General features: G+C 37.7%; 5 protein-coding genes across 12 annotated transcripts; 1 reads left to right on the forward strand and 4 right to left on the reverse strand.

Annotated features, from left to right (window-relative positions):
• The first annotated feature begins 765 nt into the window (after nt 1-765).
• LOC104611811 (uncharacterized) lies at nt 766-63,238 on the forward strand. 8 transcript variants are annotated; one of them, XM_088903545.1, is made up of 10 exons: nt 766-1,193; nt 1,809-2,390; nt 3,666-3,765; nt 10,930-10,998; nt 16,247-16,364; nt 57,048-57,136; nt 59,051-59,102; nt 60,067-60,128; nt 60,248-60,341; nt 62,848-63,238. In XM_088903545.1, the coding sequence occupies exons 2-9, from the start codon at nt 2,065-2,067 to the stop codon at nt 60,305-60,307; spliced, it is 876 nt and encodes a 291-aa protein (XP_088759671.1). In that variant the 5' UTR covers nt 766-1,193; nt 1,809-2,064; the 3' UTR covers nt 60,308-60,341; nt 62,848-63,238. The 8 variants fall into 8 exon arrangements, with proteins under 8 accessions (XP_088759671.1, XP_010277339.1, XP_088759669.1 ...); XM_010279037.3 differs by lacking the exon at nt 59,051-59,102 and having other exon boundaries at nt 16,214-16,364; XM_088903543.1 differs by lacking the exon at nt 59,051-59,102.
• Nucleotides 63,239-72,148: 8,910 nt separating this feature from the next.
• Nucleotides 72,149-74,791, reverse strand: PQL3 (PsbQ-like 3). The gene is made up of 2 exons (XM_088902841.1): nt 73,976-74,791; nt 72,149-72,407 (listed from the first exon to the last, which is right to left on the reverse strand). Exons 1-2 carry the CDS (start codon nt 74,441-74,443, stop codon nt 72,312-72,314), a joined length of 564 nt encoding a protein of 187 aa, XP_088758967.1. The 5' UTR covers nt 74,444-74,791; the 3' UTR covers nt 72,149-72,311.
• A 16,960-nt stretch (nt 74,792-91,751) lies between these two features.
• On the reverse strand, nt 91,752-102,197 carry LOC104611823 (uncharacterized). Its single transcript, XM_010279048.2, has 3 exons — nt 101,350-102,197; nt 97,467-97,639; nt 91,752-91,979 (listed from the first exon to the last, which is right to left on the reverse strand). The coding sequence occupies exons 1-3, from the start codon at nt 102,061-102,063 to the stop codon at nt 91,901-91,903; spliced, it is 966 nt and encodes a 321-aa protein (XP_010277350.2). The 5' UTR covers nt 102,064-102,197; the 3' UTR covers nt 91,752-91,900.
• Nucleotides 102,198-109,641: 7,444 nt separating this feature from the next.
• Nucleotides 109,642-114,683, reverse strand: LOC104611822 (11-beta-hydroxysteroid dehydrogenase A-like). Its single transcript, XM_010279047.3, has 6 exons — nt 114,474-114,683; nt 114,159-114,351; nt 113,881-113,966; nt 112,985-113,116; nt 112,723-112,887; nt 109,642-110,170 (listed from the first exon to the last, which is right to left on the reverse strand). The coding sequence occupies exons 1-6, from the start codon at nt 114,654-114,656 to the stop codon at nt 109,976-109,978; spliced, it is 954 nt and encodes a 317-aa protein (XP_010277349.1). The 5' UTR covers nt 114,657-114,683; the 3' UTR covers nt 109,642-109,975.
• A 27,287-nt stretch (nt 114,684-141,970) lies between these two features.
• Nucleotides 141,971-143,789, reverse strand: LOC104611808 (small ribosomal subunit protein mL103 (rPPR7)-like). The gene has a single exon (XM_010279034.3). The coding sequence runs from the start codon at nt 143,576-143,578 to the stop codon at nt 142,388-142,390; it is 1,191 nt and encodes a 396-aa protein (XP_010277336.1). The 5' UTR covers nt 143,579-143,789; the 3' UTR covers nt 141,971-142,387.
• Nucleotides 143,790-144,179: the final 390 nt, after the last annotated feature.

Genomic DNA, 144,179 nt, shown 5'->3' on the forward strand with positions numbered 1-144,179 from the left:
TATTCCTATAATCTATTTGGTTCATACAGGAATAGGAATAATATTCCAATTCTATCCAATCAAACAATTAGAATCGGAATGGGCTATTCCGGTTCTGATTCCAATTCCAAACTCTGATTCCTGTAAATCAAACGAGGCATTCAGATCCTTACTCGGGCTTTTTGGTAAGGCAGCATTTGCTTTAGGGCGGGGCTCGGTCGCTTGGACTTTGGAGTTTGGACCACCCTACCCTACATAGGCAATGCGAGGGCCTAAGCCTGGAGAGAGCCGACATTAATCGGACCGTCTGGTCCCCATAATTTGCCAGATTTCTTTTACGTACAGGACTCAGAGGGAGGAGGGACCAGGACCACCCACTAAGTGGAAGTGGGCCCAACCTAAGAGATTAACAAATCAAATTAATATTCATTTTCACAGCTAATCTCAGCTGTACTCTATGCACATGATAAGAAGAAAATCCAAAAAGACATCGGCAGATCGGATGGTTAGGAATCACCTTTGGGGTGGGGCCATGTACACTTTGAGTCAGACGCTTTTGGGTCCCACCCTTCTCATTAACCGCCATACTATGAGTTACGAATTGGGGTCATAACGGCCGTTATGCTGACCTATATGCCTATATCCCAATCCCACCTTTACTAAGTCGGCTAAGGGGGCATTTGGTGCCTAATTCCCGCTTTTGCTTTTTTTGCCGCGAAGGGGTGTTTCTGTAGTTTTCTTTTTGAAAACAATTGATGTTTTCTGGAGCTCCATTACAAAAGCAGTAAGGCTAGTAAGAGGGTTGAAACCAGTTGCAGAAACCATAGAGAGAGAGAGAAAGGAAACCAGAAAGGTAAGAGAAATAGAAAAAGAAAGAGAAGCGTAAAGCCACAAAGGCTCATTGGCTGATCTCACAACAAGAAAATGAATAAAAATAAATAAAATTAAAGAAAAGGAGGGAGAGAGAGGTCTCTCCACAATAATTGGCATCAAATGCTCATAGGGATTCGCACTGTTGCTGAATTCCAAGATCTGCACCACCTTCTCTCAATTATTTAAACCCTCGAACCTTTTCCGTCTCTGTTACCCGATTGGAGGAGATTTTCAGTATAAAGAAAGAAGAGAGAGAGTGGGGGCCGGAGGAAGTCGGAACAAAAGGAAAAGGTGAACCAACTAGGGTTTCGTCGGCAGACCGCAGAAAGTTGAATAGACAGGTAAGGGTTTCTTGGTCTGTTTTCCCCTCTCTCTCTCTCTTTCTTTCTCTCCCTCTCGAGACTACATTTGTGGGGATCAACTTGTTTAGTTTCAGACAGTTTTTGGTTCCAGGAAGGGAGAATTGAGGGGTTTGCAGATTTGGGTTTTCGGTTGGGGAGAGAGAATTAGGATTCTGAGGTTTGGGTTGGTGTTGGGGGGTGGTTTGGGTATATGTGGTGTTTGAAGGTGAAAGGTAGATAGTTTGAGTGGTTTTGAGGTGGACTTTGGGATTTGAATTTGGGGTTTTAAGTGTGAATTGGTTGATTTCAGATGGCTGTTAGAGCTTAGGTGTGAGTTAAGGAGTTATTTTTTTTATCGGGATTGAGAAGTCCTTGAGGTTGGAATTTGAAGAAGTGGGTTTTGAGATTTGGTGGATTCTATCTTGGCATTTTGGGAGTTTGGATGCAATTTTCTGGGGAGGAGGGTTTGCAGAATTCTTTGGGTGTTACTAGGGCTGAAATTCAGGGTCTTCCCTCGGATTAAGGTGTTTGTGATTAAGTTTTAGCAGCTGAGGTTTATATTTACATCATTTGAAGAGTTTTGGACTCTAATTTGCATTGGATTGTGCTCTGTAGGGACGGATTAGAAGTCCTTGTGTTCTAGCTCTGGGATACCAGTGAATATTGCACAGTACCTTTGGAACTCTAGAAGAAAGTCCAGGGTTTGGATTCTTTCGACTGCGGACTGATGCCTTTTTAAACAAGCCCTGGTGATTCTTGAATGTTTCAGGTCTTAACGTTGGGCTAATATTGGCTTTTGAGTTTGGATTTGGGGCAGTTGCAACATTGCTGGATTATGATGCTGTAGGGAGTTGGAGGTCTTGCGATAAAAATGGCGTCTGACCCAAACATGGGTTTTCACCAGGATGCAATTCTGGCATCTGCATTAAATTGCCATGCAATTTCGTTTAGCTCAGGTTCAATGAATAGCTCATCAGGGATGATTTCCCTAGGAAATTCTGCTGGGATAAACAGTACGACTGGGATGATATTGGCTGGTAATTCTAGCATGATAAATAACTCCTCCATGATAACTCCGGCCAGCAATTCCTCTGGTGCTCTTCTTCTTGATTCAGTGCCAGGGCTCAAGCATGATGTAGACTTGGCTGTTGAATGGACTCCTGAAGAACAGTCTAAATTGGAGGAAGGTCTTGTAAGGTAGGTAGAATGCTTCTTTTTTCTTTATCAAGCATTCTTTTTCTCTGTAATGCTGCTGTTGTTGAGGAACTACTTGTGATTACTTATTTCACTAGAAAGGGTTTTCCTGCCAAAGTACTGTTATAATTTGTTGTCAGCAATGCCTTTTTGTATTGATATGTTACTAGATCTTCTTGTGGTATGTGATGCCAAGACCTTTTTATAATTTACTGTGCTGATAAAAAAGATGGCAAGAAGCTTTTAATTGTGGGGCATCGGAAATCTCATTTAATCCATTTTATAAGTTATTTTTAGAATTTCAAGGACTGAGTAAATTTCTAACTCATTAAAAATTTTGAAATAAAGTCCTTGATAATACTGCATCAAAAGGTGATCCAATTGGAAGAATGCAAGGCACCAGATGACCACCCAAAGGGTGGCTCCCCATATATTACTTAAACCAACCTTTAAGAAAAAAAAAGTGCAACCACTTGGGGGAATCTGCACCACCATTTACCAAGAGTGGCTTAATTCATGAGAGCCATTTTCCTAAATCCAAAACTTCCAAGAGACTTTGGTTGGCTTACTGAAATCCATTTGTGAAGATGGAATTTCTCTTGATATCTCTATCAGAATTATCTTTGTATTTTCTGAAATCTTTTAGCTACAGAAAGTGTCCTTGGGACAGTACAATGATAAACTGGAATGCTAGTTATTCACTTTTCTATTAGGTTCCTCCCTTATCTTCCCTTATAGTAGTAATACAATACTTTTATTTACCTTTCAAAAAAAAAAAAAACAAACTTTTTAAGAGTAATTTGACCAGAAAATGAGAGGGAACACCTCTTCCATCCAGCTAATGCCCTATATATCCTCTGCACCACTAGTTGTGTACCCACTTCGAGAATTGTTAATTGCTTGCATAAAATCCAAGTGCAGGGAAATGGCCCAAACAAGTGGTCCAAAATATCAGCAGACAAGCACAAAGGATGGCTCATAATTCCCTATATTAAAATGGTTTTACTTTCTAAATTATCATTTGCCACTTCCTAATTAAAGTGCTATTACTTCTTGTCTGACGTCAAATATAATTTCCCCCCTTCTGACTCTAAGATTACTCTGTTCTAGTTAGGCTACAATGATTTTTCTGTCATCATTGCTGCAAGATGGTTGTGAATCTTGTTGATCATTTTGATGTGCAGCTCTAGTGTGATTTGTCAGTAGTGCCATGTTTACTTCACTGCCTCCTTTTTAATGTTACTGCTGCTTTTTGATTGTGCTTTGTGAAATTCTTAGATTTGCTGATGAACCAAGTATTATGAGGTACATCAAGATTGCAGCCACAATTCCTGACAAGACTGTGCGTGATGTTGCTTTAAGGTGCCGTTGGATGACGGTAATCTTTTTGACTTTTCTCAGGATTTGGTTTCCATAAATTTCATTTATGGAACATCGTTTCAATTTGGCTTTGTGTCTGCAAAAGATGCTTCACATGGGATCATGCTTTACATTTCTTTTTTGATGTTCTTACTTTTTACTTGAAATATTTTTTAATTAATACTATTTCTAAATGGCTATGTCCACCACGAGGTTTATTCATTGAGAGGTATGCTTGGAATTTGTCAGTCATTGAGTGATTGAGGTGGATTACTACATTTATAGCTATAAATCAATTTAATAGAGAGATCTGCATAGATAGTTCATTTTATTCTTTTTAGATGAGTCACATTTATCTAAATTTCAGTTTGTTAAGTAACCAAGTGATTATTGAGTCTTCCATAAGCCTGTGTGATCTTGACTCCTATTTACTAGGTGGGTGTTTGGCATCGATGGTGTTTTCTGAGAAAATGGCACCACGTAGGCACCACATCAGAGAAAACGGTGCTTCAAACAACACCCTCTTGTTTGGTACCGTTTTTCCAGAAAAAAAAACGTTGCTCCAGACTACACCTTGGAAATCGGGAAAGTGTGGTATAGAGCAACGCCAAATTCAATGTTTTCTGAGAAAATGATGCGTTGCTGCTAGCGGTGCAAATGCAATGATGTGGCATCATCTTGGACGTTGGATAATGTAGATCAATGTTGAAAACGTTGCTGCCAGCACTGGTACCAAACAAAACCAGTTCTGTTTTCTCAGAAAACACCTATGTGGCAGCACCGGTTCCAAACAAAAAATAAGCACTTACAACTCCACATGCCCAGCACCGTTTTTATGTGAAAACGGTGCGATGTTCCCAGCACCGATGCCAAACACCTACTAGATTTAGAAATTTGAGTTTATATCCGATCAATAGTCTCACAGAAAAGAAAAGAAAAAACAGCATGGGAAAGAAGAGAAGATAAGAGAATGTGAGAGAGAATTTGAAGGGAGAAGAAAAATAATTGTGTGAGTGCACATACTTCTATTAGTATTTGTACTTTTTGGTTACAAGAATCAATTGACTAGATTGCCCCGCCCTGTGGCCCCACCCCAAATTAGAAACATAAAACTAAAGTGGAATGAAGAATTAACCTTTCTTCTCTCTGCAAGGTGCCAATTGGCTGGTTGGTATGGTCTCCTGCTGGTTGTAGCAGAGATTTGGGATCAAATCCTGCCTGAACCTGGGTGGGAGGAGGTTTAGGGGATGGAATAACCCCTTGGAGCAAAAAAAAAAAAAAGAAACCCTTCTCTCTGCACTCCTCAAGTTGATCATATATGTCATGCTCAGTTTGCTAAATGCATTAAACGATTTTGGTCTTTGCAACTCTTTTTGGTCAAAAAGTCAGCCAATTGGTTTTTATCCTTTCATAGGTCAAACAACCTATCAAGAGTAACTTTTTTCTCAAAATAAGTGCCTATCCACTTTGACATGTTTTTAGTATGATCATGTTAATTTTTTGAGACTGTATTAATTGCAGCCTTCATGTTGCATTACAAACATGGTTTGCAATATCAATGAAATTTGGTGAATTTTTCCCAGAATCTCCCCATTTAGATAGGCAGTGACAAAAAATTTCCCAAGAATCTTTCCTAATATCTCTGATATTTTGCTGATGTCAGCAATATTTTTAGATTTCATTGACGAATTATACATTTATGGCTTAAAACTTTAGAATATTATTAGAAACTTTTTGATATTTCATTAAATTCATCATGATTTTTTAAATGATTCCTAAAAGAATATATGGGGATTTGGTGATTAGGCAATTGGATTATTATATGATTCACTTATTAAATCACTATAATTCAAAAGAAAAAATGAAGAAAAAGGCACACAACTACAAAAAAGGATTATCAATCTAACCTAAATGTAAGTAGCCAAAAAGGAAAAAATTTTAAATGGCAGGTAAATGACATATCTAATGAAGAGAACATGGCTAAAAGGCATAAAGTGGAAAAGAAACTATATCTCTCTAGGGGGTAGAATCACATTAATCAAGTCCACCTTAGTAAACCTACCGGTGTACTTTTTATTTACTTTCAAGTTACTTGCGAAGGTTGCAAGGCAATTTGAAAAACTTATGAGAGATTTTCTTTGGGAACCAGGTGACTCAAAAAGGGACCATCGAGCAAAGTGGGATGTAGTTTCTAGGAAGAGGGAGTAAGGGGGTTTAGACATTGGTAACATTAGGTTAAGAAATTTAGCTTTGCTAGAAAAGTGGTTGTGGAGGTTTCCCTTAGAGCTGGACAGATTGTGGCACTTTGTACTAGAAAGCATACATGGATTGGCAGCAAATAGATGGGACACTGGTGTCGACTCAAGGGCTTCTATTTTTCCTCTTTGGAAAGCCATTGCTGGAATTTTGCTTGCCTTTCAACTGTTCGTTAGGTATGATGCATGCTTAGGTAACAAAATTCTGTTTTGGGAGGATCTTTGGTGTGAGAACACTCCCCTAAAGGATAAGTTCCCTTCTTTGTATTCCCTTTCTTTAAATAAATTTAAGACTATTTCTTCTTGCCAAGGGTCTGAAGGTTCCTGGGATTTGGGCCCAAGGAGAGGTTTGAGAGATTCACAAGTGAGTTGTTTTCTTTGTTTTTTTTTTTTTTTTTTATTTGATAAGAGTCATATTCCATTAATTCAAAGATCGGTTACATGAAAATCCCCTTAGAGAGGCACGAGGTGCTGCATCTCCATACAAAAAACACAAACTACATAAAAAAGTGCATGATTGTTACAAAAGACACAAATTACAGTTGCGCCTAGAACAATGTTTCCCTGTTTGTCCCTTGTTTTGCCAAGACATCAGGAAATTCGTTATCTGATCTTCCAACCCACTGTACTGTTACAGACATATTCCTTGTCAGCCATTTGAATTTCTTTATCTCATTCTTGTAGTTCCACGTGACATTCTCCGGATTATTTAACCAGTTCACCACTGTCTTAGAGTCCCCTTCAACCAGAAGCTGCTCCACACCCATTTCTTTTGCAAGAGTTATTCCTTGTATTGCAGCTAACAACTCTGCCCGAATAGAGTTACCAACACCTAAAGGGCCAGAGTATAGTAAGACAATCTCTCTAGCCTCATTCCTTAGTACACCTCCCAAACTAGAGGGACCCGGGTTGCCCTGGCTACTTCCATCAAAATTCAGCTTCAAAGAACCGTGAGGAGGGGGGCCCCAACTTGTCATTACTTTTATCTTTGAGGAGGAACAACTTGCTCCTTATAACCAATCCCTCCAACAGTCAGTAAAGGAGAAATGATCAAACAAATACAAGTAAAGGAGAACAACAAGAGCAGCCATTATTTGGTTGATTTGGGAAGAAAGAAACAACATGATCTTCCAAGGGCAAGAAAAATACAAGGAAGCACTTGTTGAGGGAATTGCCATCAAAATTTTACACTGGCTGAAAATTTACAGCTCTTTAAGGATTTCTCTTATGATGATTTGCTTAGAGGATGGAGTGCCATAGCTACTTCCTCCGCCTATTCTCGTATATAGTGTAGGAGAGTTGGTCCCTTTCTTTGCAGGCTACAGTAAAGCTGAATTTTGATGGTAGTTCTCTAGGCAACCCAGGTCCTTCAGGCATAGGGGGAGTCTTCATAGATGAAAGGAAAGGTGCTGGCCCTCTTCTCAGATCCAATTGGGGTGGGAGGCTCACTAAGAGCAGAACTAAAGGCCCTACTACGAGGTCTTAGACTGGTAATCGGTTGGATGCAAGCAAGAAGTTTAGGAGCATGGCCTTTTAGGCAATGGCTAAGGGAAATTTTGTACTTAGCAAGGGAGTTAAGGGTACAATTTAATTGGGTAAGGTCAACAAATGGGATGGTTGATGCTCTAGCTAAGTAGGGAGTAAATAGGGGGGCTTTATTTTGGGCTTGCTTGCTACTAGTTTCTTTAGCCATCCTTCAGGTGGTGACCAAGGTTTAAAATGTCGATGTCGGTGGAAATGTCACTCGTCCAAATATAAGAAACATGTCAGAAATATCATATGAAAATATTGCAAAAATTATAAAAATGGTGGAAACATTGTAAAATATGCAAAAGATAGAATGACATTATATGAAATGATAAAAGAAGCATAGGCACACCCTTTTAAATTATAATCTTGTTCCAAATCACTAAATAAAGCTAAGAGGAAATTTACAACACATTGTATTTCCAAACATCAGTCTTACAGCCTGTTATCCCCATCTTATTATTCTTTCTTAGCCTCCATTTCTTCTTAGCTTATACCCAAGTCAGTTATAGAGGCCTTGTATAAGCCAGAATGGAGGGATGTTATGAGAACTGAAATAGAAGCACTTTGTAAAAATCATACTTGGGATATTGTGGATTTGCCTAATGGAAAGGAACCAGTGGGATGTAAGCGGGTGTTCACTATCGAGTATTATGCTGATGGCACCATTGAGAGGTATAAGGCTCGGGTAGTAGCCAAGGGTTGTACTTAGGTATATGGAGTTGATTATATGGAGATTTTCTCACCAGTTGCTAAAATGACCACAATGAGAGTTTTGTTATCCTTGACAGTGAGTTATGACTGGCCCTTATATCAATTTGATGTGAAGAACGCTTTCTTAAATGGAGACTTGACTAAAGAGGTTTATATGTCACTTCCACCGGGTATGTATGGTAAGGAAATGTAGGGCAAGGTATGCAAGTTGAAGAAATCTCTTTATGGCCTCAAGCAATCCCCACGAGTTTGGTTTGATAGATTCAGAGCTACACTTGTTGAGTTTGGCTATACATAGACACAGTCTTATCATACCTTGTTTGTGAAGAAGAGAGGCACTCAGGTTACCTGCTTCATTGTTTATGTTGATGATGTTGTCGTTACAGGGAGTGATACAGAGGAAGTTCAGGCACTCAAGACATGCCTTAACTTAGAATTTGCTTGGTCTAAAGATGGCATCTTCATCTCCCAATGGAAGTATGTGTTAGATCTTCTCATGGAGACTGGGAAACTTGGTGCCAAACCTATTTCTACACCTATTGATGCTAACCATAAACTCTCAGTTGATGATGGTGAGCTTTTGGTAGATAGGAGAGTGTTCTAGAGACTTTTGGGGAAGTTGCTATACCTTTGCATGACACGACCAAATATCTCATATGCTGTTAGTGTGATCAGTCAGTTTATGCATGCCCCTACAAACACACATATGGCTGCTGTAGAACGAGTTCTGTGTTACTTGAAGGGAACTCCGGGAAAGGGTATCCTCTTCTCTAAGCATGGACACATGAAGCTAGAGGCTTACACAGATGCTGATTGGGCTAGTAGTATTGATGATAGGAGATCTACATCGGGTTATTGTGTCTTGGTTGCAGGGAACATTGTCTCTTGGAGGAGTAAGAAACAGTCAGTAGTAGCTAGGTCTTTGGCTGAGGCAGAGTACAAGGCAATGGCACATGGAGTTTTAGAGTTGTTATGGCTCAGGTCACTTTTAGAGGAGATGGATATTACACATGATAAGTCCTTGATGCTTTATTGTGATAATCAGGCTGTGATCAACATAGCTCACAACCTAGTTCAGCATGATAGGACAAAACATATTGAAGTTGATTGGCACTTTATAAGAGAAATGGTAGCTTTCGGAGAAGTTTGCGTTCCTTTTATTGCCTCAGGGCAACAGTTAGCAAGCTGGGCATGACTAATATCAATGCTCAGCTTGAGGGGGAGTGTAGAGATAATGGGTTGAATGAGCCTTAGTTTTTTTTTTTTTTTTTTTTTTTCTCTTTAAGTTATGTTTATGACTTATGTTAGTAGGTAGTGGGCCTTAGTTATGGGCCTATTTTCTTGTTTTTATTGTTGTCTATAGTTATGGACGCCCTACTAAAGGGTGCTCATGTAATTATCCTTGTTTTTTACAACAAAAGAATAAAAGAGATCATTGGGGACTGAAGAGAGGTTTTAGAACAACTCTCTCTTCTTCTTCCTTTTCTTCCATCTTCTTCCTCCATCACTTCTCTCTCTTCAATCTCCTTCTTTTCTCCTATTTCTTTTCTTTTAATTCAGATTATTGTAGGTGTGATTTACAACTAGATCAAATTAAAATTCATAAACAAAACATATAAAACATATGCAAAGTGAAAATGTAAAACTAAAATTAAACATAACATATAAAACATATTCAAGCACTCAACAATTTGAGGACATGAAACTTTCGATCTCTTTATTTCTTTTCCAATCACATTACTCTAATTCTATGAGCCGCTTTTATCAAGCCCCTTGAGGCAAATGCAAATAAGTCTATGTTAGGGTCTTAAATTCTTAATCTGTGCTAAAAAATGGTTTTATAATTTAGTTTTAGTTCCTTATCAAATGTCTTGCCTTTGAGGCAAGTGCAAATAACCCAATTCAGCATTACAAGATGAAGCTTATTAAAGTGGATAGACTTCATTACAGACTAGGTGGTTTCAAGCAAAGTTTGTCTTTGTTGCTTCAGAGAATAAGCTAGTCGATATCTTCACAAAGGGAGCTCACAAGTCCAAGATGGACCATGGTATAAGCAAGCTGGGCATGGTTAACATCTATGCCCAGCTTGAGGGGGAGTGTTGAATAGCTTATATTGTTGCTCTTAAGGGTATTTTAGTCCGTTAGCTCATTTACTTTTCATGCTTTTATGTTGATGTTGGCCAGGTGCATATGTGACATTTCTTATGTAATTCAGTTGCTTGTATAAATAGAAAAAGGGAGCTGACACATCTCAAGTTCGATTGCTTACATGACTGATTTCTCTTCCTCTCTCTTCTTCTGCATCTGATTATTCTAGTAAAATTAAATCAGTTTTTATTGTTTTCCTGATAATTTCTGGACAAGTCCACTGTTCTTGAGAAAATTAGTTCAGTTTCTTTTGATAATTATGAATGCAAGCAATAATTGGAGACACATAAATACTTGTATTTAATGTCTATTGATATTAATATTTTATTAACAAAGTTTTAGCAAATCTTGTTTGTGGAAATGCATTCAGTAGGGTGGATTTGTTTCCATGTTAATGGCAAGTAAAGAATCCCACATAGTTGACCAATATTGGGTATCTGATGTACATCTACACATTCAAGACTTGAATTGTTTACTTATCCTACTGAGTTATAGTTATCTGTATAATAACATTTTTTTAGTAATATAATTATAAGCAGAAGAAGGAGAATGGTAAGCGAAGGAAACCTGAAGAACACTACATGGGAAAGAAGATAAAAGATAGGAAGGTAATTTTGTCTATCTTGAGAATTTCTGCAGTCAATATTTCTTGTTTCCTTACTGATCTTGTTAAAACAACTTTCTTTAAATAGTAATTTCTTGTGTACTACTTTAGCATATGAGTTCCAATGTGAGATTCAAAACTTGTTCATGTTACCTAATATATATTCTTTTCCTTTTCTGCTAATCTCTCTACAGCCCAACAACACCAAATACAGAATATCTAATCACAAATACCCCACAAACTTTAAGATAGTGTGTGAGAGATCTGCATTTTTTTTTTTTTTGGGTGGGGGATTGCAAACTGTATAGGTAGTACTGTAGTAGTAGTCTAGTAGGGAAAGGGCAAGGGGGTCATTCCCTCATGGGAATGGAATCTTTGTAGGGCTTATTGTAGTGGTGTATTTTTTTATAGGGAAGGGCTGAGGTGTCAGTTGTGGTTTGAGGTTATAGTTAGTTCTATAGCACTCGAGATTGGCTTTGATTTGAGTTGGACCTGTGTTTGCTGAGTAACTTTTGCTCATGATGTTCTGATTTTACTTCTTGTTTTTTACCTTTCTGTATATGTTGTCTTATGTACGTTTTTAGTGATTTGGGAGGTCTTCAGGATTTTTGACTGAATTAACGTCCTTGTAATTTTGTTTAAAATATGCGGTTTTCTTCCCTGAGGTTTTGCATTGGTTCTCCCTCCCTTGGGGAAGTGTATGATAGTACACTTTTTTTATTCGCTTTTATTATTTCTAATGAATTTTCCATTATAAATTGATAAAGTGTATCTTTATGGTTTCCAAGAGGTTGTTTTGAGAAGTTGCGTTCTTGGTTGGCTATCCCATAAACAGCCCACCTTGGAAACACTTGTAAATCATTCCTTTTAATAATCACAAAAAGAAAAACATGGTTTTTTCATCATTATAAATGAACAAATTCATTTATGTTGATTATAAAGAAATGAAAGTGGATGGCAAATAGCAGAGAAAGTAAATGAAAAATTGTAAGAGAAGAAGAAAGAACTGGTGTTGAGAGGGTCAAAATTGTTGGGCAGTCAGCCTTTTTTTTTAATTAAATAACTCTAGTTTCCCAAATGTAGATGAAAAACACAACTTTTTTTATTGACTACCTGTTTTACCAAAATAATAAAGATACTGAATAACTCTAAATTCCCTCTCAAACAGCATAGTCATAGATATTGAGTATGCTCAGCTTGACACATAAACCATCGACTTTGGGCTTAGCCACTTCTTTTGTGAGAACATTTACAAACTTTTTGGCTTCAAATAATTCATTGACACTTAAACCGAAATGAATTTTTCTCTGAAGAAATGGTGGCCAACCTCTATATGCTTGGCTTGGTAATGTTGGACCTTATAATATGCAAGGTTCAAAGTATCGAGGCACCTGATACACACGGACTTGCATATCGGGTGTTCTCCCAAAATTTTACAAGGGGTCTGTCTTAGGCCTGGCTATCCTCTAAAAATGGTCAATGGTTGTAACACCTATTACTTAGCAGATCGGGGTGCTACTGGAGTCTGGAATGATACGATATGCCCGATATGCCCTGATACATTGTGATATTTTGAACCTTGGTTGTATGGTTGCATAGGCTTTTCAAAATCAATTCCCAGTCCTCCTAAAAAGGGTTTTCAATCACAATAATTTTGAGACAACGTGAGCCACATAGCTCTATGCTTAGCCTCCAAACTTGATCTAGCATTGGTTTGAGTCCTACTAGGAGTATTGAGTCTAACCGTTTGAGTCCTAAGACTATTATGAGTCTAACAGTTTGACTCCTAGGACTATTATGAGTTTAGAGTCTATAAATATGTATGGACATTTTACACAAAAGCAATGAAGTTTATTGAGTTTTCTTCAGCTATGCTAGTTATGGTGAGTGATTCTCATGCCCTAGAGTGATTCTTGGCACCCTGTGAGTGATTCCAGGTATTTTCTCTCTTCTTTCTCTCCTTATTTTTTTTTTCTTATTCCTTCAATAAGCCATTGCAACCATCAACATCCATAAAATTCTGATCCAAGAAGACCATTCAACATTCGCTAAGGACTAGAACCGAGCTGGTCCTACATCACTACTCCATGACATTAGATTGTCACCCACAAAGGCACACTAACCTGGTGTAAATATCTATCACCAATATTTATCAGTAAACTCATCCAACTTCAAGTGACCATGGTTTCCTTACCAGATTCCCTTACCAGTAGTATATTTCAGATATCTAAGGAAGGATCCTTTTAACTGCTTCTAGATGGGGTAGGTGTGTCTGGTGCATATACTGACTGAAAGCACTCACAACATATGAGATATCTGGACAAGTTAGACACAAATACAACAACCAACCAACCAATTTTTGGTATTTGTCCCTTGACCTCTTGTAAGCCTCCTTTACAAACATTCAACTTATGGTTGAGATCAATAGGAGTAACATTTGGTTCAACTCCCAACTTACCAGAATTCTTTAGGTGATCTAACACATTTTCATTGAGATATGTAGATACCCTTTTAGGACTGAGCTACCTCTATGCCTAGAAAAGGCACAAGTAACTTAGTATCTTTATTTTAAATTCAGTAGAAAGAAATTTTTTCAATTGGCATCTATAAAATAATTCTTTAATTGTCTGATTTTATTTGGATTTTTCCCTGTAACCACAGTATCATCCATGTAGACCATTAGTATAAGCAAGTATCGTAATCTATTTTTGGAGAGAGTGTGATTAGCCAATCTGCTATATTGCCCTGTGTAACCTTTTGAACCATGCTCTTAGTGGCTATTCAGCATATAACCTTCCTCCTAACGATCTTCATTCAGGAAGGTATTTTTGACATCTCAATGATATAATGGTGAAAAAAAAAGAGGAACAAGAGATACCAACATCCTAACTGATGCAACACATGCACTTGGTTAGATCAATTCGAGTCTCTTTGGAACCCAAAGAGAAGGTAACAGGTTTGAAGAGAAGGAAGAAATGATATGAGGCCTCATTCTCGTCTTTAAGGAAATATATGGGAGAGCAATTGGCAAAAATAAAGGGTGGGTCTGCTTAAGATAAATATTTTATTGAATATGTGGGAGTCTTGGGTTGTTTGAAATTACTATTTATGGTAACTACCAGACTTATTATTTATGGTAAATCTCATAAATACTTTTTTAGTGAACTCACGGTTTACTATTACTTGAGAAATGAATTTAGAGAGGTTGTATTTTTTTAACTTGGGTCCTTTGGAGATTGGGGACTCTACTATGGCAGAATTACTAGCTGCCCTACAAGGGGTGTAGTTTGCAAGTGGGTGGTGAGGAGATAGGTAAATGCATTGGCTGATTGGTTAGCCAAGCAAGGGCAAGTAGGGAGCATTTGTTTTGGGCTCAGTTGTAATTTGATATTTACTCCTATAATCTGTTTGGGAGAGGCCACAGCTTGTGCCTCTCCAAGGGATGTATAAGTTTGAATCTCCGATTTATTAAAAATTTCCATTATTCATATAAAAATTGATGTCTTTAAATTTAGTTTTAGTGGGATTAAGAAAGTGTTATTAGAGTTGTTTAGGAGTTGGAGTCCTTATTTAAGTGTCATTGTGAGTTAGTTATGGATTTGTTGTAGTTTTAAAACAATTAGAAGTTGTTTTGTGTCAAAAAGGACGTCCAAATTCATAAGTTGAGTCTATAATAGTCATTATAATTGGAGTTGAAGGAGAGTTGATTTGATGAAATAAAGTTTGGTTTGGTGAATTCTGGTTGTTGCCAAAAATTCTCCTCTCCTCTCCTCTCTTCTCTCTCTCTCTCTCTCTCTCTCTCTCTCTCTCTCTCTCTCTCTCTCTCTCTCTCTTCTAAAGACTCTGTCTTGTTGCTGATTACCCTAACAGCAAGAGTTCTTCTCTCTCTTTGATTTCTTGCTCATTCCTTGGTGGATAGCAAGCATTCTACTTGCTTTTCCATCCATATTCTTCATATCTAATCACCCACAACCCTTCATTCACCCCACAAAGCCCCACCACCACCAGATCCTAAATTAATAGGACCCCTACTCTGTCCTACATCACTAACTGAATTCATTTTGGTTCCTAAGTGTTACTCTGAAACTAGCTTTCTACAGTTAGGGAGAGTCCTAGAACTACACCCTTGATGGCTTGTACATTACTGGTTCTGTTTGTTCAGTGTCACCAAGTAACAAGGAGAGAAAAAAATGGAAGTTGAAAACGGAGGCAAGAAGCCTGCAAATCCTCCCTTCCTGTTCTCCCTGCCCCCATTTCAAGGAATATTACAGATAATCAACTGAAAAAAAACCTTCACCACCTGCTAGACATATGAATCAAGCCTTCAAAGCCTAAGATTTTAGCAGAGGAATATAAAAAAATCTAGTCATATTGAAAAGGGAATTGCTCCCAATATGAACGCTCTGCTTCCAAATGGGAAGATCCTTGACTATTTTCATCATGCCCCTGCCCTCCTTTTCTGATGCTTCTTCAGCTGGAATATCTTTGATTCTCTTATCCTCAGATTCCAGACCTCTTGAGATTTGAAATCCTTGTTATACTGTATTCCTAACCAGCTCCAGTTCCTTCACTTATCCCTTACTGTGCCAATGAAGCTTCAACTTTAAGCTAGTATTTACTGCTGAATCCATTAGATTATTTATATTTTGGGTTTGTTTACAAGGGTTATTTTCATTTTATTAATTACTATCCAAGTTACAAGTAGCATGATTTAATTTGATTTTCTTTGCAAATATGAAGGAATAACGTCGCAAGAAACAGAAAAAAGATGATTGTCCATAGAAAAGTAGTTACGTTACATTTTAATGCTCAATACTCCCTAGTGCTTTTGCAAATGATCCTAGGAAAACAAATTATGTCCTGATGGCCAGAAACAGTTATGGGGACTACAGATGCCTATTTTTATGATTATTATTGATTAAAAAAAGATGCATATTTTTATGATTCATAGTGTCTACCTGTCTGCAAACTGTAAATTTTGCAGTAGTCATGCATTCCGACTGGTAGTTCTGAGGGTAATATTGCTTAAATTCTTACTGTACTTAATAAATTATAAAAAAAATTCTTACTGTACTTGATAGAATCCTTCATGGGTTATAATTTTCTAGGAAGGGTTTATGTGTTCTTTCAAACATTCCAAACTTTGTTTTTTATTGTCATTATAGGTTTTCTCTTTTTAGTTGTTAAATTGTCAACATTTAGGATGCTATCATATATAGGTACCAGAAATTCTTATGGTGATGCTTCTTCAGGAAAAATTGGCAGAATCTTCCTCGAAGGCAATTTTATCTCAAGCTCCACCACTAAATGTAGCTGCTTATTCTCATGTGATGCCTCATATTGACTATCATGATCGGATATCTTGTGAAGGTTGGTTGGTTGTGTTTTCTTTTCAAGTAATCTTTACTTGTGATTATCATTTTTGCTTTACCAATGTGAAATTGGAAATTTCATTAATAGTAATCTTACTAGAGAATAATCTCCATACTAAGTACAGGGCCAGTCTTCTGATATTTATTTATTTATTTAATTCTAATAAATTTTGTCTGACACCCATTTTCTATGTTGTAAATTTAGGTTATTATTTTATTTATTTTTTATGTATTGATTTGTTATTTAATTTAAGAGATTGAATCAAGTTTTATTTTTAAATTATACCCCATTTTATATGGATCTTATGTCATTTGAAATTAGTTTTGTTTTTGTTTTTTTCTTTTTAGTGGAGGTAACTATCACTAAAATTTTTGGAGGTAACTACCATTTGAATGGGTAGACGCATGTTGAAATAAAGCTTTTGTTTGAGAGTGGGAATAACCAGTAACCACTTTTGAGATATTATTTCTTGAGAAAATAAGATGCCACTTGTGTGAGGGAGAAACTCTCTAGTCCGAGGGGCTTTGCTTTTAATATATTTATTTATTTATATTATGCCAAGCTCTTGAAGCAGGAAAGGCATTGGGGAATTCCCCAACCAAAAACCTGTAGGACTTTAATGAGAAGTTGCCACTATTTTCACCAATCCACCTTCTAGTCCTGAGAGCCCAATTGAGGAGAGTGGAACCACAGTACCTAGAGGATTTCCATCAACTGATCTGACTTCCAATCATTCAAGTTTCTTCTGAATGATGAGAACAAATTGACTGCAAGATTAGCAAGAGAATTGCAGTCTCTAACCGGCACCTCTCTGTCCTAGGTAGCTATGAATGAGGCTGGAAAGATCTCCATCAGAGATTGCTGCCTCCGGCAACATATATCCAACCAGAAATTGGTTCTTCTACCATCTGCAATTTTTACTCTAAGCCCCTGTGAGAAAGCTGAATATGCCTTTCCAAACTGAAGTACCATTTGATTGAGTGGCAGGAGTTAGAATGAGGCATTTGAGTAATTAGTTATTAAATTGTTTTAACATTTATTTAATAAAAACTAATAATTAAATTAATTAATATAATTATTAAATAATTTACATTTATGAATTGTTTTAATTAATTAATTAGTCATTTAGTAATAAGTTTATAAGTTTTGATTAAATTATTTTAATAATTAATTAAATTAATTAATAATTAATAATTAATGATTAAAATAATTATTTTAATTATTAAAAAGTAATTAGATGAAATATTGAAATGATTGTTATTAAAATAATTAGTTTAATAATTTATTAGTAAATAAATGAAAATAATTAATTTTTTTGAAGAAATGTAAAATATAATGTATTAAATTAAAATAATTAATTACTGTAATAATTAAAATACTACATGATATATAAATAAGAAAATTATGAAATGATTAAAATAATAAGAAAATAATTGAAGAGTATTTAAAAGACCAAATAATAATTTTCTTTTGTTATTATGTTTTTCACATTTTTTATATTATAATAATACTCTTAATTTATATTAACCATATCTATAAGTTGGTGGTACTTGTACCCCCCTCCCCATTGGTCACCTGAACGGGTACCTACTTGTACGAAATACAGGTGTTGCTGTGAAATCCTACTTGTACGAAATACAGGTGTTGCTGTGAAATATAAGGAAAAAATGGGAATCTGATCATAATTATGTTGAATGATGGGGAGCTTGTACGATTTCAGAGCGTTCAGCCTTATGGGCAAGAACACTCTGAAATCTTAAAAATTGGTAAAGGTGGTTTTAAGTGGTAAGCATTAAGAGAAAATGAAATGGGCCTTAAACAATGTTAAAGATGTCAACTGTGTTGTGTCACTTAATCACTGATTCACATTTTTTGCTAAATGGTGCAGTTTCTGCACCATAGATTTTGCTTTTTTTTTGTTTTTTTAATGAGTAACTCAGATTCCTAGTTATATGTGAACTTCAGTGGAATTTCTCAAAGATTTTCAGCAGGTTATGCTTTTAGAAATGCCAGCAAGTGCAATATTTGAAAAGTTTCATGGTAAACCCATCATGACAGGGTCCTTTGTCCCCTTCCATTTCAAAGATGACCTAAATAAATCTCCTCCTTAGAAAATTCCTTCTCCAGGTCTGAACTTTGCAGATTGGTAGTGTACCAGGCAATCAAAATGGATGCCCTCAAACTTTAGCTTACTAACCCATTTTCTTGGTGCAATTCTTCAAAGAAGACACTATGCTGCCTTGAATTCTGTTTTCATCTTGAAGCAAGTAACCATTAATTTCTACTTTTGGGATGGTGTTCTCCCTTCTTCTAGCATTGGCTATCTTCTGAAAATAGGCTTTGTTCTGGTCTCCTGCTTTTCACCAAATGGCTCTAGATCCCTACCTCTACTTGATTTTGGAAAACCAGCTTTTCATAATGTTGCTTTTGTAGCCAGTCTTTCCTTTCTTCTACATTCAGGTATCCAGACTCTTTAAATCTAACTAAGCTCATTAGGTATCTAGACTCTTTAAGTCTATCCAGAGACAGAAGATTGAACAAGAACTCCTAAATGTGTCCCTGTTTCATTCTTTGTTTTTTTTTTTTTTTTTTTTTTTTTCCTTCAAGCCGATCATGTTCTTGCTCATTACGTAACTTGCTGTCCCATCCACTTCCAAAAAGTTCCACCTATTCCCGACAGATGCTTGAATATCAAGGACTTAGGTTTGGATACTCTCCTTCTACAGTTAGGTAATATTGGCATTGATCCGAGGCTAATTGAGGGAGAGTTTCTTAATGTACATTTGGGAATTATCCTCCCATTGCCAATAAGTTTAGAATCTGTCTAGTTTGAAAAGGGTGGGGGATTCCTGGTTATTAGTCCAGGTGAAATCTGCACTGACATAGGGAGATCAATTAACTCCTGCCTGTCCATCAAGTCAGTAATTTGCATCTTTCCCTAATCCAATCTTTGCCCCCTGCTCCTTTCATAGATGGACCTCACCACATTGAAGTCTCCCCCTATTACCCAGAGCAGATTGCAATATCTCTCTTAAATCTCCTTTAGTTCTTCCCACATTAAATTTCTTTCACCATTACCATGCGGCCCGTAAACATGGACACCAGCCACTGAAAACCATCTTCACCAGTCATATGCTCAAATAAGGAATAATGCCCTATTTCTTTATTAGTTACTAAGAACATAGTAGGGTCCCAAATCATTGCAACATTCCAGACCAATAGTTCTTCTCCTCGAGTTTAGGCCCTCACATTCCATGTCATAAGTTTTATGCTTACCATCATAACCTTCCTGACCAATAGTTTTTTCCCCTTATCTTTTCTTCCCTTCCCTTTTCTTTTCTTTTCTTTCCTTTGCTCTTTTTTTCTTCTCTTTCTTTTTCTTTCCCTTCCCTTTCCTTTCCTTTCCTTTCCTTTCCTTTTTTTCTTTCTTCTTTCTTTTTTCTGTCTTTTTATATAAGATGTGCATGAGGCGTACGCCTCTAGCACGCCTCATGAAAAAAGCGCATGAGGCGTACACCTCTTGCACCTGAGGTGTACGCCTCAGAGGTGTCAACGCCTCTGGCATACGCCTTAGGGCATTTTGGGAGTGCCTCGCCTGGAGGCCTCCAGGCATATGCCTCCCATGTCTTTTAAAACACTGATCCTAACCACCTTTTCCAGCCTGAACAACTCTTCGATAGGAGAGCAATAGCAATAGTGAGGCATACACCTCAGAGGTGTCAGCGCCTCTGGCATATGCCTTAGGGTGTTTTGGGAGTGCCTCGCCTGGAGGCCTCCAGGCGTACGCCTCACATACCTTTTAAAACACTGATCCTAACCACCTTTTCCAGCCTGAACAACTCTCTGACAAGAGAGTTTAGGAATAAGAATGGAAGGGTTATCAGGTTATTCTCATATCCAATTTGTGTGGGAGACTCATTAAGAGCTGGGGTTCTGGCTGTCATGGAAGATGTGCAAAAGGCAAAGGATATGAATGTGAGCAAGCTGATTATAGAAGGAGATTCAAAGCTGGTTGTGGATTAGTTGAAAAAGGAAGTGGCTTTTGGATTTTCAATGGTGAGATAAAGAAATTTAAGTGGTTGACACAAAACCTGGAAGCTGAGTTCAGCTGGGTTAAAAGGACTGTTAATGCTTTTGTGGATGTACTAGCAAAACAAGGGGTAGGAAGAAACCAAATGTTTTGGGTACAATTGTAATCTGTACTATGCTTATAATTCTGGTGAGGAGAGGTAAGAAAGGTTACCTCTCCTCTGTTGTGTAATTTTCCTTTAATTTAATGAAATTCTGTTATTGATAAAAAAAAGGAGAGCAATAGTTTGAGACAAGGTTCAAAATTTTGATACGATACGCCCCGTATCGGGTGTATCATATTGTATCTTTGGGGTTCCAATACACCTGTTTATAGGTGTTTCGGGACCCCCTCTTTTTTTAATAAAAAATATGCTATTATACCTCCCCAAAAGCCAAATTTTGAAAAAAAAACTAAAAAGAAAATTATAAAAGCATGTGTTTCTAAGTACTGATACGCCTCTGCCGACACGGGCGTATCGATACTTTTGACCTTGGTTTGAGATTCCTACTTTATATCCAAGGAACTCACCAAACAGGGGCAGGTTTGACAACATCTAGATAGAGGGTTCACTTTTACCGGTCTTGTTACAGACAATAATCACTTTGCATGTGGCCATTACTGCCCTAGAGTTGCCACAATGAAAGCTATTTGTTAGTGGTGTTAGTGAAGGGGTATTTCAGTCTTTGTACTTGTTGAGAATGCTGATGTGTACTGTTATGTTAGTTCGAGTGCCTCTTACTTAAAGAAGGGCACTCAAGTCTTTTTCAATAAGTCAATAATATAATAATAGGTCTGGCCGAATCAAGGGATTAACTTTTTTCCCTAATTCGAACCAGCCTTTCTCTCTTTTCTCTCTTCTCTCTTTTCTTCTTTCCTCTCCTACTTCTTGCTGTCTACTTTACTCTACAGTCAACGAACAAGACAGAATTCTATGGCAGGTCAAACTTCAACATGGTATCAGAGCTAGGTTCACCAAATCAGACTTGCTAGAATTCTGCCTTCTGCGCATTCGAATTAGGGTTTCACTTGGGGTTCTCAGTTGTGAGTTGGAGACTGGGAAAAGGGCTGAAAAGGAGTGATCGCCCTCTTCCCTAGGAGGTCTCTATGCCTCCGATTGTGTCGTTGGTGATTGGTTGCTGTGGTTTCTAAGCCCTAGTTAGGGCTGGTACGTGTGGTGCAGTGGTGTCTCAGCCCTTCGTATGGTTGGCCTTCAGGCGATGAGGTAAAGTTTTTTTTATATATTTTTTTTGTTATGGAATACATGAGAGGTGTAGTACAGTTCGCATGATGGGTTCTCAGATTGCAGTATGCTAGGGTTTATGCTAGGGTTTATTCTGGTTTGTGTGTGATTCGAATGGCAATAGTGTCTACTTAATGGTGAAGCTTCCTATAGTTGTGGATTAATGTTGGTGGTGTTACAAGTGTGGTTTTCAGCTTTTGATATCGCTGAAATCAGTGTGTAGACCTCGGTGAGTAGGGGTTGTGGTGTTGTAGTTTTCAACATTTAATACTGCTGAAATCAGTGTACAGACTTCGGTGAGTAGGGTTTGTGGTGTTGCAGTTCTCAGCTGTTGAAATCAGTGTGCAGATTTCGATGAAGTGTCTGTGTGTAGTGTGCAGTGTGTAGTGCTCCTAATTCAGTGCTCAGAATTAAGGGAGTTCGGCAATGGCAGATAACAGTGATAGTAAACCTAGTGTCATGATATCTACTGACTACCTGAATGTCCAAATGACCTCCATTAAACTGAATGGAGAGAATTATGTCCCTTGGGCCAAGTCTGTAGAGGTTTTTCTGAAGGCGAAGAAGAAAGTGAAGCATATAAGAGAGGAGAAACCCCCCGCTAATTCTCAGGAGTATGAAGACTGGGAACAGGAAGATGCACAGATCATTACATGGTTGTGGAACAGTATGGAACCCAAAATCAGTGTGAACTTCATGTTTCTTGACACAGCCAAAGAGGTGTGGGATCATGCCAAGAAACTGTATTCAGGTCAGGATAATACCACTAGGGTATATCAACTGTATCAGGAATACTTCAATCTGCAACAGGGAAATCAGAGCCTTGAGGAGTACTATGCCAATGTGAGGAATATCCGTAATGAGTTAAATGTCTATCATCCTCTCACTTCAGATGTCAAAGTTCAACAGCAACAGCGAGAGCAGCTGGATGTAACACGGTTTCTGGTGGGGCTGAAGTCTGAGTATGAACCAGTACGAGCCCAGATACTAGGGGGATCTGCTCTTCCATCTTTAGAGGAGGTGTTTGCTCGTCTTCGGAGGGCTTCCATTGGATCTATGGACTCTAATGTCTCCGATAAATCAGCATTTGCAGTGTCAAGAGGCCGAGGTGGCAGAAGTGGGACTCGAGGAACCCAGCCTGGCAGGAGTGGTAGTGGTGGATCTACACACATCCGTGGTGGTGGTCGTACTGGAGGCAGAGATTCAGGGGGAGCTCGTGGTAGAGGACGTGGCTCGGGTCCACGGAAGTGTACTCACTGTGGTTTGGATGGACATACCATTAACTACTGCTATGACTTACATGGTCCTCCCTCGACGTGGGCCAACCATGCCATGACTAGTGACACCAGTTTCAGCCCTACACAGGAGAAACGGTCAGCTGACCCGATGCCTTCTACTCCCTCAGATGGTCCAGGCAAGGAGATGGTGAGTGTTCCTCGTGATGAGTATGAGAGGTTTGTTCAATCCAAGTCGTAGCAGAACACAGCTTCCTTTGCACACTCAGGTATGGCTTGTTTGGCATCCACACCCAACCCCTGGATTATTGACTCTGGAGCCTCCGATCACATGACGGGAACTCCAGGTGTGTTTTCATCTCTCACTCATTGCTCAACATCACAATCTGTTACCCTTGCTAATGGCTCCACGTCATCTATCTGTGGTGTTGGTAATGTTGACCTAGACCCTGTATCCCTATCCTCTGTTTTATATGTACCTAAGCTTCCATTTAATCTTATGTCTGTTAGTAAGCTGACCAAGTCACTTAAGTGCTCCATCACTTTTTACCCTTCTATGTGTGTTTTTCAGGATCTCAAGACGGGGATGAAGATTGGTGGAGGGCATGAAGCCGGTGGACTGTATTATCTTGATGGTGGTGGACGAACGTCAACGGCTCTTCAGTCATCCATTTCTCCTCTCCAGTGGCACTGTAGATTTGGTCATCCTTCGCTGAAAGTGTTGCAGTCCTTAGTCCCTTCATTGAGTCAACTTTCTGTTTTAGATTGTGAGTCTTGTCAATTTGGGAAACACCATCGTGTTCCCTTTCGTTCTAGGGTCGATAACCGTGTGTCGAGTCTTTTTTCTTTAATTCATTCAGATGTTTGGGGTCCTTATAAAGTGATGTCATATAATGGATACCGATATTTTGTTATTTTTGTTGATGACTGTTCAAGAATGACGTGGCTCTATTTAATGAAAGAAAGAAGTGAATTATTTTCCATCTTCCAGAAATTTTATGCTGAGATCCGCAATCAATTTGGTGTTCACATCAAAATTTTCCGTTCTGATAATGGTCGTGAATACTTGTCCTCATCTTTTCGAGAATACTTGGACCACCATGGGATTATACACCAAACTTCATGTACCTATACTCCGCAACAAAATGGGGTTGCTGAGAGAAAGAACCGCCATCTTGTAGAAACGGCACGCTCCCTCATGCACCACATGAATGTTCCCAAAACTTTTTGGAGCGATGCAATGCTCACCTCTTGTTTCTTAATTAATCGGATGCCCACGTCTATCCTTGATGGTCGTTCTCCTTTTAGTGTCTTATTCCCCAACATGTCTCCGTTTCCGCTTTCTCCTCGGGTATTTGGGTGTGTCTGCTTCGTTCATAATCTGAGTCCCGGGACTGACAAGTTAGATGCACGTTCTCTGAAGTGTATCTTCCTTGGTTATTCCCAAACTCAGAAAGGGTACAAGTGTTATCATCCTAGTTCTCGTCGTTCCTTGGTATGTGCTGATGTTACATTCTTTGAGTCTACTCCGTTCTTCGTGGGGTCCGGTGCTGCTGCTTCCCCCACATCACCACCTCCTCTTCCTCTTCCTGTGGCTGATCCACCTCCTTTGGTTCCAGTCATGCCTACGTCCTTGCCTCCGGTGCCACCATTGGTTGACCGTCCACCCATCCGTCACGTGTATACACATCGCCCACGTGTACCGGCTGCAGCTCCTCCAGCTTCATCACCGTCGACAGATCCAGCTCCAGCTTCGACACCAGCCTCCGACCTAGATCTTCCTATTGCCTTACGGAAAGGTAAGCGTACTTGCACCCTTCACCCTATTTCCAATTTTGTTTCACTTACCCACCTCTCCGCTTCCCATCGCCAGTTCATATCTTTGTTATCCTCCGTGGTTGTTCCTAAGGATGTCCAGGAAGCCCTTACCTCTCCAGAGTGGTGCCGTGCTATGGAAGAAGAGCTCTCTGCTTTGCATCATAATCACACTTGGGATTTCACCGCTCTTCCTCCTGGGAAGCAGGCTGTCGGTTGTAAGTGGGTGTATAGTGTTAAGTACTTGCCAGATGGTCGTGTTGAGCGCCTGAAGGCGCGGCTGGTTGCCAAAGGGTACTCCCAAACCTATGGCATTGACTACACGGAGACGTTCTCCCCGGTTGCTAAGATAGGATCAGTTCGTGTCGTCATCTCCCTTGCAGCTATGTCTGGTTGGCCTCTCCATCAGCTCGATATCAAAAATGCCTTTTTGCATGGGGATTTGCTCGAGGAGGTCTACATGGAGCAACCACCTGGGTTTGTTGCTCAGGGGGAGGATGGTAAGGTATGTAGACTTAAGAAGGCTATTTATGGACTTAAACAGTCCCCTCGAGCATGGTTTGGTAGGTTCAGTGAGGTGGTCAAGAAGTTTGGTCTGAAACAGTGCCAAGTTGATCACTCTGTCTTCAGTCTTGACTCTTCGGCAGGTAAAATAATATTGGTGGTGTATGTGGATGATATCGTTGTGACTGGGAATGATAAAATGGGCATTGACAGATTGAAGGCATTCCTACAGGAACACTTTCAGACAAAGGACCTTGGCAAGTTGAAATACTTTTTGGGCATAGAGGTAGCAAGATCTAAGCATGGCATTAATTTGTGCCAGAGGAAATATGTGCTTGATTTACTGGAAGAAACAGGATTGTTGGGTACTAAACCGGCTGAGACACCTATGGAAACAAATACGAGGCTGAGCAGTGATATAGGTGAAGTGTTTGAAGAGCCTGGCAGATACCGACGACTTGTAGGCAAACTAAACTATCTAACCATTACTCGGCCAGATATTTCATTTGCGGTTAGTGTGGTGAGTCAGTTCATGCAGAAACCTTTGGTCCCACATTGGAATGCAGTGCTAAGGATTGTGAGGTATCTGAAAGGAGCTCCTGGTCGTGGTTTGCTGTACAGAAGTGGTGGAAAACTGGTAGTAGAAGGATACACCGATGCTGATTGGGCAGGTTCTATGTCTGATAGACGATCTACCACAGGCTATTGCACCTTTCTGGGGGGTAACCTGGTAACATGGAAAAGTAAGAAGCAAACAGTTGTGGCAAGAAGCAGTGCAGAAGCGGAATATAGGGCCATGGCACATACTGCTTGTGAACTAGTGTGGCTGAGGAACCTTCTACAGGAGATAGGATATGACATCAGTACTCCAATGAAGCTCTACTGTGACAATCAGGCAGCGGTTCATATCTCTTCCAATCCAGTGTTTCATGAAAGAACCAAGCACATCGAAGTTGACTGTCATTTTGTGAGAGAGAAGGTGCTGAATGGGGTGATAGAAACTGCATATGTTAGTACGGGAAACCAGTGGGCAGACTTGTTTACAAAAGGCTTGAGTCGGGGGAGAGTGGACTACATATGTAACAAGCTGGGATTATATGATATATACTCACCAGCTTGAGGGGGAGTGTTAGTGGTGTTAGTGAAGGGGTATTTCAGTCTTTGTACTTGTTGAGAATGCTGATGTGTACTGTTATGTTAGTTCGAGTGCCTCTTACTTAAAGAAGGGCACTCAAGTCTTTTTCAATAAGTCAATAATATAATAATAGGTCTGGCCGAATCAAGGGATTAACTTTTTTCCCTAATTCGAACCAGCCTTTCTCTCTTTTCTCTCTTCTCTCTTTTCTTCTTTCCTCTCCTACTTCTTGCTGTCTACTTTACTCTACAGTCAACGAACAAGACAGAATTCTATGGCAGGTCAAACTTCAACACTATTAATGGTTGGTAGCATTTCTAGCAGGGTTGTTTCCAACTTAATTGATCACCTGGGAATCTCCCACCATAGATTCTTGATTTCCATATGTTTCTTCAACCTCAACCATTGTTAGGTCTGGCAATGATCTCTACCCAGGAATGTTGTTCTCCTCTGGTGAGTGCCAAATGCTGCTCTCCGTGGCTCACTTTCACATTGGACTTTGACTCTAATAGATTGTCTAAAAGATTTTGATGAACTTAATAATAGACCAGGCTTTGCTTCAACTGCTTGAGAGAATAAGGGGAGCATCTTCATCGCACCTTGACTTGGTTGGATGAAGGGCTGGCTTTGATAATGTGAAGATGGCCTATTGGGCTTGATCCCTTATCCTCTGGGTGAGTGGACTTCTCAATTATGAGCCCAACGTTAGATTCACAGTTCGGGTTGCTTCTTACTTTTTGGGCAGCTGCCCCACTAGGTTCATCATTTAGCTCATAGGCTCAACAGTTTAGTTGCAAATTGTCTATCCTACTGGGACATTGATAGAAGTTATTATAATTTGGCCTGCCTTTGAGTTCTGTTAGTCTGATAACAGCCAAGAAGAGAGAAGAAAGAAGAAAGAAAGAGAGAGAGAAAGGAGGAGAAAAGGAGAGAAGAAAAGTCTGGTTCGAATTAGGAAAAATTACTTCTCCCATTCGGCCAGACATGTTTTATGTTACTAATATAATGGAAAAGACACATGTGCCCTTAATTGAGGGACACTAGTTCTAATATAATATTACAAATCAGCAACCTCAACATAAGTATAAAGACAGAAATACCCCTACACTAACACTCCCCCTCAAGCTGGTGAGTATATATCATATAATCCCAGCTTGTTACATATGTAGTCCACTCTTCTCCGACTCAACCCTTTTGTAATTAAGTCTGCCCACTGGTTCCCTGTGTTAACATATGCAGTGTCTATCACTCCATTCAGCACCTTCTCTCTCACAAAGTGACAGTCAACCTCTATGTGCTTGGTTCTTTCATGAAACACCGGATTAGAAGAAATATGAACTGCAACCTGATTGTCACAATAGAGCTTCATTGGAGTGTTAATATTGTATCCTATCTCCTGTAGAAGATTCCTTAGCCACACTAATTCACAAGCAGTATGTGCCATAGCTCTATATTCTGCCTCTGCACTGCTTCTCACCACGACTGTCTACTTCTTACTTTTCCATGTCACCAGATTACCCCCAAGAAAAGTGTAATAGCCTGTGGTAGACCTCCTATCAGACATAGAACCGGCCCGGTTAGCATCAGTATACCCTTCTATTTCAAGTTTTCCACCACTTTTGTATATCAAACCACGACCAGGGGCCCCTTTTAAATACCTCACAATTCTTAGAACCGCATCCCAATGAGGAACCAGAGTTTTTGCATCAATTGACTTACCACACTAACTGCAAATGAAATATCTGGCCAGGTAATGGTTAGGTAGTTCAGTTTACCTACAAGTCGCCGGTATCTGCCAGGGTCTTCAAACATTTCACCCTAGTATTTGTTTCCATAGGTGTTTCAGTTGGTTTAGCACCTAACAAACCTGTTTCCTCCAGCAAATCAAGCACATATTTCCTCTGACACAAATTAATACCATGCTTAGATCTTGCTACTTCTATCCCCAAGAAATATTTCAATTTACCAAGATCCTTTGTTTGAAAATGTTCCTATAGAAAAGTCTTCAACCTGTCAATGCCCATTTTATCATTCCCTATAATAACAATATCATCTACATACACCAACAATAGAATTTTTCCTGCCTGAATGTCATGACTGAAGACGGAATGATCAACTTGGCACTGTTTCATACCAAACTTCTTTACCACCTCACTGAACCTACCAAACCATCCTCCCCCTGAGCAACAAACCCCGGTGGTTGCTCCATGTAGACCTCCTCAAGCAAACCACCATGCAAAAAAGCATTCTTGATATCAAGCTGATAGAGGGGCCAATCATACATAGCTGCAAGAGAGATCACAACACGAACCGAACCTATCTTAGCAACTGGGGAGAAAGTCTCTGTGTAGGCAATACCATAGGTTTGGGAGTACCCTTTTGCAACCAATCGAGCTTTCAAGCGCTCAACACTACCATCAGGCAAATACTTAACAGTATAAACCCACTTACAACCGACAACCTGCTTCCTAGGAGGAAGAGCGGTGAGGTCCCAAGTATGATTATGAAGTAGAGTTGAGAGTTCTTCTTCCATTGCACGACACCACCCTTGAGAGGCAAGGGCTTCCTGGACATCCTTAGGGACAAAACTGAGGATAACAAAGAGATAAACTGGCGATGGGAAGCAGAAAGGTGAGTGAGTGAAACATAATTAGAAATTGGATGAAGGGTACAAGTGCGTTTACCTTTCCGCAAGGCAATGGGAAGATCAAGATCAGATACTGGGTCTGGGGCTGGTGTGGAGACAACTGCCGGATCTGTCGATAGTGATGGAGCCGGAGGAGTTGTAGCCGGTACTTGTGGGCGATGTGTATACACTTGACAGATAGGTGGGCGTTCAACAGGTGGTGGCACTGGAGGCAAGGACTTGGTCACGGCTGGAACAAGGGGAACAGAATCAGCAACTGGAAGTGGAAGAGGGGGAGGTGATGAGGAGGAAGAAGCATCACCGGGCCCCAAGAAAAACGGAGTAGACTCAAAGAAGGTAACATCAACACACACAAAGGAACGTCGAGAACGAGGATGGTAACACTTATACCCTTTCTGGGTCCGAGAATAGCCAAGGAAGATGCACTTAATGGATCGTGCATCTAACTTGTCCTTCCCGGGGCCCAGATTATGGACGAAGCAGACACCCAAAAACTTGAGGAGAAAGAGGAAACGGAGACAAGGTGGGAAACAAGGTAGTGAATGGGGAATGACCATCAAGGATAGACGTGGGCATCCGATCAATCAAGAAGCAAGAAGTAAGCACCGCATCACTCCAAAAGGGTTTGGGAACATTCATGTGATGCATGAGGGATCGTGCTGTTTCCAAAAGATGACGATTCTCTCTCAGTCACCCCATTTTGTTGTGGGGTGTAGGTACATGAGGTCTGATGTATAATGCCATGTTGGTCCAAGTATTCTTGAAATGATGAAGATAAATATTTACGACCATTATCAGAATGAAAAATTTTAATGTGAACACCAAATTGATTGCGAATCTCAGCATAAAATTTATGGAAGATGGTAAACAATTCACTTCTTTCTTTCATTAAATAGAGCCACATCATCCTTGAAAAATCATCAACAAAAATGACAAAATATCTATATCCATTGTATGACATCACTTTATAAGGACCCCTGTTGTGGACGCGTTCATCGGGAAGAAGTACCACCGCCGATAGCAGCAGTGACGTGGTGTCCTCATCAGATTATCTAGCTAGTCACATCTTATCTTATCTTATCTGTTTCTTGTCTTATCTATAAGGATTAGTAGAGGATTAGTATCTTATCTAGGAGTCTGATTTATCTTAGGGAGTCTTATCTTTTCTTAAGTTAAGGAGTCTTATCTATCTTATCTGTAGCAGTCGAGTTTAACAAGGAGGACTCTCACCTCTTGTACTCTCCTATTTAAGGAGCTGAGATTATGGAATAAAGCATCAAATTTCCAGTCAAGAAAGAGAGCAAAAGGAGAGTTCGGTGATCTCTTGGACAAATCACCTTTTAGGACGCCAAGATAGGTTCGGTTAGGAAGGGGAGGAACAAGGGAAAACATGAGCTTTTCCCCGTGGACCGACCCGTGACGCGATCCTACGCCCGAACCCATAACAACCCCAAACATCTGAATGAATCAAACAAAAAGGACTCGGCACACGGTTATCAACCCTAGACTTAAGAGGAACACGATGATGTTTTTCCAACTGACACGACTCACAATCTAAAACAGAAACTTGACTCAACGAAGGAACCAAAGATTTCAAAACTTTCATCGAAGGATATGACCAAATCGACAATGCCACTGGAGAGGAGAGAGAGATGACTGGAGAGCTGTTGATGTTCTTCCACCACCGTTAAGATAATACAATCCACCAACTTCATGCCCTCCACAAATCTTCATCCCTATCTTGAGATCTTGAAAAACACACATAGAAGGGTAAAAAGTAATAGAGCAATTAAGTGACTTGGTCAACTTACTAACAAACATAAGGTTAAACGGAAATTTAGGGACATACAAAACTGAGGATAAAGATAAGGGGGTCAAGTGAACATTGCCAACACTACAAATCGAGGATGTGGAACCATTAGCAAGAGTAACAGATTGTGATGTTGAGCAATGAGAGAGGGAAGAAAACACACCTGGAGTCCCAGTCATGTGATCGGAGGCTCTAGATTCAATAATCCAGGGATTGGGTGTGGATGCCAAACAAGCCATACCTGAATGTGCGAAAGTAGCTGTGTTTTGCTGAGATGTGGATTGGACAAACCTCTCATACTCATCACGGGGAACACTCACCATCTCCTTCCCGGGAACATCTGTGGATGTAGGAGGCATCTGATCAGCTGAACGATTCTCCTGTTTGAAACTGGTGTCACTAGTCATGGCATGATTGGTCCAAGTTGAGGGTGGACCATGCATGCCATAGCAATAATTAATGGTATGTCCATCCATACCACAATGAGCTCGGACCCGAGCCACGTCCTCTGCCACTGACTCTCCCTGAATCTCTACCTCTAGTACGACCACCACCACAGTTATATGTAGGTCCATCACCACCACTCTAGCCATATACCGGACCACTACTACCACCACGGCTAGATTGTGCTCCTCGAGCTCCACCTCTAACACCATGGCCCCTTGACACTGCAAAGGTTGATCTATCTGAGACATTAGAGTTCTCAGTAGATCCAATGGAAGTCCTCCGAAGTCGAGCAAACACCTCTTCTAAGGAAGGGAGAGCTGACCTTCCTAGTATCTGGGCCCGCACTGGTTCATATTCAGATTTCAGCCCCACCAAAAATCGAGTCACATCAAGCTGTTCTCTCTGTTGTTGCTGAATTTTGACATTAGAAGTGATGGCGTGATAAACATTCAACTCATTACGAATGTTTCTCATACTAGCATAGTACTCCTCAAGACTCTGATTGCCCTGCTGTAGATTAAAGTATTCCTGATACAGCTGATATACTCTGGTTGTATTGTCTTGACCAGAATACAACTTCTTAGCATGGTTCCACACATCTTTGGCAGTGTCAAGAAACATGAAATTTACACTAATCTTGGGTTCCATACTGTTCCATAACCACATGATAGTCTGTGCATCCTCTTGTTCCCAGTCTTCATACTCATGAGAATTAGTGGAGGGTTTCTCCTCCCTTATGTGTTTCACCTTCTTCTTTGCCTTCAAAAAAACTTCTACAGATTTAGCCCAAGGTACATAATTCTCTCCATTCAGTTTAATGGAGGTCATTTAAACATTTAGGTAGTCAGTAGGTATCATCACATTAGATTTGCTATCACTGTTATCTCCCATTGCTGAATTCTGTTACTACTTAATTCGGCACACAACACACTACTTGATCACACTAATCACACTGGTTTCAGCACTTGTTATTGCTGAAGGTTGCACTCCTTACACCACAAACCCTACCCTACGACTTCTTGAAATCTCACCACTATATGAGAACCACTCCCCCTTCGAATCACAAAAAAAAAAAAAAAAAAAACAGCATAAACCCTAGCACACAGTCTGAAATCCCATCATACGATCTGAAACATTCTTCCTATTTGATTCATAACAAAAAAATATGCATAGAAAACTCTTGCCTCATCACCCGAAAAACAAACGACACAAGAAGAAAATCAGTCACAAGACACCCACTGCACCACACGAATCAGCCCTCTTCTCTTCATTGATTAGGGGAGGGCTTCTTAAAGACCACAGAAACCGACCACGAACAACACAACTGGAGGCATAGAAACCTCTAAGGGAAGAGGGCGACCACTCCTTTTCAGCCCTTTCCCTTATCTCCAATCAATGGCAGAGAAATCAAGAGAAAACCTTAGATTGAGTGCACAGAAAACAGAAATCTGGGCAGATCCGAGTTGTTTAGTTGAGTTCTGATACCATATTATAATTCGGCCTGCCTTTGAGTTCTGATACCATATTATAATTCGGCCTGCCTTTGAGTTCTGTTAGTCTGATAACAGCCAAGAAGAGAGAAGAAGAAAGAAGAAAGAAAGAGAGAGAAAGGAGGAGAAAAGGAGAGAAGAAAAGTCGGGTTCGAATTAGGAAAAATTACTTCTCCCATTCGGCCAGACATGTTTTATATTACTAATATAATGGAAAAGACACATGTGCCCTTATTTAAGTGAGGGACACTAGTTCTAATATAATATTACAGATCAGCAACCTCAACATAAGTATAAAGACAGAAATACCCCTGCACTAACAGAAGTCTCCATTCTAATTTGACCCCACATGGGGGATCAATCCACCTTCCACGTTGACTGATTCTGGTTGAGAAGAGATGGGGAGAAACTGAGAAAGGATTGCATACACCTAGGTTTGATTTCTTTGTTTTCCTTTATAATGCACATTATAGGGGACTCGGGTGGGGACACAGAAGGATACATGTGAGGTCCACTGACCTTACCATGGACAGCCTGTGGTTCTACGGTTTTATTCTGTGCCTGCACTTTCGAAGGAATGCCAAGTGACCATCTCAATTATTTGTTCATTGGCCATAGGTTGCTGCAGATTTCTAGTGTTAATTTATGATATACCTGGGTTCCAATATGTGCCTAGCATATTGGTATTGGACATGATATTCAATTGGTAGAGGTGGAAATTCATTGCAGGTTGGGGTCAGAAGAGGGGCAGGGGGCTGAACTTTTTGGGACTACTTCTAAGGAAAAGGAGAGGGAGATTAATAAGAGTGGTGCTGGAACTAAAAGGGCAACTAAAAAATTTAGCAAGGATAAAAAAAAGGACAAGAAGTAACTCAGATAAAAGCTCCAAACAAGGGGGAGGGCGAGAATTCTAAAAGAAGTAAAAAGAAGATGAGTGGAGTTGAAAGACGTAGGTGTGGTGTGGATTATGAAAGAGGAGGCACAGGAAGGAAGGAGAGAAAGTTGGGTTAAATTAAGCTGAGCCTTTGTGCCTTTTTGTTTATTTTTCCATTAAGATAATCAGTTGGAATGCGAGGGGATTGGGGAGTTCAAGAACAGTGTTAGAATGTTCGAGTCAGGGGTATTTTGGTCATTCTGGTTATCTTCTTGAAAGTGAAAGGTCTATTGTATCTGAGTTTAAGTTATGTGTCCCATCTTCTATGAGGGACAAAATAGTCTTTCTTGTAACTCTTAAGTTTTATGAATAAAATTCAAGTGAGTCGGCTAGGTGAGTGTGTTTTTCACATTCTCTCTTCTAGTCTGGCCGAATACTCTTCTCTCCTTCTCCTTCTTCTTTCTCTTTTCTTTCTTCTTTCTTCTTTCTTCTTCTCTACTCTGACCTAGAATCAACTAGGGTTTATTCACATGGTATCAGAGCAATAAGGTCTCGTGTTCTCTCTTCTTGCTGCTGTCCTCTTCCTGGGTTCGCCGCCAGCTTCACAGTAGTTCTCATCTTTCAGCTGACCTGATTGGAGATTCGATAAAGGGCTGAAAAAGGAGTTGTCGTTTTGAGGGCCTGGAGGTGAGAATGCCTCTGGCCGGTGCTGTGGTGGTTGTTGAAGTGGTACACTAGACCCTCTATTCAGTGTACGAAGAGGGCTGAACGTAGACAGGTATGAACATTGCTGTTGTGTGCTCAAATAATGGACTGTGAATGCTATTTTGTGCTTCAAAAAGTTAGTTGTTGTGGAGCTTGGTGAGACTGATATGCATATCAGTCATGTTCTTTTTTTTTCTTGCCCATTATGTGTGCTGAAAGAAGAGTCGTAGACTGCTGAAGTCCACAACCGTAGTGGCGTGGTGGCTGACATATCTATGATTCTAAATGCTTAAAAGTGAACTCCTAGACCTTGCGTGTAATCAGTTCTGCAGTTTGAAGAACTAGTGTTCGATGAAATGACTGAGTGTTTTCAGCCTTGGCGTGTTGATGGTAAATGGTCCTGCAGTGTGCAGTCAAGGTGTTTGATGTGTTGACTGAATGATTTCAGCCTTAGTGTGTAGTGTGTAAGGTGCAGTTGAAGAAGTTGGAGTTGGTGGTATCATAAGTGAGAAAAGTCTTGTGAAGTGTGTGAGGTTGTGGTGTATATTTGAAGGTGAAATAATTAAGATGGCTTCACCTGCATCTACACTTAACTTGGCATTGAGTTCCATAGGAGTCTCTGCTGGTTTAGCACCTAACAACCCTGTTTCTTCAAGTAGATCAAGAACATATTTTCTCTGACATAGGTTGATCCCTTGTTTTGACCTCACAACCTCTATTCCTAGGAAATACTTTAGCTTCCCCATATCTTCTGTATTGAAGTGGTCCTGTAAGAATTTCTTCTGCTTGTCAATTCCATTGCTGTCACTTCCATTTATGACAATATCATCCACATACACGACTAGCAAGATTTTGCCCGTCAATTTCTTCAACCTGTCAATGATTTTCGCTCTCCCCTCACTTGAAGAAGTTTTTGCCCGTCTTAAGAGGACATCCATTGAGCCGGTAGAACATTCTTCCTTCTCTGATAGATCTGGTTTGGTAGTGACTAAAGGGAGTGGTCGTGGAAGTAGAAGTGTTGGTGGCAGCAGTGGACCTCTAAGCAACCGTGGTGGACACATGTTTTACCGGGCTAGTGGCCGGACTAGAGGCCGAGAGTTAGGGGGAGGCCGTGGAAAAGAAAGGAGTAGTGCTTAGAGAAAGTGTACACATTGTGGCTTAGAGGGGCACACAGTTAATTTCTGCTATGATTTGCGTGGTCCACCAAACATTTGGGCTCACCATGCTACATCTAAGAGTAGTAGCACAATTACTGAAAGCTAGCAAAATGACCCAACTCCCTCCACATCTGCTTGTGCTTCTGGGCAGGAAATGGTGAGTGTACCACGTGCAATATATGAGCAGTTCCTTCAAATATCTCAGCAAAACACCGCTACACTTGCCCATTCAGGTATGGCTTGCTTAGCTTCCAAAGCCTCACCCTGGATCATTGACTTCGGAGCCTCAGACCATATGTCTGGGGCTCTTAATGTATTTTCTTCCCTTTCTCGCTCCTCCACATCTAAAACAGTTACACTTGCTAATGGTTCTACATCTCCTATCTGTGGTGTTGGTGATGTTGATCTCTCCTCGTCTATAGCATCTGTTTTATATGTCCCTAAGTTCCTTTTTAATCTTATGTCTGTTAGCAGATTAACCAAGTCCCTTAATTGTTCTGTAACCTTCTATCCTTCTTCTTGTGTGCTTCAGGATCTCAAGACGGGGAAGAAGATTGGTGGAGGGCATGAAGCAGGTGGTTTGTATTACCTTGATGGTGGTGGCCCCCTAGTGGCTTTTCAGTCGTCTCTTACTCCTCTCCAATGGCACTGCAGACTTGGTCATCCCTCTCTCAAGGTTTTGAAGTTGCTGGTTCCTTCCTTGAGTCATCTTTCATCATTAGATTGTGAGTCATGTCAGTTGGGAAAACATCATCGAGTCTCATTTAGTCCAAGAATTGATAGTCGTGTCTCAAGTCCTTTTGCTTTAGTTCATTCTGATGTATGGGGTCCAGTTAAAGTGGTGTCATACAATGGGTTTAAGTATTTTGTAATCTTTGTTGATGACTTTTCAAGGATGACATGGATCTATCTTATGAAAGACCGTAGTGAATTGTTCTCTATTTTTCAAAAATTTCATGCTGAAATACGCACTCAATTTGGTGTTCATCTAAAAATACTTCGCTCTGATAATGCCAAAGAATATATCTCCTCACCATTTCAGCAATACATAGAACATCATGCCTACACCCTGCAACAAAACGGTGTAGCTGAACGGAAAAATAGACATCTTGAAACTGCTCGGTCATTGATGATCAATATGCATGTCCCAAAGCATTTTTGGAGTGATGCTGTTCTTACATCCTGTTTTCTGATAAATCGGATGCCCATGTCAATCCTTGGAAGTCAATCCCCTTTCTCAGTGTTGTTTCCCACTTTGTCTCTATTTCCTCTCACCCCAAGAGTCTTTGGTTGTTTTTGTTTTGTTAAACACTTGGGGCCTGGAGTAGACAATCTAGATGCTCGAGCTATGAAGTGTATTTTTCTTGGCTACTCGAGGACTCAGAAAGGGTATGTGTTATAACCCAAAATCTCATAAATCGTTTGTGTGCTCTGATGTCACCTTCTTTGAATCAGTCCATTTTTCTCAGATGCCGGGGTCTTCTTCCTCTGTGGTTCCTCTTCCTGTACTGGTTGTGGACACTCTTCCTGTAGCTCCCATTCCTACTGCAGATGCACATCATATGCCTGTTACTACAAAGAGGCCGCCAATTACTCAAGTGTATACCTGCAGAAGTGCTTCGGCCCCTCCACTTCAGCACCTGTCGACAGATCCTGCTACTGCTCCTTCTCCCTTAGATCTTGATCTCTCTATTGCTTTGCGGAAAGGTAAACGTACTTGTACTTCTCATCCCATTTCAGACTATGTTTCCACTGTTCACCTTTCTGCTTTTCATTGTAAGTTTATATCATTACTCTCATCTGTTCCCATTCCCAAGACTGTATAGGAAGCCCTTGCCTCCTCAGGGTGGCGGCAAGCCATGGAAGAAGAACTCTCTGCTCTACAACATAATCACACGTGGGAATTCACCACTCTTCCTCCTGGTAAGCACACTGTTGGGTGTAAATGGGTCTATACAGTGAAGTATCTCCCTGATGGCATTGTGGAACGATTGAAGGCAAGGTTAGTGGCCAAGGGCTATTCTCAGTTATATAGTGTGGACTATATGGAGACATTCTCTCCTGTGGCTAAAATTGGTTTAGTTCGGGTGTTGATTTCATTAGTTGCTATGTATGATTGGCCTCTCGTACAACTTGACATAAAAAATGCCTTCCTACATGGTGATCTTGTTGAGGAGGTGTATATGGAGCAACCACCAGGGTTTGTTGCTCAGGGGGAGGCTGGTAAGGTGTGTAGGCTCAAAAAGGCAATCTATGGATTGAAACAATCTCTACGTGCATGGTTTGGCAGGTTTAGTGAAGTGGTGAAGGCCTTTGGAATGAAACAATGTTAGGTTGATCATTCTGTGTTCAACTATAACTCAAAGGATGGGGAAATCTTGCTAGTCGTGTATGTGGATGATATTGTCATAACTGGAAGTGACAACAATGGAATTGACAGGCTAAAGAAATTCTTACAGGACCACTTCAATACGAAAGATCTGGGGAAGCTAAAGTATTTCCTAGGAATAGAGGTTGCGAGGTCAAAACAGGGGATCAACCTATGTCAGAGAAAATATGTTCTTGATCTACTTGAAGAAACATGGTTGTTAGGTGCTAAACCAGCAGAGACTCCTATGGAACTCAATGCCAAGTTAAAGTATTTCCTGTCTTCCATGAAAGAACTAAACATATTGAGGTGGATTGTCACTTTGTGAGAGAGAAAGTGATAACTGGGGTAATAACTACATTTCATGTGAGCTCAGGAAATCAGTGGGCAGATCTCGTCACAAAGGGATTGTCTCGGGGAAGAATAGATTACATTTGTAACAAGCTGAGACTATATGATATGTACTCTCCAGCTTGAGGGGGAGTGTTAGAATGCTCAAGTCAGGGGTATTTTGGTCATTTTGGTTTATCTTCTTGAAAGTGAAAGGTCTATTGTATCTGAGTTTAAGTTATGTGTCCCATCTTCTATGAGGGACAAAATAGTCTTTCTTGTAACTCTAAGTTTTATGAATAAAATTCAAGTGGCTCGGCTAGGTGAGTGTGTTTTTCACATTCTCTCTTCTAGTCTAGCTGAATACTCTTCTCTCCTTCTTTCTCTTTTCTTCTTTCTTCTTTCTCTTTTCTTCTTTCTTCTTCTCTACTTTGACCTAGAATCAACTAGGGTTTATTCACAAACAGGAAGTGTAATTAGGGCTTAATCAATGTCTATGGACCTAACTTGTATAGGGAGAGGGATGATTTCTGGGAGGAGCTTACAACCATTAGGGGTCTTTGGAATGGACCTTGGTGTTTGGGGTGTGATTTCAATGTCAAAGATTCCTAAATGAGATTACCAATCCAAACCATAGGGTCACTTCCAGCATGAGAAAGTTCAACCTGTTTGTGGACACATATGAATTGAGAGAGCTACCCATGTTGCAAGCAAACTTCACTTGGTCCAATTTCCAAGAAGAACCTGTGTTGTAAATTAGATAGATTCTTATTCTCTTCAGATTTTGAACTGCATGGAGGGGACTAGCAATAAGGGCTCTCCTTAGACCTACCTCAGATCATTGTCCAGTTGGGTTATCCCAAGAAAACTTAGGTGGGGGGCCGTGTCCTTTCCGGTATGAGAACATGTGGTTGCTTCATCCTGATTTTATAAAAAAGGTTCAACTGTGGTGGGAAGACCAAGTGGAATTCAGGTGGAAAGGGTACAAGTTTTATAAAAAGCTATAGGCCTTGAAAACTAGAATCAAAGCTTGGAATAAGGAGGAATTAGGGAGAGTGGAAGAAAGAAAAGAGTGGATTGCCAATAGGATTCAAGAAATTGATGGAGGTGAGGTAGAGTGGAGATTGGTAGTAGGAGAGAGGGAAGAGTGCTGGAGGCTGAAACAGGAGTTGCAGGAAATCATAAGGAAAGAGGAGATAAGTTGAAGACAAAAATCTAGGTGTAAGTGGTTGAAGGAGGGAGATGGGAACACCAACTTTTTTACCTTAGCATTTAGCAAATGGAAGGAAGGGGAATAATTTTGTGGGGAGGCTAGAATGGAATGGGGGAGTGATTACAAGTGAGGAGGAGATAGCAAGAGCTTTTGTGGAGCATTTCAGATCCATTTATGACAGCCCAAGAAGAGAGAGAGAGAAGAACTTCCTGACCTTGATTGGCTTCCAGGGAGTAGAGTTTTGATGGATTAGCTAGAAAAGAATTTTGAGGGTCCAAGAAGTAAAAGAAGCTATTTTTTTAATGGAAAGATCTAAAGCCCTAGACCTAGATGGTTTCACGATGACTTTTATCAAGATTGCTGGGATATTATAGGTGGTGATTTAATGGAGGTCTTCTTGGAGTTCTTTGAGAGAGGTAAGATAAATTTGGGTGCCAATGCTACTATCATAGCTCTGATTCCTAAAATGGTAAATGCAAACCATCCGAAGGATTTTAGGCCTGTTGAAGTTCGGCCTGCCCTAGAAGTCTGTTTTGTTTGTTAGCTGAAAAGTAAACTAAACAGCAAGAAGGAAGAGAGGAAAGAAGGAAGAAAGAGGAAGAAGAAGAGAAAAGGTTTGGTTTGAATTAGGAAAAAAGTCAACCCTAGTTTCGGCTAGACCTGTTATTATATTATTAATATAATTGGAAAAGACATAAGTGCCCTTATTTAAGTAAGAGGCACTCGAACTAACATAATAGTACACATCAACATTCTCAACAGGTACAAAGACCGAAATACCCCTTCACTAACACTCCCCTCAAGCTGGTGAGTATATATCATATAATCCCAGCTTGTTACGTATGTAGTCCACTCTCCCCCGACTCAAACCTTTTGTAAACAAGTTTGCCCACTGGTTTCCCGTATTAACATATGCAGTCTCTATCACTCCATTCAGCACTTTCTCTCTCACAAAATGACGATCAACTTCGATGTGCTTGGTTCTTTCATGAAACACTGGATTGGAAGAGATATGAACCGCTGCCTGATTGTCACAATAGAGCTTCATTGGAGTACTAATGTCATATCCTATCTCCTATAGAAGGTTCCTTAGCCACACTAATTCACAAGCAGTATGTGCCATGGCCCTATATTCTGCTTTTGCACTGCTTCTTGCCACAACTGTTTGCTTCTTACTTTTCCACGTTACTAGGTTACCCCCCAGAAAGGTGCAATAGCCTGTGGTAGAATGTCTATCAGATATAGAACCTGCCCAATCAGCATCGGTGTATCCTTCTACTTCCAGTTTTCCGCCACTTTTGTACAGCAAACCACGGCTAGGAGCTCCTTTCAAGTATCTCACAATCCTTAGCACTGCATTCCAATGTGGGACCAAAGGTTTCTGCATGAACTGACTCACCACACTAACCGCAAATGAAATATCTGGCCGAGTAATGGTTAGGTAGTTTGCCTACAAGTCGTCGGTATCTGCCAGGGTCTTCAAATACTTCACCTATATCACTGCTCAGCCTTGTATTTGTTTCCATAGGTGTCTCAGTCGGTTTAGTACCCAACAAACCTGTTTCTTCCAGTAAATCAAGCATATATTTCCTCTGACACAAATTAATGCCATGCTTAGATCTTGCTACCTCTATGCCCAAAAAGTATTTCAATTTGCCAAGGTCCTTTGTCTGAAAGTTTTCCTGTAGGAATGCCTTCAATCTGTCAATGCCCATTTTATCATTCCCAGTTACAACGATATCATCTACATACACCACCAGTAGTATTTTGCCTGCTGGAGAGTCATGACTAAAGACAGAGTGATCAACTTGGCACTGTTTCATACCAAACTTCTTGACCACCTCACTGAACCTACCAAACCATGCTTGAGGGGACTATTTAAGTCCATATATAGCCTTCTTAAGTCTGCATACCTTACCATCCTCCCCCTTAGCAACAAACCTGGCGGTTGCTCCATGTAGACCTCCTCGAGCAAATCACCATGCAAAAAGGCATTTTTGATATCTAGCTGATATAGAGGCCAATCATACATAGCTGCAAGGGAGATGACAACACGAACTAACCCTATCTTAGCAACTAGGGAGAATGTCTCTGTGTAGTCAATGCCATAGGTTTGGGAGTACCCTTTTGCAACCAGTCGCGCCTTCAGGCGCTCAACACGACCATCTGGCAAGTACTTAACGTTATACACCCACTTACAACCGACAACTTGCTTTCCAGGAGGAAGAGCGGTGAGGTCCCAAGTGTGATTATGATGGAGGGCAGAGAGCTTTTCTTCCATAGCACGACACCACTCTGGAGGGGTAAGGGCTTCCTGGACATCCTTAGGAACAACCACTGAGGATAACAAAGAGATGAACTGGCGATGGGAGGCGCAAAGGTGAGTAAGGGAAACAAAATTGGAAATAGGGTGAAGGGTGCAGGTGCGTTTACCTTTCCGTAAAGCAATAGGAAGATCAAAGTCAGAGGCTGGTGTCGGATCTGGAGCTGGATCTATTGACGGTGATGAAGCCGGAAGAGTCGCAGCCGGTACACGTGGGCGATGTGTATACACGTGACAGATAGGTGGACGGTCAACGGACGGTGGCACCGGAGGCAAGGACGTAGGCACGACTGGAACCAGAGGAGGAGGATCAGCCACAGGATGGGGAAGAGGAGGTGATGTGGAGGAAGCAGCATCACCGGACCCTACGAAGAACGGAGTAGACTCGAAGAAAGTAACATCAGCACATACCAAGGAACGACGAGAACTGGGGTGGTAACACTTGTACCCTTTCTGAGTCCGGGAATAGCCAAGGAAGATACACTTAAGGGATCATGCATCTAACTTGTCAGTCCCGGGGCCCAGATTATGGACGAAGCAGACACACCCATTGCCAAATTCTCTTATCACTGAATCCTGAGCACTACACACTGCACATTGCACACAGACACTTAACCGAAATCTGCACACTGATTTCAGCAATAATAAAGGCTGAAAGCCGTACTTGTAACACCACAAACCCTACTCTATAGGTACCGGAAGTTTCACCATTAAGTAAACACTACTTCCCTTCGAATCACACACAAACCAGCATAAACCCTAGCATATTGCAATCTGAAAACCCATCATACGATCTGTGCCACACCTCTCATGTGTTCCATAACAGAATTTATGCATAAAAAAAAACTCCTTACCTCATCGCCTGAAGACCAACCACAAGAAGGAATGAAACACCACTACACCACACACACCAGCCCTACATTAATTAGGGGAGGGCTTAGAAACCATAGCAACCAATCACCAACGACACCACCGGAGGCATAGAAACCTCCAAGGGAAGAGGGCGATCACTCCTTTTCGGCCCTTTTCCCAATCTCCAACCAACGACTGAGAAATCCAAGAGAAACCCTAGTTCGAATGCGCAGAAAACAGAATTCTAGCAAGTCTGATTTGTTTAATGTTGCTCTGATACCATGTTGAAGTTCGGCCTGCCCTAGAAGTCTGTTTTGTTTGTTAGCTGAAAAGTAAAGTAAACAGCAAGAAGGAAGAGAGGAAAGAAGAAGGAAGAAGGAGGAGGAAGAAGAGAAAAGGTCTGGTTCGAATTAGGAAAAAAGTCAGCCCTAGTTTCGGCCAGACCTGTTATTATATTATTAGTATAATTGGAAAAGACATAAGTGCCCTTATTTAAGTAAGAGGCACTCGAACTAACATAATAGTACACATCAGCATTTTCAAGGTACAAAGACTGAAATACCCCTTCACTAACAAGGCCCATAAGCCTAATTGGTAGTTTGTATAAGGTAATCTCAAAGGTCTTGGCAGAAAGAATAAAAAAGGTACTACCATCCTTGATTTCTCCGAATCAAGGGGCGTTTGTGTCAAGAAGACAAATTATTGATCAGATCCTTATTGCCAATGAATGTGTGGATTACAGAAAAAGACAAAGGGAAGTGGCATCTTTGGTAGAGAATTTTGATAAGGTCTCCAACTTGAGAGTAAATTGGAATAAAAGTTGTGTAGCTGGAATTAATAGGCAAGAAGCAGAGGTGGCATCTTTCGCTAGATCTCTAGGTTGTGAGGTAAGTGATTGGCCTCTTAAGTATTTAGGCTTATCTTTGGGCGGAAACCTGAGGTTAGATAGCTTTTGGTACCCAGTTTTGGAAAGATTCTCAAAGAGACTAGCGGGATGGAAAAGGAACTACATCTCTTTAGGGGTAGAATCACTCTAATTAAGTCAACACTAGCAAATTTGCCAGTGTATTTTTTTGTCTACCTTCAAATTGCTTGTTAAGATTGCAAACCGGATTGAAAAAATAATGAGAGATTTTCTTTGGGAACCTGGAGAAACTAAAAAGGATCATAGGGTATAATAGGAAGTGGTGTCTAGGAAGAAAGACAAGGAGGGCTTAGGGATTGGAAATATCAGAATAAGAAACACAACTTTGTTAGGCAAATGGTTATGGAGGTTTCCTAAGGAGCAAGAGAGTTTATGGCATAAGGTGATAAGAAGTATTCATGGAATGGCAGCAAATGGATGGGACGCTGGACTCGACCCAAGGGCTTCACGCTTTTCCCCGTAGAAAGATATTGTTGGTATCTTTCTTGTCTTCTCTCCTTTCATCGTGTATGATGCTTGCGTGGGTAATAAAGTTCTTTTTTTGGGAGGACTTGTGGATTGGGGAATCTCCCCTTAAGGATTGATTCCCAAACCTATATTCCCTTTCTTTGAGAAAGTTCCAATTTATCTCTTCTTTTTTTTTGTTTTTGGGAATTCTTGGGATCTGGGACTAAGGAGAGGTTTGAGGGACTTGGGAGTGGGTTTGGCAGATGATCTTTTTTCTCTTCTAAGCTCAATTTTTCTAGACCACTCTTCTCCTGATAGTAGAATTTGGACTGAAACTTCTACGGCTAGTTTTTCTTGTTCTTCGTTTTTCAGTGCTATGGTCCTTCCTTTTAACCATTTACCTCATTTCCTGTTAAAGAAGGTTGGAGCGCTCCAGTACTCTCCAAAGGTAAGGGCTTTTTGATGGGAAGTGGTTCTCCAAAAAATCAATACCTTGGAAGTGATTCAAAGAAAGAGACCAAATTGGTGCTTGTCCCCTCATGTTTGTAGCCTTTGCTTGAGGAATGGTGAGACTGTGAATCACCTATTAATTTCTTGTCCTTTTAGTGCTCTAATTTTGGATTGCTTTTCCTCTCTCTTTGATTGTAGGTGGACTCCCCCCTCAACCATAGTGGAATTATTTGACCCTAGCTTCTTCCATCATCCAAAGAAGGAAGGAAGGGTGATGTGGAGAACAAGGAGGGCAGCTATCGTGTGGGCAGTGTGGGAAGAGAGAAATAATAGGATTTTCCAAGGGAAAGAAAAATCAGCTCCTGAAGTTATTGAAGGGATCACCATCAAGGCACTACATTGGCTGAAAACTCTCTACTTGTTCAAGGATATCTCCATAGATGATTTGATTTGAGACTGGAGTATTTTAGCAAGGTCTTCTACTTCATCACCTACCATACAAGCAGTTTGGTCCCCTCCTTTGCAGTGTAATGTCAAACTGAACTTTGATGGCAGCTCTATTGGGAACCCTGGACCTTCTGGAATAGGGGGTGTGTTTAGAGATGCAGGAGGAAAAATCCTGGCTATGTATTCTGGTCCAATAGGTTTGGGGGACTCACTTAGAGCTGAAGTGTTGGCTCTCCTCCAGGGCTTAGATTGGTCAAGCAATTGGGCTTTCAACAACTGGAAGTGGAGGGAGACTCAAATTAGTAGTAGGTTGGCTGCAATCAAATAGTTTGGGAATGTGGTCCCTTAGACAACCTGTAAGGGAATTATTGAGCCTCATATGGGAGTTGTGTGCACAAGTTTATTGGTCTAGGAGGTCAGCAAATGCTTTAGCTGACAACCTAGCAAAGCAAGGGGTGAATCAGGAAGTTTTATTTTGGGTAGTGTTGTAAGTTGTTTTTTGTTCAGGGGTCACCTTTCACTTTAGTTGGTGACAGTTGTGCTTCTGGTTTTTAACTAACGAAAGTTACCATTTCCTATAAAAAATGCAAGCTATACAACACCAGATACTACATTGACACCTTTTGATATACTAAATCGATTAAAAAAATAATATAAAATTTTATGCTTAACAAATCATACTTACAAATACCTATATATGTTAGAAAATTAAATTTGGCAAGACTTAAGTCTTGAGAAATGATTGACTAGTCAGGTGAGGACTGCATCACTTAAAAGTTGGTACTCATGATGTGTCGCCTAAGATTACTAATCATTCGCTAGGTTGGCCAGTTGATTAACAAGTAAACAACTCGGTTAGCCGTAAAGTTATTTTAAAACATTATTTGTTTGTTTGTATTTCTAACTATTTTCAATATTGTACTATAGTTTGTTATATTTCATGCATTTGCCTTAAATATTTGTGATGGAACATTGTTTACAAATGATGTATGAGATATAAAAAAATGCATAAAATAAAAGAATGCAGTCAAGGATCTTTTAGACTTTTCTATTTAGTGATGTGATGGTGTGGAGTTCTGTTGGGACCCAAACACTCCCTCCTTACCCAACTATGGGAGTGGAGCAGACCACCACCCATCAGCAGTTCACAAGGAGATAGAAAGGACACGCGACAGAGCCCCATAGTTAGTTACACTCAGAGTTGGTTACTCTGTAGCCAGAGGATATTCTCTCCATGATATCTTCCAGAGTTAGTTACTATGCAACCAGAGGATATTCCCTCCATGATTACACACCTGTAGGCTAGCTATATAAGGCCATAATCATATAATAAAAGGTGTGAATGAATATCTCTTCATTTCTCTCTCTAAGTCCATCTTCTTCCTACCTCCTCTTCTCTCCCTCTATCTTCTGTTTCAAGAGGCTAAGCCACCCTTGAAGGGGCTTCCAAGGTGAGTGGTAACTCATCAAGTTGGTATTAGAGCCAGGCTATCCAGATCACGGGCTTCACGATGCCGTAGACACGTTCCTCTACCATGGATGATAGGGTCGACCAGCTTGAGGTCGGATTCCACCAGGTACTGAACGAACTCAGGGAACTCAAAGTGGTCGTCTCCGGCATCGCCTCTCAGCAACAATCCGACGAGGCTAGTCACCCAGCAGGGGCGGAAGCCTCTGCTTCCAGCAGCCAAAGAACATGGTGCTACCCCACCGGAAAAGTCACTAAGATCAACTTTCCCAATTATTCTAGTGGAGACCCCATTCCTTGGATCTTCAGAGCAGAAAGATTTTTCGAATACCACGAAACAGTTGCACACCAGCCCTTTTTCATCCCTTGTGCTCCTAGTGAAGAAGAAGGATGGTAGTTGGCGTTTTTGTGTAGATTACTGGGCCTTGAATCAGATTACAGTGAAGGACAAGTTTCTGATTCCCCTGATTGATGAACTGTTGGACGAGTAAGGAGAAGCACGAGTGTTCTCCAAATTAGACCTGCGGTCTGGGTATCATCAGATTCTGGTTCACCAGGCTGACATCCACAAGAAAGCCTTTAGAACCCACGATGGCCATTATGAGTTTCTGGTTATGCCTTTTGGGCTCACCAACGCCCCCTCCACCTTTCAGGCCCTCATGAATGACATCTTCAGGCCATTCCTAAGGCGATTTATTCTAGTGTTTTTCGATGACATTCTGGTATACAATAGGGATTGGGACACCCATATGGAACATCTGAAACTCACTCTCACAACTTTAAGGGAGCACCAGTTAGATGCCAAAATGACAAAGTGTTCCATTGGACAAGGACAAATTCAATACTTAGGCCATGTGGTTGCAGCAGGGTGGGTCATGGCAGACCCAACGGGCTTTTGAAGACTTGAAGATAGCAGTTTCTAGCCTTCCAGTCCTCACTCTCCCGGACTTCTCTCAGCCCTTTGAAATAGAGTGTGATGCATCGGGTGTAGGGGTAGGGGCCGTCTTGATGCAGAAAGGGCAGCCCATTGCTTATTTCAGCAAGGCTCTCTCAGCAGCTCACCAAAATCAGTCCACTTATGTCAAGGAAATGATGGCTGTGGTAATGGCAGTACAGAAATGGTGTACATATCTATTGGGGCGCCAATTTATTATAAGGACAGACCAACGAAGTTTGAAGTACATGGCAGAACAAAGGGTGCACTCCCCGGAGCAACAAAAATGGCTTAGTAAACTGATGGGCTTTGACTACCTCATAGAGTATAAGCCTGGGCCCGCAAATAGAGTAGCTGATGCCTTGTCACGGGTAGAAGAGTTAGCCCAATTGACCTGCTCTCAGCCCAGTTTTCCCTTGTTTGAAGCTGTATGGCAAGAAGCCAGGTCTGATCCGCGGCTACAGGACATTAGGGATAAGTGGAGACGTGACCCTTCCTAGGTTGCAGGTTACCAAATTGTGGAATCCGATCTTTTCTTTAGGGGTCGGTTTGTTGTTGCTCAAAATTCCGCCCACAAAACTCTACTGCTAAGGTTGTTTCATGACTCTGCGTTGGGGGGACATTCAGGGGTGCTACGGACCCTAAAAAGGCTTAGCAGCCACTATCATTGGGTAGGAATGCGCAAGGATGTGTTGCACTATGTATCCGTATGCCAAACCTGCCAACAACAGAAATACTCCTCACCGTCTCCCGCTGGCCTTCTACAACCCTTCAAGATTCCAGAGCAAGTGTGGGAAGACCTCTCCATGGACTTCATCACGGGTCTTCCCCGTTCTGCAGGAAAGGAGGTTATCATGGTAGTGGTTGACCGTCTCACCAAGTACAACCATTTCTCTGCATTGCCTCACCCTTACACCACAGAATGGTGGCTGACATCTTCATACGGGACGTCACAAAACTGCATGGAACCCCAAGATCCATTGTTTCGGACCGTGACCCTACCTTCCTGAGTTCATTCTGGAAGGAATACTTTCGATTGCAAGGAATCCAACTGCACCCATCCACAAGTTATCACCCGCAGTCTGATGGACAGACTGAAGTTCTTAATCGATGCTTAGAAGCCTACCTTAGATGCTTCATAGGGGAGAAGCCTAGACAGTGGGTCCATTGGCTTCCATGGGCAGAATACTGGTACAACTCGACTTATCAGTTGGCTGTAGGAATGACACCCTTCAAGGCTCTATACGGTAGAGAACCCCCTCCCATATTACCTTATGAATATAGGTCATCCAAAGTGGCAGAAGTAGAGACCCGCCTACTGGCGAGAGGCGAGATCCTTAGACTGCTTAAGACGAACTTGACAAAAGCCCAACAACGAATGAAGGTCTGCTATGACTCTCACCACCGTCCATTAGAGTTTCAGGTGGGTGATTTTGTTTACCTTAAGCTCCAACCTTACCGCCAGGTCTCAGTGGTAAGACGGGCTTGGGACAAGCTAGCTCCCAGGTATTATGGGCCTTATAAGGTGCTGGAGAGAGTGGGCCTTGTTTGCTTACAGGTTGGACCTCCCTGCAACCTCAAAGCTTCATCCGGTGTTTCACATCTCACTTCTCAAGAAGGTTGTGGGAAATCATACCCCTGTCTCATCCAACTCACCCCAATTCACTGAGGAAGGGGACATTGATACGGATCCTATCAGAATTGTGGATTTCCGTTGGGTTCGACGAGGTGGGCAGGTTGTGCCAGAAGCCAAGGTAGAATGGGCTTGGCTGCCTCCAGAGGATGCCACTTGGGAACCTTATCTAAGGCTGAACGAGAGGTTTCCAAACCTAGACCTTGAGGTCAAGGTCAATGCTAAGGTGGGAGGAATTGTTGGGACCCAAACACTCCCTCCTTACCCAACTATGGGAGTGGAGCAGACCACCACCCATCAGCAGTTAACAAGGAGACAGAAAGGACACGCGACAGAGCCCCATTGTTAGTTACACTCAGAGTTGGTTACTCTGCAGTCAGAGGATATTCTCTCCATGATATCTTCCAGAGTTAGTTACTATGCAACCAGAGGATATTCCCTCCATGGTTTCACACCTGTAGGCCAGCTATATAAGGCCATAATCATATAATAAAAGGTGTGAATGAATATCTCTTCATTTCTCTCTCTCAGTCCATCTTCTTCCTACCTCCCCTTCTCTTCTCTCCCTCCATCTTCTGTTTCAGGAGGCTAAGCCACTCTCGAAGGGGCTTCCGAGGTGAGCGGTAACTCATCAAGTTCCCACAAACAAATTGAATAGTTAAGGTTGCAATCTTTCTTTGGAAAACAAATCTTGTGATTCCCAATCCTAACCTATCCAGTTACTTCAAAAGATTTGGAACGGACAAAATAAAAGAAAGATGCAATAATAGAACAAGGAAAAGAAGGGAAGAGTAAGTTGTAGGTTTGGAGAGAAAATATTGTTTTTCCCATGACTGCTTCTATTTCCTTATATTGCTGCAAACCAAAGAACAAATAATGACTGCTATACCCTCCTTTAGATATAGGAAATCAAAAGATAGAACTATTCTATTATTGTAAAGAAAACCAGACACTTTTCATCTATTTCTTGCATTCCACTCAATATGGGCATTTAATCATGGCCAGCTTACTAAGGTAAGGTTGTCTTCAAATTGCAATTTTGCAACTCCTCAAGTAAATATGTTGGACAACTATTGATTGGCCTTCAATAAATGGTAGACAAACTTCCCTATTCAAAACCTTCTCCCAAATAAAATGCTCATCTACTTTGATGTTCTTTGTTGTATCATGTTGTACTTTGATTATAGGTAATGTTAATGGTTTTCTGATTATCATAGTATAACCTAAATGGTTCTTTGTCCCCCGGACCCTGAAAAAAGGAGAAAAAAAAAGCAAAAGACACCCTATTCACCTAAAAGAGTCCTCAACTAGAGTAGTTTAGATATTCCATGTGCCATAGCTGGCTACTCTATGTTGGTACTAGATCTTGTAACTTCTGACTGCTTTTTGCTTCATCGTGATACTTGGTTCTTAACAACAAAAACAATGCTCTGATAACAGTCTGCCCAACAATAGCAGCTGCACTATGGAAGCCTTTCCCTGTAGGTGACAATAAATATGGTGAAGAAAAAATATGACAACTTCCTTAAGACTGTTCTGATCAATGATGGACCATTTCCTAGCACTTCCAAGGTATATTTTGAGTCAAACTATATTGATTTTAATTGCCTGAAATGGCAGGAAAAAATCCTTTATGAAGCATCCACAAACAGACAAAAGAAGCATGCTTATTTCAAAAAATCATGGAAAAATATGGTGTGAATCCAGAAAAGAATCCTCTATGACATGCTTCAGTGTTCTTTTGTACTAAAGAGAGATTCTGAACTCTTTCTGACATCACCTGTATAGTATGTGGTGCTATTACACAACCAGCACAAAAAACTAGAAAAGATCCACAAAGATCAATTGGTCTTGATTCCACGTAGATTTGGAGCAATGAATAAAAGATTAAGAGAGGAGTGAGACACGAAAGGATGGATAGAAATATTAGAAAGAAAACATCAATAGGACCATACCCTGTACTCGTTTATTTATTTACTTAAGAGAAGGAATAGAGAAGTATAAAGATACCCTTAAATAAACAATGAAATGACTCCAATAGCATAGTTGTCAAGGTGGTGCCTAGGCGACAACTAGGCAATAAGGCGTTCTTGGAGTGTTGCCTTGCCCAAACACCTAAATATTTGTTTGCAAGACACTACATAGTGTTTTTATATTTTTATTTTATGTTATTAACAGCAGTGTTTGTATTTAGATTCTTGAAGAAAAGAGAAAGGGAGAAGTAGAGAGATAGACAATAGGGGGGCACTCTCTTACCAGCTCATCAAACTGACATTATATTAGGGCAACAATAATACATGGGATAACAACTATACCCCACATTAGTAAGGGGTAAAGTAACTTAAAATAAAAGAAGGCCCATGCCCATTAACACTTAATAACAGGACAACCAAACAAGAAATAGAAAAGTTATAACATAAATGGCCGAAGCCCATATTGTTAAGTTCCACAACACTCCCTTTCAATCTGAGCATAGATGTCCATCATGCCCGGCTTACATACCAATTCTCCAAATCTGGTTTTGGCAAGACCCTTAGTGAAGACATCAACAACTCTTCTTGTCTTGTAGATGGCATATAAAGAATACATAGCTTTCATACACTATCCTTTCTCTCACAGAGTGTCTATCAATCTCAATGTGTTTGGTCCTATCATGTTGGTCAGGATTATTAGCAATGTTAATTGCAGCTTGGTTGCCACAATAGAGTTTCAAAGGGCTAGGCCTAGTGATTTCCAATTCCTTTAGGAATATCTTGATCCAAAGAAGTTCAGCAACTCCATGTGCCATGGCCCTGTATTCAGCTTCAACACTTGACCGAGCCACCGCAGTTTGTTTCTTGCTTCTCTAGGTTGCAAGATTTCCACCCACAAATGTGTAATATCCAGTTGTAGACCTCCTATCTCTAGCTGATTCAGCCCAATCAGCATCAGTATAGGCTTCTACATTAAGTTTATCATGCTTCTTAAATAATAATCCTTTTCCTAGACATGTCTTCAAGTACCTCAATATTCTCTTCACTACCTTCATGTGGGAAACTCAGGGAGCATGCATAAATTGACTAACAATATGGATATCACACGCAATATCAGGTCTAGTAAGAGATAGGTAACAAAGTTTACCCACAAGCTGTTGGTATCTTTCCTTGTTTGGGTAAAGATCCTCATCCTTTTCCTGTAATCCATGGTTTTGCTTTATAGGGGTCTCAATTGGCCTGCTCCCTAATTTTCCTATCTCCTTTAGGAGGTTGAAGGCATACTTCCTTTGACAAATATAAATTCCTTCTCTAGACCTGGTCACCTCTATTCCTAGGAAGTACCTTAGAGGTCCCAAGTCCTTTATCTCAAACTCTAAGGCCAAAATCTTCTCAAGTCTTTTGATATCCTCTGAATCATTTCCTGTCACCACCATGTCATCCACATATACAACAATGTTGATAATTTCTCTCCCCTTTTTCTATAGAATAGTGTGTGATCACCACTACTTTGATGGTACCCCATATTCTTTATTGCCTTGCACAATCTTTTAAACCAGGCCCTAGGTGATTGCTTAAGCCCATAAAAACTTCCTCTTGAAGGTGTCTATTCAAAAATGCATTCTTGACATCCAACTAGTGCAATTTCCAATTGTAATTAACCGCTAGAGATAATAATGCCCATATGGTGTTTAACTTGGCAACTGGAGTAAAACTGATATTTAATTTGTAGAACAGGTCAAACAACACTTCCCCTTGCTCAAACTCCAAGAATAAGCTGGGCTGGAGTTTACATGGATCTCCTGGACTGATACTACTTGCAGTCCCGCTGGTAGTCCATATGACTACACAGTTTTTTGCCCTACCTGGGCATATCAGCAACTACTTTGGGCCTCCTTGGGAGTTTTTTCCAAGGAAAGAACCCTAGAAACAGCTTCAGCTAACCATGACGAGCAGTAGAGTTCCTCGTCACTCCAACAATAAAAAAGAAAACTTAAGAAGAAAGAGGAGGTGAAGAAGAAGGTAGGCGAGCAGAATAAGAGCAGGTTATTGCTCTGATACCATGTATGTTTTCAGATTCTTGAAGAAAAGAGAGAGGAAGAAGATAGAGAATAGGGCGACACTCTCTTACCAGCCCATCAAATTGACATTTATATTAGGGCAACAATAATGCATGAGATGACTTAGCAAAAGAAAAAAAAACAATAATACATTAGATGGCATCCCTGAGAAAGAACGGGAATGGTGGAAAACAGTGAAGCTGCAGAATATCAGCCTGAGGAACTAAAGGGATGGGAGATCCATCATATGGATGGCCAGATCCTGTAGGAAGGTTTGGCGAAATTTCAAAAATTTCTTTACTCCCATCCGGGAATCCTATTCCCAGTTTAAAAAACTACATTTTCAAAGTTCGTTCTTGTAACCAAACCAGACCAAATCTGAAACCAAATTAACAGAAGGGAAGAGTTAAACAAGTCGAGGGTCTTGGGAGAAGGGGGGGAGACCTGGGAGGAAAGTGAAGGGGGAGAGGAAGGAGAAGTGGATGAAGAATAATGGAGAGCTTGCAAAGTTGCAGTTGGGGAGGGAGGAAGCTGTTGAGGAGTTGTAAAAGACTTGGGTTTGATGGGGGGAGTTCTTTTTTGTTATGTTGCCTACAAGGTTTTGCTTCTTGCTAGCCTTTTTCATGTATCTGGAAAGATTAACTCTGGTGTTTTCAGTGCAACTTGCATAGAGGTTCAAGATGTGGGTAGATGATTTTGTTTCTGTTTTAAGTTTTTTGTTGTGATTTTGGCTGGATTTGGGTTGGCGTGTGGATCTGGCTTGTTTTGATGTCTTAGTAGCCTTTTGTACTTGTATGGTGATTCCTTTTCACCATCTTGGTCTGGTGTATTTCTTTTTCTTTTAATAAAATTTTTATTTTATCTTAAAAAAAACATGAGATGACAACTTTACCCCCATTAGTAAAAGGTAAAGTAACTTCAAAGAAGGCCTAGGCCCATTAACACTTAATAACAGTACAGCCCAACAAGAAATAGAAAAGTTATAACATAAATGGACCAAAGCCCATACTTTTAAGTCCCACAATAAGTGGTGCAATAGATATTATTAGACTAAATTGTTCATATTGTGGGTTTATAAAACTAATATTACTATTATTTTTTTGATCAGAAACGGTAGCTTTCATTAGAAAACATTTAAAATAGTACACTGTCACCACCCAAACCAGAGGGTGTTGACCCCAAGAAGATTGTTTCCAAATTACAAAACAGCCCAAAACAAGTTATCCCTGAAAGTTCCTTGCTTTGCCAGGGTGTCAGCTAATCCATTTGTTGATCTCCTTGTCCACCTAAACAGTACCCTAACCTCCCTTACCAAGCAATTAACTTCCCTCATAAGTTGTTGATGTACCCAGACCCTCAAATTATGTGACTGCATCCACCCAATTAATAATTTAGAGTCCCCTTCTGCCTCAATTTGGTGTAAGCCCCATTGCTTAGACAACCTTAAGCCTTGGAGCAAAGCCATAACCTCTGCTCTCAATAAGTCTCCAAAACCTATTGGACCAGAGTACAGTACAATCAATCTGCCCTCCCTATCTCTAAAAGCTCCTCCCACTCTAGAGGGACCTAGGTTGCCTAAAGAGCTTCCATCAAAATTCAGCTTCACTTGTGCTGGAGGGACCCATTGTTGCTTTATCATAGCCTTCAAAGTAGAAGAATTTACCACTACATTCCAACCTCTAACAAGTCCTTAGCTGAATAGTCTCCATGTAAAGGAGATGACTCTAGCCAATGTATAACCTTGGTAGTTATGCAATCAATGATTTTCTCCTTAGATCTTTCAGATCCTTGGAAGATCCTATTATTTCTTTCTTATCCTAGTTTTTTTTTTATTATTCTTTTTTAGGTTCAATTGATACACAAGTCATTGACATAAGGGCCATTTGATAACGATTGGAGTTGCTGAACTGAAAGACTTATTGCTTTGTCTTTTATATGATAAAATAAATAAATAAAACTTTCAAGGGTATAGTGATCAATCCAATTCAAGTTTCAGCCGTTTTCACTAAAAGACAAATTTATAAGCATTTCAGTTCAGCACCTTCAGCTGTCAAATGGCCTCATAGTCTTGAACCCTTCAAAACCTGAATTGATAAAGTAAGATGTAACTTGAATTTTTTATCCAATTGACACACAAGAAAAATCAATACGACCAGTGGTTTAAATGGCGTGCCTAGGCGCATAGGCGAGGCGCATTTTGGGGTATGCACCTCGCCCAGGTCCTAGGCGCACCCCTTTCAAAAGGCACACGCCTGGTGCGCCTAGGCGTGTGCTTGATGTGCCTTGCACCTCAGCCCAGGCATGCGCCTTTTTAAAATTTTGCGCTTTTTGCCTTTTTTTGAGTCTAACGGCTAGGCTAACATGAACTTGTTCGGGCTTGCCTCGAGGGGCATAGTACAAAGGCGACTCATAGAATCAAGAATGCAATATGTTTTACATCACATTAGCTACTTGAAGCAATGCAATTAAGGAAAAAAAGAGATTGTGGGTTTTACGTGCTTGAAAATGCTTTATATGTTTGCTTTTATTTTTAAATTTTCATTTGAATACGCTTTACATGTTATGTTTATGTATTTTAATTTTAGATAATTGGTTTTTTAAAACATTTATTTTAAAATTTATGCTTATATTTTTTATTAACACTATGTTTAATACTTTTTGAAAATTTTCCATTTTTTTGGCACTATTTTGAATTTTCTGACCTTTTTTTTTTTAGTTTTGTGCCTTTATTAAAAAGGTGCACACCTCACATTGCGCCTCAAGCGCAAATTGGCCCTTGCGCCTTGCACTTTTAAAACACTGAATACGACTTCATCATCACCATCTTCTTCTTCCTAGGACCAAAACAAGGGCTCAACCCTTATTGAAAAACTCATCGCCTAGGCAACATGGTGTTCTCCTATCACCTAGCTTTGCCTTGGCACCTTGAAAGCTATGTCAAATTCTGAATGTCTGAATCCTTGTGCAAAGTTGCAAATAACATAGAACATAGTCTGTATTGGTAATGTAAGTGTAATACGGGGTCTGTATCCATTCTTTTGAAGTCGTTAGGAATTTCTGGATTTTGAAGCTCTTAGGTTCACTTTGTGTAAAGTGCCAAGGGTTAGGCCCATATCCAGCCTACCCCTCCCGAGACCTTGGATAGCTGGGACTAGGGGTGCAAATGGATCGGATCATGATCCAATCCGATCCTATTTGGTCGAATTTGGATCACCCCTATTCGGATATTCGGATTGGATCGGATAATAGGATCTGATCAGAAATCAGATCGGATTCAGATTACCCCCTATCCAATCCGAAAAGATCCGATCTGATATATATTATATATTTTATAAATACATATATATATATATGTTATTCATTTATAAATATATATTTTTATAAAATTGTTATATTATTTATTTTTTATAAAAACATGTATATATATGATGGAAATAATTAAAAATACTTGTATTTTTTGTTTTTTACTTTATTTAAATTAGTATATTTTAATTTTCTATTAATATTTTATTAATTTTTAAAGAAAACAAGTCGGATTGGATCAGATCTGAAGATCTGACTTACTGATAGGATTCAAATATACCCTGATTCGAATCCGATCCGATCCCTTTGCATCCCTAGCTGGGACAACCTTTTTATTTTTTTGTCATATACTAGCATGTTCTTGGAGATACATGTCTTTTTAGTAGTTTGTTAATTAAGTGCATCTCATTCTCTAAGGGGCTGTTTGATAACTGCTGAAGTTGCTGAATTGAATGACTTGTTTTGTCTTTTAGTGGATAAATAATAAAATATTTTACATAATAGTAAGATACCCAACTTCAGTTTCAGCTATTAAGGAGCCTCGGACCTCCTTAAAATCTTATTCACTAAAAGATGAAGCAATAAGCTTTTTAGTTTAGCCACTTTTCCTGTTATGAAATGGCCTCTTAAGTGTTTGGTACTTTTGTTCCACATATAGAGGAAATACTTTGTCTGATTCATGGTTTCTTTTGTAGTATTTCCTTTTCTAAGGTTTAAAATCTATGCTCACTTTTCTGTTCATTTCGTTTACTGATAATTTGGTCTTTTGGCTGTTCATTTTGTTTATTGGTCTTTTCATTTATCATCCTTGTTGTTTGTCTAGTCCCAGCAGCAGGTGGTACAACCAGGCATCTATTGGATGAGAATACGAATTTTTTTAGACAAATTGCAGCTAACCTTTCATCACTTAAGGTGAATATCTTAGTCCTCATTTTCCCTTGGGGATATTGCTTATCCTTGATGATTTATGATAACAAAATGTTAGTTAAATCTGTAGCTGTGAGAGAAAATAAGGATGATATGAAAAGAATTCTATCTATTGCCCTCTGTTCCTATAAATAATATCGATTGTCTCTTTTTTTTCTTTAAACCCCAAACTTTACTCCTGGTGAAGGGGTTGCTCAAATATTTTATTAATAATTCAAAGGAAATCCTTGAGGGGATGTAGATACCTCACTCTAAAAATATATACAAGATGGTCATTAGCTCAGATAAGCATGAACTGTTTGATGATTCATTAAGAGGCTCTGAACATTTAAACATTGACCAAGAAAAGGGATGCCGATTCCATCATCCTTGATCAATTGGTTGACAAAGTCTGGCATTTCACTAGTTGACAAATACAGAGTTAGGTTCTTGATCAGAGGCAATGTTTGCCAAAGCATCAGCAACTTTGTAACCTTCATGATAATTGTGGATGAATCAACAAGTCAAACCTGAAGTGGCTGTCCATATTTCTTTCAACCAATACCAGAGTCAGGCTGGTTAACACCGGTACTCCAAAATGTCAGTCAAGACAGAAGAACCAGAACCAAAAACAACTTTCTGATACCCAGGGGAAATGACTTATTTTATCCCATCTAAAGCTGCTCTACACTCAGCGACAAGCTGGCAATGTTAGTGTAAGGCCCACAATATGAAGCAAGGCAACTACTCTATTCACCACCACATACCCCATGGTTACCTCTGCTTGCCCCTTCAACATTAATCATGTTAGAGTTGGATGAGTAGAGCTATTTCAATCTTTTTCCTCTTATTTACTGAATTGTTTTTGTCCATTTTGTTTTACTAGTAATTAAGCATGTGCATTGCATGTGAGAAAATTTTCTTCATATTAATTATTTGAATTTTAGACATATCATAGTTAAGATAGAAATTGAAAATTAACAAAAGTAACAATATGATTAAAAATAAACTTAAATGCTTGTAGTAAACGTGCACATGCATTGCACGTGGAAATTTTAAATTACAATAACATTATTATTAAATTTTGTATTCCATTTTCTGTCAAAAAAAAATAATTTTTATTTTAACAAATATTTTTATTTAATATAATGAATATATAACATTAGAAATGTTCCCAAATATTTTTGATAAAATTCTGTACTTTTTCATTTTTTGTGTTCTATCTTTTTTTTTAAATATTTATTATTCAATTATAACATCATGAGTTTCTTTGAAAAGTTGGATCATTGCCCCACCATCTAGAAAAGAAAATAGCTTTGATTTCAGATCAGTTTTAAATTATATGTTTCATCTACATTATATAAATAATTTTTACTTATCACACTTAATTTTTGCTTGACATAATTAATATATAATTTTTATATATTCTTTTGATTACTTGTACTTTTTTTAAAGATTTATTATTTAACTATCATATCATTGATTAGTCCATTTGACCCAAACCACTAACCTAATAGTTTGATTTCTAGGTTGACATTAAATTTTGCATTACATTTCCATCATTGGTAAAATTATTTCTTATGTATAATACTTATTTTTGTTAAATATTAGAGATGTATCCAATATTTTATGTATAATACACATACTTATTGGATTAAATATATTGATGATAAGATATCTGCCATAGGTTATTGCAGCTTTTAAAGGAGGAATTTAATTATGTGGGTGACTAATAAATTAACAGACTAGCATCCAAATCAAGTGCTAAAGCATTTTGTCATGCCATGGCATAGGTAGTAGTTGAAATCCTGTGGACAAAAAGTCTGTTGTTTGAATTGAGTTTTCCTACTTATGGCTTCGTGTTATTGTATTGTGGCAACAAGACAATCATTAATATAGCTCCACAACAAAATTCAACAGGACGACCAAGCATATTGGGTCCACAAGCACTTCATTCGTGAGAAGTGTATAGGTGAAACTTTTCTTCCTTTCTTAAGCTCCAACAAGCAACTAGTTTATATATTAACAAACAGTGTAACCATCTTGTACAATAATTAGCTTTGTGACAAGTTGACGTGTATGACATATATGATCCAATTTGAATGGGGCTATTTCTTGTGAAGCTCTTAAAGGTGAGGGGTCTTTCACTGAAGCCATGCCTTTTTGGTTGGCAAAGTGGATTGAGTCCCCTGATCAGGCTTGTGCCTCCTCGTCTGAATGTCTGAATGAAAAGTAATTTATCTGTTACCAAAAAAAAGTTATTTTGGTAAAGGGGTATTTGTGTCTTTTCATGTCATTTCAGAATGCTCTTGATATATAAGAAGACTGTTGGCGCCACCTTGCCAAAAGATTAATTATCTTTTCTCCCTTGTCTCTTCTCTCTTCATTCTAATCATTTATAACAGATAGCATAATCCATCTCTTGAAATAATCTAAGGTTACAAGAATACTCTTATAATTGATAAAAACAGAAATTTTCCCTAAAACTGAATAGACTCTTATACCCTTGTCAAATCTAGTAGAAAATACAGAAATAAATCTACATGTCTCAAAGATCAAAATATTGATACAGCCCTATACACTGGTAGGGGCGCATTGGGCTGTATCTTGGCTTGCCTACCCCCTGAAATAGGTGGGACCCTGAAACACCTTGTGTAGGGTAGGGGCATATCAGAGGGGCCCCGATATGATACATATCGGCCGATACGCCCCAATATGTGGTGAAATTTTAATCCTTGACATGTCTAACACTTACAAATGGTTATCCTAACCCCTCTGCATATGTGTGTGTGTGGAAGGTCAACTTTAACTTGTACCTTTGCCTGAAAATCATTCCCTTGTTATTCAGAAGTGCTGCTCACTAGTCACTTCTTGTATGTGTTTTATTTTGTTATCTCAATTTGCAATTATTTTGAATTTAATTCCTTTTCATACAGATACAGGAGAACATCGATCTCTTCTGTTGCACAAGAAACAATATAGCATCCATATTAAACGAGTACGCCAAAATTGCTGACATTTCTATTCAAACAATTACAGCCTTTTTTATTTGTTCTAGTTCATATTTGTCTGCAATGGTACTGATTGTTTGGGATGGCATTTCTTTGATTTCTGCAGTATGAGAGCCATGCCTGGAATCATGAGCCAGATGCCACCACTGCCTGTGTCAATCAATGAGGAACTTGCAAATAGCATTCTACCAGCAACTCAGGTAAATCTGGAAAATTTACTGGTTTCATTTTTTTTTTTTTGATGAATAATAATAAGTTTATTGATTTAGAAGCAAATTAGAGTGAGTTCATACATCATCCCAACGAGAGGCGCGAGCTGCAGCCCCTCCTTGAAACTTACAAGTAAACTAGGAAAGAAAAACAAGAATCACAACTGAGCCCAAAACAATTCTTCCCTATTTACCCCTTGCTTAGCTAATACATCTGACAAGGTATTTGCTGATCTCCCCACCCACTGTATAGTGACCAACATATTCCTTGTCAACCAACTAAATTTCTTCAATTCATTCTTGTATCGCCACATAGCCTCTTCATAATTTTTTAACCAACCCACCACCACTTTAGAATCCCCCTCGATTATTAGGTGTTGTACCCCCAGCTGGTTTGCAAATTTGACCCCTTGTACAACAGCTAATAGTTCTGCCCTGATGGAATTCCCAATTCCCAAAGGACCTGAGTAGAGCAACAAAATCTCTCCCTTCTCATTTCTCAAAGCACCCCCCACTCCGGATAATCCTGGATTACCCATGCTGCTTCCATCAAAGTTCAACTTAATTGAGCCTTCGGGTGGAGGAGACCAGCTTTTAATTGATTTGGCCTTTAAAGATGAACACCTTGCTACTGCTGACCAATTTCTCCAAATGTCATTAAAGGAGAATTGATGAAAGATTTCCAAGGTCTTCAGCCAATGTATTGCCCTGTTTAACACACAGTCTTTCAAGTCTTGGTTGTTCCTTTCCTTATCTTGAAAAATTCTAAGATTCCTTTATTTCCAAAGAGTCCAAGTCAAGGCAGCACGAGCACATCTCCACATAATTCTCCCTATTTTTGTAGGCCAATAAAAGGTAGACTGGTTGAAGAGCATGTGAACTTCTGCTGGTAGACTCCAACTACCCCCAAACAACGAAAGTAGCCAAGCCCAAAGGTCTGCAGAAAAGGGACAAGATACTAATAGATGGTAACAATCCTCACCGTGAGCTCTACAGAGGATACACCAATTAGGAGAAATATAGAGAAAAGGTCTTCTCTTTTGTAGGTTGTCTAAAGTGTTTACTTTCCCATGGAAAACTTCCCAACAAAAAGCCATAATTTTTGGGGGAATTGGCCTACACCAAAATTCTTTTGACGGAAAGGGTTGGTGAGTAGAAAGTTGAGAGATGGACTTGAAAAAAGAAGCACAAGTGAAGGTTCCATTGGGTCTAGGAGTCCAAACCCTCTTATCTGGCTTGGAGGGATCCAAACAAACCTGATTAAGACACCCAAGCAAAAAAGAAAGAGACTCAATATCATTTTTCATAACCATCTTTTTGCAAATACCTTAATTGTGGGAAAGATATCCTTGCTGTAAGTGGGAGAAATATTGAATAGGAGAATTTTATTATTGATCTATTTGATTTTCCAAGGAGTGCTGTTTACCCAAAGTCTTGAAGGATTTGAACAAGAAATAACGTGGATAGGTGAATACTTCTATTTCATACATAAATATGTTGCTTTAGGAAGGACGGTAGGAAGCACAGGTCTGTAGTAAAGTAGGGGGAGAAAAGAGAAGTCAGTCTGATTAGGAATTCGAGGGAACTACATTAATTAACATGGCAAGTTATCAAATACCAAGTCGTCAATGTTATGCAATCCATGCTGGATGCTTGGTGTTGTATGGCTTTGACTTGAAAAAAGGGAAATAAAGAAATGAAAGTAGAGTAAGCTTTCCTAGTTTTTTTTTTTTTTTTGATGAATTAAGCTTTCCTAGTTTGAGATTTGGTGAAGGACGTTAAAGCTGCAAAACCGTTGTTGACTTAATTGAAGTAGGTATTTTTTGATGATTCCCTAAAAGGGCCTAAAAAAATTCTCTGAAGTCAAGTCGATGGTGGAGATGAATATTTTAGAACTTCTCAATATACATCCGCTATTTTGGTTGTTTTGACAATCAAAAGCATCAGTTCAATCTAAATCTTTGTCCATACAGGAATGTTCATGTAAATAGATAAACCAATTTAGGAGTTGATGAATAGTCCTTTCTGATTTTTATTTAAACTTTCAATGGTGTCTACTTTCTTTTTTTTTGATCAAATGGTGTCTACTTTTTGGATGATGTGGTGATGCATTAAAATTCCAACTAAACTAGCACAAAGCATTATCTTTTCATATGGCTTCCTAATTCCTCTCTAAAGGTAATGCATAAGCCACATAAAAAAAAAAGACCTCTGCTTCCCTTCATTACATTTCTGACTTAATTTCACTGTTCAGTTATGTTTTTTTTTCCTTTTAATTCAAAGGCTCCAAACTTGCTTGATAAATTCGATTGATTGATTGATATGGCTGAGTTTAAGCTTAGTTTTGTTTAGCAAACTCTCCAGTAAGCAAGTCATGGATGTAATTACACAGTCAGCACTATTATTACAACAATCTTAAATAACATTTGCTTTGAGGTGTGCATAGGTCAGTTTTTTCTTGCTTGCTGAGTATATGGTTATTGCATTGTGTTTGTAGGCTATGATGTTTGGCTCTCCTGGAGGAATTAACCTGAAGCAGGAGCCAGGATGTTGATGGAAAACTCTAGTTTAGGTTCAGGATTTTTCTGGCCTGTGTAAGTACAAAAATTTTCTTCTGTAAATGCATAAAAGAAGCTAGTAGGAGTCCTTTTTCCTTCATGTACACACGTTACGCAACCAACATGTCGGTTCCATGAAGCAGAAATTTGTAGAGATCCCATTTTTGGATACTGAATCAAACATCGGGTAAATAAAAGGTCTATGCTGCTCATCTCGGGCTCACGGTAGTTTTTATCCAGGCCTTTTCTATCTTTCCTGTAAACTATTGATCCTGATTTTACTTCTTGTGTACTAAATTTATGAGTCAGGAGATATCCTCATTTGGTTCACTAGTACCCAGCTAATTCTACTACTTCCCTTAGCTTTTTAATATTTACTCTTTCGTGACATTACAAAAAGTCCTTTACTTTTTCTTTTTGATGCAGGCAAATTATATGTTTTGTTTTCGTTGCTTCTACTTTAGGATAAATTCATAAATATCTTGATTGGCAAAAGATTTGTCACATCTTTTATTGAATTTGAGTTGATTATGGGGCAATTGCAGTTTAATTTGAGAACTATGAGAGCAGGGCTGCCAGGAATACCGCTCGTGAAAGCAAAAAATCCAAAATGCATTTGTTGATGCAATAGTAACGTCCTCCTCTTGAGAGGGTAATTAGCAATGTCTGAAAACTGACGTGGAGGCTGACCTGCTTTTGCCTCCTGGTTGCAGGTCACTGGTTCAACCGTTCGGATTGAACAGTCAAAATGTTCCATGTCAGTATTCATTTTAATTTAGTTTTTTTTTAATATATAAAAAATATTAAAATTTACGATTTAAGACTAAAAAAGTGGGTTTTTTTCGTCAAAGTACCACTAGGGCAAGGCATGTGAGGAATGCAGAGGTAAGACCTTGGGATGCATAGATCTTGAAAAGTTACTTAAAATAAATAAAAAAATCATCCCAATTGCACATCGAAGTGCAAAGATATGGTTTTTGAAAGTTTACACATACATTGAATGTGCAATCTGTCACCCAGTGATTGGGTCAAATGAGTCAATGGTTGAACCGTTTTGGTTGAATAGTTTTTGATTAAGCCAGCGATTTTTGATCGAAGGGTGGCATTGGGTTAAAAACACTGGTTCAAAGTACTAATACTTGATGCAAAATCTAAGCGGAGTTTGCATTGATATACTCTTTTTCTTTTTTTAGTTTTTGTTTGGTTTGATAATTCAGTCAAAATCTTATAAAATATTCAAACTTATTTAAAAGTTACAATATTTGAACTCTTATAAAACAACATACTTAGGGCTGCAAATAAGTCAAATCAGATCCGATTTGAATCCATATTCTATCTAGTAAGAGGTGGATTCAAAGAGTCCAGATCTCCTGCCCACATAAGTTCTGTTCACGTTTACCCACACAACATCGTGGCCACACATGGAGAACATCTCATCCTCTTACATAGTGTTAAGCAGGGGGAGATGTTCCCAATTCATGGGAGTAGTCTATTATGGGTAGATGTGGGCAGAATTGCCGTGGGCAAGAGATCCAGAGTCGGATTCAAATACTCTCTTGATCCTAACCAATCGGATCGAATTGAAAAAGATATAATCCAAAACCCTAAATCTCTGATTGATTGTGGCCATTGGATTTGGGCTGTTATTTTCTCATTTCTGAGTTTCTCGTCTTTGACTCACTTCTTGAATCTTCACTGTGGCTCACTGCCCCGCACCCAACCACCCATTACACCACCAGTCCATCAGTCTATTACCACCAATCTATCCACCTCTTAGGGCTACGAATTGTAAGCCTCTTTCTTTCTAACCTTGTAGGCAGTAGCCATTATTGCTGTTAGGTTTCTTAGGGTAAGATTTTTTGAACCGAATCAGATAGACCCCTTAGCAAATTCATTTCCATTCATTTGCAGCTCTAATGGGGGTGGATGTATTATTTGTTTCTTTTTGTTTTGGTTCCATGGGGCTACACAACAGTAGGGGTGCAACTTGGGCGGGCTCAGTCCGAGCTAGAACCAGTCCAGTTTGGAATTTTACACGGGCTGGGTTTGGATTTTTGGTCCTTAGGCTGGGCTCGGGCCTAGCCCTTAGGTAGTTTGAACCCAGTCTGAGTCCGACCCAACTATATACATTTAAAATACATGTGTATATATATAAATGTTGCACACACACACACATATATTATATTTGTATATATATCATTTGTATACATATTTACATATATACATAAATATATGTATATATATTTGCATAAATATACGTTTATATGTGTATAATTTTCGAGTGGGTTCATTGACCGGCCTGAGCCTGACCTGGGTCCGAGCCCAACCCAAGTTTTATGACTGGGCCTATGTTTTCATAAACCCAGCCCAACCCACCCGACTTGCACCCCTACACAACAGGAGGTAACACATCCCCCAACCCCGGTGCAGGTGGGATTTGATCCCTAGTCTTCTCTACAACCAGCTAGGGACCTTACCAACTAGCCAGTTAACACCCTACAGAGGATTATATCGATATTTGTAGTCTTACTGGAAAAAAAACCTAGTTTTGCTTTGATCCTTGTATCTTCTGCTAATCCTTTTCTGCCAGTTTTGGATTGGCCAGTGATTGATACTGTGATCAATTAATCCACATTGAAACGGAGAAAGCCCGTTATGATTCTCATAGGATTGTTGGAAATGGTATTTCCGTATGCTCAATCAAAGCCAGATAAATATTGCATTTCATTTTCTTTTCTAATAAAATTAAGACTTTTTTTTTCTCTGAGACTTTTTTTTCTAATATTGCATTTCCATTCATGTCCTTAATGCTGTTGCCCCTACTAGGAAGGTGGTCCATTACTAACATAGAATTTTTGCTTAATTCTGTTGGGTCCATTCGGAGTATGGGAAAACCCACTATTTGTGTAGTTGGTGTTAGATTTGCAACCCATATGAAGGAGGTTAGGGCATCTGGTCACTATTTGATGTGATAAAATCTTGTTTTAAATTGCTGGAGCAGTCTTCTCTGTGGGCTAATTTCTTCTCTTTTCGATGCTTGAAGGATTCCCTTCTTGTGCTTGTTCAATATGGTTATCATGCAATCCAACTTTGGAAGGAGATTTTGCATGATGAAGGCCTAACTATTGCTCAGAGTCAATGAGTCATAGTTAAAGGGTGAAGTTGCATTCAGGTTTGATAATTGGGCATGTACTTTAGTAAGAGGGAAATTTAATTAAAAGAAAAGTAAGGCAGATAATCAATTCAGATCTCCTACCCACATCTCACTAATATCTTCTGTATTTGCATGTTACCATTCGTGGGTACATGTTCTCAATGTACAACTGTAGTGTCATGTGGATAGGTATGGATAGGAGATCTAAATTGGATACAAGCTCTGAAAATCAGCTCGTAAGAAGGGCTCGATTTACAAAGGAAAAGAAAAGCTGAACATCCAAGAAACGCCCATTTCAAGACGCAACTGCTTGGGAAAGAAGGTGAGACGTAGTATTTTCACTTCGCTTAAAATGAGGAAAGTCAACTTGAATAAACCTGATAGGCAGAAACTGTGTCTTCAACAATATTGAAAAGCCGAGAAATTGTATGCCTTCCTCGCACTTAATCATATCAATTGCGGAATTTGCATCGGACTCAGGCTGTTTGACAAGTTTTCTAGGTAGATTTTTCAACAGCCCAATAGATAAGAAGATACATTGAGCTTTTGAGGTCTTATCTTTAAATATTAAGATTGCTTGATTTGTGTCATGGTTAAAAACAATTGGGAAGGCTATTTTCAGTGCCAAAGAAATCAAAAACTTCATTTGAAGTTTCTTGACTTTCGTCCATGGTTTTTAAAACCGACCCGGTGACTGAACCGGTCAAGGGTCCAGTTATCGGGTCAAACGGTCCAACCGTTTGAACTGAATGCTCGACCCATTCTGACAAAAAAATAAAAATAAATAAAAAAACAGTTAAAACCGTTTGAACAGTTAACCACCCGGTTCAGCGGTTCATTGACCAAAATCAACGATTTTGGAGGAAAATCTAGTTTTTGGGGAAAAATGAAACCGATCAGGTGACCGGTTCTTGGTTTTTCCGGTCCGACCGTCCGGTCTGATCTGGTTTTGAAAACCATGCTTTCGTCTTTTTCAATCTTTTCGCACACTCATCTTTGTATCTTTCAACCTATGCGATACCAAATGAAAAAAAAACATTTTTTTATCTAAACTTTCCACAAACCAAAAGATGCACCAAACACCACCACAATCAATACCTGGTGATAAGATCTGCTAGCCTCCAAATAGCCCAGCCGAATGACTTAACGATGAGCACCAAGACTTTTCTGCCTTTGCTCGAATTGCCGTACCACTAGAGGACCTAATGTTACACGCCAAAGATGCAACTCCGGTCTGTTTGGTTCAATAGTGGTTGTCGAATCAATTCCATTAGCAAAGTGGTTAGTGGGAAATAACTATGGAATGTTCACTTTTCGGCTCCGTTGTTTTTTGGTAAGTTATTTATCCGGATAAATGCATTTACCCATGTTTTTTTATTTTCCAGGTAAATCATCCAACGACCATTTTAGCCATAAAATCCATTATTTAAAGAAGCACTTTTGTCCCATCCAAGTGTTGACAACTTTTCCCTAGGTGAAAAAATTGTTTACCCATATGGGAGAAAGGTACCCAAGAAAATAAACTTTTCTTGATCCTCACATAAATATAAAAAATGAACATGGGTTTCTCAAAATCCAAAAAGGGAACGCCCCCTTAAGAGAAACTACAAGGGGACTAACATCTTCTCTCCAAAATTTAAGAGCATTCAGAGCCATGGTTTTCAAAACCAGACCAGATCGGATGGTTGGATCGGAAAAACCGAGAACTAGTCAGGTGACTAGTTCCGTTTTCCCCAAAAACCGGATTTCCCCCAAAACCATTGATTTTGGTCAACGAACCGTTGCACTGGGCAATTAACCGTTCGAACGGTTTTGACCGTTTTTTATTTTTTGAATTTTTTGGAATTTCTTGTTAGAACAGGTTGAGCGTTTGATTCAAACAGTCAGACCATTCGACCCAATAACCAAACCCATGACCGGTTCGATCACCGGGTCGGTTTTAAAAACTATGTTCAGAGCAACTCATTTTTCCTCCACACCTAACTTTGCCCTTTTGTGCTCTAAAGGCTATAAGCCTGTTAACTTAAGTTCTCTCAATATTTGCATGCCTGAGTGTATCAAGGACTAAAATATTGACACGCCCGATACCCTCAAGTGGGTATTAGTGCATGTCGACATGGCTGAGACCCCTTGCTTTTTTATTTGTTTTACTCTTGCCTTAATTTTATAGATATTTGAGGGTCCCATCTGGTTTGGAGTTCCAAATATTTTAAAAAAATCCATGTCTATCTGCATGCCTGGATATGGATGTATTGAGGATGGGATTGGACCAAATCCAGTCCAATTGACACCCCTAGGGCCAGGCTAACCTGTATTATTTCATTTTCAAAATTTCTTTCTTTTTTATGTATTCACTACATAAAATCAAAAACTCAAAAACTTATAAAAATTAATAAAAAAATGGCAAATTCAATGAAATAATCAATTCATACAATAAAAATATAAAATGATTAAATGAAATTGAAAAGTCATTATAATAAAATTGAAAATAAAAAATTATAATGGAATTAAAAAAATTTACAAATAACTTACAAGGTACATATAAGATTGAAACTTCAAAATTTACAATAATTTAAAAGCTATTCTTCAAGTCCCACTTTCATCTTCCTCTGGTGATACATTGGATGACATGCATGTCATGTCCTCCATTATCTTGTAGTCTATCTTTTTCATTCAACTAACCTTTTAGACAAATTTACATCTCCAATCTTCGCATCTGTCATCCGATTCCTCTTCGCATCTAGCATCTTGTTTCTTGTACTAAATAAAAATCCATTGCTATTGTAGACACCTAAGGGGTTACTAGATCATGTGCCATAGTGACAAGTATATGATAACTATTTTTCTATACTTTCCACCGGGTTAAAGTATCACATTTCCTATGTGGGACATCTAAAATTTTGATACATGTCTTTTCAAATGGCTAATGCCAACATTACTTTGATAACAAAAAGCACTTTTACATTTATTGCAAACTTCTCTTATGCCCTTTTCCTCTACATCTTTGATGGTAAAATATTTCCAAACATCGTTCATCGTTGGTTTTCTTTTACCTTATAATTACTAGGGCCTCGGGGTAGCATCAATTTGGGTTTGAGAGGAATTAGTCATTTTAATAAATATTAAAGTCTAAAATATATAAAAAAAAATCCAACTAACCTGTAATTGCATTTCAGTCCTTCGAGTCCAGCTTACCGGTTTAGCATTTCAAATTGAATGCCAAATTTTTAAGTTTTCAAATTTCTAAACATCGTTCATCGTTGGTTTTCTTTCTTGGTACCTTATAATTACTAGGGATAGCGTCAATTTGGGTTTGAGAGGAATTAGCCATTTTAATAAATATTAAAGTTTAAAATTTATAAAAAAATTCCAACTAACCTGTAATTGCATTTCAGTCCTTCGAGTCCAGTTTACCGGTTTAGCATTTCAACTTGAATGCCAAATTTTTAAGTTTTCAAAATTCCAACTTCAACTTGAGACACTCGATTGCCTTCTTCTTGTTAAAATTAATAAAAATAAATAAATAAAAAATTGAGAGTATAAGAGTAGAGTAGTATGAGAGATTGAGAGTAGTAGAGTATGAGAAATTGTATTTGGTGGTTGTTGTGATGCAAATGAGTAAGGGTTAGGTATTTATAATGGTTAGAAATAATTGAATTGACCAAGAAAACCCTCCTAAACTAGTCACTTATAATTGTTGAGAGGGATATTTTAATCATTTACAAAGTTTATTTATCACTTTACTTGAAATGCCCTCTATAAACTAACTTCTCATAACTGCTAGGGGGCATTTTAGTCATTTTCCTACTCCATTTGGTAAACCCCCAAAATAATCGTTTATAACTGCTGAGGGTATTTTTGTTATTATACCCACATATAGCCATTTTCTAGTTGTTATAGTTTAGGTCGTCGGGCCAGGCCATGTTGTGCCATGTTGCGGCCCACAAGCCCTTGACCCAGCCCAGCCCCAAGGGTTGTGCCTGCCTGGCACAGCCTAAGTTGTGTCGGGCTGTGCTGGCCCACGGGTAGCCCGACCCATTTTACACCTGTACTGTTTACCTGAAATTTTTTCAAAAGTATAATGATGGCACAAAACATTGTACAACCCATTAGTGTAATGGGTTGAGGGGGTCAAGGGAATATGAGGGATGGGCTACCCCCGTTGTGTAGAAAAAAAAGGAAAAAATAACATGATAATTGATCGGTTGAGATCTTTCAATGTCAATAACATAAAAATGTGTGGATCGTTTCATCGATCTACACGTGTACATTCTATCATTTTATGTACTCATTATTGGCTAATGATTGGTGAGCAAGGTTTCGTCACGTCAGGATTCATCCCACCTTGAGCTAAGATTTTTTGAGGTGGATTGAACAATAAAAACCCCTTTCAGTAGTTAACTGAGATGCATTACCAAACAAAATAGTTATTTATGAGAACTTTTATATAATATAATATTGTTTAATTGTAATTTCAATTACAATTTTTTTGGAAGAATTAAAATTACAATAAAACATAATTAAAATAAATAAGTATTATATTATATTAGTATGTACTTAATTTACTACTTAGTCAAATTAAATATTAGTGTTACATTAATTAATAATTAACACAAATAAAAAATGAAAATACATTAACATATTTATTAATATCATAAATTAACTAAGGTTACAATAACTAATATAAATAAATCAAGTTATATTATTACTTAATTAATAAGAAAATTAATAATTACAACTAATTAATATTAAAATGTGAATTAACAAAAAAATATTTTAAAATAATAAAAACAATCAGAATAATGTAAAATAATAAAAAGTAATAAAATTTTAAAATCAATTTTATAAATTTAAATTTCATTTAAAATAACAAAATAATAAAAACTAATTGATAAGGGCGGATTTGGCTTTCCAATGACATTATGACACCTAGCACCTCATGACAATTAGACAGCTCAGCACCTGGTCAACCCAACACCTCACAGGCAGCTCGGCACCTGGTCAGCCCAGCACCTCACAGGCAACCTGACACTTCACAGACAACTCGACACATGGTCAGCCTAGCACCTCACAGGCAGCTCGGCACTTCACAAGCAGCTCGCCACCATGCAACACTTACAGGCAGCTCGCCACCATGCAACCTGACACCTTACAGACAGCTCACTTCCTAGTCAGACTGACCACCGTGTGACAACCCCGAGGAGCTCACCACCGTACCTCGCGTTTCACGGGATTGTGACTTGTAATGACTATATTAGCTCACCCACTCCCCGAGTCAAGCGGAAATGGGCAACCTTACCAGTTGGTGGCATTATCCCCACCTAACACGAAAGCAAGTCCCATCACAGTGCCTACTCTTTATCTCTCTCATTCTCAACTCACTACTAAGTGCTGACTTAGCCATTGGAGTGACCCTCGCCGGGTAAACACTCACAGGTTCTCTGATTCAGTTCTTGCAGGATTCTCAGCTCCCGCCGTCTACAAAGATGAGCAGATCGTCTCCAACAGGGAGTAGTCGGTTCAGTTCCCGTCGTTGCTGGTAGCCAGATCATCTCCTACAGGGAGCAGTTAGGTTGCGCTACGCTAGGGAGCTCTACTTCAGCCTCCGAATCATCGGCCACTTGGAAGCAGACGAGGTGACGAGGTACTTAGCCAAAAAAAAATGATACGTGATTAGAAACCGTTACATCACTAATAAAATTCAATTTAAGCTCCAATTATAATTAATAAAAAAGTTAATATAAATTTATCTAATATGGTTTGACTATGATGCCGAAAAGCCATGATACCGGAAAAACTTACGACCAATCAATTGTGATCATGAAGGTGGTACCAATCAGATGGGTTTTTATCAAAATTCATGTGAGATTGTGAATGGTCAAAGCCATTCCAATATCATAGTCCTTTTGGCATCATATGTTTTCCCCATAATAATAAAGTTTAATACAAAATTATCTAACAATACATAATCCAAAAATAATGCTTGAGTTGGACTAGTTGATTTGGCTTGCTTTGTTAGAAATGTCATTAAGATTCTTTCTACCTTAATTTCGTTTAACAAAACCCGTATATTGCGAGTCAACAAGTGAAACACAACACTTGTGTGGGCCCCATGGATTCAGGCCTTCGTGTGTGCAGCCGATCCCGTTGCGTCCAATTAAGGTGATCCAGTGGAGACTGTGATCTTGAATGTTTGACCATTTTAATGCTATTCTTTCAAATAATTTCAAAGGGAATGCATTAACATAATCATATTCTGGATAGAATATCGCCGAGGGCAGCAACGATGTTTTCATAACACTCCTGTGCTTGTGCTATGTCCTTACTCCTTGCCGCATAATCTAGCTGCAACAGAAGATAAAAAGGAAGAGTTAATAATCATGGGAGAAAGGGTAATGGGTTAATTTCGTGGCAATATGATGCCCAAGGTGAGATCGGATATGCTCATCACAAAGTGCATCGTAGCCATGCATTGAGAACATCTCTCGTATTTGATATTATCATTCATGGGAAGATGTTCTCAATGCATGGCTGCGATGCGCAGTGAGGTCAATGTAAGGAGTGCTCTGTAATGAATAAATTTCCAATTCGCCGAAGGTCACCTAAAATATAAGTCTTGTTGGGGAGAGAAATACAATGCTTATTTATAGAGAATTAATTTTGATTTTTTTTTTTTGATTCCAAGTATCAACTTTAGATTCGGATCATGAAAATTGCTGTAACTAAGGCTTCTTGTGGGCTCGAAACTTATTCTAAAACTTAATTCTATGGAACTAAAAGAATTAGCTTAAAAAATTATTCATTTTTTGTTCAAATTTCATTTTTTAAATAATGTTTATATGGAATATAATTTTAACCAAACACATGTCTGGTAGTCATGCCATTTGTGCACTTGTATGGGGTTTTTAGGGACTTAGGGTACCAATTTCGACTAGGGGTGATGATGAGCCAGGCCCAGGCTTAGCACGAATTGATAAATAAGGGCCTGTCCTGGACCGCTGGCTAAAATATAAGCCCAGGCCCAGGTTTGCGTGGGTTTGGGCCAAACCGGGCTAAGCTATGAGCCTATGGCATCAAATAATAAAACTTAATTATTTATAAAATTTTATATTATATGATGTATAATACATGAAAAAATATTGCATGGGCCCAAGTTCGTCTAAGCTTGGTTTGGTTTTCAGGATAGAAAAAAAAAAAAAAAGGTTATGGGCTTTAACACATGATTGTCTATCCTTATATAGATTAAGGCAAAGGCTTCGTTTTAAGTTTTCACTCCTAAGCAACGTGTAGGCCTTGCCTTCACTTAACCTCTTAAAACGATTACAAAATGTTAAAATGCATGGCCCAGGGTTCTTTACACTAAAAGAAAAAAATGCCCCTAACAGCTCTCATATCAACCCTTTGAGAAACAAAACTTGGGGACAAAATCAACATATTGTTTTTATTTTTTATTTCCTTTTTTGATTAATTTGGTTTAAATGGACATTAGGGTCAAAAATGTCATTTCCTACTCCCATGTGAAACTATAGGAGGTGTATATGTAAATGACACTTTCTTTATAACACATTAATTAGGTTCTATCAAGGTTTTTAAAACTGAATCGGACAATGAATCGGTCAGGGGCCCGATTCCTGGGTCAAACGGTCCGATCATTGGAACCGAACAGATGGCCTGTTCTGATAAAAAAAATAAAAAATAAAAACTGGTCAAACCATTGAATGGTTCGAATGGTTCTAGTCTTTCCCATGTTTAGTTTGAAAGAGGAATATATAAGAGAAACAGAAAGCTGAGGGAAAGTTACAAATAAAATTTGTGAAATTTGTTAAGAATTTTCTGTCTATGGAACCAAACTTTGCATTGGTTTTTTGTTGGTGAAGAGACAAACATTGCGTTAATGAATCCATAAGACTTACTCTTGTAACATTATTGAAGAGAAGAGAATAGAGCTTCCTGAGCTGGGGCCTCTCGATCCCTGGTTTTGCTTGGATTATCGTGTAGATATCTTGTTTCAAGTATGACGAACTCTTCCGGAGTGCTTTCTGTGCTTCTCCCCATGACTCGATAGCTATCAGATCTTTCACATCTAATAGGTCTTGGGCGTGAGCTCTGATCGTACTCTCTGCTTCCTCAAGAGTTTGATCAGGAGCCGTGATTCTAAAATCAAAACTGTATGCAACATTTGGACAGAAAATTGCCTCTCTTGCTAACAGAACTACTGTGGCCAGACCTGCCGCTGTTGCTTTTCTCCTACGAATGTTCTGGGTTTGGAGGAGGTTTTGAGGAATGCTGCTAAATTTAGAGGATGATTTTGGGCAGCGAGTTGAGTTTGTAGAGAGGAAGTTCTGGTAGGATTGTGAGAGCACTAGTGATAATGCCATCATTTTACGGTACTTCAAATTGATTTTGAAATGTGACTTTGTGGTTATAATGTGTTTGGTTGGGTGTGTGACTGGATAAGGTTTCTTTTTTATTTATTGCGCCTTCTTGCCTTTGTTTTTTTTTAAAAGAAGAGAGATTGCCTTAGGTACAAGAATCGGATTTGCTCCTCACAAAATAGTCCTTACACCCACACCTCACAGCACGCTGCAGTCCCACATCCGAACATTTCTTCTATTATACCTGTATGTTTTCATTCATGATAAATGTTCTCAATGCATAGTTGCAAGTGGTGTGAGGTGGGTGTGGTGACGAAGGTTTCATGGGGCTGGGGAGGAAGTTCGGATTCTGTTCATGGACAGTGTTAAGCAACATGTAGATAGAAGACGGTTCCTTATAGTTATAAAGTGGGCTGTTCCACTCATGGGCTGGAAGGACCAGACCCAACATGGGCTGAGCAACTGGGCCATGCTACGGCCTGGTGGTTCATACCCTTGGGCTGTGTCGGGCTTGGGTTTTACAGAAACACCCCAAAAGTTATAAACAACTAGTTTGGGGGTATTTGTGCATTTTAGCTTTAGGGGCAAAAATGATTTAAATGCCCCCAATAACTATATAATAGCTAATTTGGGGGGCATCTTAGTAAAGTGATAATTAACTTTATGAAAGACCAAAATACCCCTCCTAAAAACTATAAAATGGCTACTTTTTAAGGGTATTTTGGTTAGTTAAATCATTTCTAACTACTATATAGATACCCCTACCCTTCCCCATTCTCATCACACAAATTCTCATACTCTCATATTTTCATATACTCGCACTCTCTAACTCTCACAATCTCTCTCATACTCTCTCATATACTCTTTCTTGCTCCATAGTTCCTAATTCTCAACTTTATTCAAGTTTCAATAAAAAGAAAACCTGCTCAAGTGTATCAAGTTTACAATTTGGGAGGCTTAGAAGCTTCATCAATTGAAATCAAGTTGAGATACCAAATTGAAAAACTGTGTAAGTGATAATTAATTTTCATATTTTAAGGTTTAATATTTAAAATTTATTAAAATGGTTGGATTCTTTAGCAATCATTTTCCCTACAACTTTGATGATGTCCAGTCATAGTATGATAGCCCTGATATGGGTGTTAGTGGTATAGTTAAGAAAACCACCCCTACTGCTACTATTTCTAGGGGTGGCAAGAGAAAGACTAGTATCAGAAAAATGTTTTAAATAGAAGATGTTCAAGGAAAGGAAAAGAGAGCAGTTTGCATGAGATGCAAACGCGATTTTAGTTATAGTAGCCAAGGTTCAAAATATCGTTACATATCGGCTGATATGTATCATATCGGGGCCTTCCCGACATGCCCCTACAGGGGGTGTATTGGGTCAGGCCATGGTTCAGAGGGTAGCCGGGACTTAAATCGACCCCTCTAAACCATTTTTGAAAAAAAAATAAATAAATGACAAAAAAAACATCGATACATGCATATCGGCCTGGTGTTGATATTTAGAACCTTGATAGTACCAAAGGAAGCAATGACCATTTGGCTAGACACATGGTTAGTCATTTAAAAAACAATAAAGATGGAACTCAAACACAAATTGGGTGTGGGGTTTTTGGTAATTTTGAATATTCACAAGAAAAATGAGATAAGAATTAACAAAATATATTGTATATGTTGAACAACCATTTTTATTAGCTAAAGAACTTAGGCTTGAAAATTTTTTACAAGAATCTATAAATCCCTAATTTCAAAAGAGTTTCTAGAAATACTATTAAAACATATGTTCTAAAAATTTTTCATTCATACAAACAAGATTACATTTTTATTTTATCAAACCTTAATTCTAGAATTGCCCTTCATTTGATTTTTGGACTTCAAAATATAATATTAGTTATATTTGTGTAATGGGACATTTTATTGATGATTCTTGCCTTGTACAAAAGAAAATTTTAAGTTTTACAAGATTTAAATGCCACGTATTGGCTTAGCAATTGGTGTAAGTATTTTTTTGTCAAAAAATTTATTTCAAAAGAGGCTCAAAACAAACAACAAGCTATAAACGAGGAAACAAAACATCAAATGAAGCACAAAGAAAGGCCTAAGGCAGTCATGATAAGGGTCAGATATATAGATTCCATCAATAGAACCCACAGAATTTCAAGAGAAATTGTGAGCCATGCTATTTTGCTCCGAAGGGATAAAGGAAAAGGAAATATCATTAAAGTGGTGTGCAACTGAATCAATGTCTTTAAAAATCGTGTCTAATGGATCGAAAGGGATTTGATGAGGAGATAAATCTTGGATTACTTGCTTTGCATCAGATTAGAATATTAAGGAATTGATACCAGCTTTGGCTACTAAGAGGACACCACTTTTAATGGTTCTAAGCTCAGCCTCATAGGGAAAGCCACAATAATCTAGGGAAATTTATGCCATAACTAATCTCAAAGGAGGGGCCACCAACACACAAGCTAGTGTTGCTAACATGGGAGAACCTAGGCTGAAAGCTCACATCACAAAAGACTGATGGGGAATTTAAAACCTGAGACTAGGGTTGCGGTGTGGGCAAATCTAGACATTGAGTGAGGGAGAGCTTCCTTAGCTTCCTTGTACTCTTCGAATGAGAATAAAGTCAAGGAAAATGATTTCCATGAGGTCCAGTGTAGATTCTTGGAAGCAAGGTTCTAAATATCAATACAGGCCGATATGTTGGTAGGGTGTATCAGTTTGTATCGATGCTTTTTTGTGTTTTATTTATTTATTTTTTCAAAATCGATTCAGAGGGATCAATTTAAGTCTTGTCTATCCTCCGAATCATGGCCTGACCCGATACACTCCCTATAGGGGCGTATTGAAAAGGCTCCAATATGTTACGTATCGACCAATACGGACCAATATGTAATGATATTTTAAACCTTACTTAGAAGACGACTTTGTTGTGGGCCTTCCAGATTAGCCATTGCATCGAAGCAAAGGAAGCAACCATCATATACTTTCTTTTAGACAGTGCCATTCTATAGATAACTAGGTTGGAATACATTCATCAATGAACAAAAGCATTTTACTCCCCAGATCTGAAATTGAATGGGCTAGCCAACCATGCTGCTCTAGAGAACGAGCATTTTAGAAAGAGATGGATAACATCCTCTTTTACAGCACTACAGAAAGGACAACTTGGATCGAAATCAATTTGCATATGCATAAGATTATTCTTTACAACAATTGCATTTAGGTAGACTGTCTAGATAAAATAATTTTTTTTTTTTTTTTTTTTTTTGGGGGGGGGGGGGGGGGGGGGGGTGGGGGGCTTGGATTTGGGCGATTCCATCGCCATTTTCAAAGAGGTCCTAAAAGCCAGTCTCCGATTCCCGTTTCATCCTTTATCTTCGAGGTCTTGAATTTTTACAATAAGTCAGTTGCACCCGAACTCCATCCGTATCTTATTCAATACAATTTCTCATTTTCACCAGCTCAATCTCTCTCTAGATATCAAAAGTTTCACTGCCCTTTGCCTAATCAAGCAAAACCCGATTAGTAGCTCAGGAAAATTTAGTTTTTATTTACTTGTCCTACCAGCCTGGGTATAGACTTTTTCACGGGTTCCCATCTAAGGTCCCGGCCTAGAAGAGCAAGTACTTCTTTGTCACCCTAGGTACCGGGTGGCCTTTCCCGACACATTGGAGGAAAGGGAACAAGGACGTCGGGGAAGAATTGAGTGAGCGTATGGAGGCCAGGATGTGAGACCTGGTGGAACGCAATTTGTAGTTGGACGACTTATCCAAAGAGAAGCTTATTTAGGTCAGGATGAGTCCTTTAGGTGTGGATACTCAACTTTTGTTGCTTTTCTTCATACTGATTTAGCTGACTTTCGACATTCTTTTGTAGGCGACATGTTAGATATTTCAACTATGGGGTTCCTCTCTAACGTGAAAAAGAAGAAGAAAAGGAAGAGGAAGACGTCCCACAAAGACACACCTCGGGCGACAGTTGTTGAGCCCATTGGCCCCACCACGACCGAGGAGGTTCCAATCATTAACCTAGTTGAAGAAGATTGTGAGCATTGAAAAACCGGCTCACTTGCCACTTGGGTTGGAAATAGTCGCCACCCATCAGTAATGAAAATAGAGGTAATGGGACCTCCGAGAATGGCATCAAAATCATTTTTATTAAATAGTGACTCCATTAACCCAATGCACTGACTAATCAATCCGAGTAAGGGGTTGGATGGAAGAGGGAAGGAATTAGGCACTCCTCTCCCAAGTCTGATAGGTGGGGCCCACATGATGCTCCAAATAAGCATAAGCATAGAGATGACATTAATCCATCAAGATAATATTATCATAATGAAATTAAACTACAAGAGCAAATCAATATGAAAGAAAATTCTCTTATTAACAAAGTAATCAAATATACTAACTTCTTCATTTCATCTCTCTTCTCCTAATTTATTCATTATTTTTTTATTTTTATTTATTTATATATATTCTTTTTGCGATTAATTCATTCCTGTCATCATCCTCAACTTTTTAACATTTTTCCTTTCTTCCTCTTTTTATTTCATTTTCATTTTCTAGTTATGAGAGCGGAGCTCTCATGGCTCCGGAAAATACCACAACAGTGTTATTCAACTCTTGTGATAAACCAGAAATAGAAAATAAACCAGAAATAGCAAAGCTAGAGTCTACTACCATGGTGAGATCTAGTTAAGCAGATTTCGAAGTAAACCAGAAATAGAAAATAAAAACTACCTAATCTGATCATCAACATTCAGACCAATTCTCATCAGAACAGGAACAATGGATTGAGATACATTTAAACATTGTGATTGAATTCTCACCAACAATAACAAAGGCGAAACAGAGTTACCTGTCTCGTAGCGTCACCTGAGAGTAGAATCGATTAAGTTGCAATAAAAAGGAATCCTCTTCTACGTCTACTCCCTGGATTCTTCAGTAAGTGATATTGCCTGAACAATGAGATGATGTTGCAGCTTGGGGAACGATTTCTGCTGAAGTGATCTGTATAGCCTGAACTGGTGTTTGACCAACATTTTAAAAGAGACGGTGTCGTCTGCGGCGATGAAGAACTCCACTAGGATAGAGCTGGGCGTCGGTCTAGGATTGAACGCAATCTGATTAACGGGCAATGCAACCAACCACCATTGCTACCGAAATCAGCCGCTCAAGAACAGAGGTTCAGTGATAGATTAGCAAACACAAATCTGAGGGGAGCTGGCGCGATTATGGAAGAATAAGGATGAACTAATGAAAACGGTGAGGCATCACCGGAGATATGAGTGAAAACAAGATGGATGCCATTACTGTGAAGTTTTTTTATTTTCGCACAGTTCCACCACTGTGTCTAGAGGTTGGAGGAGATGAACAGTTTCTCCTTGGATGTTCTCGGCGATAGGTTGGGGAAAGGAATACGGGAATGAGATAGGAAAATGTTCAAGGGAGAGAAAGAAGGAGGGTGATCTGAGTGAGTGAGAGAGGGAGATTTCGAGCAAAGCACCGCCGCTGCTGAGAGTTGCAGCGGCGGCAGTAGAAAGACCGAGGTAGTGGAGTGGGAGGAAGAAGAAGAAGAAGAAAGGAGAGGGCGGAGAAACCGCCGCTGCCCGAAGTTGCAGCGGCGAGAAGGAACAGGGGAAGGCGAAGTTTGAAAAGAAGAAAAAGGAGAAGGAGAGGAAGGGGAGGAGGAGAGGAAGAGAGAGGAAGAAAGAGAGAGGGGAAGAGAGACCGATGAAAGGAGGATTTGCCGTCGAACTGCCGCCGCTGTTACCACCTCTGTTCGAACGGAGAAGAAGGGTGAACAGTCGGTGCCCTCCCCTTCTACCAATTCTTCGGACAAGGTTCAAAGATAGTCTCCGTTTAGCTTTTACAATGGGGCAGGGACAATTTTGTAATTTCGAGGAAAATGAGGGGTATTTTGGTACTTTTTTATAAATCGGGTCAAACCGGGTTCTTGGTTCAATGGTGGATTGTTTCGGACAAAAAAGTAGAGGGTTGAGATTAGACCTGTTCATGGGCCGGGTAGCCCAGCCCGCACCCCGATGTAATTAGGCCCGCGGTCCTGACCTCGGGCCTAACACAGTAAGCCCGACTGTGTTACAGGTCGGGCTCAGGATTTGTCAAAAAAGCCCGACCCGACCCAATTCAGCATTATATATATTATAAAATACATAAATATATAAATAATATAATATTTATTGAAATATATATATGTATATATATTTATAATTTAATATAGACATTTTTTTTACTTTTTTTCTTTACAATTTCTCTCTCACTCAGTCACTCAATCACTCACTCTCTCTCTCTCTCTCTATTCAGCCACTTAGCTGTAGTAACAATATGGGCTAAATTTCAGGATCGGGCTTTTTATGAGGGCCGGGCTCGAGCCCAAGTTGTAGGCCCGATGGTCGGGCCGGGCTCGGGCTCGGGCCTTAGAAAAATTTGTTAATACAGAGTGAAAGCCTGACCCGAGCCCAACCCGGCCCAGCCCATGAACAGGTCTAGCTGGGATGAGTTTGACTGTAAATGGGGGTTTTGAACAGTTAGATTGGCCAAAACGGAATACTTTTAAATGAAGCGGCAATCAGTGGTAGTTTTGATTGAAATTTCATGAGGTGCGGTTTTTGGACATTCCGAGTCGACTGGTGGGGTTAGATTGGCCAACTGGGCTTAGATTAGTTAGATCTGGAAAGAGTTTGATTTGGTTAATCTAGGGCTTCAAAATGGAATCTTTGTGCAATGAAGGGGCAAACAAAGGCAGTTTTGGGTGAAATTTCATGGGGTAGAATTTTTGGGTAATTTGAGGTGATTTGTAAGGTTAGATTAAGCCTACTGGGCCCAGATCAGGCAGATTTGGAATCTAGTCAATTTTGAGCTTCAAAATGGAATCTTTATGTGATAAGGGGTAAATGAACGTGTTTTGGGTTCAAATTTCATGGGTAGGTGTTCTAGGATGTTTTGTGTCTGATGGTCGATCGTGGTTATCGGATAGGTATCTGGCAGGTCTAACGGTGGACTTGAGGGCTCTTGGGGTGAAATTTGGGTTTCTGGGTTTTTAGGTGTTTCAGAGAGGTCGGAAGGGTTTGATTTGGTGTTTGGGGTGAATTAGAGGTTCAGGCAGTGGACCGAGCAAAAATCGAGTGCTGACAAAGATCAAGAGAAGAAGCTGTCGCACTAGCCTGAGGTGGCCCGGTCACTTGAGGTGTGCCCTCAATGTCCTGAGGATAGTTCTATAGGGGAAGTACCCGAGGAGAGACGAACCATCATGGATATCTGGTTCGTCTCTCCTCTATAAAAGTAGGGATGCCATCTTTCCTGAGGTGGTTTCTAACATGACTGAGATGCGGCCTGTCAAATTGGGCGCCAAAGTAATACGTTGTCCCATGGTGGTAAGTCCTCGAACCCGTTACTGTGTTGTTACCAAGGCGTTTTATTGTACTTAACGAATTTCTCTTCCTCCACAGATCAACTTCGTGGCACATTCCTTTGTACAGCAATCTAAGCGACACCTCGCGAAGGCCATTGAGGCCGAGGCAGCGATGGAAGAATACAGGTCTCAAGTGGAACGGGCTGTTGAATTCGTCGGCAAATTGAAGGATGAGCCAGTGTTGAGAGGAACCACATCGGGGAGCTAGAGCTTGATAATGCTAAGCTCAGTAGGATCTCGAGGAGAAAGAAGCCTTCTTTGCTAAACGTGAGGCCCTTCTCTTAGACACGATCAAGGAGGCCAAGGCTCATGCCATCAAGGAGTACAAAGCCTCGTTGGGTTTTTAGCAAGAGAGGTAAGACTTCAGCACTGCGGCTTTTTGTCAAGTCTTCAAGCTCTACTGGATGCTTGTGAGATCGGTGTACCCCGAACTCAACCTTGGACCCATCACGTCCTCTACTTGCACCAAGGAGATGATCGACAAGGTTGACCAAGACCCGGACTCTGAGGAGGAGGAAAAAGACGAGATCAACAAGGGTACCTTGACTCTCGAACTCATAGATAGTATTTCTTAGGTTGTTGGCGTTCCAAGCACGGGGTACCTACCTCCCTTCCAACGTCTTGGGCTCGTATGTCCCTTCACTGATCACCCGTCGTACTTTGTAGGGACCTTCCCAATTCAGGCCCAACTTACCTACACCGGGCTCAGGCACCACAACCTTTCGAAGTATAAGGTTGCCAACTCAGAAGTGGCATCCCTTGACTCGAGAGTTATAGTACCGAGCTACTCGCTGCTGATAAGTCATAGTTCGGTAATAGGCCAGGTCAGACACTTCTTTCACTAGGTCGAGGTTGGTCCGTAACTCATCATCATTGGCCTCCTTGTCGTACGCCTCTAACCGCAAGGTCGATACTTTGATCTCGACAGGGATGACGACCTCCGTACCATATGTTAAGTTGAATAGAGTGTCTCCGATCACTATCTTGATTGTAGTCCGGTAGGCCCAAAGCACACTAGGCAGCTCGTCTACCCACAAATCTTTAGCTTGGAAAACATGAGCTTTGAATCCATGGAGGATTTCCTTGTTCGTCACCTCGACCTATTCGTTTTCCTATGGATGTGCTATCGAAGTAAAGTTTTGTTGGACCCCCATCTCGGCACACCGGTTCTAGAACTTTATGTCTTCGAACTACTTATCGTTGTCGGATATCAACACTTTTGGGAGTCCAAATCTGCACATTATGTTCTTCTAGAAGAAGCTCTATACATTTCGGGTTGTGATTGTCACTAGTGGCTCGGCCTCTACCCACTTCGTGAAGTAATCAACCACCACGACCAAGAACCTTCTTTGCCCGGTCGTTGGTGGGAATGAACTGAGGATGTCTACTCCCCATTGGGTGAAAGGCCACAGGCTGGTTAGGTATTTGAGCTCGGTGGCGGGCTGGTGAGGTATGTTGGTATGACTCTGGCAATTACCACACTTTCGGACGAGCTCGAGTGCACCCGCTTTCATTGTAGGCCTATAGTATCATTGCCTTAATGCCTTTTGAGCGAGCACCCTGCCCCCAGGCATCCTCCACAGAGACCCTCATGGATCTTGTGTAGCACCTGGATTGCTTCTGAAGGTCGCAAGCAGCACAGAGAGGGGAGCATGAAGCATCTCCTATACAGTTGCTCGTCAATAAGGATGTAGTGAGCTGATTGACACTCTACCTTCTGAGCCACGTTGTGGTGTAATGGTAGGGTCCTGTGGAGCAAATAGTCGATGAGCAGATCCATCTAACCCAGTTCTGTTGTCAACATAGGAACGACCTCTTCTACTGCCCTCTTAATACTAGGTCGCGACAAGTCTTCGATGTACTCTTTGTGATGTCAGTTGTACTGGCTAGCTTCAAAAGTGCATCGGGCTTTGCATTCTCTATCCTCGGTATTTTCTAGATGAATCAGGAGTGAAATCCGGGCAGGAGCTTTTTCACCTTGGCCAAATAGGCTGACATGGAGGGCTCCCGAGCCTCGTACTTCCCATTCACCTGGTTCACAAACAGTTAAGAGTCACTGCACACCACGACGTGCTTCGCATTGACCTCCATCGCCAAAGTTAGCTCGATTATTAATACCTCGTACTCTGCTTCGTTGTTTGACACCTCGAACGCAAACTAGAAAGCGTACTCTAGGGCCACCGACATGGAGGATCCAAGGCTCCTCATCCCAGGTCGAGAATTCCCTAGCCAGCACGGGCGTCGTGCTGTTTGACGCTTCCAACGTGTTAATTGGCTCAATCACCCAGGGGCTAATGTGCTAAACATACACTTGGTGACAAAGTCTACCAAGACCTACGCTTTAATTGTTGGGCGCAGCTCGAACCGGATGTCATATTCGCTCAGCTCGATTGCCTAATTCATCAACCATCCTGAGACCTTGGGCTTTTGAAGGACATGCCTCAGAGGTCGATCAATTAGGACTATGATGGTGTGGGCTTGGAAGTAAGGACATATCTTTCGAACTACCAAGACTAAGGCAAAGGCCAACTTCTCAATGTTGGGGTACCTGGTCTCAGCTACATGCAATACCTTACTTATATAGTACACATGTCATTGCACCCGATCTACTTCTCTTATTAGTTCCGAGCTCACTACCTTGTCACTTGCGGAGAAGTAAGTTTTAGCTCGTCTCCTGGTTCGTGGTAAAGTGGTTGGGTTAACATCAGGGGTAAACTTAGGTAAGGGCATCAATGGACCGGTTTTGGATTGAAACTCGTCCAGTCCAAAATCAATTTGGACGGTTTGGACGGACCAACAAGACATATTGGATTAGACCAATCCAGTCTAAAATATTTATAAATTAGATTGGACCTAGTCCGTCCGTAACAAATTTATATTAGATTAGGCTGGATTAAACCAATATCTGGTCCATTGATATAAGATAAGAACATATGTGTCAATGGATCGGGTTTGGGTTGAAACCAATCTAAATCAAAATGAATTTGAACAGATTGGACGGTGTAGACATTGAATTGGACCGGTCCAAATTTGTCCAAAACATTCATTAGATTGGACTGGATCTGGTCCATTTATAATGGACTCACATTGGACTAGATCAGATTGGACCAAATCTAGTCCAATTGACACCCCTAAAGTTATGTACCTTTTAAGCTCATTGAACACGAGTCAGCACTCCTCGGTCCACTCAAAGTCTTCGTTCTTTTTAATTACCTTGAAGAAGGGTAAACACCGCCCAACCAACTTAGACATAAACTGGTTTAGGGCGACAATTCGACCTATTAATTTTTGTACCTCTTTTATTGACCTAGGTAGTTGCATGTCCAAGATGGCCTGGATTTTGTCCGGATTGGCTTCGATGCCACGTTGGTGCACTATGTAGCCAAGGAATTTGCCCGACATGATCCCGAAGACACATTTGTTTGGGTTAAGCTTTATGTTAAATTTTTGACCTGTTAATTTTTGTACTTCTTTTATTGACCTAGGTGGTTGCATGTCAAGATGGCATGGATTTTGTCTGGGCTGTCTTCGATGCCATGTTGGTGCACTATGTAGCCAAGGAATTTGCCCAACATGATCCCAAAGACACATTTGTTTGGGTTAAGCTTCATGTTAAATTTTTTTAGAATTTGAAAAACAATATTTAAATCATCCTTAAGAGATTTTGAAAAGTGGGTCTTCACGCTCATGTCGTCAACATAACATTCTACTTTATTTCCAATCAAAGGAGCAAAAACTTTATTACAAAACATTGGAAAATTGCTCCAGCATTTTTTAGTCCAAAGGGCATAACTTTATATTAATCTAGCCCTAACATGGTTACAAAGTTGTATTTTCCTAGTCGTTTAAGTCCATCCGGATCTTATTGTTGCCAGAACAGGCATCAATGAAGCTCAACAACTTGTGCCCCGGGGTTGCGTCTACTAGGCGATCTATTCTTGGGAGTGGGAAACTATCCTTTGACTAGGCTCTGTTGAGGTCGATGTAGTCGGTGGACATGCGTCATTTGCCATTGGCTTTCTTCATGAGCACAGGGTTAGCTACCCAGCTCGGGTACTGGACCTCTCTAATGAAGTTTACTACAAGGTGCTTCATGATCTCCTCATCTATTATCCTCCACCTCTCTGGGGCGAGGTTCCTTTTTCATTGCTTGATTGGCCTGACTAAAGGGTCCACATTAAGCTTGTGAGTAATCATAGATGGGTCTATGTTGGGCATTTCTGCTACCGACCATGCAAAAACATATAAATTATTAAGTAAAGAACTTACCAGTTGTGACCGAAGTGGTTCTACTAGGTGAGCTCTGATTTGGATAGTCTTCACGGGCTCGGTATCAGAGCTCCTCATCTACTATCCTCTACCTCTTTGGTGATCATGTTGATTACCCCATGAATTGGCCTCTCTGGGACTTGGTCCTGGTTTCTAACACCAGGCTAATGGTCACCTTGCTGCAGGTTGTTCTGGTTGACATTCTGTTGGTTTTGGGGGTTCTGTGGCTGGTTCAAATTCACGTTTTGCTTTGGTGGTTGTGGTTGTTGTGGCTATTGTAGTGGAATGAAAGCGGCAAACATTTCCTCCCAAGCCCACATCTAAAGATTCATACCATGGACGTAATGCACCAATTCATTGAACTGTCGCACGTCGATCCCTACGGGAATCACTGATGGCTCAACCATGGGGAGAGGGGCGTTCACCTGGTGCAGTGGGAAGGGCTGGTTCGGCATTGCTGGCACTCCAGACAAGGTCAAGGGCAATATAAGCTGCTCGATGGTTACTAAGGGCACTTCATGTTGGACGACATGCTGCTCTTGCTCCCCAATGACTTGCATATTGTTGTTGTTGTTGGCGTTAGTGAGCTGGTTGTTGCTTGAGGAAGCCATTGAGTCAGTAAATTAAGAAAGGATGGTGAGAACTAGGCTTTTAGTTGTTGATTCCCACAGACAACGCCAATTGATGATGCACGATCTAGTTGCTCCTTGTTGGAAGGCAGCTTGGATGTTAATTTGCTATGTGACTGGGTCAAACTTTAAGAAAGTAGAATCAGAGGCCCTGGGGTACTTTACCTGGTGTGGGCACTCTAATGCTTAAGTTAGCGAAGAGCTTTTGTAGAGAACTTGATTGCTTAGAATGCTAGTAAGCGAGCTAAATCGTGTGTACCTTTTGAGGGTGATGATGATGCCTTTATATAGGTTATTTTCTGCAGGCCTCATGAAATGTGTCTGAGATCACCGGCCCATGTAATTCGGAGTCCATTCCGCACCCGAAGATGGACTCCATGTAAGCTGATAAGACTTATCCGGGTCCCTCCGGTCTAGGCGGGATGAGGATAAGGTCCAATGACATACGACGTGATCCCGAGGATATTAGAGACAGTTGGCTCCCTTCTAGAAGGATGATACATGGCACCTCGGAAGATCTAGGGTATGGAGAGTTGTTCGGACCTTGGTCTTGGTTGAGGGACCCGAGGTGACCTGGCCTACTGAGGTGTCTGAAAATGTTGAAGTGTTGCCTAGTCGGTAGGTCGCTCCACATGTCAGCATGTTAACAGGTCAGGCCAAATTACCCCTCATTAGGTTTCATGTAACTACTTATAAATTTTCATTTTTTCTCAAAGTTGATTAACTTTGCATTCAATATAAATACTTTCAACTTGCAAAACTTTATCTTTAGTACCCCTTGCAATTTCAGCGATATCACCGGTGCATTGGACATTTCGAGTTTTTAAAGTTCTTTAATGTTGAAATTTCAAGAGGAAATGTCATAAAAAAGTTATCATAAACAGAAGGGTTGTGATCAGAATATAATTGTTCATATGTAATTAGGTTTGATTGGATAAGAAGAGTAAGGCCATAATGATTTAATTGCTTTTCTAAAAGCGGGTATCTCTCTGGCTATGGAAGTGAGTTTTCCTCTTGTTTTTCTAAAGACAAGTTTCCTCTCTATGGAAGCAAGTTTTCCTCTCATTTTTCTAAAAACGAGTTTCCTTCTCACATCGTAGTATGTAAGGTTTTTCTTTCTTTCTTTCTTTCTGTTTTGGTGTTTGGCATAAATGAGCATACGAAGGTTTTGGGTGTTTTTGATGAAGCAGTTCATTACATATGGTCTTCTTTGGTGCATTGAGCAGAGGTATCCTTCATGTCTCCAGGAATATTTATCAAGGTCGGTGGTGATCTACATGAATGGGGTAATCAGATTGCATTGGGATATTTGGCTATCGGTGTGGAATTCAGTTTCGTTCAAGCCATTTCCAATACCGTTCAAGATGATGTTTTATTTGGTAGACCTTGGTCATTCTCTAGATTACTTGTTGATCTTGGATTTCAATGGTCTTGATGTCGTAGGATGCCAATGGTTCTAATCATAGCACTATCACATTTGATAGAGGTAAAAATCATTATTGTACAAGATCTCGCTTTTGTTTCATGTTGCCTAAGGAGATTGTTAACCTTGGAACCTTGTTGGTTTTATTTCTCTCTCGGATGATCATAAGCAATTCGATTGTTCGTCTTTTGTGGCGGTCATTGAGATTGTTGCACGACAGAAGATGGACGGTGGTATTCTGGTGGTGCAATTTTTTCTTTTCTACCAATCGTTAGTTTCCTGGTATTCGTATTTTGGTAGAAGTGGTTAGCTCTATTTTGCACTTCCATGCTTAAAATTAATGATGTTATCAGAAGGCATTTAGGAGAGTGTTTTTATGGAATATTAGTAGTTTATTTTAAATTTTTCGGATTTGGATTGGATTGACATTTCAGTTTTATTTGTGATGGGCTGGTTTGGCAAGGAAACATCCAAATTATGGAGTTTCCCAAGGAATGTTATTTATCACAAATACCCTTTGAGGGTCCTCATCCATCCATTTGATTAAGTTCAAGTGTTGTTGGTGTGTTTTGTTTCAAGTTTTAGGTTCCTCTATTTTTCTTTTTTCTTTTTTTTCCTTCATTGTTTCGGGAGTCTTCATCGAATTTCTGATTTCTGTTAGAAGTTCTTTATCCTTCATTTTATGGCATTTTCTTGATTCCTTAACACCTATAGAGATCTTGCTCAGTGACACTCTTGGTGCTCAACTTACTTAGTCTCGGTTGTTGTGTTCTGTGGGTTGCATTACCAATGAAGTTTAGCCTTTGGCTTTCAAAAAGTCTAGTAAACCATCAATATTCATAACATGCCACATCAATTTATTCCATTGTAGACAATATCTAGTAAACCATCATTATTCATAACATCAAGAAAATCATCCATAGAAATCAAATTAGAATTCAACCCTCTCAATTTTTTCTCCAAGTGAAAAATAGTAATAAGACCATCCAAATCATACCACAATTCTTGCCTATCCACACCTCATCAGAATTAGGATGAACAACAAATTAAATAAAGGATATCCCTATATCATTAGTAACATTATACAAAGAAGCTAAGAAAAATTCAAAATAAATAGTCATTTACAAGTTTAGCATCCAAAATAAACAAATTTTTAAATTATAAGTCTTAGGGCCTGTTAATTTCCTCTTAACTCTTATATCTTAAGAGGAATCTTTTAACTTTAAGAGAAAAATGGTTGTTCATTTCCTCTTATCTCTTATCTCTTAAAGTGCAATCATATGACTATTTTTTTCCAATGATACTCCCAAAAAGACAAACAAAAACTCTAATATATGGACTCAAAATGGATATTTGATAATTTTCAGAATTCAGAATAACACTCTATGCATTCAGAGTTCAGAGAAAAGAAAAGTTTACCAATACCAATATGCCTCTTAATATAATTATTATACTTTCAGGTGTCAGACTTCAGAGCAAAACGAACATGCCCTTATTGTAAACCCGACCTTTTTCCAATATCTTACTATCCACCTACTCAATCTTTTCAAATGGAGCCATAGGCTAAAAAAAATCTAACAATATCCCTCTAGCATTCCAAAATGGACTATTTATTGGAAGAAATAGAAGAATTCTTGTTGAGGCTTGTTTGTAGTTGAGTAACACATTTGGGTTCATTGACTTTGTAGTTCTTTTTACTTTTCTTCCTTATAATTAGTTTATTTCTATTTCTTTTTAGTTTTCTTCCTTCTTTGTAGTTCTTTTTATTTCTTTTTAGTTTTCTATGACTTTGTAGTTCTTAAGAATGTGGCATCTTAATGGATTTCCATTTGTAATCAAGTCTCTCATTGCTTCATTTTGCAAGCATCAAGGATCACTCGATAGGCTATAATTATATTAGGAAGTTTGATTTCAGTTTGTCTTCCCAATACATTTATTCTAGTAAAATAATGAGATAAGATGCAAATTGCAATGTTATAAGAGAAATGATGGAATCGATGGCATATCTCAAAAAACCGATGTCTTGACAAGATATTCTTAACCATGCAACATCAATCCAAACATAGTTATTTTGTTTTCTTATTTCTTTATGAAGTCAAATTATGGTATATAAATGAATATTTGTGATACATTAAATCTCAATATCGGCCATCATGTTAAAACATTACATTTTTTATAAGTTGTTAAAGACATTACATGGTTTACTTAGTTTTTCATTGATTCACGTTTTACAAAGTATATTTACAAATCACATTAAAAACTTTAACAACGTATGTGTTTTAAGGGTGTTCGAATTCGGTTAATAAACCGAAAACCGAATAAAACCAAACCAAATAAAATAATTCGGTTCGGTTAATTTGGCTATCAGTTCGGTCCGGATTTTATTTTTAAAAATCAGTTTTCAGTTTTGATTCATTTTGACTGAAATTTTCAATTGAAGCGAACCGAAAACCGAATTAATGATGTTATTTAGTTAAGTATATTAAACATTAACTTTTATTTAATACTTTATGCTAATTAATTATTATATTTTCAAGTGAACAATTAATAATAGTTAATTAAAACCTTGACTCATTATTAATTGTTTATTAGTCATTAATTGTTCAATAATCATTAATTACTTTTCAAAATGTCCAATTTGCCAATTCCCCATTGTCATAGGGCTTTGGGCCTATTTTAGCTTTTAATTAATAATAACTAATTAATTAAAAACATTGGGCTTTGGGGTCATTTTAACTTTTAATTAAGAATAGTTAATAATTAATTAACTAATCATCGGATTTTGGGACCATTTTAACTTTTCATTAATAACACTTATTAAATGCTTGTCATTTATGTGGAACCAGGGTCCAACCGAACCAAATTCAGTTAGGGTCAATTCGGTTCTAAAATATAATTTGGTTTGATTCAGTTAAAGAAAATGATAAAACCGAATAATCGATTAGGTCCTTAGTTTGAACCGAACCGAACCGGCTGATTTTACACCCTTAATGTGTTTGGTTCCATGGGTGTTTATAAATGGGGTGTTTCTTAGATAAATGTTTAATTGAAAAACATTACTTTAAATGTTTATTGTTTTTGTTGTTTGGTTGGGCATTTCATGTAATACCTCATAAAGCTATCTTCCACCTTAGCTTACAATGCTCTACGTAAACATTTCATTTCAATAAATGGAGTTTTGGAAGAGACTAGAATTTGAAGTTTCCCCTAGTGCCTCATGCAAATAAGTCCAAGTGTTTATGTTTTTTAATGTTTATTTGATAAATATTGAAATCAAACAGTGGTTTCGTGCACAATAAACGTTAAAGCCTAAATGGTGCTGATGTGGCACTAAGACGTTAGACATATGTGACATTTCACTTTATCATTAGTTTATGTTTTTTTTTTTTTCACTACTGTACTGTGGTATTTGCCTTTTCTTATTTCAAAACATTAAACTAGATACCTTAAGAGTTTGAACTCCATGCCTAGATGATTTGGATCTAACCTTTGGCATAAAGTAACTTGATGTTGTAATAGAGAAATCTCTTGATATGTAAAAATTATAAAATTCGTATAATAAGCTGGTTTATTTCTATTGTATTAAATAAACTCATTTTACATAAGATATCTACAAATAATACAAAATGAAATGCTTAAAATTTATGGGAAAATGAAAAAAAAAATCTACAACCAATTGGGTTTTGTATAAAAATATTGTTATTGTATGGTGACTTCTCTTTCGTCTTCATTCTCCTCTGTATTCCACAAAAAGGAAGCATATGCTGCAACTACATGACTGCATGAAACAAGTACAACTTTTTCAACAAAAATGCTGGAAAATGTGGAGAAAAATCTTGCATAATAAAAGCCAATGTTAAAGTGTATATGTTTAAAGAAGGATACAAGTTATAGAAGATTAATCTTCCTTGAATCCATTAGTTTATCTCTAATGCACTGACGACTTTGAAATTTACATGCTTTGGTCCATTAGTTTATATGGACCAACGTTTTATAGTCCCTGGGGCTCCACACAATGCAAATTAATCTGGAGTGATACAAATTTTGCAATTAGCTGAGTTTTGAATTCATTTGTTTTTAGCTTATACCTGATCAAAATTTTCACTTATGGTTAGTGCAAATTTTACACCTAAAAATGGTTGCATTTATTTCATTAACCTCCTACCTTTATTCTATTTCATATAATGTGAGGACCCCATCATTTTGCTTCGTACCTTTCCCCTTCAAAACAAATAACCTTCATCCTTTCATCATTATCTTTCATATAAAGTGAATCAAATCATTTTTCTTATAACTTATAGGGCAATACAAAGCATGGTTTTGAAAACCAGACGGTGGAACTGGAAAACTGGGAATATTCGGCAGGTAATCTGTTCTGTTTCACCCTAAAATTGTTTTTTTATTAAAAACCGTTGGTTTGGTCAACAACCCACTGATCCAGGTGATCAAACCATTGATTTGGACAAGGGTTTTTGTTCATTTTTTATTTTTTAAGTCAAAACGGGCCATCCATTCGAACTGGATGGTCAGATCATTCGACCCAAAAACTGGTCCCTAGACCAATTCCCTATCCGATCCGATTTTAAAAACCTTGATACAAAGTCAAATATAAAGAATGTATTTATTTATAGTGCAAATATTAACCAAATACAAATTTTATACTTGGTTCAACTTTACATTTGTTTGTTTATAACTATGATTTGCACTCTTACTTGATTCAAAATACTTTTTGGTTTCATTTTCACTTAGTGGTAGTGCCCATTTTTCTTCCCGAAAACCTGATGCAAAATGTGCACCAGGTTTTTTTGTCTTCAATGTAAATGATGGTATTTACATAAAAAAATTAAACCAAAATTTAAATCTAATGCAAATAAGACAAAGTCAAGTCTAATGCAAATTTAAACCAAAATTAAGCTTTATTTGTCTTTAATTTAAATGATGGTATTTGTAACAAAACTCTAATCTCAAGGGCAATTTAATAGAAGGTATGAAGGATCTTGACATTTTAGAGGAAGGTAAATTGATTTGTTAGGGGAGCGATTTGGGTGATAGTAACAAGAAGTGGGATGATGGATTGAGAAACATTTCTTTATGGCTACTTGGTTGGTTGTTTTGTAGATTTTGTGCAGTATATTAGGGAGCTTGAATGTTGGGTGGACAAGGTCTAGAAATTCCACTCAATCTTGACTATCAAGGCTTCTTTGGATGTCAATTTCTATTCTTCTTTAAATCGAAGGTGTAGATGTTCTACTATCCAACCAAAAGGCTTCAATGGCACAGAGCTAGTTCTTTAGAGATAGGATCCGTGGGTGGGTGACATTCAAGCGTCTAGTGAATTCTAAAAATGGTGGGTTATATATAGTTTTTGGACTACCACTTCACACATTGGTGTTGGTCCAGATTTAATGAATTTGGAGATGATTTAGATGGTTTCATTGCAATAAATGAAGAGAACCTTACTCTCTTAGTCAGATGAACAAGGTTGTAGTCCAATTTAGTGGGGTCAATGAGTTTAATCGAATTATTGGACCAGGTTAGCAATGAACAAGTCAATAGGCTCGACCAGAGGAGAGAGGATGAGATGGGTGAGTTGAAGGGGAAAAAAAGAGGAGAGTACTTGGATAGGGGCATGCACTGGGAGGATGGAAAGGGGTGAAGTGGCTCATAATAGTTTAGGCAACCTCTAAGGATTTGTTTGGTTCACAGTTGGAATTGGAATCAGAATCGGAATAGTCTATTCCTATAGTCTGTTTGGTTCAGACAGGAATAGGAATGAGAATTGGAATTAGCAGGAATGGGGAGGGGCAAGGAATGGCCATTCCCTCAAATGAAGGAATGTTATTCCAGCAAGAATGAGAATGGGATTCTGATTCCGCCCAACCAAACAGTTGGATTCGGAATAGCCCATTCCAATTTCGATTCCAAACCTCTATTTCTGTGAACCAAACGGGGCCTAAGGTCTTTTTGGACTATTGATGGAATACTCAAGGGGCACCAAAAAGGGGGTAAGGCTGATGTGACCAATGTCTTATCTCCCAGCTAGAGTGGTTGTCTATTTGTTCTCCAGGTTTGATATAATACCTTGTAGGCATTTGGTATCAATCATGAATCTTTATATATATATATATATATATATATATATATTTTTTTTTTCTCTCAAAGACTATACAATGGGAGTAGCCCATCCCCGATCCATAGTTCCCCAACCCTAGTGTTGGCAAGATTTGATCCTAAGTCTCTGCTACGGCTAACAAGAGGCCTTACCAACCAGCTGGTTGGCACCTTGCTATCAATCATGAATTTTAATACTTATTTTGATGAGATGAAAGCTGTTCTGGTTCAAGTATTTACGATTGAAACTTGCTAAAAAGTATCATATCTGAATTATTCTCCTATGCACTCATTAGGTAAAGAAAAGGAAAATCAGTTCCAAAAGGAGAAATGATTATAATATATGTTTGAATGGTAAATCCTTGATAATAAGCCTTGATAATAAGTGTCATTAGGGGGTCATGACCACTTTATATTCACATTTGATGATGTCAAAAGGGGAAGAACAGTGGGTGCATTAGTAGCTTAAAAGAGGAGAAGAGGTATGAAAATGGTTGAAAAGGGGGAAAAAGTAAACTGACATATAATTATGCAAGTTAGGGGGAGCATTTGCCAATTGATATTTTATTTAGTGTGATGTGCATTTAATTTTTTTATGGAAAATAAATGTAGAATATTTCACTTAAAAATTTCTCCCAAATTTATAGTGCTTATATTGTTAAAGAAATTGTAAAGGAGTTAAATGTGTAATCTAAGGTGCTTAATGGTTTCTCCTTGCTATTCCTTAGTTTTGCAATGAGATGGTTTGCCATCTTTAAAGGGGGAGATTGTTGGCGGGAAACCAAATGTATTTGGTGATAGAAAATGCACTAAGTTTGGTTCTAGTGGTTGGATCTTGCAGCCTCAAATGTGCTTTATCTATTTGAATGATTACAAGTTTACTTTAAAAGGTTGTTATTCAAGTTCAACATTTACAAAGGGACTTCCAAGTGGAAAGAAAGAAGAAAGTGTTAGATGGTGTATGCCCTCAGTATCTAGTATATGATGTACAGTGTATTTTATCATGAATAAAATTGTAGTTTATGGTTTGGTTATTTATATTACTCAGGTATGTTTTTGTGAAAAGTCCTTGTTATATATTTTAGGATGTACATTTGAGACATCTTCTTTAATATATAGACCAAATATGTTCTTAGTGAGTGAATAGATATGGGCATTTATTCTGATAAGCAACCTTAGAAACCAATGGCTAGAATGTGTTTGGTTCCTAAGCTTTTTTGGACTTAAACAAGTGATTATAATTATAAAAATATATTTTGAAAGCCAATAAAAGATATCTTAAACCTTTGGATACGAATTTCCAAGGTTTCTAAGTATTGGGTTGTCTATTAGACAAGATTACTTGGCTCCATAGAGTAATCAACTACTTACAAATGTATAGTCGATTGGCTATGATAGGTGAGGAAAGTTTAGCCTGATTGTGAGACACAATTGACTACCTCAATAAGCATAGTCAACTAACTAGGATAGTGGAAGCATAAAATGCCAAGACTATGTGTTATACTTGGCTAACTATGACATTCAAGGGATGAACATGCCCTGATTGAGAATATTAGTTGACCAATCAAAATAGCATAGTTAACTAACCCAAATAGACTATATTCAAATGATATCGATCAACTGGTATGGAGGAACTAGTTGACCGGGAGAGAAAAAAAATTACATTGGGTTGATGTTCCAGTTAAACTTAGGGTTGATTTTTGTCAACCAAACTTCACTTTGGGTTGGGCTCTAAACCTGACTCTACTATTGCTTCTAAAAGCTATATATATATATAGATAGATATATATATTTGTGTGTGTATAAATATGTTTTAGATATGTTATATGTACTATTTTATATTTAATTTATATTTTTTATTTCATTTTTTAATTTTTATTTATAAAAATATTAAAAATTTCAATTTGAGGCCAAAAAATGGATTCTTTTCACGAAAATAGTAGGGCAAGGTGCCTATGGCCCCTTGGGACACATAGATCTCGAAAAGTTACCCAGAAAAAAACAAAATCACCCTAATCAGACATTGGAGTGCAAAGTTATGGCCTCTGAAAGTTTGTATGCATTGAGTATGCAACCCGCAACCCGGTCATTGGGTCGAATGGTTCTTGACCAAGTCAATGCTATTTTACCATCTGGCGGGTCTTGACTGAATTGAACCTAGAATCCTGGTTGGGTGACGGTTTGAATAGTTTGACCAGCTAGGTCAACAACGGGTTAAAAACATTGTTTATTATTGATTTCATGATTTTAAGTTTTCAATATATATAAATATATATATATATATATAAATATATATATATATATATATTATAATTCATAATAAGCTATAATAATTCGAAGCAATCATTTTTTTAACTTTTACTAAAAAAGCAATAAAAACACAAAACAAGCAAATACCAAATAAAAAATATAGTTAATATATGATAATAAAAGTTTAGTTTAGGTGTCTCATTTAAAGATTAAGAAAAATTGAAAGATTTTATGAAATTTTAAGAGGATGAGAGAAAATCCATAATCAACTTCAAGTTGAGTTGGGTTTGGGTTAGAAATGAGGAGTTTAGTTTGGGTTAGGATCCAGTTTGGGTTTCAAAACTTTGGGTTGGGCTAGGATCGACTTCAACCCGTCTTATCCTAGACCCAGCTGACTTTACCCTTAATCTATTACTAAGCAGATGGTCAGGACTCGTCAAAATGATGCATGGTACTTTGTAAAACCATTTTTCTTGCACATGATGTGATTTAGGGGGTGTTCTTTTTTGGATTTTGAGAGGGGGGGAAAGTTGATCAATGGGATTTTGGTTCCTATTGACCAAGAATCCCATGTTCTTTTTTCAGATTTATGTGGGGATTAGGGAATGTTTATTTTCCTGGGTACCACTTACCCGGGTAAGTAATACTCATCTCCTAAGTGGGTAAATAACTTTCTCGCCTAGGGGGAAGTTGTCAACACTTAAATGGGACAAAAATGCCCCTTTTAATAATGGATTTTATGGCTAAAATTGTCATTGCCTTATTTACATGAAAAATAAAAGAACATGGGTAAATGCACTTACCTGGGTAAGTGTTTCCTAGGAAAAACCTACCCAAGTAACTGCATTTACCTGGATAAGCAACTTACCAAAAAGTGAACGGGGCCTTAGGGTTAACTTGTTACCTATTCTGAGGGGAGGCCTTTACAGCACGTTCAAAGTAATTGGATGCTCTTTCTTGATCTCCATGTACTTTCCACCTTAATTTGGCATACTCTGATAACACTTCCCCATCATTTGGATTTGCCAAGATTGCCCTCGAATATAATTTCTCCGCCTTCTCGTAGTCTCCTTTAACCTATCACGTTGGAAAAAGAGATTAAATCAATATTCAAAGATCGGAACAGTAGGCACTATTCAGAAAAAGAAGAGGTTCACAGGTTTAAGGTTCAATAGAAGTTGAGGTAAGGTATTTATGGGGCCTTGAAATATATATACAAATTATCCAAAATCAAAAGGAAAAAAATACCCAAAACGGACAATCGACTGCAAAAGTTCCTACAAAAATTTGCACATAAGGCTGTGTTTCGTTGCAGTGCAATACAAAACTATGGTAATGCAAATGATTTGGGTGCAAGTTTTGATTCATTTTTGTTTCAAATTTCACCTTATTTTGTTTGGTTGCAATAAAAATGAAGTAAAATAAGACCCAAAGTAGAATAAAGTAAAATCCAAAACAAATTTAAACCAAAATTTGTATTCTTTTCATTTGCACTCCCATACAGTTGTACTCAGTTTGGAAAGAGTACAAATACAAATATATACAAAATATATATAAGGTTTTGCACTATACATCTTTGCATTTGTACTACAAATACAAATATCTATACTACTTTAAAAAGTATGAATGGCCTCAAGAATATTTCTGGAATTTTCTAAGGACAATATTTACCCCTCTATATTTAAAAAAAATAATGATAAAAAAATGAGGGCAAATAGGGTAATTGGTTCTTGATATTAAATGACTTGAAAATAGGTAATTTAAAGATATTCAATGCATTCAATCCTCTATCATTAAATCCAACATTTAAGTTATTAACTTGCATTCATGTTCATTGAATCATATATTTAAGTCATTTTTATTTCTTCTCATTATTAAGTTCTATTAATTAAATCCATACTTAATAAATTAATAATTCCAATAACATAAAAACTTATACCTTTAAAATATACCTAGCAAAAATAGTGTTTTCATCTAAGTGGTGGTAAGAAATTAAATCATTTTGGGTCAAATGGGTTAACCCATGCTGCCACGATTAAATAATAAAATTAAAAAATAGATAAAATGAAAAAAATTGGGAACATTTTTAACATACATATTAAACAATAATAAGTATGTTAAATAAGAAATGTTTTTATTAATGATAAAAATGGAATGTAAAATTTAAAACCAATTGGAAATAAAAATATTTTCCTATTCTCTCTCATTAAATCCTATATTTAAAATATATTTTTTGCATAATTAAATCCATAATATTAATTTTAATAGTATAAAAATAAATATTTTGAAAACAAAACCATTTTCTTCCCTCACGGTGGTGGGCAAGCAATTTGACCAGTTGGGGTCAAATGGATTAATAAATAATGTCATAATTAAATAATAAAAAATTAAAATAAATAACTACAAAATATAAGAAGTATTTTTATTAATGATGAAAATGGAAAGCCAATTCCAAAATCTACCTAGAAATTAAATGATATCATAGTTAAATAATAAAATTTTTAATAATAGAAAATAAAAAGTATCACTAAAATAAAAAAAGATAAGAGAAAATTTTGGGTACACATCTAATGTTATATATTTATAAAAAAATAAAATATCGGGTACATCTTTAATATTGTACATTCATTATATTGAACAAAGTAAGTTTTATACATAAGAAATAATTTTATCAATGATGGAAATGTAATACAAAATTTAATGTCAACCTAGAAATCAAACAATTTTTATTTTTAGATGGTGGGTTTGTGGTTTGAGTAAAATGATATCATAGACAAACAAAAACTAAGTGTGATAAGTACAAAATATTTTATATAATGTAATTGAAATATATAATTTAAAGGAAAAATTATAGTCAAAGTCGGTTGTACATTTAAAATTAGGTTACAGGTTGGTCTAGAAACCAACCAAATTCTGAAAATTGACTCTACATTTCAAATTATAAAAACCCCCACCATGTCATCAGAGGCTTATGTGGTTGTTGCCAACATGGGACTCTTATTCCATGTTGGACACAACAAAAAACCTATATCAAAAATAGGTTTAGTTTCTCTCCCACTCCCTCTATTTCTCGATCTCCCTCCCTTCTCTCTCACTCTCATAGTCATCTCTTGATCTCCCGCTCCCTCTGTCTCTCCCACTCTCTCCTTCAGTCTATAGCCAAATCAAAACCTCTCTCTCTCTCTCTCTCTCTCTCTCTCTCTCTTGTTCTCTCTCAATCTTTCTCATTCTTCTCCCTCACTCTCCCTCTCAGTCAAAATCTCCTTCAAACTGATATAGAAATTAAAGGAGAAGGAGAGATCACAAAGTCATTGAGTAGATATAGAAAATGTAAATACAGAAACTGATATAGAAAATGTAAATACAGAAATTGATATAGAAAATGTAAATACAAAAGCCAAAAACCATTTTTATTTATTTTCAAACCACAAAGTCATTGAGCAGATAAAGATGACTGTGAGTGAAAGAGTGTGAGGGAGATTGAGAGAGAGAAAGAGAGAAACTAAAAACCTTTTTTTTATTTTCCAATCACCCATTATTAAAGGGCAATTTCAGTATAAGCTTTTTATTGTGTCCAATATGGATTAAGAGTCCCATGTTGGCAATAGCCACATAACCCTTCGATGACATGGTGAGGGTTTTTATAACTTGAAATGTAGAGCCATTTGTTAGAGTTTTGTTGGTTTATGGATTAACTTGTAACCAAATTTTAATTGTACAGTCGCCTCCGACTATAATTTTCCCTAATTTAAAACTAATCCAAAAGCAATGCTATTTCTTATCTACATGGTGGGTTAATGATCAAACTTTTCAAAAAAATGCATGATGTCATAATTGAATAATAAATATTTAAGTTCATTTTTAATTATATTGTTACTTTTTTTAATTTTCAATTTCTATCCTTACTATGTTATATCTAAAATTCAAGTAATTAATATGAAGAAAAATCTCTCACGTGCAACGCATGTGCTTAATTACTAGTATACAAAATAATACAAAATATAAGGTTTTGCACTCTACATAGTTGTGTTTGTACTCCTTCCAAACAAGGTTCAAAGTATCGACACAGGCTGATACACCGGTAAGGCATATCGACCTGTATCGGTATTTTTATTTAAGTTTTATTTATTTTTTTGAAACCGGTTTAGAGGGATCGGTTTAAGGCCCAACCACCCTCTGGACCAGTGTCTGACCCAATACAACCCTTAGAATGGCATATCAGTAAGCCATCGGCACAATACATATCGGTCGATACGTATTGATACTTTGAACCTTGCTTCCAAATAGAGCCTAAGGTAAAATAAAAATGATTAAAAAACTAGCCAGTTTTACAAAATGGTGACTAATTCATTGGTTCTCCAGTTAGACCAAGTTAGACTAGCCAGTCAGCCAATCTTTTAATGGTTCCAATTTTTGGGTTATGACCAAGGTTCAAAGTATAAGGGCATATTGGCTGATACGTGTCATAATGGTGACCGATACACCCCCTATAGTGGGTGTTTTGGGGTCTGACCTGATTCACGGGGTAGACGGGCCTTAAACCAACCCTTGAACCAGTTTAAAAAATAAAAAATAAACTAAAAAAATAAAGGTGCAGCTCGATACAGGCCAATATGCCCCAACCTGGGTCACAGTTTAACTGGTCCAACCGGCTGGTCCGGTCCAGTTTTCTTAACATTGGATTAAAAACAAAAACATCAACAAAGAATTGCATTAATTTGTGTAATGTTAAAAAAAAAAAAAAAAAGAAAAGAAAGAGAAAGAGTTGCATTTGTTAGACCTCTTACCTTGTTCAAATACGTGGCATAATTTCTCAATATAAGTGGATTGCAGGGATCATCGTGTAGGAGGTTCTGGTAATGCTGTTGTGTCCGTTCATCACTGAACGTGCTTTTCTTAGTCTCCGCTCTATCCGGGTCGACGCCCAGTCCTAGAGCCAGACACAAATATCTTGGTTCCTGACAGAAAAGACTTTCTGAGAGGCCAAATGTTTCATTTTCTTCGCTTCTGTTAGCATAATGACTCCCCAACGGAGGGAGACTGAATCCATCTCCGTCGTCGCCAGTGTTGGTGGCCAACTCTTCTTCGTCTTCAATTTCATTCCCATTTCTATCATACAACGAGAATGACGGAATTGGTTCGAGCTTTATCATGGATTTGTATTCGTTATGCCTCGTCGTCGATGTCGGAAAAACCTTGCCGGATTGCAGCGGGGAGTCTGCCCCGTCCCCGGCCGGCCATGTGATTGATGTGGCGTGCAAGTTGCCATCGGAGGTTACGCGACGGATGTGTTTATGTTTTGATTGCCGTGTGACCGGAGATGGGTTGGCCGGTAACGATATTTTCAGGTTGGTTTCTGGAGTGGAGGATATTCTCCAAGAGCTTTTTGAGTTAACTCCTGCATCTTCTATTATAGAAGACGAGATAGGGGTAGAGGAGCTTCGTAGCAACATCATTTGAAGGATAAAGTTAGATGTTATCTTCTCTCCGATTAGCTTCATATACTTCTTCTATTTTCATATTTTTATAAAAGCTCCTTAATTACCGTGTTTTTTGGTGACATATAGGTTGGGTAGATGGGTTTTGGGCCATGAATTTTGGTGACATATGTGGGTTTCGGGCCATGAATCCTGTTTCCTAATTTAATACAAAGGCATTCTCTTCCTGAAATCAAATCCCAAAATCTGGGACCGATGGGGCTATAAATAGCATCATACACCGGGACCGAACACTTACCGGATCGAAAATACAAATAACATGAAAAATATATAAAAGGTTCGAAGTATCGACACTATACGTCTTAATACGAGGCATATATATATATATATAAATTGTATCACAATACACACTTCTACCGTACATTGAGATGTATCAATACTTTGAACCATAGAAGTTAGTACGAAAAATAAATGTAAACACTATGTACGCCCCTATATTGTGGGGCGTGTTTCATTTACGGTCTAAACAGAAAATGGAAAAGTACGGATAGGCCTAATGCAGATTTCTGATTCTCACTGTAAATCTATAAATATTCAGAGGGTCCAAAAACCATATTCTATGCACCTATACCCATCCGTGAATTAGTATCAATTCCGAATTGACACCTAACCAAATGTATTTGAACCTACAAATTCTGACGGTCATTCTCCCAAAAACATCTCCCGTTAATCACATGATGTATCACGCCTTTTTAAATGCAACTTTCAAAACATTCTAAGTCGAGCTCACATCGCCACGCCATCTTTCATACCTAAAACTTAAATTTAAGGCATTTTAATTTTATTAACCCGCCCAACCCTCCTCTCTCTTACTCACTAGCTTCTTTTTCCTACTCCCCTCTCTCCCTTTCTCTCTTCCAGTATGTCATTTTACCCTTCCACTTCTCTACAGGTGAACCCGTAGATCTCCCAGATCGTCATTTGCTCCATCGGCGATCGTTCTCATCATCTGAGAGCTAAGAGGATAGTGTTACAAATTAGTGTATCTTACTTAGTTAAAGTTTTGTTGCTATTTCTTTGGCATAGACTAAGTCAGTATGAGCTGTCAAATAAAAGAGTAGTTACTCTGCGGTGATAGATTTTTATGCTAAGTAGTTGATTGTTTTTAGGAAAAGTTGTTATGTTTAAATCTATAAATTTCAGCAGTCTAATGTAGTTTTTAGCATGCCTCAATAAAAAGTATTCAGTTTATTCTCCAAATATTAGTATTTCCCTTAATCAATTTTGGCTCTTTTTGTGTTTTGGTATCAGAGCCAGGTTGAGGTTTTTGTTTATTTCACTCTTCTTGTCTATCAAGTTCATCTTGTTGGAGAAAATTGAAACTCAAAATGGAAATTAATGGGGGAAGCAGTTCTAACACACAATATGGTGTGGAGAAACTTGTAGGCACAAACTACAGGTATTGGAGAATGTGCATGGATGCTTTTCTTCAAGGTCAAGATCTTTGGGAACTAGTTTCTGGTGTTAATGAAATTCCAGCTGACACTCCTAAAAATGTTGAGTCACGAAAGAAATGGAAGATCAAATGTGGAAAGGCATTATTTGCTCTAAGAACATCAATCAATAAGGAGTTCATTGATCATGTTTGTGATGTAAGCACAAACTACATGTTAGTTCACCGCCATTATCGCTCCTCAAACATGATCAATGAACTAACATTGATGGTTGCGGTTTCAGCGGTGATGGTTGTAACGGTAGTTCTTATGGTAGTAGAGATTCAGCCACTCGTAGGGGCGGTTTGGTGCTGTGCAGGATGGTGGGGAGGGAGGAGAATGAGAAGAAAAGAGAGAGGGAATAAAAGGAGAGAAAGAAGTTGGAGCGTTAATCAGATTTCATAAAAACTTTAGAATCCATGCCGTTACGTCTGAATTCCATCAGTTTGAAAGGTAAGAGGGAGAGGGTGGCGTGTTCCATTTTAATTGGATGAGACAGAAAATTTTCTGTCTCCTAGGGATAGACGATGCGAGCTCGTCTAAGTCCAATATGATTATATGATCTAAGGGAATACCTCACAAATGCACGTAGATCCTCTAGAATAAACAAAAGATTCGGAGGAGAAGTACGGATTTGTCCAATGCAGATTTCTGATTTCCACTGCAGAGCTATAAATATTCAAAAGGTCAACAATCCACACTCTATGCATCAACGTCCACCCATGAATTGGCATCAATTCTGAGCTGGCACCTACTCCGACATTACTTTGAGCCTAGAAATTCTGACCCTGGGCTGAACCATCATTCTCCCACAAAGATTACTACTCTCATTATTCTTAAATTGCTTTTGCTTTTATCATTTCTAGTTTCTCTTTTATATTGAGCTCCGGTTCCTAATTTTGTTTCGAGGAATAGGTCTTTTGCCCCCCTCTCCTTCCTTATTGCTTTTATCATTTTCTTTTTCTTTAGAAAAAAACTTCCAGAACAGCCTATGCTGTTTGGGAGCTTCCTTTACAGGATACATTACCCGTGTCAGTACTTTGTTTATCTTTTTTTTGGTTAAAGAATATTAGTTGCAAATACTCTTTTACCCCACACCCATGGCAATGTATCATGAGTAGAACCTCCCAAACAATATCAACGTTTATCCCAAATTATCATTATGCATGATTTTGCTCGTCTTCTTTACTTTACATTTTAAAACGAAAAAGAGGCAAAATCATCAGATTGGATTTAACATCATAAAATGAAGAAGGGAGGGAGAAAACCGTCTGTAAGTGTAATTTAATCATTTAAAAATGTTTAATTCATCATGTGATGAAATTTTTCATCCATTTCCCCGATAGAAAGTCCATAATGGCTTTATTTAATTTGTTTAAATTGTGAAAGTTCAAGGGAATGTTTGGCACAAAATGAAGTTTAGGTAGTTAAGTGCTCATATTATAGGGAGTATATGCTTGCGAACCGAATCGATATATATATATTATTTTTTATAGGAAATTTGGCTTACAATCAAGCTCGAATTGAGTCGAACCGAATTCATGAGGCTTACGAACTTTTGAGCTGAACCAAATTTGAGTTCAGATCTCTAACTCAAATTGAGCTCAAACTCAAACCTGACATTGTTTTAGCAAATTAAGCTCAAATAACCAAGTATTCGACTGAGCTCGCTCAGCTCAACTCGAATCCACCCTTAACTATCAACATGGAATTTGGTTTGGTTTCATTGGCTTTTTACATTTTAAGGCCCCAAGCCACTATACCTTTAATAAAAGAATTGCCTGAGCTGGTCTAGCAACAATGTTTTTCCTTTTGTACCCCTGTCAATAAAGATACCTTTGGCAAGGTTTTTCCTCAAGGTAGTAATGTCCATTAATGAGATTCCTTTTTTCTTTTGTACTCCTTGGTGACAAACATAATTTCAGTAGGTGTATTCAATTCAGATTTGAATATTAACAAATCAAATTCCGCTATTGCCTATATCTGATTCAATCTAATCCATTCCATTTGCAGCGTTATCTAGAAGGGACGGAGGACCACTTGTACGCCTGTTGATAGATACCCTTAGCAAAGTTTTTCCTTGACAAGGTAATAGTGTCCATTAATGGGATTCCTTTTACTTTTGTACTCACAACTCCTTGGTGATAAACATAATTTCAGTAGGTGGGTTGCTCAGGCTAGTAAAGACACCAACAATAAATGGAAGTTCTTTCTTTTGTATTAATAAAAAGACATCTCGCAAGAGGGGTTGCTTAGATTGGAAAAGATACCTCCAATTTTCGCTGTTTGTACTCTCGGTAATAAAGATACTTGGGTTTGTAAAGATACCTCCCACATTTTTAGGACAGTGTCAGCCCTAAATGCACTGAAACAAGTAAATCAAAATTTTGATTTATTGTCATTGGCCCCATCTTGAATTAGATGAAGTGACCTATTGGTAGGGCGACTGCATAGATCCAATCCAAGGCCATGATTTTAGAGTTCACATTGGCACCCCACATGTACATCTCAATGTGTATTGGGAACATCTCTCATACTTGTCATTGGGAGAGATTCCCAATACAAGGCTGGGATATGCTGTGGGTTGCACTCTGTGGGGTGCCAATATTTTATCGCTGCGCTAACTACGACAGTGTGGTAACAAAAGTGAGCTCCAGCAAGAATTCTCCTTTTGTACCTTTGCCAGTAAAGATACCCCTAACAGATGGGTTTCCCAAATTGGCAAAAATACCTATAGAAACAGAATTTCCCTTCTTTCTTTTGTCTTGTTTTAAGATTCAGGCCAAAATAAGGAGATAGGATTAGCGAAATGCAATAGCCATTCATATTTATAAAACATATGGGCCTATAATCATTCAATCTCTCTGTGTGGGCCCCATGTATTTTATCACTAGTATGGGGCATCAGAGCCTGCTATACAGCTAAAGCATGCCAGTAGCTACAAACCAACCATGCAAGTAGCTCCATCTCTTGGAGTCTTCTAATTAACCACCATCAAGGTTCAAAGTATGGGAAGGGCAAATTTAAGAGACATATCAGGATATGCTTTGGATACGCATGAATACGGACGAAAAATTAAGATACGCATGAAAACATATGGAAGTGCTATAAATACTCTAATAAATCATAAATAAACATCAATATCACTAAATATAAGACTTAAATGAATTATTTATACATAAAAATCACGTGTTTTAATGGAATTTTATAAAAAAAAAACATATTATAATCAACAAATGGGAACAAAAATATATTATTTAATAAAATACTTAATTCAGTTCCAACTTCAAATTTTAAATCTATTATAATTTACAAATTCAACATTTGAATCCCATTATGATGTTTAAAAGTTAAAACTTAACATGAAGTCATGAATCACATAAAAATTCAATTATTATATAAATTATCCAATTTTAAGTGTTAATGTGTTAGTAAATTAATTTTCAATTGTTATTATGAAAATTTTTATTTTTTGTAAATATTTTTTCAATTATTATCTAATACAAATATACAATTAAACGAATAATAACTGTTTTCATATTTTTGAGGCCACGATTATATTCACATTCAAATAATAGATTACCATGTGAAATATATCAATGCCTTTTATTTTGTATTTTTTAAATATTACTAAAAAAACTTTTTAATTGTTTTAAACATTTTTTCCAAGTGTTATCTAATCCATTTAAGCAATTAACAATCATTGAATAAAACAATTATAAAAAATTTGTAATTATTGAATCAAACATTTTTCTGTATTTTTTAAATAATTATTTATTTTTACTCAAATAATTAATTTGCATGTTTTATTCTAAAAATTAAACAAATATTATTTTTTGAATGACTTCATGGACATCTATTATTTTTATTCTAAAATTAATAATTATTTTGCATGTTTTATTCTAAAAACTAAATAATTATTTACTTTTATTCAAATAATTATTTTTCATGTTTTATTTTAAAAATTAAATTAAAATTAAAAAAAAAAGTAAATATGTAACAGAAAATTTGAATGAATTTATGGACATAATAGATTAAGTACTTATTTTGCATATTTTATCGTAAAAGCTAAATAATTATTTATTTTATTGAAATAATTATTTTGCATTTTTATTCTAAAAATTAAACTAAAATTTAAAAAGTAAATATGTAACAGAAAAATTGAAAGGGTTTATGAACATAATAGATCATCCATATATTTATTGTAAATATTTATTATTATAATTTTATCATAGCAAAAAATTAGAGAAATAAATAAATATTTATAATCTAAAAATAAAAATAAAAAACAAATTAAATTTTCCATATGATATTTCAATATATTGATGCCATCCTTAGTTCTACAACATACTCAACCTATAGGACTAGATCACAAAAAAACTGAAGAAATTATCTATATATTATATATTATTCTAAAAATTAAAAAATAAAAAATCAAATATTAAGAAGAAATTTAAATTGATCTATGGACATGATAGATCATCCATAGATCTACAACATAATCAATATTTAGAGGTAGATCACAAAAAAAAAAAAAAAACCTAAAATTTTCATTTCTTTCAAATTTTTAATATTCTAGAAAATTTTCAAATATTCACAAAGATCTACCTATAGGAGCAAAATAAATGGGATTTTTTGCACAAGAATAACATATCAACATACACAAAGATGTTTTTAAGCATCCAAACTAAAAAAAAACACAAAAACATTGGTTGAGATAGTAAAAAAATTGAAAAAACATACATATTTTCGCTCATTTTTTAACAATCTTGAAAAACTTGTTGGATCTTGGAAATTTGTGGACATTTTGGTGGGTTTTGGCTAGATTTCAATCTCCAAGAATGATATGAAGGTTTCTAGAGGGTTTTGGGAAGAAAGAGGGCTTCTAAAATGGGTTTAGAAGCCCTCTTTCGAATGAAGTTTTTTTTGGTTTTTCGCAACAGTAAAATCATACTGTATAGGCCGATACTCACTGAAACGTTATCGATACGGGTACGATACATTTTTGGAACGGCGAAAAGGAACAGTACTAAAGATTTGGTACCGTTCCCCGTGCCAGAACCTCAAAGATACGATACATATCAGTCAATACGGGCCGATACGTAATAAAATTTTGAACCTTGACCACCATTACTAAACTCGAGCACTGAGGATTAATGAGAATGGAGCAATATCAAATTCAATGATAGCATTCCTACGATATGCATTAATTAAGGTTATGTTTGGTTTGAAGGAAAAGGTAAGGAAAGGAAGGGAAAGGTAAGGAAACCTGTACAAGATTTGTAAAGGCTTCCTTACCTTTCCCTACTTTTTCCTTCAAATCAAATATAGCCTAAGGGTTCGATTATGATATGGAAAATATATAATATCCTATAAATAACTGACCAATAAACCAGAATCATAAATATGGTAAGGAACATGGTGTTATTTATCAAAATAAATAGATGAGCTTTGATTCGTCAAAACTCTTTCCATACCATATCATTTCTGCACCATAGATTTTCCCATTAATTAAAACCGAAAGTTCCATTTGTTTTGTTGCCAACAGAGTATATGATTGCTGGTTTGCTTTCTTTCCATGTTTTGAATCAGTCACAAGCTATATTGTCTCATGCTATCAGTTTTGAGAATTTGAGGAATTGTTTCTCTAAAAATCTGCAAAACTGAGGTTGTGAAATTGGTTTCTCACTTAGGCCCTGTTCACTTTTTGGGAAGTTAATTGTTCGGATAAATGTAATTATCCAGGTAAGTGCATTTATATATTTTTTTATTTCTCAGGTAATTAAATAAGAAAATAACCATTTTATCCTTAAAAAACCATTATTAATAGGTACATTTTTTTCTCATCCAACTTCTAAGTATTGGCAACTTTCTCCCAAATGGAAAAATCTAAAAAAGAAAACGAAGAGGCCCTTAATTTTATCTATTTCTTTGAATGTACAAAATTGATTCTGACTTGTATAGCATCATTATTCAACCGATTTCCCCCCAATTTTTCTTACATTTGCCAATTTATTACAAAGAGAATGACGACAAAGGTGTTTATGTATGTGCTGTGTACACTCAAATTAACCTAAATCCTTGTTTTGGTATTGTGGCATCTATTTGATGAAAAAAAAAAAAAGATATTCGCATAGTGACCGAGAGCTTGAATTAAATCTACTAAATAAACAAATTAAACCATCCATTCCAAAACAAAGTAATACAATAACAACAACTCCAACTAGCTAGCTAGCTAGCAGTGAAAGTTTATCTTCAATTATAACTAGATGGGTACTCTACAAATTTCAAGAATAGATCTACAAAGGACATCAGAAGAGTGAATTGCACTTTTATCCTACCATATGGACTAAGTCTAACCGACAGTAGAAGAAACTCTACTATTGGGTTTTACTATAATACAGATATAGATATAGATATATATATATATATATATATATATATATATATATATATATATATATATATATATATATATATCTCTAGGATTTACCTGGGTTGGGTATGTATAGAAAGCGTGTTAACCATTCGACCAGCCCTGGGCAAACGAACTGGAACAGTACCAACACTCTGAACCACGACGGCTCTATTACATATCTATCTCCGCGGCATGTTCCATCTACAATGGCTTTTGCGCATTTTCCTGTGCTCTGAACTGGAAAAATGCTGGCTACAATCTGCATTCCCAACACCCATATACACATTCCTATATCATCATGCATGCAATACCCATACATGTCTTAAACCAGACCCAATAATCCACAGAAACAGGTTATAGTTGAATAGTAACTACTGGGACACACCCATTCCGGAGCTTGAGTTATTTTCCCTCCAAGTCAACCGATCAGTGGTTCAACAATGCAAATCAATATGTGGGTCCTATTTGTTTTTCGAGAAATAATAGGAGCGGCAAATCAATATGTTTTTTTTTCCATAAGTTCTAAGGCCCATGATAAAGTTAGTTTCCGTAAGTATCATTTATCCTGATAAGCGATATTCATCTCCTAAGTGAGTAAGTAACTTTTTCCACCTGATTAGAAGGTTTACAAAACATAATGTTACAATTTTGACCATTTTAACATTAGTTTTTTAATATAGGTCAAAAAGTTATTATAAAATTTACCTAGGAATTAAAAGAATAAGGATAAGTAAACTTGTCCCAATAAGCAAATGTTTCCTAGAAAACATTTACTTGGATAAATGCACTTATCTGGGTATGACCTTTTAAAAGAGGAACAAAGCCATAATATCACCACCAAACATCTATACTACTATAAAAAGTACCAATAGTGTCTAAATTGTCTGGAATATTTTTGGACTAAAATATCCCTTTTTTGAAATAGGGTCCCTATCTATTATGAGAGCAGAAAATGTAATTTGAATTCTATTATTCATTGCATTCAATTCTCTCTCATTAAATTCCATTGAAGGTATTAACTCTCATTGGCCTTCATTTAACCATACATTTAAGGCATTTTTGTTTCTTTTAATTACTAAATTCCACTAACTAAATCCATACATAAATAATTCTAATAACATAAAAACTTATACTTTTGAAATTGACATGGAAAAGCAGTATTTTTATGTGGTGGTAAGAAATTAAACAATTTTGGGTCAAATAGGCCAACCCATGTTGCATTGTTTCCACAATTAAATAAAAAAATTAAAACTTGATAAAATGCAAAAAAATATAGAAATTAAAGATAATTTTTTGGAACATCTTCAATATCATATATTCATCATATTAGACAAGAATAAGTATGATAAATAAGAAATACTTTAATTAATGATGAAAATAGAATATAAAATTTAAAATCAATTGGAAATAAAATTATTTTTCTATTCTCTCTCATTAAATCTCATATCTAAGGTGTATGCACTCATTAAATCCTATATTTAAGATATATTTTCTCATCATTAAATTCTATTAATTAAATTCACAACATTGATTTTAATAATATAAAAATAAATATTTTGAAAATAAAACTATTTTCTTCCCTCCCATTGGTGGGTAAGAAATTCAACCATTTGGGTCAAATGGATTAACCAATAATGCCATAATCAAATAATAAAAAATCAAATAATAAAATATAAAAATACAAAAAAAAAGTTGAGCATATCTCTAATATTATATATTCATTATACTAAATAAAATTAAGTATGAAATGTAAGAAATATTTTTATTAACAATGAATAATAAATATTTAGAAAAGATAGAACAAAAAAAATAAAAAGTATACAATTTTGTTGTAAACATTTGGGGACATTTCTAATGTTATATATTCATCATATTAAATAAAAATGTTAAAATAAAAATTATTTTTATTTATGATGGAAATGGAATATAAAATTATATAATAATAATAATAATTGTCATTATAATTAAAAATTTCAACATACAACGCACACCCATATTTACTAGTATATAAAAAAATCAAAAATAAAACACAAGAGTATAGTAACCCTATGAACAGGGTTCAACTTCCCGAGTTGATGGATCATTAGTAACAAAGACAATGAGACTTGTAATGGATTTAGGTTGACCTGAACCAGTATTGTGACTATGATCACTAATCACAATAATGTCATCACACATTTCAAAAAAAAAAAGCATTAATATAATAACTTCATAAGCATGTCAAATGGGTAGTAGTTCAACAACTCCAAAGATGGGTACTAAGACAATGGGTTTTATAAAGGTGTCATTTGGCAAGTCTTTTTTGAAAGATCTTCTGAAACATCTAATAGTGAGCTTTTACATAAAAATCTTGGCAGCCTATAGACTATTTGGTTGGAGTTGCATCTTTCCATGCATTTTTCTGCGCGAAAACAAGACGAAAAAAGTGAGAAGCTCTATTTCTAGCTTCCCAAAATAAGCTCAAATCGAGCTTCTCGTGTATTTTTGGGCACAGTCTTTCAATGGATAAATCTTCTTTCAACCAAACAAAAAAAAAAAAAAAGAATAAGAAAAAATCACAGACTGCCAAACTTTTAAACAATTAACAGCCTGTATGGAAAGACACACCAAACCGAGCCAAAGATTTTTAGGTTCACTCGAACTAGTATTGTGATGATCACCAACCCAATTAGCATAGCCAAGTTAAGAATGGTCTAGTTGAATACAAGCTAGGACCAACAGAGGGTTTTCAATTTTTCATTACCCGAATAGATTTCTAGGCTAGCACAAAATATATACCAAGAGTCATCCTTGCTACAGCCAATTTCTTACCTCTTTCATTTTCTGATCCACCTTCACTTCACCTTCATTGGTCAGGTGCTTTCCCTGGATCATCTCTGATTCAATAAACCCTGGAGCTACTGTTGTTATTTTGATTTCTGGTGCTAATTCAACTCTCAATGTCTCGTAGAAGTTCAGCAACGCAGCTTTACTTGCCTGAGAGACGCCATATATTGAAGACATTCAGTTTTAAAGAGAGAATCAAAACAAGAAATAATGAGAAATGGCTTGTATTTCCAAGCTTTCCACTTACACCATACACGCTCGACCACGGTGAGACCAACCACCCAGTCGCTGAAGCATTGACAACGATCTTGCCCCTGCTCCTTTTCAGGTGTGGAATTGCAAAACGAGTGGGATAGATTGACCCCCAAAAGTTGATATCCTACATAATCCAACACGCTACTAATTTGCTTCAAAAAAAAAGGAAAATTTTAATGACCCGTTTAATTTTTGGATTTTGAGAGAGGGGGAGTTCATGAAATTTTAGTTGAAATTGATCGAGACACCCATGTTCTTTTTTCAGATTTATGAGGTTTTATGAAAAACCTATTTTTCTTGTCAAAGTGATACTCATTGTTCCATATAGGTAATAACTTTCCCACTAAAGGTAAGTTGCCAACACTTAGATGGGATAAAATTGACCATTTTAATAATTATTGTTTTTTATAAATAAAAGAGCCATTATCTTATTTACCTGAGAAATATAAAAAAAAATGGATTAAGTAGGCACATGATTTGTCACAGTTAAGTTTTTCCCATGTTGTGTCTTTCCAGCATCATAATCAAGGGGCGGGATATAGTAGGCACAACAAAGTAAGCACGTTAATTGAGCACTTGATAAATATTTTGACAACTATCAAAAGTGGGTATTAATTTTTTTCAAGGGTAGGCTGGGGTATTTTAAGAGACAGTTGTCAAAAAAAAAATTTAAGTGCTCATTTAACGTACCTACCTAATCCGAACTGCAAAATCAAACCCTAAAAAAATATGAGAAGTTCAAAACTTAGGTTTCGGAATGAAATTAATGAAATAAGTTTGGGGACGAAGGTGTCACTAGCCCAAAGCAAAAGGTGGGTCTCAGTATTATAACCCAAAAGAAAAGAAAAAAGTCACACTACAGTTATATAATTACTTGGAAGTAAGTACCATCACAGATGTGAAATTTGCGACATTAACTGCTTCTTTGAATAGGCAAAAGCTATCAATCCCAGCGTTGCACACCAGATGATCCACTGCAAACCAGAAACTTGAAACTCTTTATACATTAGCAAAACAATTAACTACTCCGAAGGCTCAGTTTAGAAGGAGCAGAGCGTAAAACTTTGTATTTTGTATGTATTTACACTCTACAAATTTGCATTTGCATTTGTACTCCTTCCAAACTGAACCTAAACAAAGAAGCAAGCTCTAGCTGCTGGACTTACGCCTGCCGAACTGGTTCACTGTTTCTTCAACAAATCGCTGACAATCATCCACTTTGGACACGTCTGCCGGAACAACTAAAACATGGGGAGAGCCCAGCAGACGACACTTCTCAGCGATTACTCGGAGATAATTCTCTCGTCTTGCCACTAGCACCAATGAAGCTCCTCTCTTTGCATACTCGTAGGCGAGGTGCTGCCAAATAAAAATGAGGATCCATCAGCCAAGCATCAGTCGTCACCTACCACCCAACAAATTATATTCTGCACTAATTCGATCAGATCGATCTGTAAGCGCAGTTGAGATTTTGCACAAACCTCTCCGATTCCTGATGAAGCCCCAGTGATGAGAACAACTTTTCCGGCCATGTTCTCCATGTAGATGTATGCTAGAATGAATCTTATAAACCTGAAGATGATCAACAGAGGAAAGGTGAGACAAAGCAGAAGGAAAGCTATGGGAGGAGATACCAGATTCAGGAAGCTATGAATGTTATCCATGGCTTTACAACATATTGTTCAACCCATGCATGGAAGCATTTTATACGTACGACTTTGAGTGTTTTATATATGTTTAGAGTCATAATTGATTATTAGTGTACTGTGATCAGCAGCCTAGCTATATTATTAGTAAGTTGGTGAGTTTAATTAGGAGTAAGGAGTTCCCCATTTGCCAACCGAAAGATGAGCTCTATTCATTTGGCAATAAATTTTGTAGGTGGGAAGGTTGGCAATAAAATCATCAAAACTCTTAGAAGTTGATAGAGTTCAGGTGTGGGTATGGGTACTTTGGAACCATTCTGGACCTGCTGCGAATACATGCGTGAGTAGGAACGGGATGTGCAGGGGCGCCTCACATGCACATCCACCGTGCATTGGAAATATCCACCTGAGTGAGGAGCAGATCTGGTTTCGGGTGAGTATGGGGCTACGTAACCAATCACAATCACATGTACGGGACCCAAAACAATCTTGTGTCCAAAGTCCAATGCATATTGAATACTGACGTGTCCCGAGTCTACTGGTAGGTGGTAGCCTTTTAATTCAATAAAATGGACTAGTGTTTTTTCATGGTAATATTGTTAGGTTGAGTTCAGTTACTGCACTTTTTCTATCCAATTCTTAGGGTGTCAATGGATCCGTTTTGGATTGAACCCTGTTCAAATCAAAAATAATTTGGACAGATAAGACATATTGAATTGGATTGGATTGGACCTGGTCCATACATATATAGTGAATTTATATTGAATTGAGATTTGTCTCTGATCCATTGGTAGAAGATAAGAATATAAGTGTCAATGGACCAGGTTTGAATTAGAATTAATCAAAATTAAAACAATTTTGAACAGATTAGATGGTCCATACATTGAATTGGACCGGTCCAAAATGATTCAAAATATTCATTGGATTGAACTGTACCTGGTCCATTTGCAATATACTCACATTGGGCTGGATCGGATTGGACCAAATCCAGTCCAATTGATACCCCTAGTTCCAATGACAATCTTACCAGAAGAAAATAGGGCTGCAGCTCGGGCGGGTGGTGAGCCCAAACCCAGCTTGGACTGACCCATCCTTAGACTTGGATTTTCGGTTTTCAGGTTAGATCAATTCCAGCTTTTAGGTATCTGAATTAGACTCGAGCTTGATCTGATCTTATTCTAATCCGAACCTAGCCGAATATACACATTTATATATATAATTGCATACATGTGCACATACATGTCAAATTTTATAGTGGGCTCATTGATCAACCCAAATGTATCAAATTTGAATGCAGATTAGGCCTGGGTTGAAAAGATTACACTTGACTTCAGGCTCAATCCGAGCTTGGGCCTTAGGCCCAAATCTTAGGGTTGGGCCTAGGTTGAGCATAAACCCAACCCAGACTGCCCAACTTGCATTCCTACGAGAAAATAAGCAAGTGAAGGATAAGATGTCAGTGGGTCAGGGTTAAGTAGTAAACCCATGTTAACCCGACCCTATCGGGTTGGGATCAAGGCAGTTTTAATCAGGTTCAAATTGAGACCAACCCATGATAAATCCAACCCGTTGTGTTTGGATCATTGAAACATTTAAACATATATCCTTCTTGGTTGAGTATTGGTTTACTATTATTTTGGAACAGGCTGACTCGGGCGGTTCAGTATCCCTTTTCATTTAATCAGGTTGAGTTCAAGTTGGAGTGACGTCCATTCGGGTTGAAATTGAGTACTCAAACCCAACCATTGTTTTAAAAACTGATGACCAAGAGGCTAACCCGTTTTCCCTCTAGGTGGTAATAATAAGTTCAACCATCCAAGTTGAAGGTGTCAATTGGACTGGGTTCAGTCCAATGTGAGTCCATTATAAATGGACCAGGTTCAATATAATTCAATGAATATTTTGGATCATTTTGGACCACTCTAATTCATTGTCTGAACCGTCCAATCTGTTCAAATTTGTTTTGATTTAGATTGGTTTCAATCAAAATTCAGTCCATTGACACCTATATTCTTATCTTATATTAATGGACCAGATATTGGTTTAATCCAACCCAATCCAATATAAATTTATTACAGACGGACCGAGTCCAATCCAATCTAATAAATATTTTGGAGTGGATTGGTCCAGTTCAATATGTCTTGTTAGTCCATCCAATCTGTTCAATTTGATTTTGAACTAGACGGGATCCAATCCATAACTGGTCCATTCACACCCTTAGATCAACTTATGATGTCATAAACAAATAATAAAAATATTAATAAGATCCTGGGATATCAAGTGTGCACGAAAACATAAGTTCAAATTTAAGAGTAATCACTTTGTGCTAAAAATGCCAAATGTTTAGTGATGAGGGGTGATTTAGCCCGACCTAGTAAACAGAGGACACGTGGATACAACCTATCAGCTAGAATGTGACTTAGCACCTACTGCCATTTCAGCATTACCTGCCACCTCGGGTGTCTTGGGCACCACGGGAATGACTGAGGTCCGAGTAGCTCGGGATTGTCTAACTCACCGAGGTGAAACATATCAGACTTCTAGAAGCATGCCACATGCCAATTGTCTCCGAGCTCTTCAGGATCATGCCACACAACTGTGGGACTTATCCTCATCCCACCTGGATCAGGTGGATACTATAGGCCCTATTGGCTAGCACATTATCCACCTCCCGGGGCGGAATGGACTTCTAATGGCGCAGGCCAAGTATCTCGGAGGTGTTTTGTGAGACCCATGACAGTCCAGCTATATAAGGGTATCAGCCCCTGAGACCTAGGTATGCGCAATTACTTGCACACTAGCTCTCATACTCACAATCTTTCAACTCGCAATGCAACCAGCATACTAACTTAAACAACGAAGTGACCACACCGGATTAGCCACCCCAGGTTCTTTGAGTTTTCCCCTTCTTGCATTTTGACTCGCCAGCCAAGCAACCGACATCTGAACTCCCATCCAGCTAAGAGTGACTAGATCGCACACCATCAAGTAAGATGAAAATTAAATTGGGTGCAGAAAGATCAACATTCAACAACCCAAATAAATGCAAAGTTATGGATTAACCCAAACTAGCAACTTGATCGAGTGTCGAGTTGAAAACGCTGAATCTCGGCCCTCTGACATTCATAAAATAATGGCCACTGGGGCACCATTACCACACAAAGGCACAAACTTCTGCCCCAGTACTATTGTAATTTGTACCTATTGAGTGGTGCTCATAGCTGCTGCAGCATCCTTGTGCAGCCGTATACAGAACCTTTATGATAGTAATAGAATACGAAAGATCTAAAAATTGTGTAACCCATCGATTCCAAACGATCTGACAATTCGGTTTTAATTTAAAGTATCACCCAGGATCTGTCTTTCCATCGGCCCCGATATTGATTTCTCTAAATGCTTCCCTTGCACAGGTAGTACGGTTGAGGTGTCCTAATTTCATTTTTAATGTCACGGGTTCAGTCATGAAGCAATTTACACTTCTTGGACTGTCAAATGGACCACTACAAGCAAAAGCAAGGTGTCATCCAGCTGGTTGGTAAGGTATTCTGATGGTCCTAGCAGAGATTGGAATCAAATCCTACCCCCACTTGGGGTGGGGAATTATGGGTACTGAGTACACCTGTTCCTTGAAGCACCCCCAACCTACCCTTTAAAAAGATTAAAGACAACTTTTAAGTTTTGACAATTGTCAGAATATTTATAAAGTGTTCAATAAATGTGTTTCTTATGTTATGGTTATTGGATCCAATGGCCAATAGATCACCTCAACTTTAAACACTTTTTTTTGCTCTAAGAAACTACACAACGGGATAGGGATAGTCTATCCCCCAACCCATGTGCAGGCGAACCTTATCAACAAGCAGTGCTTTGCTATAACCAGCAGGAGACCTTACCAACCAGGTTGGCACCTTGATAGAGTTAATAATAATGGTTATAATATTTGTATGTCTGTTACCGTTGGATTCACAATTGACAATAACTTCAGTTTGATCAAATATCACAGTAACTTCAGCTAGACCGATTAAGACCTCATCCCCCCTTCCCTCCAACAAGGAACATCAATTTGACGAAACTCAGATTCAGTCCTCACAAGACTATACTCAAACCATACTTACAGCCACTTGCAGCTATGCATTGAAAATATTTTCGCATGAATAAAAGCATACACTAATACATAGTTGCGAGTGCCTGTACGTTGTGAGTACTGAATCCGATCTCACGTTTCTACCAATAGCCTCCCATGAATGAACTTTTAATACACTGTCTGTTTCAATTATAAATAGATTCAAGTAATAGGTAAATCATATGCCAACTTATATGAATGAACTTTTAATATATTGTCTGTATCAATTATAAATAGATTCAAATAACAGGTATATCATATGCCAATTTGTATGAATCAACACAAAACATTTTCAGTTAAATATCTATCTATATATACACAACTTAGGACCCGTGTGAGATGTACGGGATTTATTAAACGAAAGATAAATAATAGAAAGGATCATTTACTAAAATACCCTTATAGTTTCGTAGATTTACTAAAATATACCCTATAGTTAGCATTTTACTAAAACACCACTTATAATTTGCAACGAATTTAATCAATCTTCCATTAGATGATAGTGGAAAATGATAGTGTTGACATTAATGTTCATTTAAATAAATTTAATCAAAAGAAAATAGAAATAAAAATACTATTCCTTCCCTTAATAAGACACGGACAACCACTCTATTGGCTATATTTGGCCAATTTTGTTTTTTGTATGAAAAAAGTGTTAAGGGTATTTTTGAAATAAAAAAGGGTTTGTATCAAAAAGGGTTTTTTGTATGAAATAAAAAAGTGTTAATGAAAGGTTGACTAAGTAAATAAGTTGTAAAATATATGGGATGTTTAAGTAAAATGAAAACTATAAGGTAAGTTTAAGTAAATATATAAAACTATAAGGTGTGTTCTAATAAATGACCCTAAGGCTCCGTTTGGTTTGTGGCATGGGGCTGAGAAAAATATTTTCTTTTCTCTCATTTGTTTTGAGGGAAAGAGAGGGATGGGATGAGAAAAGTGTGGAATGTCAGATCCCAAAATCATGGATTTGGGGTTGCACCAAAATCGTGCGGCCCCGGTGGAAAATTTTGGAAAAACACTGTTGCAACTGAAAGAAGTCAAAGAACCATTGTCTTCCTCTTCTCTCTCACCTTCTTCTCGTCTTCACTAGATCTGCGGCGAACCAAGCAGTAGTTATGTGCAGGTGAAACGAACCAAGCAAGGGACCAGAGTAGTGGAGATAAAAAACAAAGAAGAAAAAGAAGCAAAAGAAGAAGAAGAAGAAGAAGAGAGAGAGAGAGAGAGAGAGAGAGAGAGAGAGAGAGAGAGAGAGAGATTAGAGAGGGGATGCGCAGATCTACCGCCACTGCAACTTGTAGCAGTGGTGACAAAACAAAGCGAGAGAGAAAATGGGGGAAGAGGGGAAGAAGAAGGAGAAGAGAGAAGAAGATCAGGGAGAGAGTGGGAGAGGGGAGCCGGAGATGGGTTCAGATCCGTTGCTTCTCTTCCTAGTCGTCGCTTTGTTCGGCCGAAAGGAAGACGAAGGTGACCCTTTTTACATTTTCCCATCCCATCCCATCCCACCCAAATCTTCCCACAAACCAAATGGAGCCTAACAGAAACACACAAGAGTATACAATTGTTTTATATTTTCCACTTTTTAAATAATTAATAATTATTCATATTTTATATACTACTTTTAATAAATTTTTTATAATACAAAAAATAACAATAATTAATTTCAGTTAGGTTTATTCATCAAACTTATGAAACCAGCCAATCCGGTCAACTCGACCCAAGTTGGTCAGTTTTCTAGTATTTTAGGTTGATTCTGTTTCAAAAATTTTCAAATTCAACCAAGTTGGATTAGTTTCACTTTGGCCATTTGTAAATCAACCAAAATCAAACAACCTAACCATGGATATATATTAATATTTTATATTTTAAATATAACTTTTAATATGACAAGTGAGAAATTTCCCATATTTCTTAGTCTAAAATGTTTTATTTCATAAATCTAATTTTTAAATTTATTTTTTAATAATTGTATTGTAATTTTTAAAATTTAATTTAATTTTTTAGATTAAATGTTTTGAGCGGACCGGCCTTTTGTGAAAACCAACCCAAAACGATACAACTTGAGTGTATCGGTTTTCACAAAAGGTCAATCGGTTTCACCTCACCAACTCCCCAACTTGACCAGGTCAATTTGGTTGACCAAATAGCCTACGATCAGACCGAACCAGCTCATGAACACTCATAATTTTAGCTAACTTAATAGTTTTATCTCCGATAAATAACAATAGTTTAATCTCCAATAATTATTGAAAATTTATAGCAAAAATACACGATTATTGAAAATATATTGGTAATGAAAAAATATAATAAGTACTAAAAATATATTAACTTAGTCAATAAATAGTATAATCGCAAATAATAGTTTTAATCTCTAATAAATATTAATTAATCAATAAGTTATAACAAAAATACAATAAGTACAATAAATTAAATTTAAAAAATTCAAGAATAGTAGTTTAATCTCCAATAACTATTGAAAGTTTTCTATTAAATAACAAAACAAAATAAATTTATACATAATCATTGAAAATACATCTATCACAAAAAACAACAAATATGAATTTTAGTATATATAATTATATAATAAATATAGATTAAGAGTTTAAAATTATTATTAATAAATATTAATTTTTTTGAAAGTTATTTTCTCGAATTATTACTTGATATAAGTCAACTTAGTTATTTACAATATTATGTAAAAATATTAAATTATTATTTATTTTAATATTATGTTATAATTATTTTTCTACTTTTCAAAATTTTTTTAAATTTATTACATAATTTCTTTATTTTAACTATTTAAAATCTAGTTATGTTAAATATTTTGTTATTTAAATACTTAAATAATATGTAAAATATTTAAATTTTAAAATATTAATTATTTATTGAATTATTTATCCATAAAATCATATTACATAATTTCATTATTAATTTTATATTAATATTTTATATTTTAAATATGATTTTTAATATGAAAATGTGAGAAAATTCTCATATTTCTTAATCTAAAATGCATTATTTCATAAATTTAATTTTTAAATTTATCTTTTAATAATTGCACTGTAATGTTTAAAATTTAATTTAATTTTTAAGTTTAAATCTTTTGAACTGACTGACCTTTTGCGAAAACGACCCAAACCGATTCAACTTGAGTGGATCAATTTTTACAAAAGGTTAGTTAGTTTCAACTGACCAACTCCTTAACCTGACTAGGTCAATTTGGTTGGCCAAATAGCCTACAACCAGACCAAACCAACTCATAAACACTCATAATTTTAGCTAAATTAATAGTCTTATCTCCAATAAATAACAATAGTTTAATCTCCAATAATTATTAAAAATTTATAGTAAAAATACACAATTAATGAAAATATATTGGTAATGAAAAATACAATAATTACAAAAATTACAAAAATACAATAAGTACTAAAAATATATTAATTTAGTCAATAAATAGTAGAATCTCAAATAATAGTTTAATCTCTAATAAATATTGATGATTGTTATTTTGTTTTTTATTCTTTACTTAATTAAGTACTTGATTATTGTTATTATTATTAATTATTTCTATAAATAATTGATTCTTATTATTATTTACTTAATTCAGTAATTTTCAGCAAGTAATTATTTGACTTAATTTGAATTATTCCATTTTTTAATTATTTATAGTAGACATTTAGGGTAGTCTATTTATTTGATTTAAGAGACTTACCATGTTTTATCTAGACAATGACCCCATACTAAGTAAGGGGCAATTACAGTATCATTTAATTTGAAATTTACTATTTAACAATAAAAAATCAATGTCATGTTGAGCAATCCACCCCCAAAAAAGTATCAATAACTTTGAAATCATTAATCTAGTTATAAAATAGTAAAATTAAATGGATGTTTACAACAATATCACCAATGTCGCTTAATACTTAGGGACATATGAATGGATAAAAAGCATTTAAATGATATCCATTCAAAGAGGCAAAGAAGAAAGAAAATCATTCAATAAGCTGCTAAGAAAAACAATTCATGTCAAACAACATTTGCAGATGCATCCATCCTATGAAGTAAGAGATGAAAAATATATGACTACAATCAAATCATCATGTATGGCTTCAAACAACTGATAATATAATCAGAACTCCAAAGCCCATCCAACAGAATAAACATGAAAGAAAGAAGAATAAAGGGACCATCCTAAGTATGGAAGTCACCTCCAAATTAGGTGGCAACGCTTCTTTTGGTTAATCATGGTTACAGATTTTAAGTCTAACCACCCCACAATGCACTGGCTAGAATTTATCTTTAGAAAAAAGGTAGAAAAACCTGTACATAACATAATGGTATGTTTGAATTATGGGAATTGGGAGATAGAAATAGGAAATGTAGGTTGAAATTATAATTTTGGGCATGTTGATGTGTGAAATTCAAGTCAATTAGAATACTCATAGTTTCTTAGTTCATTCATTTATTAGCAATTTGAATATTTTTTATTCCGTGTCTTAATTCCATAATATAGATTAATAATATTTTAATAATTATGAAATCAGTAATAATAATAAGTATATTATTATTACTATTATTTACTAAAAATATATTCTTATTAAGTGTGCTTTGATTTTGAAATCAGTAAAATTAAATTATTATTATTATTATTAATTTGTTATAAATACGATTTTAAGTTAATTCATAAAATAATATTTGCTTTTATAATTCTTTAAGTTTAACAATATTGAGTAATAGAAAGTCTTATAATTTAACTTTCACTAAATGAAGTATTCATTGGAGAATAATAATAGAATTAATTATAATAATAGTATTAGTTATAATTACTTGTAATAATAATAATGTAAATAAGTAACATTAATTATATATTTATAAAATATTTAATACGAATTAATATTAATATAAAATGATTATATCCCAATTAATAATTAACATTATTAAAATAATTATTAATTATCATTAATTAATTAACATTCCAAAGTAATAATTATCATCATTAGTATTAGTAAAAATTAATTATAATTATTGATAATAATAATATAATTATATTAACTAATATAATATTATTAATTATAATTACTTATAATAATATAATTAATTATTTCATATAAATTTATGAATTATAATTTCTGATGATAATTATAATATAAATAATTTTCAAAATAATTAATATGAGTTAATATAAATATAAAATGATTATTTCTGAATTATAATTTCCATTTGAAAATATTTATTAATTATCGTTAATTAATCATCATTTCAAATTAATAATGAGCAATATTGTGAGTAATAAATTATCAGTAACTAGGTATTAGTAGTAATTATTATAAGAAATAATTTTTAGTAATTAATTATTATTAGTAATTAATAGCTGGAGTTAATTAATTAGAAGTAGTTAATAGTAATTATTATTAGTAATTAGTAGTTGTAATTAATTAATTAGAAATAGTTAACAGTAATTATTATTAGTAATCAATAGTTGGAATTAATTAACTAGTTTAGTAATTAACATTAATTAATAGCACAGTTTCCTTTTCTTTTAGGAAAGGATTGAAAGTGGGAGCTTCCCACTTCTCACAACTCTGCATGGTGGTACGCTCCACTCTCCATGTTAGTGGGCTCTTTTCTTGAACTACTATTAATCAGAATTCGACACATGTCTAGTGGGCTCTATTCTTTAACTATTACAAATCAGAATTTGATGCTTGTCCATTTTGTTTAAATCTTTAGAATGACAGGTGTATATATATATATATATGTATATATATATATATTAGATTTCATAAAAATAGATAAATATCATTAATTTACTTTTTTTATCTTTTGAAAAACTGAGTAAGAGAAAAATAAAATGGTTAGCATTGCAAATGAAAAGTTATTTGGATTTTTGCAAAAAAAAAATCTTGAACATAAAAAACCAATTACTCAAAAATAAGGTCATTAATGAAAGAGTAATTAAATTATTCTGTAAATAATAATTTTAAGAAATTAATAATTAACAATTGTCTGAAGTAAAACGGGTAATTTCAACAAATAATTTTAAGTAATTAAATTTTTCTATTAACATTTTTTAATAATAATCAATATTATTAATAGATTAATAATATATTAATAATTGTGAAATCAATAAGCATATTATTATTATTATTATTATTATTATTATTATTATTATTATTATTATTATTATTATTGTTGTTGTTGTTGTTATTATTAATATTATTATTATTATTATTATTATTATTATTATTATTATTATTATTATTATTATTATTATTATTATTATTAATTTTGTTGTTGTTGTTGTAGTTGTTGTTGTTATTATTACTATTAGTATTATTATTATTATTATTATTATTATTATTATTATTATTATTAACTAATAATATATTCTTATCATGTGTGTATTGATTTTGAAATCAGTAATATTAAAGTATTATTATTATTATTATCTACTATTATTCTTATTATTTTACTTTTATTTTTATTTTTATTAAGTAATTAATTTTGTATAATTATGATTTTTAGTTAATTCATAAAATAATATTTTCTTTTATAATTCTTTAAGTTTAACAATATTGAATAATTGAAAGTTTTATAATTTAACTTTCACTAAATGAAATATTTATTGGAGAATAATAATAGTATTAATTATAATAATAGTATTAACTACAATTACTTCTAATAATAATAACTTAAATAAGTAACATTAACTATATATTTATAAAATAATTGATATGAATTAATATTAATATAAAATGATTATATCCCAATTAATAATTAACATTATTAAAATACTTATTAATTAACATTCCAAAGTAATAAATATCATCACTAGTATTAGTAATAATTAATTATAATTATTGATAATAATAACATAATTATATTCATTAATATAGTATTATTAATTAAAATTACTTATAATAATATAATTAATTATTTCATTTAAATGTATGAATTATAATTTCGATAATAATTATAATATAAATAATTACCATTAGATATTTGTTTTCAAAATAATTAATATGAGTTAATATAAATATAAAATGATTATTTCCAAATTATTAATTACCATTATGAAAATATTTATTATTAATTATAACTACTTATAATAATATAGTTAATTATTTCATATAAATGTATGAATTATAATTTCTGATAGTTATAATATAAATAATTACTATTAAATATTTATTTTCAAAATAATTAATATGAGTTAATATAAATATATAACTATCATTTCCGAATTATTAATTACTATTATGAAAATATTTATTTATTATCATTTTGAATTAATAATGAGCAATATTGCTAGTAATAAATTATCAGTAATTAAGTATCAACAGTAATTATTATATGAAATTATTTTTCCGAATTAATAATGAGCAATATTATCACTAATTAATTATTATCAGCAATTAAATAATAGCAGTAATTATTATAAGAAATTATTTTCCAGTAATTAATTATTATCAGTGAGTAATTATTATTAGTAATTAATAGTTGGAATTAATTAATTAAAGTAATTAACAGTAATTAATTAATAATTAATAGTTGTAATTAATTCATTAGAAGTAGTTAAAAGTAATTATTATTATTATTAGTAATTAGTAGCTGAAATTAATAGCACAACTTCCTTTTTTTTAGGAAATGATTGAAAGTGGGAGTTTTCCACTTCTCACAATTCTACATGATGGTGGGCTCCACTCTGCATGTTAGTAGACTCTTTTCTTGAACTACCACTATTCAGATTTTGACACATATCCATTTTGTTTAAATCTTTGAAATGACAGGTGTCTCAATGTAAGTGGGCCGCATGTCTGACTGGGGAGACTTTGGCCTGATTTCATTATTTTAATATATAGAGAGAGAGAGAGAGATATAGATATATTAGATATGAGAGACAGAGAGAGGTCACCTACAATCTAGGCTATCAAAATGATGTCCTCGTATCAACGTACTAGCCAAGATTTCACCAATCCAAATTATGTACCCAATCAACCGAAGGATCTAGGTCATCAAAGCGGTTTCTTATGATCAGTGAATCAAGGTTTGAAATAATTTCAGCCAAAAGTGATGCATGAAAGTATTAAAAAATTCTAGGCCATGTAAATGAAACAGAAACCCAACCACAAATTACAATTTTAATTATCTTAAAAATGATTTTCTCTGTGAGAATTACACTTCAAAAGAGCTTTTTTTTAGGTTGGGTTTGGTTGCAGTGGAGATAAATTCGCACTGATGCAAAATTATGGTAGTATATATAAATAAATTGGGTGCAAATTCTGATTTACTTTAGTTTCAAAGTTTACCTTATTTTATTTGATTGCAGTATAAATGAAGTAAAATAAGACATGAAAGATAATGAAATAAAATCCAAAATACAATTAAACCAGAATGTGTATTCTTTTCATTTGCACCCCCATGCATTTGTACTAGTGCAAATAAGATTGCACTGCAATCAAACACAGCCTTAGGCTTAGTTTGAAAGGAGTATAAATACAAATATGTAAGGTATAAAATCTTGTATTTTGTATGTATTTGTAGTGTACATATTTGTATTTGTCCTCTTTCCAAATTGAGTGTGTTTGGTTGCAGTACAAATTTATTTACATTAGTACAAATGCATGAGTGTGCAAATATAAAAAATGCAAATTCTTGTTTAATTTTGTTTTGGAGTTTATTGTTCTGCTTCATGTCTTAATTTACTTCATTTGTACTGAAACTAAACCAAATAAGCTAAAATTTGAAACAAAAATATGTCAGAATTTACACCCAAATCTTTTGCACTGCCATGGTTTTGCATCAGTGCAAATTTATTTGCATTGCAACCAAACACAACTTTAGGAAACAAACAATTAATAGTTAAAATCCCCTATTAGATATTTTTTTAATTATTCTAATTCATACCTGTTAATATATTTCCACAAGTGAAGAAACCTTGAGAGGTATTCACACCCAAGTTACTTTGAGCTCCTAGGGCTTCGAAAGCTTTTATGAGATGAAGTGGTGATTTTTCCTTCTCATTTTCAATTTTCACCTCAATAGAAGGTTTATTCTAATTTTCTTCAATTTTCATTAATTGATCTTATCAATATATGATACACCCAAAGAAGAGAGTTCTCCCTTATTTAGGGTTCGCTTAGTTCGTGGACAAGATTGGAATTAGAATCTTTATCGCCTATTCCCAACACATGTTTGGTTCATATGAGAATCAGAGTCGAATTCCAATAATTGTTGTTTGGTTCATCCATAGCTAGAATTGGATGCAACCAAAATTTTTCAACTTTGTGTTAGTTTATTAAAGTTTTATTATTTTTTATATTATTATGATTATATTATTCATTTATTAATATATTATTATTTTGTTATTTTTTACTAATAATTTATTACAAGTTTTATAATTAATTAATTATTATCATTTTTTTAATATTTTATTAATATTCTATTATTTTTATTATTACTTTCATAAACAGTTGTGTGACATCTTAGTACCGTGTAAGCAGATCACCTCAGCAAAACGGCTAGCCGCACCTCGTCCAAGGCCGACTTGTAGTACCTCATCGTTACCGGTCCAAGGGGCCTCTGCGTGAGGAGTGACCTCCTCGAGAACTTGCCGACTAGACTAGGGTCCAAGTAGCGACCTGTGAGACGTGCTCACCAACATCTTCCTTAAGCCGGTTATTGAGTCCAACTTCTCTGGGGTAACGACGCTCGATCGTTAAGCCCGTCTACCCGCATTTTCCACATCAGAGTTGATCAAATGGACCTTATCCCTCTACATGGATCATGTAACAGACTAAGAGATCTTTGAACTTAGTAGTAGTTCCCCGAGAATCTTAGACCCATTATAGGGAGCCTCTAGTTTCTTACGCCAATACAAAGGCATCTCCTCCCTAAATAAAGGGAAGTGTGATTCAATTCTCACATACTCTGTTTATCTAGCATTCTAGCTCTCTCCAAAACCTCCCATTCACTAACTTAAGCATCGGAGTGCCCACCCCGAGTAAAGCAACTTGGGCACTCTAATATTGTTTTTCTGCATGTCGCTGCGGCAAACTATCCAGCTCAGCATCCAAGTCACCTTCCAGCAAGGAATTATCCAGCTCGGTGTTATGGTCACACCATCCGGCAAGGCACCGCGGCGCCGTCATAGGCAGCAGCACACACAGCAGGCCGCACAGCAGTGGGCACCGCCTGGCAGCACTGCACAGCAGCATGCACCGTCGATAATGCGCAGCACGCACCGCCAGGCAGCAGCGCGCACCACACGCACCGCATGGCAGCATGCACCATGCACACGCCCGGCACCGCACGGCAGTGGCACCATGGCGCGTAGCATGCACCGCGCACACACCCGGTACCGCACGGCAGCAGCGCGCACCGCACGCACTGCTCTAATACCAATTGTTATGGTCCCGCACGTAGGATCCCGTCACGGGTCGGTCCACGGTGCGAAAGCCCTGCTTCCCCTTGCGCCTTCCCTTGCTTGCAAACCCGATTACGGAAACTGAATGGGTGATTTGTCCAAGAGACCACCCGAACTCTCCTAAGAGGGTGTTTGTCCAAGAGACCACCCAAACTCTCCTCACTCTTTTCTTGACTGGAAAACTGAATGCTCTATTTCAATTCGTAGCTCCTTAAATAGGAGATTACAGAAGAAAATTCCTAATTAAACTCAAACTCCAATTTCAACTCAAACTCCTAATTACCTACTCCTATTGGTAACTCACTCTTACTTAAGATAAGATAAAGATGAGATTAGATAAGGATAAGGGATAAGATAAGGATAAGGTAAGCTGGCGGCGAGTTGGCTTGATGAGTCCAGATAAGGATGGGCCCACCCCTATGAGCTGTCGTGTGGGCCCCGCTCTACTGCTGCTGCTGGCTGCCACGCGGTGCGTGCGCGCAGTGCGTACGCACGCCTCAGGGTGCCGCTGCCGTGCGCGCGCCTCATGGTGCTGCTACCGTGCGGTACCGGGTGTGTGCGCGGTGCGTGCTGGCGTGCAGTGCATGCGGTGCGCGCTGCTGCCTGGTGGTGCGTGCTGCGCGCCATGGTGCCGCTGCCGTGCGGTGCCGGGCGTGTGCATGGTGCGTGCTGCCATGCAGTGCGTGTGGTGCGCGCTGCTGCCTGGCGGTGCGTGCTGCGCATTATCGACGGTGCATGCTGCTGTGCAGTGCTGCCAGGCGGTGCCCACTGCTGTGCGGCCTGCTGTGTGTGCTGCTGCCTATGACGGCGCCGCGGTGCCTTGCCGGATGGTGTGACCATAACACTCGGCATCTAAGTCACTTGCCAACAGGGAGATGCCAGATCGCATACCATCAGTTGGCACCATTTGTGGGAATGTGGTACAAAGGTTGTGCTCACATATTTATCACTCCGAATGACATTTTCCAGCAATGCTCCTCCTTCAACAACAACTCAATCACAAGGGTGCAAGAGTAGCCTGTAGTACATCCTAAGGTCCCATTTATAACTATCGGGCAATTCACAATGCGGATGCCCTTGACCCTACCAGGTGTACCTGTTATGCCGAACCCAACTTTTCCCTTGCACCAGGTGAATGTGCCTCTCCCTCAAATCGAATCCTCAACTGTTGGGATTGATGTGTGCCAATTTAATGAACTGGTGCAGTACGTCCGTTGAATGAACTTACAAATGAGGACATGGGAGGAGCGATTTGCCACCCCGGTAGGGATGTAGCAGCAACAGCCACAACAACAGCAACAGCAAAATCAAAATGCCAACCAAGATACAAACGTTGGGCCAAACCCAAACCAAGTTCCTAACCATAACCTGAACCAAGTCCCGGTGGAAGAACTGAGTCGAGCCACAACAGCAACTGGGATTGAAGCCACCAACTCGACCGAAGGGTCTCGGAGGAGGCGTTGAAAACGCACACGCCACACCACAGGAAAGAGTCACCTCGCCCCAAACTCAAGTGAGGTAGAAAAGAAACGCGAAAAGAAGAAGGAGACCAGCCAAATCGACACCTCACTGGCACAACTGGTATCCTGCACCTCACCGCTAGCTACCAAGATCCTCACGGCCCCGCGGCCTCATGACTTCAAGCCCCCCAGTTTGGAATCCTACAATGGGATGACTAACCCCGTCAACCACCTCGATAGTTTCCAAGTCCTAATGCAACCACATCTGGAAATTTAGCCACAAAGCTCAATATGCCCAAGCCTAGCCCAAGCAGAGATGGCAACAAAGTGGGTTCACGGAGGATTTTGAAAATTCTAGACTCTACCCACCTAACGTGTTGGATTTTGAGAATCCAAACCCTCCCCGCACATGAAAATGCAAAACCCTCCCCGTATCCAAGGGTAGGGGTGGGTTGGGTTTAAAACCTGCATCTAATTTCCTATTATTTCTCGTTATATAAAACCAATAAATATGTAAATAATATAAATAAACAACAAATTTTCCAATTATTTGATTAAGATGTAAAAGAACACATAAACTATCAATTATCCTTTACATCTAATTCAAAATATTATTAAATTCAACACCTAGTACATAAAGTTTATATGCTTTCCAACAATATGCAGGTTGAGGGGGTCGGGTTTAGTCTAATACCGTGCCCTACCTATAACGCACGGGTTGTAGAATCCCAAAACCCATCCTTCAAACAAAGAAAACCCGCCCCGTCGAGGTGGGTAGGGGTGGATACCCACCGAGTAGGATAGAAATTGCCATCCCTAAGCCCGAGATGCTTAGTTAAGGTTGAGTTGCGCCTAGGTTGGTAAACTCAGGCTTAACCTTGAATTGGACCAAGCTTGAGCTTGATGTTTGAGACTTAGGATTGGATTGACCCTCATCCCAACCTAACCCACTCAAGTTGCACCTAACAGGGACCCATGTGACGCATGGGCTTTGTTAAGTGAAAGCTAAACAATAAAAGCACATAAGAGTAGACAATTATTCAATATTTTAACCTTTTAAATAATTAATATTAATTATATTTAATTTACTTTTAATAATTTTTTACAATACAAAATTAACAACAATTAATTTCAACTACGATGTTTATCAAACCTGTGAAACCGACCAACACGACCCAACTCAACTCAAGTTGGTCGAATTTTTAGTATTTTTGGTGGGTTCCGGTTCAACAATTTCCCAACCTAATCAGGTCGGGTCAATTTTGGTTTGGCCATTTGTAAATCGACAAAAACCAAACCGACCATTAGTTTTCACTAATGGTTGGTTGGTCTCGGGTGACCAACTCCCCAACCCAGCCAGGTCAATTTGGTTGGCAAAACAACCTACACATAAACCAAACCGACCATTAGTTTTCACTAATGGTTGGTTGGTCTCGGGTGACCAACTCCCCAACCCAGCCAGGTCAATTTGGTTGGCAAAACAACCTACACATAAACCAAACCAACCTGTGAACACTCCAAATATTAGCTAAACTAAAAATTTAATCTGTAATAAATATCAATAGTCTAATTTCCAATAATTATTGAAAATTTTCTACTAAATAAAAAACAAAAATAAATTTATGCAAAATTATTGAAAATATATTTATCACAAAAATACAATAAATATAAATTTTAGTATATATAAATATTTATAAAGATTTTAAAATTATTATTAATAAATATCAATTTCCTAAAAGTAATTTTCAACAATTATTAATTGATATAAGTGAAATAATGTTTTTATTATTAGTACATTAATAATTGCAATTATTATTATATTTTTTAATATCTATTAAAAACATTTCTTTTAAAGTTATTGCCTACTTTTGTTATTTGAAAGCTTAAATACCGGTTATTTAATCTATTTTTCATTATTTCAATAATATTTAAAAAATAAATAAATTATTTATATTTCATATTTCTTATTATCAAATATTACTAAATCTATTATAATTATTTTTGTGTTCTTAATCAAACTTTTAAGGTTATTACATAAATTCTTTATTTAATCTACTTTATTTGTTTTTAAATAATATTTAAAATATAATTTAGTTAGTATTTTTTAATATTTATAATATTGAAAATTAGCTATTTACAAGATTATTTATCTATTTAAATAATATTGAATTTCATAATCCATAAAATTATAAGTTATACTATTATTACATAATTTCATTATATATTTGTTAAAATATAAAATCATTATTAATTCAAATATTATGAAATCTATTGAATATTATAACGATTTTCTACTTTTAATAAAAGTTTAAGTCTATTACATAATTTCATTATTTTAACTAGTTAAAATTTAGTTATTTTAAATATTTTGTTGTTTAAAATATTTAGGTATTTAAATATTTAAATAAAATGTAAAATTTAAAATGTTTTAGTATTTAAATTTTATTTATTTTAAAATTATTACATAATATTAAATATTTTTTTATATATATTTAGCTATTTTAATATTTTTTTATTTATAATATTTAGTTATTGAGATTTTTAAATAGTATTTTTAAATTTTTATTATTTGAATAATATTTAAATTGAATAATTTATAAAATTATAATTTATATTGTTAGTACATAATTTTGTTATGAATTTCATGAAGTATAAAATTATTAATAATATGAATGTTATTAAAGTTATTACATAATTTCTTTATAATATTTAGGGTAAAATAGAAACACTTCCCTTGAAGTTTCTAACAATCATAAAAACCTCCCCTAGAATTTCATTGTAACAAATAACTCCCCTGAACTTTTGAGAAACTCGACAAAAACCTCCCTTCCGTCACCAATCAAGACGGAAAAAATTAGCTGATGCATTAATTTTTTAAATACCAATTTTACCCTTTTGTCACTATCAAACATCACCGATAAAAGGCATGTCATTCCCTTAGCTAGTCAATCTTCTAAGAGGATTGGAAATTGGGTACATTTGAGCAACTTGGAGAAGGATTCGTGAAGGTTAGATATGAACTTCGTTCAGCAGCAAGGGATGTGGCACGGAGGAATTCTTTATGAGCATGAATGGCAAGGGATCTTGACCGCCCAAAGCTCCCATCTTGATTGGAGAATGCATCAGAATCTATGTCTTGCGATTTAGAGAGGGACCCATCTTCTAATGCCTCATCGAGCGCTTCTCTAAGCTTGTTTTCCTGCAATTGTCATAGGATCGAGGGCCTTCGCTTTTCTTCCTCTGACAAACTAAAACCATATCTTCTCCTGCTCTTCTTCTCCAGGATTAGGTTTAGGGCCGCACTATGAGATATAGGTTTCCATAGTGAAGGAAAGATGCATGAATGCTCCCCTGTCACAAGCCAATCCACAAAAATGAAAACCAACCGGAGTTCACCCAGGCTTTAGCCTATTAAACAAAACTACAAGACAAATTTAGTTTCAGACCCTACCAGGTTCGACAGGAGGCAAAATGTATCCGAGCTTTCCCAAAACCAAACCTCTATTTCAAAAATCAAAATCTTGGTGCAAGGAGGGAAGATGGTAGATGATGAAGGGTTTTTTGGCAGCACCCTATCGTTCGGACTACTTCTAGGTGGCCGACGACTCAGAGGCTGCAGTGGAGGATTTTTTCTAGATGAGGATTTGGATGCCGAGCTGGGGGTAGATTGGGTGCTGAGCTGGGTTGATTGTTGAGCTAGGTAGCTCTTCAAAGAAACCTACAAGGAATCAATGTTAAAGGACCCAGGGTGGCTAACCCGGCGAGGTCGCTTTGATGATTAAGTTAGTACTCTCGTAGTAGATCGCGAGCTAAAAAATCACAAGGTATGAGAGCTAGAATGTGCTTACTCGCCCCTCCTGTGTCATTCGGGTTGGTGCCTTTATATAGCCATTGTTTGGTGTGGGCCTCACGCACCGCACACGAGATTTTTGGGAGGTCGTGCCTAACCAATCCGAGATCCTCGGAGGTAACTGCCATACATGTTGACCATCCTCCTAAACATTCGGCACGTGGGCCAACTTCCAAAAACCAGGGAGCATCGGGATATGCATGCCGAATTTGTCGGCGAGCACATCTCGCAGGTCACTGCCTGGTCCCTAGTCAGGTCGGCAAGCCCTCGAGGGAGGTCGCTCCTCGCGTCGAGGTCACTTTGGCCAGTGATGAGGTGCTACAGGCTGACCCTGGACGAGGTGCTACAAGCCGACCTAAGTTGTGGTCAAAGTCACCAGGTCGGTGGTAAAGGGAGGTCGCCAAGTCGGTGGTAAAGGAAAGTCACAAAGTCGGTGGTAAAGGGAGGTCGCCAGGTCGGTGGTAAAGACGAGCTGCGATCTAGAACTCCAAATCATCACTTAGGTGGTGTCTAGGTGTCATCTAGTCATTCTAAGATGCCATGCGTCATGATGTAACTGGAGAGCCAAATCCGCCCTCATCAATTGCCCCCCACTCCCGAGCTGAGGGCAGCTCAGCGAAGGGAGTAGATCATTCCTTTTGGCTCGGAATGATTGTTTGATGAGCTTGTATTCGTATGCGTTGGTCCAATTTGCTTCTCAGGTCGGAAGAGTTCAAGTGTTTGCAGCCTTACGCAGGACCTTGCCATCTTGATTTTCGAGGCATGAAAAGCGGACTCATCCGCTCGAGGAGAGGTGAAGCAAGTATCCCAAGGACATCTACCTTATTAGGGATGCAACCATCAAGGGGTTCTGCAATCCGACCTATTACCTCAAGAGCAGAGCTCCTCATGCCATCCTCAAGAAGGGATTCTAACCACGTGACTGCTTTATTAAGTCGCTCCGCCTAAGTACACTTCGATGCAATGTCATTCGAACTGGTTCTCAAAAGAGTAGCCAATGAGTTCGACACAGAGCTTGAAACCAAAGTGAAGAGATAGTCCAAGTTTGCATCCGTCATGGTGCTGAGAGCGAACTAGTCTTTCCTTTGTTCTCTTTCTCGTGTTGAATGCGAACTGCATTTTGTTTCGCCCGTGCAAAAGAGGTGGTTGGGTCTTATGTGGTGCCGATGTCTTTTATCACCTCGGCACCTTAGCCCTTAGGCTCTGAGAGCGACTCGCAGTCCACTCCCCTAATCCTTGATCCTGCCCATGCTGAAGAGGTGATTGGGTCTCATGTGGTGTTGAGGTCTTTTATCAGCTCGGCACCTTAGCCCTTGGGCACTGAGAGCGACTCGCGGTCCACTCTCCTTATCCTTATTTAGCCAACGTGCGACCTGACCTTTCCGCCTAAGCGGGTGGTCATTGTGTAGTAACTTCTCGTATGGCTGCTTCTATGTCATCCCATGGGATTATCTTCTTGGGTGAGGGCATAATGTTGTTGTCAGTGTGACTTGGCAGTTCAGGGCCACAGCTGCACTGCATCAGCCTCATTAGTGACGCCGGTCATCCACTCCTACAAGAAGCCACTAGGAGCTCGACCTACGGGGGCAGCACTACTGACTCTAGGTCACCTGCTCGCACGGGAGCCTTGGAAGGCTCAATCTGCAAGGGCTTCCATGCAGTCCGTTGGCTACCAACTCCCGTAGAAGCTACGAAGAGCTCATCTTCTAGAGGCGACCTCGCGAAACAGGGCTGATGAGGCCTCGTCCTGGTTGACTATTGTTGAGGATGAGTTGAGGATGTTCTGTTGTTGTCTACATCAGGCTTCTCCCATGCTCAGATCTGGAAATTCATGCTCCATCTCATAGAACTGCTATGCTTCAATCCCGGCGGGAACCACTGATGGCTCTACCGCGGGGAGAGGGGCGTTCACATACAGTAGCGGTGTATTTATCTAGGGCACTGGGGATGCTGAGTTTGGCCTGAACTTGTCTGCTTGTCAAAGGGGAGTTCTCCAGGTTCCTCATAGATGTTTTTGCCCCCTAGTAATCAGTATTCGTTCTGTGTGTTGATGCTGCTCAAAAGTGCCTTTGAGTTCATAAAAAATAGAAATTAGAAAGTGAGAACTTTATTTTCTAAAATGAGAGATCTTAGCTTTCAAGAAGAAGATGACTTAGCCTTTTAGAAGGTGAGAACTTGGCTTCTTGTAGTGTATCCCACAAACGGCACCAATTGATGAAGGGTTTTTTGGCAGCACCCTATCGTTCGGACTACTTCTGGGTGGCCGACGACTCAGAGGCTGAAGTGGAGGATTTTTGCTAAATGAGGACTTGGATGTCGAGCTGACTAGGCCGAGCTGGGGGTAGATTGGGTGCCGAGTTGGGTTGATTGCTGAGCTAGGTAGCTCTTCAGAGGAACTTGCAAGGAATCAATGTTAAAGGACCCGGGGTGGCTAACCCGGCGAGGTCGCTCCAATCATTAAGTTAGTACTCTCGTAGTAGATCGCGAGCTAAAAAATCACAAGGTATGAGAGCTAGAATGTGCTTACTCACCCCTCCTGTGTCATTCGGGTTAGTGCCTTTATATAGGCATTGTTTGGTGTGGGCCTCACGCACCGCACCCGAAATTTCTAGGAGGTCGTGCCCAATTAGTCCGAAATCCTCGAAGGTAACTACCATGCATGTTGACCATCCTCCAAAACATTAGGTACATAGGCCAACTTCCAAGAAACCTAGGAGCATTAGGATATACATGCCAAATTTGTCGACGAGCACATCTCGCAGGTCACCGCCTGGTCCCCAGTCAGGTCGGCAAGCCCTCGAGGGTGGTCGCTCTCATGTCGATGTCACTTTGGTCGGTGACGAAGTGCTACAAGCTGACCCTGGATGAGGTGCTGCAAGCCGACCTAAGTTGTGGTCGAAGTCGCCAGGTCAGTGGTAAAGGGAGGTCACCAGGTCGGGGTAAAGACGAGCTACGATCTGGAACTCCAAATCATCACTTAGGTGGTGTTTAGGTGTCATCTAGTCATTCTGTGATGCCATGCGTCACAACGTGACTGGAGGGCCAAATCCGCCCTCATCAGCAGAGATTCATCAATATTCCCTAACTTTAATCGAGCCGAGGGGTCTTTACATTTTATCCAAAATATTTAAACACGCAAACTCAAAATATTCTTCCATTAACGGCCATAACTTTAACTAGATCATGAATACTTGGCCCGAAAGAAATGAAAAGGAAAAAGAGAAAGAATAGAGATCTGAAGAAGAAAAAAGAAAAATAGTAAGATGGAGATCTAAGTCCAACCCAACCTTCAATCATAGTTAGATAAAACCCTAATTTAAGCCCATGGTTCAAGAACCCAAAGTTTAGGATTCAATTGAAAGAGGAACACATCGTCAAAGACCTGAAAAATGATGAAAAGATATCCCAGGGTTCAATCCCATAGAAAACACAATCCAAATCTCTCGAAAGCATATATGAGAAGACGATGGCACCAGTGCCCATGCCGTGTGGGTGGTCGATGGCGTTTTCCATGCAATGAAGAAGGGTAAAATTTGTATTAAAAAAAGATCAATGCATCAATTGACGTTTTTCGTTTGGGTCATTGACAGAGTGGATGTTTTTGTTGAGTTTCTCAAAAGTTCAAGGGAGATATTTGTTACTACGAAACCATAGGGGAGGTATGTATGATTATCAGAAACTTCGGGGGAAAGTTTTTATATTTTACCCTAATATTTAAATAATTCTTAATTTTTTTAATTCAAACTTCATTTTGATAGATGAAAAGTGGGGGGGATGGGATGAATAGGAATTAGATATAATTTAGGAAAGAAACTCTCTATTAAATTAGAGATAATTAAGAATTATATAAATTTAACAGATAAATAAGAATTATAGATAATTTAGGAGAAAGTGGGGGATAGTGGTGCTCGCTATATTAGATTAGCTTTTGGTAGAGAGATTTTAGGAATAATTTTAGGAAGGGATATCCAAAGAGATAAACATAGAGATTTTAAGAATAATTTTAGGAGAAAGTGGAGGATAGTGGTGCCACTTTGCTAAATTATATTAGCTTTTGGTAGAGAGATTTTAGGAATAATTTTAGGAAGGGATATCCAAAGGGATAAACATAGAGGAAAGAGGGATGGACCAAGTATGCTAAGATGTCAAAATGAGAGGGAAAAGGGAATCATGAGGTGGCTTCATGGGAGAACAATGAAGGATAAAATGAAGAAGGGTTGAGAGTTCCCAATTGGGGTAAGGGAGAAAGCTCACGCCATCTAGAGTGGCATGTTTCTACTTTACTATATGTAGATATAGACTTAAAAAAAAAAATCAATGTATAGGCCTCGGTTGAGAATTTATTAAATTTTGATTGAGCCCAGCATGAGGGCTTTGGCCGATGCAATGAAAATTCATTAAACCAGGTGAGTCCAGATCAGCTGCTTACAACTTCTCGCACCACCTTCACCACTGGATAGCCGCTGCCATCTCCCCTTCTCACTCCTATTTTCCCTCTCCCAATTCAACCTCAGCTCATTGTCCCCAGATACTGCAACCTCCTCTCCTGGGGCTCTTTATTCCAGTCTCTCCATCCAACTCGATCTCTTTCACCCTCTCATCCCCTGTTGCTGCCACCATTTTACATCTAACCACACCAATCCTTCCCCCACACTGCACCGTCTCATCTAAAATCTCCTTCCCGTCATATTATTTACAATTCTATACTTAGCCCATATTAATCAGTCTTGTAGAACCAAATATGATTCTTTTCTACAGTCCTTCCACAGCAGTTGCACATTAGAATTATACCTTGGATTAAGGGTTTGTTTATCCAAGAAATGAGTGCTCTAACAGCCATCATCCAGGTGTACCAACGGAACCGAGCCCAATAACTATTTTGAAAAACAAAGCACTTTGAAAAGCAATTAACTTCGCTGCATGGTTTTCAAAACCGGACCAGACCAAACAGTTGGACCGGAAAACCAGGAACCGATCACATGACTGGTTCCATTTTACCCAAAACCAAGGTTCAAAGTATCATTACGTATCAGCCCATATCGGCCGATACATATCATCCCGGGGCCCTTCCGATACACCCCTACAGTGGGTGTATCGGGGGTCTAACCGGTTCAGGGGATGGAGGGGTCTTAGACCGGCTCCCCTGAACCAGTTTAAAAATAAATAAAAAAAAGGTAAAAAACAAGTATCAAAACACCCGATACGCCCCTACCAACGTATCGGGCATATCGATATTTTAAACCTTGCTCAGAACTGTCTTTTGGCCAAAAACCGTTGATTTGGTCAGAAAAACATTGACCCAGGCAATCAAACCCTTCAAACCATTCGAACCATTTGTTTTTTTTTTGTCAGAACGGACTTTCCATTCAGTTCAAATAGTCAGACCATTCGACCCAGGAACCGGACCTCTGAATGGTTCATTGTCCAATTCGGTTTTAAAAACCTTGCTTGGACTTCTACACAAAGTTGGTACAGATGGAAGGTCCATGTTGATAACCAGCAATGGATGTAGTATGACTCCTTCCATCATTCAGTCAAAGAAAATACAGAAAAATGCAGGTTTCTGATTTACACTCTATGCACCCATGCCAGCTCGTGAATTGGCATCAATTCCGAACTGGCACTTACCCCGACCGTATTTTGAACCTACAAATTCTGACACGGGTTATCGGTCATTCTCCCAAAAAGAAAAATGCTACATGGTATGTGCACATCATGTGCATCTCTAAAACTGTAAAACGCACGTATCCTACATTATGAGACAATTTTGCCCTTTACCCAGTTATATTATTAGGGTACATTCGATTTGCAGTCAGAATTGGAATGGAAACCCATTGGAATCAGAATCAGAATGGTCTATTCTTCCTGCCTGTTTGGTTCAGACAGAAAACGGAATTGAATTCGAAATCAGCTGGCATGGATTCTCATTCCCAAGGGAGGGAGAAGGGATGGCCATTCCCTAAAATAGAGGAATGGCATTCCACCAGGAATAGGAATGGGATTCCAATTCCATCCAACCCAATGGTTAGAATCAGAATGGACCATTCTGATTCTAATTCCAGACCCCTATTTCCTCAAACAAAACGGACCCTTAAGAGATATGGGTCATCAAGATCTTTTAATCAAAGATCAAAACCATTCAAGTGTAACGCCTCAAATAAATCAACCATCATGAAAACCCAAGTGATAAGAAAAGGTTTCAACTAATCTATGCCTTGAAAGCATCGATTAGAGTGGGGTGTATTTAGATGGTAATCGATTAGAGTGATAAGAAAAGGTTTCAACTAATCATGTAGATAGCAGAAATTATGGTTATCATGGAAGGTGCAAAGAGAAAAAGAATTGAATATACAGAAATTGATAATAGAAAGGGGATTCAAAGATGGTAATCGGAAGGCTGATGAATTATGAAGAAGCTCTAAGGATGCAGGAATGAAATCAAAAGGGCTAGATGAATGACAAGCAGAATGACAGTAGTAGTGTAGTGGGTCCATGAAGGTGCAAAGAGAAAAAGAATTGAATATACAGAAATTGATAATAGAAAGAGGATTCAAAGATGGTGATCGGAAGGCTGATGAATTATGAAGAAGCTCTAAGGATGCAGGAATGAAATCAAAAGGACTAGATGGATGACAAGCAGAATGACAGTTGTAGTGCAGTGGGTCCATAACCATATGGCTGACACTTTGCCTAAACAAGGGGCTACATGTTCTGGGAAAAGTTTTAACTATAAAAATGGGAAGAGGTCAGGGCCTCTCCAAAGGAAGATTGTAATTCAGATTGTAAATTTGTATATTTTAATATTAATGAAATTCCTGTTACTTATCAAAAAAACACTTTGCCATTAAAGCAGATGAAATTAAAGATGCAATCCATCAAGGTGGTAATCTAATATGATTCAAGTATTCTCTGTCCTTAATGCCCCCAAGTTTATAAAATAAGAGAGAAAGTTGAGGGAAAGTTCTTAAGGAATTTCATAAATTTTTTAAGAACTTTTCCCCAACTTTCTGTTTCTCTCTTATTTTCTATCAAACCAAACATAGATTAAGAGTAACAAGTTAATCTTAGCCATCAAAGTATTATATTTAAATTAACCTTGTACAAAAGGAATTGATTGAGAAGAGACTACCAGTTCTGCATTCCAGAACTCATTGAGAAGCATGCCCATGTAGATAGTTCTTGTACAAAAGGAAGGAACCACAATGAGATGAGCCTACCAGGTCATAAAGGACATCGCATATGGTCTTAAAAACAGGGTCATCTTTTTATTTTCTAACCAAACTGAACCTGATCTGCCATGAGAAATTAACACTTGCTTTTGAGCACCAAAACCTTCATTTGGGTTTTTTATTGGTATTCCTTTGGGTAAATATTGTTCTTAGGAGTTGTTGGAATTTGGAAATGAGCTCTGATGTGTAAAAGAAGGATAATATTATTCATTAGATCCATGTAATTAGAAAGAAACAAAAAACTGCTAATAAAATCAATAATATAGCAATCCACCTTCACTTTACTTCAGAAAACATCCTCAAGAAGGAATCAAGAGTCTATGACCAAAAGAAATTACTCTGACAAAGCAATATGTGAAGTTTGAATTCTTCATGTTAGTGAATATTAAAACTAGAGAAAGCATTTCCAATGCCAAAAACGAAGAGCTAAAATGGGAAGTATCTAGATAATTACCTTGGTCAAGCGAAGTTTGTGCCGTTTAGATTTCAATCTTTAGCAACAAGTGAAGTTATAGTTTTGCCAAAACATTTTAGGTCTTATTGGCTACATCAAGAAGAACTGCACACTTATAGGGACTTTGAGTGCCTTGCAGTCATTTCAATCATCTGAGTCACTTGCAGATAAGCCATCACATAAAGAACTGACAGAGAAGGATAACACTTAAGTACTAGAAGCCTTTTCAGTAGCAGACTCCTCGTTGCCTCCCAAATCAAGACCCATCTCAAGCTTCTTCCATGCATTTAAAAAATTAGGAGGAAACTTCTTCTTCACCGTCTTGATTAATCTTTTTGCCTCTTTCAATTTGGAATTCTTCACCAGCCCTTCGACCAAAGGTTTCATTGTCCCAAAATCCGGAATCTTGTCCCTCCTTACACTATCTTCGTAAACCTCGAAACCCCTACCAAAATCCCCATTCCTACATAGATAATATATATAAGTCCTAAAAGTTGCAGCATTTGGAAGACACCCATTTCCCTCCAGACCCTCATAAACTTTCTTAGCATCTTCAAGCATGTCATTCTTACAGTAACAAGTAAGCAGGTAATTGTAACTGATAGTGTCAGGCTTCAGTCCAGCTGAGCTCATCTCACCAATCAATGCCAGTACAGCCTCTGGTTTCCCATGGTGAACATGCATTATCCGTACATTATAAGCCGTGGTATCTGGAGAACAACCCTTCGCAACCATTTCATCCCAGATTTGTTCGGCTTCTTCTGTCTTCCCCTTTTTATAAAGAGCATCTAAGATTGTTGTATAAGTAACTGCAGTAACTTCAACATCTTTCTCTTTCATTTCTTTAAGAATCTTAAAAGTCGACTCGGGTAAGTCGGACTCGCATAACGATTTGATCAAGATACCATAAGAAATTTTGTCTGGAGAAATACCATACTTTTGTGAGATTTCAGAAAAAAGTTTGGGTACCTGATCGAATTTCTTGGACTGGTTACAGGCTGACAGGAGAGCATTGAAGGAGATCGCTGACCTCGGGGTGCCAAGCGCGTTCATCTGATTGAACGTTTGGAGTGCATGATCAAACATACCCGCTCGACCATAGGATCTAATTAAGGTGGAAAGGAAGGGTTCTTGGGTGATTTTAGGGTCTTTCTTGTGAGATTCGATTAGTTTTTCAATGTCGGAAAAACGACGAGATTTGGCAAGGCGCTTGACGGTGAGGTCTTGAGCGTACCGAGAGGAGACCGGAGAGCTGTAGCGGTCGGAGACAGAGGAGTATATAGCAAGGGCTTTGTCTGGGTCGTGCTCTGATCGGAGTCTTGCTTTTGCCGCAGAAATGGATATTGCAGAGGAGGTAGAGAAGCGACGGACATGGCGTATGGAGGACAAAGAAGACATTTTTTTTTGGCGTTCTACGGTTTCGTTCTATCTCGCTATGGTTTTTGTTACCTTTTAGGGTTTTGCAGTTGAGCGGGTAGGGGGTTCAGTACTGTTTAGGGTTTCGCCCCTCACTTCCCCATTTTGGCTGATATTTCAGATTTCATATTTGTGCTCCCACAGACCACAGTCGCAGACTCACGGCTGCGTAGGCTGACTTTCCTGGAGCACCGTTTCGAAATGCTTACGATTTACGAGTCATAGAAGTAGGAGATCTGTTAATGGGCTAGCCCAATAGCCCAGTCCATGAAAAGCCCGCTAGGGCGCTAGGCCCCGTGTTCTTTTGCCGGACTCTGCTATTGGGCATGTCAACATCTTCCCAAGATTCACCATGACTGTCTCTTAAAATTCATGGTTACTTTTCAAAACCTCCAAAAATAGTCTAGACTCAAGGGTGTCAATGGATCGGTTTTGGATTGGACCCCGTCCGATCCAAAAATCAATTTGGTCGGATTAAACAGAGCCATAAGATATATTAGATTGGATTAATTCGGTCCAAAATATTTATTAGATTAGATTGGACCAGGCCCATCCATAATAAATTTATATTAGATTGGGTTGG

This window comes from Nelumbo nucifera, chromosome 4 (genome assembly GCF_055504915.1).
Source record: "Nelumbo nucifera cultivar China Antique chromosome 4, China Antique-T2T, whole genome shotgun sequence".
Taxonomy (NCBI): domain Eukaryota; kingdom Viridiplantae; phylum Streptophyta; class Magnoliopsida; order Proteales; family Nelumbonaceae; genus Nelumbo; species Nelumbo nucifera.

What these genes read in the sequence shown, in the direction of transcription:
- LOC104611823 (XM_010279048.2), bottom strand. Translation starts at nt 102,063, where the DNA reads ATGAAGCTAATCGGAGAGAAGATAACATCTAACTTTATCCTTCAAATG. An exon ending in ATGCCACGTATTTGAACAAG is followed by an intron (nt 97,640 to 101,349) that starts GTAAGAGGTCTA and finishes CCAACGTGATAG; the next exon opens with GTTAAAGGAGACTACGAGAA. An exon ending in AAGGCCTCCCCTCAGAATAG is followed by an intron (nt 91,980 to 97,466) that starts GTAACAAGTTAA and finishes TGTTTCATGCAG; the next exon opens with TCATGTAGTTGCAGCATATG.
- LOC104611808 (XM_010279034.3), bottom strand. Translation starts at nt 143,578, where the DNA reads ATGTCTTCTTTGTCCTCCATACGCCATGTCCGTCGCTTCTCTACCTCC.
- PQL3 (XM_088902841.1), bottom strand. Translation starts at nt 74,443, where the DNA reads ATGATGGCATTATCACTAGTGCTCTCACAATCCTACCAGAACTTCCTC. An exon ending in TCTTCAATAATGTTACAAGA is followed by an intron (nt 72,408 to 73,975) that starts GTAAGTCTTATG and finishes CTTCTGTTGCAG; the next exon opens with CTAGATTATGCGGCAAGGAG.
- LOC104611811 (XM_010279037.3), top strand. Translation starts at nt 2,065, where the DNA reads ATGGCGTCTGACCCAAACATGGGTTTTCACCAGGATGCAATTCTGGCA. An exon ending in AGAAGATAAAAGATAGGAAG is followed by an intron (nt 10,999 to 16,213) that starts GTAATTTTGTCT and finishes TATCATATATAG; the next exon opens with GTACCAGAAATTCTTATGGT. An exon ending in TGATCGGATATCTTGTGAAG is followed by an intron (nt 16,365 to 57,047) that starts GTTGGTTGGTTG and finishes TTGTTTGTCTAG; the next exon opens with TCCCAGCAGCAGGTGGTACA.
- LOC104611822 (XM_010279047.3), bottom strand. Translation starts at nt 114,656, where the DNA reads ATGGATAACATTCATAGCTTCCTGAATCTGGTATCTCCTCCCATAGCT. An exon ending in AGTGAACCAGTTCGGCAGGC is followed by an intron (nt 113,967 to 114,158) that starts GTAAGTCCAGCA and finishes TCTGGTTTGCAG; the next exon opens with TGGATCATCTGGTGTGCAAC. An exon ending in TGGATCAGAAAATGAAAGAG is followed by an intron (nt 110,171 to 112,722) that starts GTAAGAAATTGG and finishes TTGGGAATGCAG; the next exon opens with ATTGTAGCCAGCATTTTTCC.